This window comes from Elephas maximus, chromosome 4 (assembly GCF_024166365.1).
Source record: "Elephas maximus indicus isolate mEleMax1 chromosome 4, mEleMax1 primary haplotype, whole genome shotgun sequence".
NCBI classification, from domain to species: Eukaryota; Metazoa; Chordata; class Mammalia; order Proboscidea; family Elephantidae; genus Elephas; species Elephas maximus.
This window is the reverse complement of record NC_064822.1, coordinates 181,987,024-182,108,919: the sequence shown is the minus strand read 5'-3', so window position 1 is coordinate 182,108,919 and position 121,896 is coordinate 181,987,024. Positions and strand designations below refer to the sequence as shown.

The window sequence follows — 121,896 nt, the reverse complement described above, 5'->3', positions numbered from 1 at the left end:
CTATGCCTTTGTCTTCGTCTGTTTTATTTTTATCTTTATGAGCCGTCATCAACACCAAGGCTCAGGCTTCACGCCTCTGACCGTTTCAGGAGGGGAGGGCAGAGAACGGTGAGAGACTCTTGCCCCGCACCGGTATGTCGGCCAACGGGCCGTCACGTGACTATCAGCCCCGCACAGACATGGCCGCGCCCCGCCGCCGCCGCCGATTGGCTCCAGCCGAAAGTCCGTCCTCCCTCCGCTATGGAAGCCCCTTCCATTGGGCAGTTATAAGAGCTGTGGCGCCCCGCCCCCACCTGACCTCGGGCCGCAGGGCTCGCGGCACGGGGGCGGGGCTGTAGCGGCGGCAGGACCGTCACGTGGTCTGGGGAACGTTTGTTTGCGGAAGTAGAAGGCGCTGAGTAAGCCGAGGTGAGTGACGGCGCGGGGGGCGGGGCTTGGGGGGCCCATCCCAAACCTCACCTGCGCCCTGGACTCCAGCGTCCCCACCGACACCCTCATGGGGACCTTCCTCGTGTTCCCTGATTTTGAGGCATGTCCTCCTTTGACGCCTGTGTGACCCCCCCCTGAGTGCCCCCAGCTTCCTGTCATGGATCCCCCATCGTTCCCATCTCCCATCCCGTGACAGCTCTAGTTTCACCTAGAACTTGTGTGCCCCTCAGGGACCCCAGCTTTGACCCTGATGCTCTCCTCAGTACCCCAGTTTCTGACCTGTGTCCCCTCTTTAGTATCCCTAACTTCCTGAGTCAAACCCCTCTCCTTCCTATTCCTTATTTTCCCTTTGGGTCCCATTGATTGTCCCCAGTTTCCTTACTGAGCCCTTCTAAGTGCTCCCAATTTTCCCACCTCAGTGTATGCCCGCTTGATCCCCGCTTCCCCTCTCTCTTTTCTGCATTCCTCCATTTGAGTCGCCAGGTTTTCCTTTGCTGGTCACCCTGATTCTCCTGTCCTATGTGTCCCCAGATTTCAAGTGTAGCCTGCTCCCCACTATGCTCCCGCCTTCCCCTCAGCCTCATCACCCCAAGTCTCCCAGCCTCCCAATTCTGTTTCCACCTCCTGCTCCCACAGATGACCTGGAAGTTTTAACAGGCAGTGTGTGACCTGGGTGACCGTGTGGCTGGGAGGGACTGGCCTGTGGATGTGGGACAGGGAGGGGACAGAGCTCATGGATCCATGGTCACATGACCCTAAACAAGTATTTTCCTTTCCCTAAGCTTCTGGGTCTTTCTCACTTGCCCTCTTATCCACCCAACAGGATGTTAGGCAGGTTTGGTTTGGCAACACTGGAGCTCCGCCCTTGGGCTGAATGCATTGTTTTGTTATTGTCACTGCTTTAAAATGTTCCTGGACTTTGGAGGCGATTTTCAGAGTTTCAGTTTCCTCATCTGTGAGAAACCAAGAAAAAAAAAACAAAACCTGTTTCTGTCGAGCCTGACTCACAGTGACCTTATAGGACAGAGTAGGACTGCCCTATAGGGTTTCCAAGGAGTGGCTAGTGGATTTGAACTGCAGACCCTGTGGTTAGCAGCCAGGCTCTTAACCACTGCATCACCAGGGCCCCCATCCGTGACAGGAGGGTTGCATTTTCTTCCCTTATAAGGCTGCCTTGAGGTTCAAAATTGAGTGAGAAAATGTATAAGGCAAAGCTTTGTAACCAGGATGACCCTGTACAATTAAATGGATTCGCTGTGGTGTCATAATCAGGATGGGGGAAAGGAAAGGAAAAAAGACAGGATGAAAAAGAGAATGAAAGAGGAGAGAAAGATGGCACATTGTCTTTCGTTTCTTATTTGGCAGGTGCTTATTGGTGAGCCCTATGAGTCAGGCTTGTTTATATATATTATCTTTTCCATTCATTCATTCATCATTTATTCAACAAGTATTTATTGACTGCCTCCCATGTTCTAGGCTACCCTTGAGGGGTACCCTTTAACGTGAGGAAGAGTGCATGTGAGTCTTTCAAGGTCACGCCGATGATGAGGTCAGAGCTGGAATCTTTAGCTGTGTGACCTCAGACCCTGTGTCTGTGCCAGACCACCCATGTCAGGATCACTCTTGTCTCAGTGCCCTGGGCATTTTTTCCTCCCTTCCATGGGTTAGTTTCTTGTTAGATGACAGTGTCCTCAAAAGGGAATTTTCTCCTCACTCAGCAGAATGACATCACCAAGAAGCAGAGAAAGGAGGAATTTAAATATTGTGTGTGTGGAAGGTAGGTGCTGAGGGGCTGTAGAAAGGAGAGGCCTGAGGCACCAGCTTCACTGTGTAGAGGGTGGCTCCCTGGGAGAAGTGAGATCTTAACAGGTCATGTCTTCAATGCCTCTTCTGTCCATTCTCATTTTCTAGATGATCTCATCCAGTCTCACAGCATTAAATACCGTCTCTACTCTGACAACTCCCAAATTTATATCCCCAGCCCCGTCCAGACCTTTTCCCCAAATGGTAGACTCACATATCCAGTTGCTCACGCAGCAGCTCATACGGAGCATTTCAAACTCGAAAAGTATTTAGAATTGAGCTCCTGATAGCCATCCCCTCCACTGGCCCGCCAAAACCTGCCCTCCTACCCACTTCCCTCAGGAAATGGCAGTTTTATTTTTTCAGTTGCTCAGGCTGAAGGTGTGAGGTGATCCCTGATGCCTCTCTCTCACCCCACATCCAGTCTCAGTAAATCTTACTGGATCTGCCTTCAAAATCAGTCCATTCTGATCACCGGACTCTCAGCTGGGCATTATCTCATGCCTGGAGTCTTGAGGTAGCCTCCTTCCTGGCCTCTGCTTCAGCCCTTGCCCCCTCTAGTCTTTCCTCAACACTGCAGCCTGAGTGGTTCCCTTGAAATGTCGTGCCTCTGCTCCAAGCCCTGCTGTGGCTTCTCCTCTCACTGTACGTGACTTGGCCTCCTGTTACCGCTCTGATCTCACTGGCTTCCTTACTGTTCATGGAACGCACCAGGCATGCTCCAGCCCCAGGCCCTTTGCACTTGCTCTTCCTTTGGCCTGGAAAACTCTTCACCTGGATATCCATATGATTTTCTTCACCTTCTCTTTCTTTATTCAAGATCAAGTTCTTGGTGAGGACTTCGCTGGTCACCCTGTCTAACATTTCAGTCCTCACCCAGATACTTCTTGTCCCATCTCTGTCTTATTTTTCTCCTCTGCACTTAGTCAGCATCTAAAACTTAGGCATATATTTTACTTATTTATCTTCTTGATTATTCGTAGCCCTCTCTAAAATATGAGTTCCAGGAGGTAAGTGGTTTCTGTCTGTTTCGTTCACTACTGTATTCCCAACTGTCAGAACAGTGCCTACCACCAACCCAAAACCAAACCCAGTGCTGTTGAGTCAATCCTGACTCATAGCGACCCCATAGGGCAGAGTAGAACTGCCCCATAGGGTTTCCAAGGAGCACCTGGTGGATTCGAACTGCCGACCCTTTGGTTAGCAGCCATAGCACTTAACTACTACGCCACCAGGGTTTCCGTGCCTACCACAGGAGAACCCAAACCCCAAACCCACTGCCTTGAGTCACTTCCAACTCATAGTGACCCCATAGGGTTTCCGAGGCTGTAAATCTCTACAGAAGCAGACCGTCACATCTTTCTCCCGTGGAGCTGCTGGTGGTTTTGAACAGTCAACCTTTTGGTTAGCAGTCGATTGCTTTAACCACTGTGCCACGAGGGCTCCTTATAGGTCTTCAATAAATACTTGTGGAGTGAAGCATTCAGTGGGCCACCTGTACCCTGCCACCAGCCCAAGGACCTCTTAAAGTTGTCCATGCCTCAGATCCTTGAAAGTTCCAGCAGCAGTTCTGGGGAGGTTGCTTCCATCTGTGGTTCAGCTAAGACTAGATGGAAGAGACACGTTTTTTTCCCTTTTATTTTCAAAGGGCATTTTGCTCCGGTTCGTATGAATGGCAGTGCATCTTTAAAGGAAGCCTTGGCTTTGGAGTGCCGCCTGAGGACGGCAGGCTGACCGTCAGCCTCGCTCAGCCACTTGCCATGCAGGCGTCCCCTGAAGGCAGTTTGAGGAGTAAGAGCCGGTGCTCTGGATCCTGGAAAATGACATCACTTCCTTGTACCTCAGTTTCCTGGGTGTGATGTGGGGATGAAACCTATGCCGTCTCTTACGGGTGTTTCGAGGAGTCCATGTGTAACGCATCAGGAACGCTTGGCGTGGCATCTGGCGCTCAATGGATGCTGGGTAAATGGAGCAGCGCTGTTGGTTGAAAGGCCTTTCCGTTTCTCACTCGCTCAGGAGTGCCGGGATGAGCCGGGGTCGGGGGGGACACTCAGAGGGATAGCTTTTGGAAGGCAGCCTGGGTGATTCAGAGGCCAGGAGGGAAGGTAGAAATGACCTTTGACTTGACCCCTACTGGCATTCAGTCTTTCCTCAGGACGCGCACTTATTATCTCAGTTGCTTTGTGGTGCGCCCTCTGCCTCCAGTTTGAGAGTCAGAGGAAAAGGCATGAATTCAGCCCCCAGGCAAGACCTCCCATTTCTACTTTCTGGGCCTCAGTTTCCCCATAAGGCAAACAGGGATAACAAATGACACCTTTCTTATTTCACGAGCGTTTATGAGCTCCACGCAGCTCACAACATGAAAGCCTGGTGGTCTTGTGAGAGGATGGGGGTCATGGGCGCGATGTGTTCATGTGCTAGGTGGTGCAGACACTAAGAGCTGCGGGAAAGAAGGCCACTGTCATCAGGGCAGACTTGGGGCTCTGATCAGACCCCATGTTGTAGCCCAGTGGGTACGGGGTAATGTTGGCTGCACAGGAGGGTGTCAATGTCCTGCTGCCGGCACTGCCCAGCAGTTGTTCCAGTCATGGGACATCCTGTCATAAGCAGCAGCTGGGGCTCGTGAGGCCTGATTTCGTGCTCCCAGAATCCCCCATGTGGCCAGCTCTGTGAGCGCGGCTTCCTGGCCTGGCTGCCTCGAGATCCTGTCACGCACCCCAGACAGCTGTCCTGTTCCACGTGCCAGGCTCAGTCCAGAGGGAAGCAGAGCGTTTGAAGAGTCTTCCTGGTTGGAATACAGGGGGAGCTCAGCTTTAAGCACTCTGATGGCATAGTAAGCTGGACTTTCCAGAGCCAAGTTCAGGGAGGGATTAGTCCCAGCACCTAGTACCACTCCTGAGACATAGCAGGTGCTCAAGAAAGGTGCCCCTTGCGAGCATGTAGCATCTGGTTGGATTGAGCACAACCCTCTGTTTTGTTCTGTTCAATGGTGGCGAGGCATGTGGCAGTGCAGGAGGGGTGGGAAATGGTGTCTGCTCCACATGGCCACCAGCTACAGAGTAAGAGTGTGTGTGGGGGGTTCCTCTGCAGGCTCATTCATTTGTTCTCACTCTCTGACTCCCTAGACACTTATTAAACACCTACTGTGGGTCAGGAACAGTGTGCTCGGTGCCTGGGTCAACAAATAAAAGGGGGCGCGGGGAACCCAAACTAGCAGGCACCCTATCGTACTCATGGGATAAGTGCTCAAGTGGGGGGTATGCAGTGGATGTGGGGGGCACACCTGGGGCTGAGAGGAGAGGAGGGCGCGGGGTATGACTCTTGGAGGAGGTGGCACCTGAACTGAGTCTTGAAGGACAAGAAAGGGTTTATTTGTTTATCTGAAAGCCCTTTATTTGAAGGTTAGGAAAGCAGGGAGGGCAGAGTGGGCAGAGGGAGCAGCTGGTGCAGGTACACTGAGGCGGGAGGGTGAAGAATCCCGGGACGGGGTAATGGTGTAGCCAGGCTGCGGTGGGTGGGCTGGGCCAGCTCATGTGGGCGCTTGTGTCACTGCCCTGGAGGGTGATGGGGAGCCCTCCTACTGTATCCCGTGATGTGCACGGAGCAGGGAAGGATGGGGCAGGCGTGGCCCTTGCCCTCCTGTGTGTATGTACACAGTGCCCACAGTGCTAGCTAGTGTGCCGAGCGCTCAGAGGGCCAGCTGGCAGGCTGGGGGGAGGGCATTGCAGGCAGGCCAGGCGAGGGAGGACCAAACCTGGCCCCTTCACTCCAGAAGAGCCGTTTTCACACACACCCACCCACGGGAGAGCAGAAAGGACTGCACCCAGGGCCTGGTGGCTTTGGCAGATGAGCAGGCCCCAGAGGGCAGGGACGACTTCTCTCTTGGGTCCTTCAGGGACTCCATAGCCTCACTGGCTTCTCACTAAACACCCCAGAGAACCGACCCACACACCTCTTCCTCTCCCCAGCCCCCTGTTCTCTATTGCACGTACTCCCTGAGCTTGGCTCCTCACAGAGGGTTGTGAGCATGGCGGGTGCTGGAGTTGCTCCGCTAATGGCCGCGTAATGACCAGTGTTCATGTTGATCCCGACAGACACGATCCAGTCCGAATGAAAACGCTCTCATGCTCTTTGCTCACCAGTCACGCGGGCTCCCATCCTCAGTCCGATCCATGAGCTGCCTCCTTGGCTGGCTCTTCTTTTTCCTTCGGAGTTCACCTGCTCCAGCAGCCCTTCCCCACGCTTCCCCTCCAGGGGCTATGAGCTCTTGGAGACGTACTGGCCTTGAGGCCCACCGTGACTACTCATTTCGTGAGCCCGAGTAGCCACTTTTAGGAGGCTCATCAAAGATTCTACTTGTTGGTTCCAGTCCCCCTCTGATCCCACTGAGGGTTGGTTGGTTTTTGTTTTTTGGTGGGCATCAGCATGTCCCACTTTAATTTGCCGTTGAAGCATCCACAATTTGAGGCCTCTCTGGTGCTCGGTTTCTTTATCTCTAAGATGGGGGTAATAATACTTGTCCTTTCTGCCTTCCATCTCCCCTAGGGGAGTCTTACACCCAGCAGACTCCCCTTAAGGAACCAAGAGGGCAAGCTGGGCCTTTGACAGGGGGTGGGTGATCAGAGGTAAGGAGAGTAGGCCAAAAACCTGCAGCCTCAGTCTCAGGGAGACAAAATTGGCAGCTGGAAATTACCCGGAGGAGACAGGCAGTATTGTCACCTTCACCATCACCTCAGAAGCTCTTGAGCTGGTGTCTTTCTGTTTTTGCATTTGAGAGAGCTGCTCAAAGCCGCCTCGGTGCCTGGGAGTATACTGTCCATGCCAGATGACCCTGGAGTGACTGAAACACGTACCAGTCACAGGCAGGGAGCGAGTGCAGGTGAGGAGTAGCAGAGAACAGCTGTCAGTAGGGGAAAGCAGCAGACTGCACCCGGGGAAGGTCCAAGGGGAGGATGTGAGAAAGCGAGAGAGGGGGAGCAAGGAGTGAGGCCGGGCTGGCAGGAGACCAGTTGAGCGGGGCCTCAGAGGTTCTTGGGGCAGCCACTCCCCAGCCTAGCGTCCTCCCCTCCTGCAGACCCTGAGCTCTGGGGTCAGGGGTGACTGGAGACAAGGCTTCTACTTGGGGGGCAGGAGGAAGTTGCTAGAAACGAGAGAGAAGCACAGCTCTCTTCCTGGCTAGGGACGCCGTGACTGTTCCAGGATGTGGCTGCTGGTTTTCATTTCCTTTCTTCCACTGAGTGATAACAACGCCACTGTTTGTGTGCCCACAGTCAGCCTGGCGTCCCGGACACTTTCCCCACATGACGTCATTTCATCCTCATGACAACCCAAGGGCTGGAGGACAGCCAGGTCTGTCCCGCGCCCAAAGTCCCTGTTCTTTTTGTGGCCACAGGGCTGTGAATGCTCCACCCCCTCCCCCATCAGCCTCCGTTGAGAGTGAGGGCTGGGACCCTGAGGCAGGGGGCTCTCCTCTGGAGGCAGGGCCAAGGTGGGGTCTGTCTGATCCAGCTGGGCCCCCCATGGTGACATTCGACCACTTACCTGAGGGACTCCTGGGTTCGGGATGTTCCTGACTCTTCTCCCCTTCCTGAGAGGCCTCTCCAGGCACCTGTGGGCCTGCCCCCTGGGAAGCCTCTGAGCTGCTTTCCACACCCAGGCCTGACCCCATGCCCCCCCACCTTCCTGGCAGCAGGCCCCAGGGCCCCAACCTATACCCCTTCTTTAAAAAAATAAATATAAAAACGTTGTGCATACCATTTGGAAAATAGGGAAAAGAAAAACATTGCCCATAAACCCAGTACCTTAATCGGCTCTTAATATTTTGGTATGTTTCCTATCAGTGTTTTTTTTTGTGTTTTTTTTTTCTTTTTCCTGTGCATACTTTTACTTAGCTAAATTATGTTTAACAAACTTTCTCTGTGTCAAGCTTTGTGCTGGGGCCCAGGGTTGAGAGTGAGGAGAAGACCCAGCACCTGCCTGTAAGAAACTCAGAATTGGAGTCTGCTCCCCTGGGCTCCAGTCCTCACTCCCCCACCTGCCTGCTGTGTGACCTCGGGCGTGTTGCTTTACCTCCCTCTTTTGTGGTTTTCTTATTTGTAAAATGAGGATAATGATGGTACTGAATTCATGGGCTTGTTGACTGGGTGAAATGATTAATGTACGTGAAAGCTCCTAGAACAGACCAGAGTCTCGTAAGAGGCACGTGAACGTTTGGTGTGATCGTTACTGCGAAGCTTACAATCTGGCTGTTCTTGTTGCTGTTAGCTGCTGACTCGTGGCAACCCATACACAACAGATTGAACGGTTGCGATCCATAGGGCTTTCACTGGGAGGTTTTTCAGAAGTTCATTGCCAGGCATTTCTTCCTAGTCTTAGTCTGAAAAAAAAAAAGTCTGAAAGCTCTGCTAAAATCTGCTCAGCATCGTAGCAACACGCAGACCTCCGCTGCCAGATGGGTGGTGGCTGCGCGTGAGGTAGGAGGGGCAGTCATGGCACACAGGGGGTTAATAATAGAAATGGGTTGAAGATGAGGGCAGCACAGGCAGGGAGAGACCCTGGGGGCTGGGGGCTGGGGGTGGTACATCAAGAGCACTTTAAGTAGGATGTGGTAGCTGAGTTTGGTTGTGACAGGTAACCAGGGCTTCTCCAGGCAGAAAAGGAGAGGCAAACATTCAGATAGACACTGCAGTGTGGTTGGGACAGGAGAAAGCCTTACTTTCCGGGACTGGTTGGTGGTGTGGTGCAGACAGGGTGGGAGATGCAGAGTCGGGGAGGCTGCCCTGGAGGCAGGGCCTTTGCAGGCCATGCTTGCAGTGCACACAGCCAGTCTGGGCGACGGCGTGGACCTGACGGCGCGGAGCCTTGGAACAGGATGCCGTCTGCGTTTCTTGAGTTGTTACAATCTTCACAATCCCAACTTTTAGCGACTACGCTACATCTCTTGGGTAGAACGTATCACAATTTAGCACGATCCTAACGTTGGATGGAGTCCCTGGGTGGCACAACGCTAACCCAAAGGTTGGCGTTTCAAATCCACCTAGAGGCACCTTGGAAGAAAGGCCTGGCAATCTGCTTCCAAAAGGTCGTAGCCTTGAAAACCCTAGGGAGCACAGCTCAGCTCTGGAACACACGGGGTTGCCATGAATTGGAATCGATTGACAGCAGCTGGTTTGGTTTTTGGTTTCATGTTGGATATTGACGTTGCTTTCATTTCTGTGTCACAGCAGACATTGTTATAACATGTACTGATGTGTGTTGTGTCTTCCATTTGGGGGTTCATTTCCTGGGAGAGATTTTATACCTTCCCTTGGGTGCCCTCCCCTGTTCTCTGGCCCTGGAGAGGGGTGCAGGCACCCCAGCTTCTCTGTCCTTACAGTCCCCAAGTGCAGAATACAGAAGAAAGCTTAACCCAGGTCTAAGCATTCTCATAAACGTTCTCATTTAATCCTCACGACACTTGGAGGGAGTGTTGTTGGCCCTGTTTTAAAGGAGAAACTGAGGCTCAAAAGCGTCTCACACCACAGCCTACTACTAATCGCAAAAGGAAGGACATCACAAAGCATCAGAATGCTTTCAAAGCTCCTCAGTCAGCATTCTCCAAGTCTCAGTTTCCTTCTCTGGAAAAGGGGATGTTCAAAGTAAAGCTAGCTAGCATTTATTGAACACTTACTACAGGCCAGGTACTGTTTTTATGCATCTCATTTTACAGATGAGGAAACTAAGACACAGAGAGGTTAAGTAACGTAGCTGGTCAGTGTGGCTCAGAGCTGCCCTGTGCTCGCAGCGCCCCGCCTCAGATGTGAGATCTTCAATGAGACCATCTATGCGATGTGCTTAGCTCCGCCTACTGCATAATAAGTGCTCAGTGAACGTCTCCTGATATAACTATTATTGACCGTTGTTGTTGTTGGATGCCTTTGGATCAATTCCAACTTCTAGTGACCCCATGTGACAGAATAGAACTTCCCCATAGGGTTTTCTAGACCGTAAATTTTACGGAAGCAGATCACCACGTCTTTCTCCCGAAGGGCTGCTGGGTGGGTTCGAACTGGCAACCTTTCGGTTAGCAGCCAAACTCTTAACCATTGTGCTACCGGGGCTCCATTATTGACCCTTCCTCCCGTTTCATATGGGTCTTTGTAGGCCTCTTGCTCTTCCCTTTCTCCCTCAGGTTGATCCTCAGCACACTTCTCAGCACATAGGCTGGGACAGAGCCAGGGAGGGCACTAACGTCCACTCAGATCTCCAGGCCCCTCCCGGGGTACCCACACTCAGGAGCCCCGTCTTTGCTGTCTGACGTGCCTTTTGGCAGTGACTGTGGTGGCACAGTGGTTAAGTGCTCGGCTGCTAACTGAAAGGGCAGCTCAAACCCACCTGCGACTTTGTGAGAGAAAGATGTGGCCGTTTGCTTCCATAAAGATTGCAGTCTTGGACGCCCTATGGGGCAGTTCTGCTCTGTCCTCTAGGGTTGATATGAGTTGGAATTGACTGGACACGGAGGCAGAGCAGAGCAGCCTACAGACGGTTCTCCGCAGCCTTGGGGGCAGTGCCTTTGGCGGACGGTGTGCTCCTAGGAGCCCAGGAAATAACAAGACAGCTAATTTTGTCGTCCAGACTGGGACAATTGCCACCACAGAAAGGGTGGCTCTGAGAATCTGCACTGTAAAGTGGCCACCCGAGCCCACGTGTATGGTGTCTCCATCTTTACACACAGGCATTTCAAAAAGCTTGTTTGGGGGCCCTCTCGGAGCTCCTTGGCACCAAAAGTTTGAGACAAATGTTTAGCATCTCCTGCCCCCCGATAGATGGTGAGATGATCCTGGTCCCTGTGTCGTAGGTACCTAGTAGAGAGGGAACACTGATTTTGTGGAATTGAAATGACCTGTGCCAAGCTTGGAGTGCCAGAAATTCTCGGACATGGTGAGAGCCCCTCCCCTGCATGTTGTGTTCCTGCCCACCGTGAGCAGCATTCCCATTTGTGATCCCCTTTGCCAATACAACACCTCTGTGGAGCAGGGAGCAGTGGGTGCTGCCCACATTAAAACCAAAAATCCAAACCTATTGCTGTTGAGTCAATTCTCACTCAACAGTGACCCTAGAGGCCAGAGCCATGGGGTTCTCAAAGCTGTAATTTTTATGGAAGCAGACTGCTACGTTTTTCTCCCAGAGCGGCTGGTGGGTTAGAACTGCTGCCCTTTCGGTTAGCAGCCAAGCACTTTAACCATTGCCACCAGGGCTCTTCACTGCACACATTGTTGTTGTCGCTGTTGTGTGCTTTCGAGTCGGTTCCAACTCACAGCGACCCTACACACAGCAGAACGAAACACTGCCAGTTCTGCGCCATCAGCACAATCGTTATGCTTGAGCCCATTGTTGCAACCACTGTGTCAGTCCATCTCATTGAGAGTCTTCCTCTTTTTCGATGAGCCTCTACCAAGCATGATGTCCTTCTCCAGGGACTGGTCCCTCCTAACAATGTGTCCAAAGTATGTCAGATGAAGTCTCACCATCCTTGCTTCTAACGAGCATTCTGGCTGTATTTCTTCCAAGACAGATTTGTTGGTTCTTCTGGCAGTCCGTGGTATTTTCAGTGTTCTTCACCAACACCATAATTCAAAGACATTGATTTTTCTTTGATCTTCCTTACTCATTGTCCAGCTTTCACATGCATATGAGGCAATTGAAAACACCATGACTTGGGTCAGGCACACCCTAGTCCTTAAAGTGACATCTTTGCTTTTTAACACTTTAAAGAGGTCCTTTGCAGCAGATTTGCCCAGTGCAATGCCTATTTTGATTTCTTGACTGCTGCTTCCATGGGTGTTGATTGTGGATCCCAGTAAAATGAAATCCTTGACAACTTCAGTCTTTTCTCCATTTATCATGATGTTGCTTATTGGTCCAGTTGTGAGGATTTTTATTTTCTTTGTGTTGGGGTATATGGGTATTATCCTATTACTGACAGCATTGTATTTCAGGACAGATCTTGAAATGTTGTTTTTGAAAATGAATGTGATGCCAGGCCTCTTCAATTTGTCATTCCTGGCATAGTAGACCATATGATTGTCTGATTCAAAACAGCCAATACCAATCTGTTTCAGCTCACTAATGCCTAGGATATCAATCTTTATGCATCCCATTTCATTTTTGACGATTTTCAATTTTCCTAGATTCATACTTAGTACATTCCACATTCCGACTATTAATGGATGTTTGCAGCTGTTTCTTCTTATTTTGAGTCGTGCCACATCAGCAAATGAAGGTCCTGAAAGCTTGACCCCCTCCATGTCATTAAGGTCGACTCTACTTTGATGAGGCAGCTTTTCCCCAGTTGTATTTTGAGTGCCTTCCAACCTGAGGGGCTCATCTTCCGACACTGTATTAGACAGTGTTCTGCTGTTATTCATAAAGTTTTCACTAGTCGGTTTTTTCAGAAATAGACCTCCAGGTCATTCTTCCTAGTCTGTCTTAGTCTGGAAGCTTGGATGAAACCTGTGCACCATGGGTGATCCTGCTGGTGTTTGAATACCGGTGGCATAGCTTCCAGCATCACAGCAACATGCAAGGCCCCACCGTACCACAAACTAACAGACACATGGGGGCTGCCGACGTCACCGATGAGGAAACTGAGTCTCTATTGGGGAAACTGAGTCAGGGAGCAGGACAGCTCTGGGGTCACAATGGCAGTTCAGGAGGGGAGCCTGCTAGGTGCCCAGCCTGCCCAGAGTGCTCTGTAACTGCCCCTCAGGCCTCCTTGCCCCCCACTCAGTGCTGTTTCTCTCTCTTCTCCTTTTCAGGTTCCCGCAGGCCCAGAATCAGGGAGCAACGCTGGTGGGGAGCGATCTGGGTGCCTGTGCAGGAACCCGCTGCACTTGGTGAGGTGGGCATGGGAGACCGCGCCCAGCTGACCAGAGACCCTGTTCTCTTCCAGTCTGAGGGGGCAGGCAGCCAGGCCTCTGCGCCCAGCCCGCGGAAGATGCAGTTCTTCGGCCGCCTGGTCAACACCCTCAGTAGCGTCACCAACTTGTTCTCTAACCCGTTCCGGGTGAAAGAGGTGTCTGTGGCAGACTACAACGTGAGCAGCCGGGTTCGAGAGGAAGGGCAACTGGTTCTGTTCCACAACACCCGCAATCGCACCTGGGACTGCGTCCTGGTCAACCCCAGGAACTCACAGAGTGGATTCCGGTGGGTGCCGATCAGCCGGGACACGCGCTGCCTTCCTTTGCCTCCTCCCAGCTCTCGGTCTGGCGGCCTCTCAGCCGAGAAGCAGCTTCTTGGGGTCTATATCTGAGGAGTGGCCAAGAGGGGAGACTGCCCCTCAGAGAAATGCCTTTGCTCTTAGCGTGGTGGGAGGGGGTTCCTAGAAGTCTGGCTTTCTGGCCTTCAGGCCCCCAGCAGCAGGAACTTGGGGAGAGGAGACTGGGCTGTCCCCTGCCAGGAGGCTGACGTGTTCAGACAGAGGGAAGGGAGGAGGATGGGGCAGTTGAGAGGGCCAGGCAGGTAAGGTCTGCTGTGATAACTGTGATCACCTTTCACCCTGGACCTTTAAAGCCATGGCAGTCTTTAGAGGGGCTGGCCAGGGTTGTGGCACAGTGGTTAAGTGTTCAGCGGCTAACCAAAAGGTCAGCAGTTCAAATTCACCTGCCACTCCTTGGAAACTTTATGGGGCAGTTCTACCCTGTCCTATAGGGTCGCTATGAATCAAAATCACCCACCAGCAACTGGTTTTGGGTTTGGGCCAGGGTTAGCTCAAGAGATCCTCAAGGGAGTGGACAGTCTTGTCACTTTTCAGGGTATCTGGGGACTCTCAGGGGCCAGAAGGAAAGGGTAGGAGGCCAGGACAGGGCTGAGGGAACTGAGCCTGCTGCAGGGTTGGCTGAGAATAGGGTAGAGGAGTGGCCAAGGAATCGGAAATGCAGGGTTACAGGAGTGGGGCAGGCTGGCATTGAGCTGGGCCAGTACTGATGTCCCTTTGCCGTTCGTTCACCCTTCTGGCTCTCCCGTCGTCCATCCGTTCCACACTCACTGAGCATCTCTGGGACCTCCAGCATCCCATGCCCTGGGCTCGGCCTACCCATGTGGTGAGATGCCAGAGCATGGTCTATGCCTTTAAGCAACAGGCATTCTAGGGGCAGCATGCAAAACAGGCACTGTGATACCAGGTGAGAAGCGCTGGGACGGAGGTAGAGTGCAGGGTACAGTGGAGCACGAGGGTACGATCGTTTTCTGGGGGGCTGGTGGAGGTGTCAGGAGCTATTCTGTGTCCGTCTGGAAGGAGTAGGAGTTTGTTTGGCAGTACGGAGCGGGTAAGGCTGTTCCTTTCCCTAGAGACGCAGAGGCGAGGCGTGAGCCTCAGGGAGAGCACTCTGGCTGGATCTTAGGTGCCTCTGGGCAAAGGTGAGAAGTGAGACTGGAGCGGACAACTGGGGCTATTCTGATTGAGTTGGCAGCCTGGGTACATGGGTCCAGTCACCAGGAAAAGAGCAGGGCAGGGTGTCAGGGCCTCGGCCAGTCAGGCACGAATTCAGAGTCCAGCTTGGTTTTGGCAGGAAAATGGAATACAGATGAGAAAACTGAGGCAGAGATCCCACAGTGAAGGCTTGGGCAGACTGTTGCTCAGTTGTTAGGTGCCGCCTAGTCGGTTCCAACTCATAGCGACCCTGTGTACAACAGAACGAAACACTGCCCAGTCCTGCGCCATCCTCACAATCGTTATGCTTGAGCCCTTGTTGCAGCCACTGTGTCAATCCATCTCGTTGAGGGTCTTCCTCTTTTTTGCTGACCCTCTACTTTACCAAGCATGATGTCCTTCTCCAGGGACTGGGCCCTCCTGATAACATGTCCAAAGTATGTGAGACGAAGTCTCGCCATCCTTGCTTCTGAGGAGCGTTCTGGCTGTACTTCTTCCAAGACAGATTTGTTCATTTTTCTGGCAGCCCATGGTATATTCAATATTCTTTGCCAACACCAGAATTCAAAGGCATGAATTCATCTTCCGTCTTCCTTATTCATTGTCCAGCTTTCACATGCATATGAAGCGATTGAAAACACTATGGCTTCAGACATACCTTAGTCCTTAATGTGACATCTTTGCCTTTTTAACACTTTAAAGAGGTATTTTGCAGCAGATTTGCTCAGTGCAGTGAATCATTTTTGATTTTTTGACTGCTGCTTCCATGGGTGTTGATTATGGATCCAAGTAAAATGAAATTCTTTACAAGGAAACCCTGGTGGCATAGTGGTTAAGTGCTATGGCTGCTAACCAAAAGGTTGGCAGTTCAGATCCACCGCATGCTCCTAGGAAACACTATGGGGCAGTTCTACTCTGTCCTATAGGGTCACTATGAGTTGGAATCGACTCGGTGGCTACAGGTTTGGTTACAACTTCAATCTTTTCTCCATTTATCATGATGTTGCTTATTGGTCCAGTAGATAGTCCATGTGTCAGTTTGAACTCAGCAGGACCAGGCCAAACTCTGGCTGCAGATAGGCCTGAGCTGCTGGCCTGGGGCAGGACTGGCTCGCATGCAGCTCCAGAAGCCTCCCACAGGCCGGGGCAGGCACTGCTGATCAGGGCAGTAGGGCCACTCCTTGGAGGACGGCTCACCCCTGCTTTTGAGATGCCCCGCCCTGGGGACCCCCCCCCATCCACATCATCACCACATCCTGTCAGCTGTAAATATCCCTTGACTGGCCTCCTGATTGTCTCCCTAAGCTTAAATCCCAGTGTGGGCAGACCTCCCTCCCAGGAGGAATAAAGTGTTGGCCAACAGTTTATTAACCATACCTATTGGAGTCCCTGGGTAGTGCCAATGGTTAAGTGCCTGAGTACCAACCAAGAGGTTGGTGGTTCAAACCTACCCAGAGGCACCTTAGAAGACAGGCCTGATGATTTGCTTCCAAAAGGTCGCAGCCTTGAAAACCCTATGAAGTGGTTCTACTCTGTACACTTGGGGTTGCCATGAGTCAGAATCGATTCCATGGCAACCAACAACAGCAATAATATTATTAACCCTTGATTGGGTGGTACTATATGGGTTCAAGCATAACAACGATTGTGAGGATTGGGGAAGGACCAGGCAGTGTTTCGTTCTGTTGTGTATGTTGTTAAAAAAAAATTTTTTTAACAACAACAATAACAACATACAGTTTACCTAACACTTTCACATGTTATATTAACACATCCTTCATTGATCCTTTGAGATAGACAAGGAAGACATTATCCCATTTTACAGATGAGAAAACTGAGGCACAGAGATAATAAACGCTTCATTCAAGGTTGTACAGTTAGGAAGCGGTGAAGGTACAGATAGAATCTGGGTCTTCTGGTTTCTAAACCATTTCTCTTCCCATGTATTGAGACAGAATAAGGAGCATTGGGTGGGGTTTCAAGCTAAGCAAATATCCCTCTCTGCACCCCTGGCCTTCCTCACTGGGCTCTGGAGTCTCTCCCACCTTTTCTCTAATCTGCTGCCACCCTAGCATTTCCATTTCAGCAACGGCATCACCGCCATCCATGTGGTTGTGCAGCCCAGAAACCCAGGAGTGACCCTTGATGCCTCCTGCCTCCCCGCCCCCATCAGGTCATCGCTGAGTCTGTTAGGTTCTCCTCCCAAGCATCTCCTGGATCTGCATCTTTTTCTCTACCTAGGGTTACTAGTTTCCTCTTGAGCGATGTTGTTGTTGGGTGGTGTTGAGTCCATTTTCCATTCATAACCGCCCCCACGTGACAGAGTAGAACTGCCCCATAGGGTTTTCTAGGCTGTAATCTTTACAGGAGCAGATCTTCAGGCCTTTTTCCCGCAGAGCTGCTGGGCGGGTTTCAACTGCCAGCCTTTCAGTTAGCAGCTGAGCGTTCACCCACTGCGCCATCAGGGCTCCTTGTTTGAGTGTTAGAAAACCTGAAATACTAGTGTCTAAACGGGGTAGAACTTCATTTGTCTCTCAAGGGAAGTCAAGGCAGATGAGGGCGTGCCTGATAACTCTGCCCCACAAGGTCCTCAGGGACCCAGGCTCCTTCTGTCTTGTCTGGTGTCCTAGGCTACCTTATGGTCCCAGATGACCAGGCAAGGCCCAGCCATCACGTCCAGCTTCCTAGCCAGCAGGAAGGCAGAAGACAGGGTGAAGCAGGGCCCCCTTCCTCTCTTTAGGAACACTTCTCAGAAGTTGCACACATGCCTTCCACTAACTCCCATTGGCCAGAACGTAGTTACACAGCCACAACTTGGAAAGAATGCTGGGAAGTGGCCTGTACGCCAGGTCGCCATGTGTCAGTCTAAGCGAGAGTTATAGGCCTCTCCCTTTGCTGCTGGGACACTTTTCTAGACCATGGTCATTGCTCACGGTGGCTCTGGCTGCAGCAGCCTCCTGGCCTGTCACTCTGCCTGTGGTCCTGCTCTCCTCCAGCCTTCTCCCCTTCTCCTGAGTGGCCATCAGTGCGGCCTCTCCAGAGGGCAGATCTGACCAAGTCATTCCCCTGCTTAACCTTTCAAGGGCTTCTTCTTTCCTTACCGTATCAGGTGCTGGTTGTCGTTAGGGGCCTTCAGGTGGATTCCAACTCACACTGAACCCATGTGACAGAGTAGAACTGCCCCATAGGGTATTCTAGGTTGTAATCTTTACACGAACTGACTGCCGGGTCTTTTTCCTGCAGAGCCACTGGGTGGGTTTGAACTGCCAACGCTTTGGTTAGCAACTGAGTGCTCAACTGTTCACGCCACCAGGGCTCCTTATCAGGAGCTTAGCATGCCTTAAAAGGGCCCATGTGATGGAGCCTCACCTTCCCGTCTTGGTATCAGTTCTTGCCCCTGACCTCTGCCCAGGCTCTTACCTCACCTATCTTCTCTTTCTCCGCCTGCCACCCTCCGGGATTGCCCTCCTCTGGGCTTTGGGGAAAACAGGTGCTTCTGTGGTGTGTCCCCACAGCACCTGTTCCCTGCTTTCCTGGTAGACTGTCAACTCTGTGAGGGTCAGGGCTGTTTGTCCTGTTCACCACCATGTCCCCAGCACCCAGCTCGGTGCCTGACACATGTCAGGCTTGTGGTATGAATAATGCGGCCTGTTCATTCAGCGTTAGCAGTGTTCACCAGGGGCCACCATGTGCTGAGCCCTTTGTTGGGCTGAGGCAGGTAGACGGGGTGAGCTGGAGTAGATCGTGGGACGCTGGAGTTGAGGTTATGGAGAATTGCGGCAGTGGCGACTGAGAGGTGGAGGGAGGGTGGTGGTGGGGAGGGCAAGGCTGCAGAGGAGGCGTCGAGGCACTGAGCCAGAGTCCTCCCCCTGCCCTGAACACCCAGCAGCTTGAAGAGAGCAGGCTTGGCACGCTACCCTTCCTTCAGGGGCTGAGCTTCTGTCTCCTAAATGTCTCCTCCCTGACTTCCCTGGAGAGCTCTGGACTGTCCCCAAGGTACTTCAGCGTGTTAGAGGTGATGTCCAGGTCCGGCTTCCAGCCTCAGAGCTAGGTCACGGGGTTCTCGCTGTTCCCTTGCACCTTTGCTGCTATTCGTCATCAGGCATGGCGTCCTCAATCCTCCTCAGGTTTTGTTATTCACGGCCTGTGAGCCCCACAATATCCCCACTGGGTGGAGAGATTGGACCTGATGATACAGGAGGCAGCAGCAGCAACAACAAGGATAGTAGTAGCTCCAGTTTATTAGCACATACTGTGTGGCACAAACGGTTAAGCGCTCTGCTGCTAAATGGAAGGTTGGCAGTTCAAACCCATCTAGCGGCTCTGAGGAAGAGAGACCTGGCAATCTGCTTCCGTAAAGATTTCAGCCTAGGAAATCCTATGGGGCAATTCTACTCCATCACGTGGGGCTGCCATGAGTCAGAATCGACCCAACAGCACCTAAGAGCAGTAGTAACATGCTTGACCTAGTCTAAGTGTTAACGCATTACAGTTAGGAGGTAGAGGTTATTGGTGACCCCGTCTTGTAGATGAGGGAACATGCTCAAAGAATTTATGTAACTCGCCCAAAGTCCCACAGCTGCTCTTAGCAGCACTGGGGTTCCAGCCCAGGCATCTGGCTCTAGAACCTCCACTCTGACTTCCCTGCCCTAAGGTCTGTTTTGTAGTGCAGTGAGCTGCATAGCTCACCTGGGCTGACCCTGGACCCTCCCTGCCCGACATATGGCATGGGGCCCTGGATAGTCCCTCGAAGCGTGCTGTGTACATTATGATAACATCAAGAATGCTGTTCCTGGTATGGATTAATCATTTACCGCTCACATTTACTTGTGACATCATAATATTTGATGAGCCTTGCCAGTCCCTCACTGAACTCTCAGTAGAAGCAGTGCTGGCCTGCCAGGAATCCTGGGAAGGATAAGCAAAGTGTGTTGGACAAGTGGTCTTTGCCTTCCAAAGGGGACTGACTTTTGAGGCTCTCTGGACTGGGTCCTTGCCATTGTTGTTATTGTTAGCTGCCACAAGTTGACCCCTGACACATGGCGACCCCATGCACAACAGGATTGGACCGTTGTGATTCCACAGGGTTTCCACGGGCAGATTTTCAGAAGTAGATCTCCAGGGCTTTCTTCCTAGTCTTAGTCTGGAAGCTCTGCTGAAACCTATTCATTATCGTAGGCCCACATAAGCCTCCGCTGACAGTTGGGTGGTGGCTGTTCACGAGGTACATTGATCAGGAATCGAACTCAGGTCTCCTTATAGAGGCAAGAATTCTACCACTGAACCACCAATGCCCCCTTGGGTTTTTGCAGTAAAAACACTTATAAGGAAACGTCAGACAAGGGAGTGATCTGTGTCATGGCCACATGCCCTGTGACTTGCTCATTCATTCATGTGTCCAGCCCATGGCCCATCTTCACTGAGCACAGGTGAACATGGCGGGTCTTTGCCCTCAAGGGGCTCATGCAGTAGCCAGAAAAGGTAGATGTGTACACAGCAGAATAAATGTTATCATGGAATCCTGTAAAGGTCTCGCATTCCCCGAGGAGGCCTTGCCCCTTTACACTTCTTTCTTTGCCCTTGTTTTTCCCTCAGCTGAGAGTGCTGTTTCCCGACTCCTTGGCCCATGTGTCCCTGCTTTGTGAGGCTTCATTCTTCTGTCCTCCTTCCACACTCTCCATACTTATGGGTGGCACCTCTTGCTTGGATTGCCATGTGTCTGTTTACATATCTGTCTTCGCCCTAGACTGCGAGAGCTCCCAAGGGCAGGGCCTGGGCCTGAGTCATTTCTGTATTCTTAATGCCCAGTGTGATGGGTGCCTGGTAAATATTTGTTGAATGGATGAATGAATCTGTGATCACTGAAGGTAAAGCGTGTTTGGCAGGAGGGATCAGAATAGGCTTCACTGAAGTGGATGAGTTAGAGATGGACCAGCAAGGACTGGGAGAATTTCACCAGAGAAGAAGTGGGGAAAGGGCACCGTGGAGAGAGGGCCTACTAGCACATGACAGGCTCAGAGCCGTGGAGGAGGAGCTGTTTGGAGAGCATGTGGCTGGGAGGGGGGATGCCTGCGCTGGACCAGAAACTAGAGTGTTAGGAAGCCTTCCAGCCTAAAGATTCTCGGCCATGTTTTGGTCGTGGATCCCCTTGGAAGTCTCAGGGACCCCCTCCTCCCAAAATGCACACCCACACATTTTGCATGGAATTTCAAGAGTTTTGCAGACCCCTTTATCCACAGACCGCTCCCACCAAGGCAGTAGCTTTCAGGAGCTGACACCATATGGGTTCAGTCTGGGGGCTTAGTTCCAGAAGACAGCAGAAAGACAAGACCCTCATGAGTTCTCCAGATCTTTAACCTTCTCTCTCAATCTTTTTTTTTTTTTTTTTCGACGCAGATCTTTATTGCTGTCATACTCACATTAGAGGTCAGCCTACTACCAGGGTCTGCCATTTCCCATGTTAACCAAAGGGAAGAAGATATGAAGTTTCCTCTCTCGTAGGAGGGCTAGCCTGATGGTGGTGGAATGGTGGGGAAGGGGTTTTCCACTGCAGACAGGAGGACTACTGGTCCAATGTGCTTAGGAGAACAAGATTCATTTTCAGTCACCTGATACAGAAGAGGGCCTTCCACCCACCAACATTTTTTTTTATTGCCCTGTATGAGGCTCAGGAGGTAAGTGGGACTTCCCAGGTCACGTGTCCTATATTATGGGAAACTACAGGGCCTTTACAGGGCCCACAAGGCATTATGTAATTTCACATTTACCAAGTAGCTTTTCAGATGTAATTTCTTTTTTTTTTTTTTATTGTGCTTTAGATGAAGGTTTACAGAGCAAATTAGTTTCTCATTAAGCAATTAATGTACATATTGTCTTGTGACATTGGTTGCCAACTCTATGACATGTCAACATTCCCCTTCTCGATCTTGGGTTCCACATTGCCAGCTTTCCTGTCCCCTCCTGCCATCTCGTCCTTGCCCCTGGGCTGGTGTGCCCATTTAGTTTTGTTTTATTTTATGAGTCAATCTAATCTTTGGCTGAAGGGTGAATCTCAGGAGTGACTTCACTACTGAGTTAAAAGGGTGTCCAGGGGCCGTATTCTTTTGATTTCTCCAGTCTCTGTCAGGCCAGTAAGCCTGGTCTTTTTTTGTGAGTTAGAATTTTGTTCTATCCAGGACCCTCTATTGTGATCCCTGTCAGAGCAGTCAGTGGTGGTAGCCAGGCACCATTTAGTTGTGCTGGACTCAGGCTGGTGGAGGCTGTGGTAGTTGTGGTCCATTAGTCCTTTGGACTAATCTTTCCCTTGTGTCTTTGTTTTTCTTCATTCTCCCTTGCTCCAGACGGGGTGGGACCAGTGGAGTATCTTAGATGGCCACTCACGAGCTTTTGAGACCCCCAACACTACTCGCCAAAGGAGGATGTAGAACATTTTCTTTATAAAGTGTGTTATCAGGCATAATGTCTTGATTGCAAGCCCTAGCATACATGTTTCACAAAGTTCCCACATTTGATAATTTTTTGTCCAACTGTAGCTTCCTAAGAAGGGCAGGGGTGACCTATCACATGGTGGTGAATCTGTGCTTTTTACTTCTTGCCCTAACCCGTACCGTCTTCCCCCCTGGGACACTGCTTCCCCTGCAGCACCACCCCCCCCCCCCGCCTTTTTTTTTTTTCTAAATAATATTTTATTGAGTTTTTGGTCAGAGTTTACACAGCTAGTTAGGTTCCCATTTGACAGTTTCCAAACAAATTGTTCGGTGACATAAGTTACATTTATCACCATGTGTCAGCATTCTCTTTAATTGTGCTCTGTTTGTTCCCTTTCCAGCACTCTACTTTCCTTGCACCCTTATCTTTTCATCTTTGCTTTTTTTTTTTTTAAGGATTTGAGTTCTGCTCCACATTTTTCTCCCATTCCATTTGAGGCCATCTATTGTGGACCCAGTCAGAACAGTCAGTGGTGGTAGCCGGGCACCATCTAGTTCTTTTGGTCTCAGGGTAGATGAGGTCATGGCTTGTGTAGACTTGTTTCTGGATTACCTTCTTACTCTTTTGCTAATGAGTAGAGACCAATAGTTGTATCTTAGGTGGCCATTCGCAAGCTTTAAGACCTCAGATGCTATTCACTTCATTAGGACCTGAAGCCCTCTTGAGAGGTTTCTCTCTTGTCTGTCTCCCACTGGGCCTGGAGGTAGGATTAGGTCCTCCTTGCTCCTCTTTGCTGCTCGAAGACTCTCTCCCTCCCTCCTCCAGAAGCCCCTCAGCCTGAATCTCACATCACCCTCCGATAGTACCTACTCTCTCTCCTGGTGGCAGATATCCATGACCCCTGGGGCACTGCCCCACATTCCTCAAAGATGGGAGCCATCCCCACTCCTGGCTTGGTTCTTGACATTTTTGATATTCACATAGGTGACCCTCCACACACTCTGGCCTCTTGATTCCTCGGCCTTTCCTCGTCCATATGGTCATTCCCTAGACCTTACCAATCATTACCAGCATATGAGTTTCTGAAAGCTGCCATAACAAAGAGCCACAAACAACAGAAATTTATTCCCTTGTGGTTCTGGAGGCTAGACATCCAGATTCAAGGTGTCAGCAGGGCCACACTGTCTCTGAAAGCTCTAGGGGAGAATCTGTTCCATGCCTTGGTGTTCCTTGGCTTATTGATACATCAGTCCAGTGTCTGTCTTCACCATCACATTGTGTTCTCCCTGTGTGTGTCTGTCTGTATCTCTTCTCTTCTTTTAAGGACACCAGTCATGTTGGATTAGGGCCCACTGTAATGACCTCATCTTAACTTCATTGCATACGCAAAGGCTGTCTTTCCAAATAAGATCCCACGTACTGGTGGTTAGGACTTCAACATGCCTTTTTTGGAGACACAATTCAACCCATAACAACCAGTAATAGCAGCTCTTCTGTAAATATGTTTCAAGCATGCCGATTCCCCATCTCTGCCTCCTGTCTTTCCAGCGCATTCTCTCTAGTCCCTTGAATGCCAGTTCTCCTACCCCTGTAGATGGTAGATGGATCCTTCTACCTTTTCACAGCTCCTCATCCATTTCATGGTCTTCCCTTCTTACCCAGCTTAAATTTCATGCTCTGGCATTATAGTCACTCTCTTGCATACACTCAACTTTCATGTCCCCTCCATCTTCATCATATTTTCTCAGCAAAACCCCAAGTCTAGTTACTTCCACTGACTCCCCTCCCAACCCCCAAGCTGGAGGACATACCTCCACGCTGCCTGGTCTCACTTTCAGATTAGGACATGCCCTCCAAGAGGCCTGTCATGCTGGTTGGCAGTCCTTTTGGGTTTCGCTGGTCCATTGCCTCTATGCCTCCTAGCCGGCTCCTTCACTCCTTCTCTTCTCTCATCAAACCTCCAGCCCCTTCCTCTGCATGCTTATCTTAGCTGATGACCTTGCTTCTGTCTCACTGAGAAGATAGAAACAACCAGAAGAGGAGAGAGCGACCACAAACTCTCTCCACCCATCTGCCCACCAAAACCCCCCAAAAAACCCCATTGCTGTCGAGTCGATTTTGACTCATAGCAACTGTATAGGACAGAGTAGAACTGCCCCACAGAGTTTCCAAGGAGCGCCTGGCGGATTCGAACTGCTGATCGTTTGTTTAGCAGCCGTAGCACTTAACCACTATGCCATCAGGGTTTCCATTTGCCCACATATGTACCATATATTTGGCCTTCCCTATTGTGTCTATAGGTGTGCCATCTCTGCTTCTAGCTGATTCTAGTCCCTCTACCCTGGGCCCTCCCCTCTCATCCACTCCAGGACAACAGTGCGGCAATTCTTTCCCCTGCTTAATAATTCTTCCACCTCTACTGGATCTTTCTATCACTGTATAAATGTGCTTCTTTTTTTTTTTTTCCTATCTTTAAAAAAAGGCTCTTTCTCGACTCTACTTCCCCGTCTAGGCAGTGCCACATTTCTCTTCTCTTTACAGCAAAACTTGAAAGACCTTCCTGTATTCAACTGTCTTCAATTCCTCCCTTATTCTCTCTCTTAGAACTGTTTAAAAAATAGTGGATATAACACATACAAAAATGTGCGTCCAGCTCAATGATGTATCACAAACCACTCTATAACCACCACCCATGTCAAGAAGTGGAATATTGCAGCATTCCAGAAGCCCCCTACCCCCAGCCCTGAGAAAGGTAACCACTAATGGACTTTTATACTAATCAATTTTGCTTCTTTGCTCAACATTTTGCTTGTGAGATGCTACCCAAGTATTTTCAATCACCTCATATGCACGCAAAAGCTGGACAATGACTAAGGAAGAGCGAAGAAGAATTGACACCTTTGAATTACGGTGTTGGTGAAGAATAGTGAATATACCATGGACTGCCAGAAGAAGGAACAAATCTGTCTTGGAAGTACAGCCAGAATGCTCCTTAGAAAGGAGGCTGGTGAGGCTTTGTCTAACATACTTTGGATGTGTTATCAGGAGGGACCAGTTCTTGCAGAAGGACATCATGCTCGGTAAAGTAGGGAGTCAGCAAAAAAGAGGAAGACCTTCAAGGAGATGGATTAACACAGTGGCTGCAACAATGGGCTCAAACATAGCAACGATTGTGAAGATGGCACAGGACCGAACTGTGTTTTATTCCCTTGTACCCAGGGCCACTATGAGTTGGAACCAACCCGACGGCATCTGACAGCAAGAAGTATCTATTTCTATATATCTATCTCAGTGGAAACCCTGGTGGCATAGTGGTTAAGTGCTGTGGCTGCTAACCAAAAGATCAGCAGTTCGAACCCACCAGGTGGTCCTTGGAAACTCTATGGGGCAGTTCTACCCTGCCCTGTAGGGTAACTATGAGTTGGAATCAAGTGGGCAGTGGGTTTGGTTTTTTTTTTGGTTATTATATCTCAGAAGGAAAATGTGGTAAATATATATATAACAAAACATTTGCCACTTCAACATTTTATAGGTATTTTTGCACGTAGCTTCGCCAGCCGTTTTCATTGCGGTAGGCTTCCATTGTGTAACCGTATCACCATTTTACTTATTCTGCTGTTGATGGGCGTTTGGGTAGTTTTCTTGGTGCATCTCTGCGTGCATGCCTGCTCAGCATCTATTTCGAAGTGGCATTGCTAGGCCGTAGGGCACACATACCTTCAACTTTAGCAGATAACACAATCTGTTTTCCCACCAGCCGTGAATGAGATTTCCTGTTACTTCATATCCTCTGATGCTTGGTATTGTCAGTTTTAAACATGTTAGTTATTCTGTTGGGTGTGTAGCAGTAGGTTATTGTGATTTTATTTAGCGCTTGGCCGATTACAAATGAGTTTGAACACCAGTTGGTGTATTTATTAACCATTTGGCTATCCTCTTTAGTGCAGTACCTGCTCAATTCCCTTGACTGCTTAAAAAAAAATAAAGATGTGTATCATTTTCTTATAGAGTTTTAGGAGGGGTGTGTGTGTGTGTGTTCCAGATACAAGCCCTTTCCTTTGTTGGTTTTAGGTGTTGCAGTTGCCACTCACTGCCTTGCCTTTACTCTCTTAGTGGTATCTTTTTTTTTTTAATGATGTCTTTTGATAAATAAAAATTCTTAGATTTTTTTATGATTGATTTTATTAATGATTCGATGTTTATTTTCCCTTTTTAAAAAAATAAATATTCTTACAAATATTCGTTACATGAATTACAGAAAGGTTTGACTTTGCCGGTGTCCTGTCTATGAAGAAACTCACATTTGGCAGCTGTACCAGGCAATGTGGCGTCTTTCATTTTCATGATTGTGGTTCAGAGGGGGACTACGACTTGCTTGCGATTGCGCAGCATGTTAGTGACAGAGCTGATTCGCATTTGGAGCTTGTGACTCCCAGTCCAGTGCTCTCTCCACTGCCCCACCTCATAAGTCAACTTAGAGACTGTCCAGTACGTGCTGTGCACACTGGATGGTTTACAAAAAGGTGTGTGACCTCTGGGTGCTTATAATCTTGTCAGTGAGGTGAGTCATTAATGGAAAAACATGACCACCAGGAAGGAGGGAAAAATAGATGTGGTCAGGAATTCTAAGAGAAAGTTCCCGTATACGAAAGGGCTTCTGTCCATCTCACACACACAGCCTGCGCAGTAATCAGAGAACTGTCTTCTTGGGTTTGCACGCGACTCCTGGAATGTTTCTTCTTTTCTTCAACTGCTCTTCAGACATGCCAAGCTCATCGCTGCTGTGCTCATCACTCCCCAGATCACCACACGCCAGCTCCTACACACCGTTCAGGTCTCAGGTCAACGGTCACTGCCTCGGGAGACCTTTCTTGAACTTCGTATGGAGTTCTTCTATTTAATGAAGTCAGATTTATTAATCTTCTCCATTATGTTGTGCTTTGTTTAAGAAAGTCATTCTGTACCATGAAGTCCTGAGAACGTTCTCCTACACTGTCCTCTAGAAGCTTGATTGTTTTGCCTTTCATCATGAGAGTGACCTTCCACCTGGAACTGAATTAGTATGTATAGTGTCAAGTTGGGGTCAAGCTTCTTTTTCCTTTTTCACATGGAGATCCCATTTTCCCAGGCCTTTTTATTGAAAACTGTCCTTTCCCGATGTTCTAGAGTGCCACTGTGGTCGTAAATCAGGCGTCCCACTAGGTATGGGTCTGTTTCTGAAACCTCTTCTAGTTTCCATTTCTTGCACAAATGCTATGCTGTCTTAATTAGTGTGATTTTACAATAAATTTTGATATCTAGTACAGCAAACTCTCCCACCGTCTTCTTCAAGATTCTTTTGGCTATTCTTAGCCCTTTACATTTTTACCAGAAAAAAGTTCCACGGACCCTCAAAACAAACAAAACCCTTTTAGAATTGTTACTGGAATTATGCTGGTTCTGTAGAGCAGTTTGGTGAGAATTTACAACTTTGTATTCCCAGTCCATAAATATGGAATGCTCACTCCCTCCCCCCATTTATTTAGGTTTTCTTTAATTTCTTTCGATAATACTTTGTAGCTCTCTGCATAGAAGTTTTAGGCATATTTTGTTAGATTTATTCTTAGGGGTGTGAAACTTTTTGATGTTATTGTAAATGGTGTTTATTAAAATTTTCTTTTCTAACTCTTGCTGTATATAGCAATGTGATTGATTTTTGTGTATTCACCTTGTGTTCAACAACCTTGCTAAACTCATTTATTAGTTCTAATAATTTATCTGTAGGCCTTTTTGGGATTTTGTAAAAACACAATCCTATCATCTGTCCATAGTGACAATTTTAATTCTTCCTTTCCGATCCTTATACTGTTTATTGATTTTTCTTGCCTTACCTCTGGCAAGAATGGCCAGTAAAATGTTGAGGCAGGCATCATTATCTCATTACTGATCTCAAAGGGGAAAGCTTCACCATCTTACCATTAAGTATAGTTTTTGCTCTAGGTTTTTAAAATTATATTAAGAAAAAAGAACCTTTTTATTTCTAGTTTTCTAAGAGTTTCCTTTTTTTTTTTTTAAATTGTGGTAAAATACATACAACATGAAATTGATCATTTTAACCATTTTCAAGTGTCCAATCCAGTGGCATGAATCATACAATGTTGTGCAACCACCATCATTATTTGTTTCCAAAGCTTTCTCATCACCCCAAACAGAAACTCTGTATCCCTTACGTAATAACTCCCTATTCGCCCCCTCCCCAGCCCATGGTAACCACTAGCCTGCTTCCTGTCTCTACGCCTTTGCCTGTTTTGAGTATTTCATATAAATGGGATCACAGACTCTTTGTCCTTTTGTGTCTGGCTTCTTTCACTCGGCATGTTGTTTTCAAGGTTCATCCATGTTTTAGTATCAGGATGTCATTTCTCTTTATGACTGGATAATATTCCATTGTGTATATATGCCACGTTTTGTTGATTCATTCATCTGTTGATGGATGCTTGTATTGTTTCTACCCTTTGGCTCTTGTGAGTAATGCTGCAACGAACATTGGTGTGCTGTGCAAGGAGTACCTCTTTATATCCCTGCTTTTGATTATTTTTTAATTCATGAATGAGTCCTGTATATTATCAAGTGCTTATGCTGAAACAATTGAGAGCTACATCTACATCCAATTGTTTGTTAGTTTCTCCTTTATTCTGTTAATGTGGTGAATTATATTGATTGATTTTCAAATGTTAAACTAGCCATATATTCCTGGACTAAATCCCCCTTTGTCATATCGTATCTTTTTTATATATTGCTGGATTAAATCAAATATTTTGTTTAGACCATTGGCATCTATGTTTATAAGATATGTTGGCCTGTAGTTTTTTCTTTCTTTCTTTCTTTTTCTTTAATATTCTTGTCAGGTTTTGGTATCGGGTTTATGCTGGCCTCATGAAAAGAACTGAGAACTATTCTGTCTTTCTCCTATTTTCTGAAAATTGTTTAAGATCGGTAGGTTTTCTTTAATTTCTTCTGAAACTGATTTGTTTGTTCTTTTGGCAGTGCATGGTATAGTCAATATTGTTCGCCATCACCACAGTTCAAATGCATCAATTTTTCCTCTGTTTTCCGTTTTTATTTTCCAACTCTTACATGCATATGAGACGACTAAAAACACTGTGGCTTGCGTCAGATGCACCTTAGTCATAAAAGTGACCTCTTTGCTTTTTAAAACTGTAAAGAGGTCTTTTGCAGCAGATTTGCCCAGTGCAATATGTCCTTTCATTTCTTGACTGCTGCTTCCATGGATGTTGATTGTTGATCCAAGTAGAACGAAATCATTGACAACTTCAGTTTTTCTCCATTTATCACGATGTTGTTTATCTGTTCAGTTGTGAAGATTTTTGTTCACATTCAGGTGTAATCCATGCTGAAGTTTGTAGTCTTTGACCTTCCTTCACAAGACGGTGTGGAACGAGGGATATAATTGCTCCTATCAGATGTGAGTGGGTATCAGATGGCTCTTCCGAAAGCAAAGAATACCAGAAACATGTTTATCTGTGTTTTATCAACTACATGAAGGCATTCGACTGTGTGGATCGTAACAGATCATGGATAATGTTGCGAAGAACGGGAAGTTCAGAAAACTAAATTGTGCTCATGTAGAACCTGCACATGGATCAGGAGGCAGTTGTTTGAACAGAGCAGGGGGATACTGCATGGTCTAAAATTGGAAAAGGTATGCATCAGGGTTGTAGCCTTTCACCTTACTTATTCAGTCTGTATGCTGAACAAATAATCCGAGAAGTCGGACTATACAAAGAAGAACACAGCATCAGGACTGGAGGAAAACTCAGTAACAACCTGTGGTATACAGATGATACAACCTTGCTTGCCAAAAGAGTTTTAGGACACTTTTTAACTCTCTTTGTCCTCCTCCAGCTTCTATGCCATGTTGTGGGTTTTTTACTCTATTTTTTGTTTTAAACCCGACAAGACATTACATAATCAATATTCCTTTAGATTCTCCCACATATTTACCATTTTCTTGGTGCTTCATTCTTTTCTGCCCAAAGTATTCATTTATGTTTCTTTTTGTGTAGGTCTGCTAATGACAGTCTCTGATTTTGTCTGTTTGTTTTTGTAAAGAAAACTTTAAATTTCAAGTTCATTCTTAAAGTTTTTGTTTTTTGGTCTGGAATTCTCCTTGGCAGTTATTTTCTTCTCTCTAATAAAAAAAGACAGTGGAATAAGGATGGTATTCCATTGTCTCTAGCTTCCACAGTTGAGAAGCCAGTTGTCTAATGATTGCTCCCTTGAAAATAACTGTTTTTCCTCTGCTATTTTCAAATATTTTCTCTTTACATTTTGTTTTCAGCAGTTATATGATGCGTACATCAGTTATTGCTGTACTATTATGTGTTGAACAATATGTATCATTATCAGTTATTGCCGTGTATCAAACGACTCCAAAATTTAGTGGCTTAAAACAAGAATCATTTATTTAGCCTGCAAATCTGCAGTTTGACCAGAGCTCAGTGGGAAGGGCCCAGTTCTATTCCACATGACATCAGCTGGGTGGCTTGACTGCAGGATCCACTTCTGCACATGGCTGGAGTTCATCAGGGCCAAGGGTCCAGGGCCAAAATCTTCTCTGTGGGTTGCTTCAGCTTCCCCATGACACAGTGGCTGTGTCCCAAGAGAAAGAAAGTAGAAGCTTCCACTGTCTTAAGGCCTTACTCTGGAAACTGAGACTGTGTCACTTCTACCATATATATATATACATACACATACACACATATATATAATGCTTTAGGTGAAACTTTACAGAGCATATTAGTTTCTCACTCAACAATTTATACACAAATTTTTTTGTGGCATTGGTTGCAGTCCCCACGATGTGTCAACATTCTCCCTTTCCACACCCCAATTCCCCGTTTCCATCTGTCCATTATTTCTATCCTTTCCTGCCTTATTGTCATTGCTTTTGGGCAGGTGTTGCCCATTTGGTTTCATATAAATGACTGAACTAAGAAAGCACATTTCTCACTGATGTTATTGTTTGTTTTATAGACCTGTCTAATCTTTGGCTGAAGGGTGAACTTTGGAAGTGGCTTCAGCTCTGTGTTAAAAGGGTGTCCAGGGTACCATATTCTATTGGTAAAGCAGTTACAGAGCCAGCTTAAATGGGAAAGAGACATAGATTCCCATCACTCAGTGGGAGGAGTGCCAAAGAATTTTCCAACCATGTTTCAAAACAGCCACAAGGGGCCTAGGTGTGGGTTTCTCCTCTTTTTTTAGGGGGTTGGAATGGAGAGATTCATAGGGTATCTTAAATCATAATAATGTTTTTAATGAATTTGGAAAAGTTTCCAGACATTAATTTCAAATGTGGCTTATATCTAATTCTTTTTCTCGTCTGCTTCTAAGGGTCCACTTATATGTATGTTAGATCTTTTCATTATATATCCTACGTCTCGTATCTTCTTTCCTGTATTTTCCATTCTTTTGTTTTACCATTATTATTACTTTTACTCTTTTCTGACCTATCTTTCTGTTTACTCTTCCTGTTTTGTTTCAGCTTTATCCAGTCTGCTATTATACCTAGCCATCTAGTTCTTAATTTTGTCAATTGTGTTTTTTTAATTCTGTAATTTCCATTTAATTCCTTTTTTTAAAAAGAGCCTAAAGTTCTCTGTCAAAATTCTGAATCTTCTATTTTAGCTTCATGAATATTATCATAGTTATTGTAAGATCTGTGTTAGTTAACTTCAGTACATGCAGCCACCCCCCAGAGATCTGTTTCTGTTGGTTTTCTTTCATGTTGTCTTATCTCCTTAGTGCCTGGTTAGTTTCGGTTCTGTGGTGGATACTGTTCTTGCAGAAATGCTTGTAGAAATAATTTGATACTTAGTTTGATGTTTCCTTATCCTGAGAGGATTTGTGTTTTCTTCTCCCAGGTAGCTGGGAACAGTCAGAATAACTTTTGTCTAGTTTCTGGAACTGAAATTATTTGAGGTTCAGCTGTAGTGGCTATGAGAGTCTGTCTACTTATCATTCACACTTATTCCTAAGGTGTAGTCCTTCTGGGTCTCAACCCAAATTAAGGGTTTATAGCTTTCTCCTTGGCAGACCCCTGGACTCCAACTCTTGTCCCTGAGCTTCGTGAAGCTGTTAACGGTGCTACTGCTCCCTCCAGCCTCTCAGGGAACAAAATACCTAATGCTAGGCTCAGTTTCTTGAGTTTCCCTCATTCCTTAATTCCAGCCTGGTGATTTGTCACAGTCTTATTAGATATCTGATGCCTTCAAGCAGATGCTTTTTATATTTGTACAGCATTTTTGATTGTCTCCAGTAGGAGGTCCAGTTCACATTACTGGCTTGCCATTAATGGAAGTGGAAGTCCTAAAAGAGATCCCATTTTCTTTTTGGACTATCCTCCTCAGCATTCAAATACTAATTCAGTTTCCCTCATTAACTTTCACTCTCTTTCTTTGCTCCTCTCTGCTGCAAAACTCCTCAGAAACATTGTCTGTACTTGCTGTTTCCAATTTCTCACTTCTTTTTTTTTTAGTTGTGCTTTAGGTGAAAGTTTACAGAGCAAATTAGTTTCTAGTTCAAAAATTTATACACAAATTGTTTTGCAACATTGGTTACAATTTCTGCAATGTGTCAGCGCTCTCCCTGTTTCTACTTGGATTCCCTGTTTCCATTCATCCAGTTTTCCTGTCCTGTCCTGCCTTCTCATCTTCGCTTTTGGGCAGGTGCTGCCCATTTGGTCTCATATACTTGATTGGACTAAGAAGCACATTCCTCACATGTGCTATTGTTCATTTTGTAGATCTGTCTAATCTTTGGCTGAAGGGTAAACTTTGGGAGTGTCTTCAGTTCTAGGGTCAGAAGGGTGTTCATGGGCCATAGTCTCAGGGGTTCCTCCAGTCTCTGTCAGACCAGTAAGTCTGGTCTTTTTTTTTTTTCTAATTTGTTCTACATTTTTCTCCTATTCTGTCCGGGACCCTCTTTTGTGATCCCTACTAGAGCCATCAGTGGTGGTAGCTGGGAACCATCTAGGTTTTCTGGGCTCAGGCTGGTGGAGGTTGTGGTACATGTGGTCCATTAATCCTTTGGACTAATATTTCCTTGTGTCTTTGGTTTTCCTCATTCTCCTTTGCTCTGGACAGGATGGGACCAATAGATGTATCTTAGATGGTCTTGTGCTTTCTTAAACCCACTCTAATCAGGCTTTTGTTCCCTCTATTCCACCTCAAGACCTCTTGTCAGGGTCACTGATGATCTCAGTGATGCTAAATCCAGCGATGGTCTGTTTTTGATTGTCATTATATTTGACATATGAGTAACTTTTCATGTGGAACACTCCAATGTTAAGAGATTGGCGAGTGAACAAAAACCAGCCAAGGAGATTGAGAAATGGCTTCTTTCCAAATCCTCCTTCCCTACTGTATTTTTCTTTCTCTAGCACTTATTACCTCAGTCTACTTAATGTACTCTCTTATTTTGCGTTTTTTCACCTTTCTGTTGATCTCCCCCACAGGGACGTAGACTGTAAGAGGGCAGGGCATTTTGTTTGTTTTGTCCGCTGATTTACGCCTCCATTTAGAATAGTGTCAGGCACAGGTCAAGCATTCAACAGATACTTGTTGAGCAATTGCACTTCCTGGTCTGGAAGAAGCAGACAGTCCTGTTGAACCAATACTCTCGGGGCACTGCCTCTTCTACTCAGGCTGGTTACTGGCCTTGTCAAGGTTATAGGACAAACCTTCTGGTATGTTGAAAGCCCTGGTCAGAACTTCAAGTAACCATCTAGTTGTTACTGTCCCAAGTGTTAGGGTTTTTGAAGTGCTCTTACATTGTCATCTCATCTGGCCCTCACAGTAACTCTCTGGGGTAGGAAGGACAGGTGCAATTAGCCTTGCTTTCCAAACAAGACTCAGAGAAGTAAGGACTTTCCCCAAGGTCACACAGCAATGTAAATGCAGAACTTGGACTCAAATCCAACCGTTTAAAAATGATTATAAAAAATAATATATTTTTCTTCTGATTATAAAAAATAATATATATAGATTCAATGTAGAAAATTTAGAAGCTACAGGGATGGGTTTAAATTTGAAGAGCACTTAAATTATTTATTATGCTGCCAGGCACATTTTGATGTATTTCTTTTCAGTCTTTTTCTGCACTTTTTTTTTTTTGATACAGTTTAGGTCACACTGAATCACATATAATTTGTATCCTTTTTAAACTTAATATTACAAAATAAACATTTCCCCATTCTTTTAACATATTAACAGCTACATCAAATTCCATCACATGGATACACCGCAGTTTGTTTCACATTCTATGGTTGGACGTTTAGTATGAACTACACTCTTTTAGTTCTTACCGTATGCTAGGGAAAAAGGGCGCTGGTGGTACGCTTGGCTGCTCATCGAAAGATTGGTGGTCCAAACCCACCCAGTGGCTCCACGGGAGAAAGACCTGGAGATCTGCTTCCTTAAAGATTCCTAAACCCATTTCCATCTAGTGGATTCTGACTCATAGTGACCTTTATAGGACAGAGTAGAGCTGCCTCCTAGGCTTTCCGAAGCTGTAGTCTTTACAGAGACAGACCGCCACATCTTCCTCCGGTGGAGCAGCTGGTAGGTTTGAACCACTGACAGTTGGGTTAGCAGCGGAGCACTTGACCACTGTGCCACCAGGGCTCCTTCTCTGTAAAGATTACAGTCTTGGAAACCCTATGGGGCAGTTCTACTCTGTCACGTGGGATTGCAAGCGTCGAAAACAACCTGTTGGCACCCAACAACAACATATCAACATATGCCAGGGGTCAAGCATATGCTGGAGCTCTCAGATGTGATAGTTCAATTAGTGAATAAGGTAAGGCTTTGAGGAAATATAAAAGCACCACATAATGATACAAAAAAGAAAAGAAAGGAAAGGAACCGTTTTCAAGTCAAAAGGAAGTCCAGACTCCTGAGGATGCAGGTGTATGTATGGATGTGTACGTGAGGGAGGGGGACAACCTGAAGCAGGTAGCAGCCTGCTCATTGGGCCCCAGGCTTCAGGGTCCTGCCTGCCTCACTTCTGCCGCTTCCTCCTCCATCCTGGCTCCACAGGCTCTTCCAGCTGGAGGTGGAGGCCGACGCCCTGGTGAACTTCCAGCAGTACTCTTCCCAGCTGCTGCCCTTCTACGAGAGCTCGCCCCAGGTCCTGAACGTAGAGGTCCTGCAGCATCTGACTGACCTCATCCGCAACCACCCCAGCTGGTCGGCGGCCCACTTGGCGGTGGAATTGGGGATCCGGGAGTGTTTCCGCCACAGCCGCATCATCAGGTGGGCGGGGGACCTTGCTGGGTGGGCAGGGGACGGGACCATTTGGACACTGTGTGTGAGCCTGTATGTGCAGATGGGTAGAGCTGTGGGGAATCTCTCTGTCCTGCCTCAGTTCCCCTCAGTCAACCCAAAGGTTGCCCAGATAGTCTGATTTAAAAAGGAGCAGCATGGCCCCCAGGTTCAAATATAAGAATGCTGAATAAAGTCAGAAGGAGGAATGTAACATTTCTGAGAACTGACCCAGGTTCAGGCTGTTTCACACCCACCGGGAAATTTAATCCTCACAACACCCTCCTGAAGCATCATTGTCTGAAGAGGGGCCGTGTGACCTGTGCAAGTTCCCTCAGCAGAGAGGCCTGAAAAGAGCTTCGCATCCTTAGTGTCTCCTCCCAAAGATCCGGTTGCCTTTCTAGAAGCTGGATCACCTGCTTTCATACCTTCATTCAGTCAACAGATGCATCCAGGTGCCCCCTGACAAGGGCACTGAGCTGGGTGCTTCCACAGGGCCCCAGCTGGCCATCTTGCCCTGAGGTAACCACACGTCTGCTTCTCTGCTCCAAACAGCTCAGTTCCGGCTCCCAGGCCAAAGCTCAGAAATCCTCGTTAAACTTAACAATTTGCAGTACCTTGAAGTATTTAATCTCTGTGGACAGTTGTCTTCTTAATCTTGAATGGAAAATTCTATCCATTCACTAGGGCAGACATGGCAGGTATGATTTTTCTTTTTTCTAGATAAGGATAGCGGAGGCCTGAGAGATTAAATGACTTGCCCGATGTTAGTGAGGTTTCAGCTTTCTGTGACCCTTTCTGTGTCATCCCGCTGCCCTCTTCACGCTGGTGTGGCCCTGGGGCACATCTCTCATGCAGGAACAAATCGGATACAAATCACATCAAGTGCAAATAAATTCCGAATCCACCCTGAGTTTCAGTGCCAGCTTGAGCACCACATGCATGTCCCATCTCCCTAGCCTGCTTCCCCGCTTCTGTACTCGGGTGGCTCAGCGCCCCTTCCTACCTGGCACCTGACCTGCTCGTCTCCCCGGCCTCTGCAGCTGTGCCAACAGCACCGAGGATGAGGAAGGCTGCACACCCCTGCACCTGGCCTGCCGCAAGGGTGACGGGGAGACACTGGTGGAGCTGGTGCAGTACTGCCACGCCCAGATGGACGTCACCGACAAAAGCGGAGAGACCGCCTTCCACTACGCTGTCCAGGGTGACAACCCCCAGGTGCTGCAGGTGAGTAGCGATAGAGGGGCAGGACCCCCTGTGCCGGCAACACCTCACTAAGCCGACGGTTCTCTTTGGGCCCCTGGGCTCAGGTGTCACCCCCGGGCCTTTCACTGCCCCCCTTTGGTCCTTCAGTCCTAAGCGTCTTCCTCTGTTCCTCCCTCCCCACACTTATGGAGGACACACATCCTCGGTCACTTTGCTTTGACAACCCTGGGGAAGTCATCAGCCCAGCAAAATAAACTCAAGGCCCAATTCCAGTCAATCCATGTAGTTCAGCTTTTCCCAGGCACCCACTGTGTGCCAGACCCTTGGGCTGGGCACATTCATTTCAGCCCCTGCCTAGAGAAGGTTCTGGTCCAGGGGCACCCAAGCTTAACTTTTTACAGGAACTCAAAACAAATCTCCTACCAGCTCCTTAGGCATTTACACCAGTGGCTCTCCTTCTGCTAATTTTTTTATTATCTGGGCAGAAGGATGAACTGGGGATAGAAATGTGTGGGTGAGTATAAGTGATGTTAAGGAAAGACTATATATATAAATACCCGTTGCTGTCTAGTCAATTGCATCTCATATCGACCCTACAGGACGGAGTAGAACTGCCCCACTGGGTTTCCAAGGAGTGGCTGGTGAATTCCAACTGCTGACCTTTAGGCTAGCAGCCGTAGCTGTTAACTACTGCACCACCAGGGCCCCTACTTTATATGTATTAGGTTGAAAGGAAAAGGCAGAGTATTGGATGGTGTTTTATGGCCTAGGATTAGAAGATTCTTCTAAAGGTTATAGCCCTCTCTCTGCCTTGGGATCTGAATGGAGCTACATTATCCCAGAATGTGTGGATGTATATCATGTGATTAGCACTCTCAGGGAAGGGAATGCTGCCCCTGCACTGAGAGCCCACCCACTGCTCAGCACAGCATCCCATGCATCCCAGTCTCGATGCTGGGGTGTATCCACACACCTGACCAAGAGCCACGTACAACCCTAGCTGTCCTTCATCCAGGCTGGCCTCATGCCTGGCACTGTGCTGAGCACTGTGTGTGTTTTAGTTTAGTTAATTCTCAAAATACCCTCTGAGGGGTGGGGGGGTCATTGTCTCCTCCCTCGCCGAAGACCCTGAGGTTCAGCAAGTCCAGAACGGTACCCAGGGAGGGCTGCAGAGCTGTGAGTTAGGGGGACTGGTCCTTGCACCCAGGCCTCAACGTCAGCACCTGTGAGGTGATCCTATGGTCACGAGGGTGCCCAGTGGTCAAGTCTGCCTCAGGGAGACAGCATTCAGCCCAAGGCGAGGAAACAGAACCCTTCCAGCTCTTTATTTAATACTGGTATTTTTTAATCAAAGACAGTAATATATTCACTTAGAAAAAAATTCAAACAGAACAGAAGGCTGTACAATGAATTGTGAGTATCGCTCCCACCCAGACCCCAGTGTCCATCCCTAGATACAACCACCTTTTCAAGGTTCTCGTGTGCTGATGCAGAAATGTTTTGGATAAAGCACAGTCATGCCAGACCAGCCCCCAGCCCACCCTGGTGCAGTCAGTGTCCTGTCTTTCTCCAGAGCCTCCTTTCTCTGTTGCTGCTCTCTAAGTTCTTATCAATGTCCTCATGAAGCCCAACTTCCCTCCCTCATTTGTCCCAGAGAGAGACTGCCACGGTGGGTGTTAGGGGAGGGATGTGCAGGGCCTCCTCTGTGTGTGGGCTCCAGCCCGCCTCCACGTACCACTGTCAGCTCCTAGGCAAGGGCGCATCGGCCGGCCTGAACCACGTCAACAACCAAGGGCTGACCCCGCTGCACCTGGCCTGCCAGATGGGGAAGCAGGAGATGGTGCGCGTGCTGCTTCTCTGCAATGCCCGATGCAACGTCATGGGGCCTGGCGGCTACCCCATCCACACCGCCATGAAGTTCTCCCAGAAGGGGTAAGTCGTCACCCCGAGGTGAGCGGGGCCCTTACAGAGTGTGGGACCCCCCACGTCAGAACAGAGGTTCCAGGTCCCCCAGCTTCATTGCTATGTATTGGGAGCTGGCCTGGCACAAAGAAGGAGCGCATGATAAATGTGTAGGCATGTGCATCTCAGTTGCAAGAAATAGAACAGTTTCAGTTTTCTGGTTGTTGCTGTTAGGTGTCGTCGAGTCAGTTCGGACTCACAGTGACCCTACGTACAACAGAACAAAACGCTGCCTGGGCCTGTGCCAGGCTCACAATTGTTGCTATGCTTGAGCCCATTGTTGCAGCCACTGTGTCAATCCATCTTGTTGAGGGTTTTCCTCTTTTTTGCTGACCCTCTACTAACCATGATGTCCTTCTCCAGGGACTGATCCCTCCTGATAACATATCCAAAGTACATGAGATGAAGTCTTGCCATCCTCCCTTCCAAGGAGCATTCTGGCCGTACTTCTTCCAAGACAGATTTGTTCATCCTTCTGGCAGTCCGTGGTATAGTCAATATTCTTCACCAACACCAGAAGTCAAAGGCGTCAATTCTTCTTCAGTCTTCCTTAGTCATTGCCCAGCTCTTTTGTGCATAGGAAGCAATTGAAAAGACCATGGCTTGGGTCAGGCACAACTTAGTCCTCAAAGTGACATTTTTGCTTTTTTAACCATTTAAAGAGGTCTTTTGCAGAAGATTTGTCCAATGCAATACATTATTTGATTTCTTGGCTGCTGCTTCCATGGGCGTTGATTGTGGATCCAAGTAAAATGAAATTCTTGACAACTTAAAAAAAAATTTTTTTTTATGTTATTTATCATTTATCATGATGTTGCTTATTGGTCCATTTGTGAGGATTTTTGTTTTCTTTATGTTGAGGTGTAATCTGTAGTGAAGGCTGTGGTCTCTGATCTTTATCAGTAAGTGTTTCAAGTCGTCTTCACTTTCAGCAAGCAAGGTTGTGTCATCTTAATATTGCAGGGTTTTTTTTGTTTTGTTTTGTTTAATATTTTATTGTGTTTTTGGTGAAAGTTTACACAGGAAATTAGGTTCTCATTTAACAAGTTCTGTATGTATTGTTAAGTGACGTTGGTTACATTTTTCATAATATATCAGCATTCTCGTTACTTCCATTCTGGTTGTTCTCTTTCCCTTAATCTAGCTTCCCTGTCCCCCTTACCTTCTCATCTTTGATCTAGGGAAACTGTTTAGCATTTGATTTCATTTAGATGATTATTCAGACGAGTACAGTACTCACAAGTGAGATTATTTATTTTATAGGCCAGTCTGTCATTTCACTGAAATGTGACCTCTGGGAGTTGTTTGAGCTCCCAATTTAAAGTGTATCCCAGAGTGATAATCTTGATGGTTCATCTAGTCTCTACTGGTCCAATAAGTCTGACCTTCTTTTAGGAATTTGAGTTTTTTTTCTTTTAGGAATTTGAGTTTTGTTCTACATTTTTCTCCCATTCTACCTGGAACCGTCTACTGAGTGCCTGATTAGAATGGTTGATAGTGGTAGCCAGGCACCATCTAATTCTTCTGGTCTCCAGGTAGGTGAAGCCATTGTTTGTGTAGACTGGTTGTTTCTGTAGACTAGTTTCTTCTTTTCATCTTTGGTTTCCGTCTTTCTTTTTTGCTCCAGATGAGTAGAGACCAGTCGTTGTATCTTAGATGGCTGCTCACAAGCTTTTAAGACCCCAGATGCTACTTACCCAGTTAGGATGTAGAACATTGTCTTTACGGACTATATTGATGCCAGTTGACCAAGTTGCATACTGCGGGTTGTTAGTGAGTCTTCCCCCAATCCTGATGCCACATTCTTCTCTGTATAATCCAGCTTCTCGGATTATTTGCTCTGCATGCAGATTGAATAAGTATGGTGAAAGGATACAACCCTGATGTGCACGTTTCCTGATTTTAAATCATACTTTTCTGAAATACGAGGTAATTTCTGACCACAAGCTTCCCTCTACCAAACTGGAGAAAAGCAATCTTATTCCTCCCTGGGTCCTCCTTTCCACTCCCCTAGCTGGCGCTCCAGGTCTGGAGTCTCAGGCAACCCCAAGGCTTGGAGGGGACCAGTGGACCTGGATCCCCTTCCACCCAAGGCCACCATCCTGATCTGAACAGCTCCTTCATGGCAGTGGGGCACTGTGTCGTCTGTGCCCAGCTCAAAGTGGAGGAGTGCTTGGCAAGGTGCCCTGGGGCCCGGCTGCCTAGATGCTTCCTTCCTGTCCTGACTGGTGGCCCTGCTGGGAGGCAAATGCCATGCCCCTGGTTTGGGGAGCGCGAGAACATTCTTGAGGAACCCCGGTGGCACAACGGTTAAGCACTTGGCTGCTAACAGTAAGGTTGGCGGTTCAGACTCACTCAGTGGCTGTACCAGAGAAAGACCTGGTCATCTGCTTCGGTAAAGATTATCGCCAAGAAAACCCCATGGGGCAGTTCTTCTCTGTCACATGGGGTTGCTGTGAATCAGAATCAACCCGATGGCCTCCAACAACAACAGAGAATTCTTTCGTTTCTATCCTTCTCCCCAGACCTGGGAATCCTTGGTCTCAGGAAAATGCTTTTCTGTGTCTGTGTGTGTGTACGCATGTGTTTGCACATGCACGGAGGTGCACGGGTGTGGTCTGGGTGGGGGAATGAGTAAAAGATGAAAAGAGAGATGAATATCTTAAAATATTATCCAGCAGGGACAATACCCAGAATGAATGAATGAGCCCAGCAGTCAGTCAGCCCTGGACACTGTGGCAAGTGCTGGGCTTACAGAGGTGAATGAAGGACAAGCCATGGTTCAAGCAACTCCATCACCCACACAGCACTGCCATACCGCTACCCTCACAATCATTGTTATGTTCGAGCCCATTGCTGCAGCCACTGTCTATCTTGCCTAGGGTCTTCCTCTCTTTTGCTGACCTTCTACTTTACCAAGTATGATGTCCTTCTCCAGGGACTGGTGCTTCCTGATAACATGTACAAAGTACGTTCTCCATAGCACAATCAAGAGAATTAGAACTTTTAGGATGACTTGACTAAACCATTGGAGAAAACACGGTCTCCTACCCCCAGCAGTCAGGTAGCCTCTGAATGGACACTGAGTGGCCATGATGCTCTCCTTTATCCAAAGAATCACACAACACCCTGCTTGTGCTAGGCTCCAGCCACCTTGAGCTCTACCATCTAGGAGTCTGGTCCTTGCCCAGTGTGCTGTCTCCTCAAGCACCTTCAACCACGTTCCCAATCTGCCCCCACCCAGGCCCTCCTTGTGGGTCGGCGTCTGGCTACACAGAACATCGTCAAATGTGAGACGGTGAGTTGTCTCAGACCTGAGTGTACTCCTGCTACCGTGCTCTGCAGAGGCCCAGGAGGGAGAGTCCTTTACCAGCAGCGTGCCCTAGAGCTGCGTGTTCAGTGTTACTGACCAGTGGTTCTACCACAGCTCTGGGAGCCCCCTCTGCTGTTTACTTCAACTCAGAAGTAAGCAGCTAAGAACCAGTGAGAGCCAGGTCTGTGCCTGGGATGCTTGGGTTACGGAGTCCCTGCCATTGAGGAGCTCACAGCCCTGGAGGGAAACAGATGACTTGGACAGTGGGGCGGGGGCTGAGGTGGATGGAGGATGCGTGAGGGCTGCTTCAGATGCTCAGAGAAGGCAGCTCTCAGCCTGCTGGGCTCAGGGAAGGCTCCCGGGAGCCGAACCCGAGCGGGGCCTGGAGAGACCAGCATGGCTGCCTTAGCTTTCCATTAGTGGACACTGGGGGTCTCAGAGAGCCCCAGGAGGAAGTCCAGCACAACTCAGCGTCGCAAGTGCTGTGTGCCTGGCACTGGTGCGAGGATGCGGGGAAATGAGGACCAGAAGTCCCAGGCCTGCTCTAGGGAAGGAGAACAACAACGGCAACCATACCAGCTAAGGCTGTTAAACACAGTGCTGCTCCCACCACCCGTCTGTCAGTGTGTCCTGCTTCGGTGGCTTGCGTGTTGCTGTAATGCTGAAAGCCACACCACCAGCATTTAACATACCAGCAAGGTCACCCCTGGGGGACAGGTTTCAGTGTAGCTTCCAGACTAACAGTAGGAGGAAAGGCCAGGTGATCTACTTCTGAAAATCAGCCAACAAAAAACCTATGGAGCACGATAGAGTATTGTCTGAGACAGTGCTGGAAGATGAGCCCCTAGGTTGGAAGGCACTCAGAAGACACAGCGACCACAACAGTGGACTCAGGCATTGTCTGAGACAGTGCTGGAAGATGAGCCCCTAGGTTGGAGGGCACTCAGAAGACACAGCGACCACAACAATGGACTCAGGCATACCAACAATGGTGCAGATGGTGCCTGACCGGGCAACATACCGTTCTGTTGTGCCTGGAGTCGTCATGAATTGAAGCCAACTCAGTGGCAACTGACAACAACAAATGCCGCCCCGGCCACTACGCTCAGCCTTGCCACGGCTATTTCATTATAACCCAATGAAGCAGATGTATTTCATCCCAGTTTTAAAGATGAGGAAGCCAACACTTAGAGGTGTTGAGTAACTTGCCCAAGGTCACGTACCTGGTAAGCGTCAGGGCCGACTCTAGCAACTGCACTCTTAACCATTCTGCCATACTACTTCCTACAGGATGCAGGTCCACGCATGAAACACCAGCAATAGGTGGGGGCAGGGGTCAGCTGTGTGCCTGGTGCAGATCTAAGCACCGAAGTGTGTTGTCTTCTGTGCACTCTGACTGGTCCTATTAGGAACCTGTCTCAGTTACCTAGTGCTGCTATGACAGAAATACCACACGTGGATGACTTTAACAAACAGAAGTTTATTCTCTCACAGCTGAGGGGGCTGGAAGTCCAAATTCAGGATGCCAGCTCTAGGGGAAGGCTTTCTCTCTGTCGGCCCTGGGGAAAGTCCTTGTTCCTTGGTTCCCTTGTGATTGTCACATGGTGTGGCATCTGTCTTCTCCCATCCCTGCTGCTTCTCTACACCTAATCTGCTCTTTTTACGTCTCAAAGGAAATTGGCGTAAAACACCCTACACTGATATAGTCTCCGAATATAACAAAGAAAACCCATTCCCAAATGGGATTATAACCACAGGTAGAGGGGTTAGAATTTACAACACATATTTTTGGGGGACAGAATTCAACCCATAGCAGACCCCATGCTGCAGAGAGGCTCAGTTTCTTGGCACAGGTCACCATGAGGAGCTAGGGCTGGGCCTCAGGCTGCCTGACTAATGCCAGCACCAGTGAGACTGAGCATTGTTGTCTGGCGGCATCAGGGAAGGCTTCCTGGAGGAGGGGGCTTGACTGTGCCTTGAGGGGCACAGTACGTCCCAACATACATGGTGGGCATGTTAGTTGGTGCCCTTGCAGCTTTCTTTGCAGGTGGAATTTCCCTGACCAGTGAGGAAGCCCCGAACTGTGGCTTCTTTCAGTAGCAGGCCTACCCCAGCCCCTCCTCACTGCCTCTGCCCTCTCCCCTCAGGTGTGCTGAAATGATCATAGGCATGGACAGCAACCAGATCCACAGCAAAGACCCTCGCTATGGAGCCAGCCCCCTGCACTGGGCCAAGAATGCAGAGGTGGGCAGAGTCTGAGGGCGTGGAAGGGGGATGGCCCCAGAGCCCTGTGTTCTTCAGCTGCCAGCGGGAAGGAGGCTCCTGAGAGGACTCTGAGGGTGGCCTGTGGGGGGCTGACCTCATGGGGGGCCCACAGGCAGATGAGTCTGTGGAGAGTTGGGATGTGCTCTGTGCTCACTGGCTGGGTGGCAATTTCCCCTCTGAGCCTCAGTTTCCTTGTGTATGCACTATCACCTGCCCCTGGAGTCATCAGGGAAGGCTTCCTGGAGGAGGGGGGTTAAATCTGAATTCAGCAAGGTAGCGCCTGAGTAAATTCTTCACAGATTGTCAAATGCCTCACAAATAAAAGGAGGTGTGACGGCGATGATGATGATGGGCCCAGTTGCACCCACATGAGCCTGGCTGGGCATCTCTTCTGGAGTCTTTCTCTAAACCACGCTCCATCCCCCTGGAAGGATGGAGGCTTCAAAGTGGTGCGTGCCCTGCCCTTAAATGCGTGGGCCCAGAGGCAAGAGCCTATCAACCTCTGCCAGGTACCTCCTCATGCCAGGAGCGAGATACCAAGTCAGGCTCTTCGTGAAGGTTCCATCATTCATTGTCACCACACCCAGTGAGGTAGGAACTCACATTCTTATTTTCACAGAAACGGAAAACTGAGGTGCAGAGGGGTTCAGGGACCGTCCAAGCTCACACAGCTGGGACAAGGTGGGGTGGGGTTAGGGTTCGGACTTGTCTGGCTCCAAAGCCCCAGCTTTTTTCCTGAGCCAGGCTCTCTGGGACTGCTGGGGGAGCAGGGGTAGTGTTGGCAGGGTCTGGGAAAGGATGAGACCTTTGCAGGGTCCCGGGGAGGGCCACAGGGAGTAGGACAATTCTGGGACAGGCCTCAAAGGAACACTTGCAGGGAGGAATAGGACCGGGAAGTCCCTTAAAGCAGTAGGCGCATCTCCCGCTTTTTGTCCCTAGTTCCTGGGGTGCTGAGGGTGTGGGAGCCAAGGTCTTGGGCCACCCCTAGGACTGGGGCCTGCGCCTGGACTCTTCCTGTTGCTAGAGCTTTCCGGAGGCCAATACCAGAAGGCCTCTCAGGGAGGAGGGGGCAGTGCCAGGTGCCACCCGGTGCAGCAGACCACGCCGCTCCCCGAGTGCCCACTGATGGGCCTGGGCCCATGTGTCTCCGCAGATGGCCCGCATGCTGCTGAAGCGGGGCTGCGACGTGAACAGCACCAGCTTCGCGGGAAACACAGCCCTGCACGTGGCAGTGATGCGCAACCGCTTCGAATGCGTCATGGTGTTGCTGACCTACGGGGCCAACGCTGATGCCCGCGGCGAGCACGGCAACACCCCGCTGCACCTGGCCATGTCGGTGAGCTCATGCTGTGTGTCCTCACGCACCGGCCCATGCGCCCTCCTCTCGGTGGGGAGGCAGAGAGGACTGGCAGGGCTGAGCATGAAGCCTGTCACATCCCTCGTGCAATGCCTGTCTTCCTTTCCTCTGCTGCTCAGAATCGTCTTTCCTTGCAAGCCTTGGCTCAAAGCCTGCTTCCTCCTCCAGGAAGCCGTCCATGTCCCCTCCTCTGCCCTCTCAGCCCAAAATAATGTCTCCTTCCTCTGTGTCACGGTACATTTTATTTCTGTGCTCCTCCTTTGGCACTTGCTTGATAAGAGGGAAAAGGTATGGCTCTGACTGCTGACTGTGGCCTTGGGCAAGTTACATCACCTTTGTCAGCCTTGGTTTCCTCATCTGGAAAACAGAGGTGTCTTAGTCACCTAGTGCTGCTATAACAGAAATACCACAAGTGGATGGCTCTAACAAAGAGAAATTTATTCTCTCACACTCTAGTAGGCTACAAGTCCAAATTCAGGGTGTCAGCTTTCTCTCTCTGTCTGCTCTGGAGGAAGGTACTTGTCATCAGTCTTCCCTTGGTCTGGGAGCATCTCAGCACAGGAACCTCAGGTCCAAAGAATGAGCTCTGCTCCCGGCACTGCTTTTTTGGTAGTACAAGGTCCCCATGTCTCTCTGCTCGCTTCTCTCTTATATCTCAAAAGAGGCTGGCTTAAGACACTGTTTATCTTGTAAGCCTCATCAATATAACTGCCGCTAATCCATTTTATTACATCATGGTGATAAGATTTATAACACATAGGGCAATCACATAAAAATGGTGGACAGCCACACAATACTGGGACTCATGGCCTGGCTAAGTCGACAGATATTTTGGGGGGACACAGTTCACTCCGTGACAGGGGGTATCAATATCTACCTGGCAGAGTTGTTGGGAGGATTAAATGGTAGGCACCTGACAAGTCTATGGTGACTGTTCAGATGTCACACGTAGAGTACCTGGCACAGGGTGAGCGTCCTACAAATGCTGGTCCTCTTTCCTCATTATCAGGGGAAAATAGCCATCTGCAGGTTGTTCTTATCACCGTGGAAGACTGAGCTCTGTGAAGGCAAGGCCTGCTGACCCATCTTGGTAGCCCACGGGAGGTGTTTGTCACATTTAGAACAGAGTTCCTGCCCTTAAAGCCTCTGCAGTCTGGCTGGGGAACTACAGCACGTACATATTTTACGTAGGGGTGAAAAAAAAAAAAAACCAGGTGCCATCTAGTCCGCACTGACTCATAGCTTTCCCGTGTACGTCAGAGCAGGGTTATGCTCCATGGGGTTTTCAGTGGTTGATTTTTCGGAAGTAGGTCACCAGGCCTTTCTCCTGAGGCACCTCTGGTAGACTGGAACCTGCAACTTTTCAGTTAGCAACTGAGCACTTCAACTGTTTGCACCACCCGTGTTGTGTAAGAGACACACGTGTATGTGTATGTGTGTGTGTCCTATAGCCATACCACATGCACATAAGTCTATTTAACAAGTCTCGGAGTGACAGAACAGGAGAGACCTCTGGGACTTTAAAAGAAGTAGATTTAGGACATATTTGAAGACATCCTGTTTTATACAAAAAGTCATAACTACCGAGAAGATGTTTTTCCCCAAGAGGCTGAGACTATAAATAAACCCGTGGACATTTTTAGCACTGAATGGGTCCTTAGAATTATCTAGTTTATCAGTCCTTAACTCTATGCTTCAAAATTATTGAGGAGCTCTAAGGATTTTTATTTAGATGTAATTATATCTACTTAACCATGTTTTTTTTTTTTTTTTTTAGAAATTGAAAGTGAGAATTTTAGAAATATTAATTTGGGTAAAAATAATCAACCCAGTACATGCTAACATAAATAACATTAAAAAATAACTTCGTTTTCCAAAGCCAAAAAACCCCTAAGTGAGCAGAGTGGCATTGTTTTACATTTTTGCAAATCTTTTTAATGCCTGGCTTCACAGCGCACATGGGGAGTCTCATATCTTCTGTGTTTAGTCTCTTGTGATGTATTATTTAGTTGAAGAATCTGAAGCAAATCTGGCCTTACACAGATACGTAGTTGGAAAAGGGAAGAGTATTTTTTTGAGATCTCCAGACCTTTCTTCCGAGGTGCCGCTGGATAAATTGGAACTGCCCATCTTTCAATTAGTAGCAATTTTTTTTCTTTTTTATTGTGATTTAGGTGAAAGTTTACAGAGCAAATTAGTTTCTCATTAAACAGTTAATAGAGAAATTGTTTTGTGACATTGTTGCCAACCCTGCGATGTGTCAACACTCTCCCCTTCTCCACCCCAGTTCACCTGTTTCCATGTGTCCAGTTTTCCTGTCCCTTCCTGCCTTCTCGTCTTTGCTTTTGGGCTAGCGTGCCCCTTAGTCTTGTATACAGGATTGAACTATGAAGCACATCCCTCACATGTGTTATTGCTGGCCCTATATACTTGTCTAATCTTTGGCTGAAGGTTGAACCTCAGAAGTGACTTCAGTACTGAATTAAAAGGGTATCTGGGGGCTGTACTCTCAATGTTTCTCCGGTCTCTGTCAGACTAGCAATCCTGGTCTTTTTTTGTGCGTGTGTGTGAATTTGAATTTCGTAATACATTTTTCTCCTGCTCTGTCCAGGACCCTCTATTGTGATCCCTGCCAGAGCAGTTGGTGGTGGTAACCAGGTACCCTAGTTATAAGGGAGGAGTATTTTAATAGCCTTTTCAGGTCATCGTGGATATTCTTTGGTACTCCGCCAAACCTGGATAGTGGTGGTTTCTGGAAAGCTGGTTGCACTATGGACTCTGAAAGCAGCTCAGTGGACTTTCAGTGCTTTGTTACGTTAAATCCATTGTCCTGTGGTACTCTTTGCTTGGATCTTTTGCCCATGTTTGATCTTGTATCATCCTTGGAAAACACTGGTTCTCTGATTTTTGCATAATATCCAAATGTTGACCCATTTCATCATAAACCAAAAACCAAACCAGTTGCCATCAAGTTGATTCAGATTCATAGTGACCCTATGTGTGCTCCAGAGTAGAACTGCGGTCCGTATGGTTTCCCTGGCTGTGACCTTTCAGAAGCAGATCACCAGGCCTTTCTTCCGAGGTGCCTCTGGGCAGATTGGAACCGCCAGTCTTTCAGTTAGTAGCCAAGCACTTAGCCATTTGTGTGACCCAGGAACTCTTCATTTTATTATACAGTACAAAAAACCCTCTGATATCATCAGAAAAGTCTTTAAATATTGGGAAGCTTTCGAGTCCATGATGGACAGGTTTACTGAAATTCTAATTTTTTCTGGGAAGCTTAATTTTTTTTCTTTTTAATTGTGCTTTAAGTGAAAGTTTACAGCTCAAGTTAGTTTCTCGTACAAAAATGTATATACCCATTGTTATGTGACCCTAGTTGCTATCCCTATAATATGTCAGCACACTCCCCCTTTCCACCCTGGATTTCCCAAGTCCATTCAACCTGTTCTTATCCCTTTTTACCTTCTCATCTTGCCTCTGGACCGGAGGTGCCCATTTAGTCTCATGTGTCTACTTGAACTAAGAAGCACGCCCTTCACAAGTATCATTTTATGTCTTATAGTCCAGTCTAATCTTTGAAGAGTTGGCTTCGGGGATGGTTTTAGTTCTGGGTTAACAGAGAGTCCGGGGTCCATGTCCGTCTTTGTAGTAGACTTTGAGTTCTGCACCCCACTTGTCTCCTGCTCCGTCAGGGACTCTCTGTTGTGTTCCCTGTCAGGGGGGTCATTGGTGGTAGCTGGGCACCATCTAGTTCTTCTGGTTGCAGGCCGATGGAGTCTCTGGTTTATGTGGCTCTTTCTGTCTTTTGGGCTAATATTTTCCTGTGTCTTTGGTGTTCTTCATTCTCCTTTGCTCCAGGTGGGTTGGGACCCATCGTAGATGGCCGCTTGCTAGCTTTTAAGACCCCAGATGCCACTCACCCCAAAGTGGGATAGAGAACATTTTCTTAATAAACTTTGTTAGGCCAATTGACCTAGATGTCCCCTGAAAACATGGTCCCCAGACCCCCACCCCTGCTACTCTGTCCCTCGAAGTGTTTGGTTGTATTCAGGAAACTTCTTAGCTTTTGGTTTAGTCCAGTGGTGCTGACTGCCCCTGAATTGTGTGTTGTCCTTCCCTTCACCTAATTCTTTATTTGCTTATTGTGCTTTAGGTAGAAGTTTACAAATATAGTCAGTCTGTCATACAAAAAGTTACATACACCCTGCCATGTACTCCTAGCTGCCCTCCTTTTAATGAGACGGCACATTCTTTCTCTCCACCTTGTATTCGCGATGTCCATTCAACCAGCTCCTGTCCCTCTCTGCCTTCTCATCTAGCCACCAGACAGGAGTTGCCCACATAGTCTCAAGTGTCTGCTTGAGCCAAGAAGCTCACTCCTCACCAGTATCATTGTTTATCTTATAGTCCAGTCCCATCTCTGTCTGTAGAGTTGGCTTCGGAAATGGTTCCAGCCTGGGGCTAACAAAGGGTCCAGGGACCAAGACTGTCAGGGTCCTTCTAGTCTCAGTCAGACCATTAAGCCTGGTCTTTAAAAGAATTTGAGGTCTGCATCCCACTGTCCTCCTGCTCCATCAGGGATTCTCTGTTGTGTTTTCTGTCGGGGTGGTCATCGTGGTAGCTGGATCACCTAGGAGAATTCTTGTCTACTATCTAATTAGTGAATACCATTCTTACCTCCTCCCCACTCTCGAAACCATCAAAAAATGTTTTCTTCTGTGTTTAAACCTTTTCTTGAGTTCTCATAATAGTGGTCTCATACAATATTTGGCCTTTTGCAACTGACTAATTTCACTCAGCATAATGCCCTCCAAATTCCTCCATGTTGGGAGATGTGGAAAGCTTAATATTTTTTCATTATTGGCAAAAATTACTGTCCATTGTTTTTCTAGATGTGACAGACTCACTGCATTCGTTGTTGAGAATAATCATAGTTTGTCAGTTATTCACTCACATAAAAATGGTGTTCCATGAAAAAAGCAGCTAGTTCATCTCACACCTCAAACAACCACACAGGCCCTTTCCTCAAGACAACCTCTTACTTGGATGTGCTGCAGAAATGCTTAATGGGTACTCTTTGTTTGATGGCACGGAATAATAAAAAGACATGTGTGCAAGGATCGAGAGTTAATAATAGGAGTAATTTTTACTGCTTCCTGAAGGCATTCTCTTATTTGTTTTTTAAGGTATTCTTAAGTGGGACTGGATTTTTTTTTTCTTTACTGTGAGTGCATGGCACTGAACAAAACCATGATAAATGTTAGCTCTGGTGCCACGGTCTCGATTTGTGGTAAGATGTCAGCAGTTTTGTCCACCGTTTCTTTTGCATCATCCGTGCAAATACCAAGACAATGCAAAAGATAAATGACATCTCGGTATTTTTATGAAAATAGTTTTGACCTCACAGACCCTCTGAAAGGATCTCAGACCCCTAGGGATCCATGGACCTTACTTTGAGAACCAGTGAAGCAGGTCATTTTTTCCATACTTCAGTCACTTGCATACCATCCCCACAGCTTTTGTCATATTTATGCACAACCCTGACAATTGTGTGCTTAATAATTTCCTCAAGTTGGCTTACTTTCAGACTCACTTAAATTAACTTTGAAGGGAACGTTATATCTCTACCTGAAGTGGAGAACCAGTGCCATAAATCAGAGGTAACCAAAAAATAAATACCTAACTAATGATTAAAATCCCTGGGTGGCGCAAACGGTTAAGTACTCTACTACTAGCCTAAAGAGCTGGCGCTTTGAACCCACCTAGAGGCGCCTTGGAAGACAGGCCTGGCAAGTTGCTTCTGAGAGGTCATAGCCTTGAAAGCCCTATGAAGCAGTTCCACTCTGCACACACGGGGTCGCCACGAGTCAGAATCGACTCAACAGCAACTAAGAACAATGATAAAATCATACACGTTCATCTGTCCCCATATGAATCCTAATGGCACATGTAGAACTGTTTGGAAAACCCATTCTAGACATACCCTTCGTTCTCTAGGCAAGGAAACCGGGCCCGAGAGGAGGGAGGTGACGAGACCAGAGCTAAGGTCCCCAGGTGACCAGTCCATTTGGTGTGTCCTACGAGACCACGCCATGCCCCTTCTCTCCTCCAAATGCTTCACGTCCCTAATGCTCTGTGGAGAGAAGCTAGATCTGAAGGCTGCCAACAGCGCCTGGCTTCCCTATTAGAAATGACATTCTGGCTGGAAGGGCAGGACAGCCTTCCCTTTCCTTGCTCCCCCTTTCCCTGCAACTCCTGCAAGCCATCAGCAGCCGACCCTTCAGTGTCTCCATGGCCCCTGCATCAGGGGTCAAGAGGCATTGCTTCCTTCAGGTGGGAGCTGGCAGGCTGGGGTGCTGGTGATTTCTGCCTGGGTCCCTAGACCCTCACCTGTGGGTACTTTTAAGCCTGTTTGTCAGAGCTTCAAATGGCAGACTTTGACATACCAGGTCAGCTGGGTGGGGGATAAAAAGGGCTCCAGAGTCCATCCCGCCTCCCCACCCCATGCTGGTGAGAGGCCCACCTAGTTGACAGGTACGTAGAGAAGGCCACGGGTCCTTTTTCTCTTCACTTCCTAAGCTGTCTTGCGTTTTCCTCTCATTCCCTTCCCAACAGAAAGACAACGTGGAGATGATCAAGGCCCTCATTGTCTTTGGGGCAGAGGTGGATACCCCAAATGACTTTGGGGAGACTCCTGCATTCATAGCCAACAGAGTCAGCAAACGTACGTTCTCTGCACCCTGGGACAGAGTGGGGGCGGGGGTCGTGGTGCAGGGAGGGGAGGAGGGGTGTCCTAGCCATCACCCCATCAGCTGCCGCCTACACAGAATGGCTGGGAGCACCTGGGAGGCTCAGAGGGGGAGCTTCCTTCTCACAGGAAGGGGGGCCCTGACGAGCAGAGGAGGGGGCTCGTCAAACCAGCGTTCTCCTCTGTGGAGCCCCTCATCCCACCTCAGGGTGCCTGGACACCCAGCACGGGTGGGGCACGGAAGGCAGCAGCAGCAGCCTCAACCCCACTCAGGGAATTCACTGGTGGGACCATTTGCAAGGACATGCAGTCCCCAGGCTACAAAGTCCGCCTTACAGACAGCTAGTACTTGCCCTTCAATGTTACGTAACTTTGCCCTGACTTTGAAAGGATTGAACCAACCCCTACTCACAACAACTTCTTCATCACAATCACCTTCCCTTGTCGCAGGAGCAGCTTTTAAATTGTTGAAAAGGCTTTTCTTCCAGTCTTTTCTCACACTAAAGTAAGGCTAAATAAGAACCATATGCTCCTGTTCCACTTATACATTTGACTTAAAGACAGTTGGTAACCCGGGGACTTCCTGTCTGGCCATTGGGTTCACGCGCTGCCCTACGTGCATGCCCACATGTACACAGCCCATGGGCATGCTGCCCTACGCAGGCCCACGTGCATGCCCACGTGTACACAGCCCGTGCACATGCTGCCCTAGCAGGTCCACGTGCATGCCCACGTGTACACAGTGCGTTCACATGCTGCCCTACACAGTCCCGTGTGCATGCCCACGTGTATACAGCCCGTGTGCATGCGCTGTTTGCTCACACAGTCAGCCTTGCAGAGCTGGAAAAAGCAGAACCCCTCACCAGGAGACTGGTGCCCCCTCTGGCGGGCTTTGGGGAGCTGTGGAGGTTGCTGTGGATGGTAACCCGCAGTATGTGTGCTGCCTTGTGGCATCCTCCCCAGTCATCCCATCTGTTAAATAGGGGTGAATGCCCACTGGCTGGCTAGTCAGCCCCTATAACATTCTGAAAGGGACTGTCACTTCAGCGATTTCGAGAATTGCTGAACGTGGAGGAGGGTGTGCTTTTTTGGCTGGAGTAGAAGGGAAAGAAGGGATTCCCCAAGTAATGGGGCAGGGCGAGACTGACCCCCTCCTTCCATATTCCATGGTGGCCCCCAGCTCTTCCCTGACCCCAGGAGGCTTCTCAGGATGTGACACACTAGAGTCAGCATACCCCATCAGGGTGGGGTTGGGCTTCTAGGGCTCCCAGCCCTCACGTACTGGGGTGGCCTGGCAGAGGGAGAGGGGACCGAGTGGAAAGGAGGGGCCTCTGCATATTGACATCATTTCTCACCCTGTGCCTTCTCCCCCTCCCCAAACCATGACAAGTTGTTACCAGGAAGACGCTCTTAACTCTGCTGAGAACTGTAGGGGCCGACTACCACTTCCCACTCACCCCCGGGGACCCCATGGAACAGGGCTCTGCAGCATCACAGCACCCCCTCTTCTCCCTGGAAAGAGCACAGCGCCCATCAGTCAGCCTAAGCAACCTAGGTAGGCTGCTCCACCTCCCAACTCCCTCCTCTCTGCCTGGCTCCCAGACCCTGGGATCTGAGCAGTCCCAGTTGGAAAGAAATGGCGTGAAGGGGAGTAAGGGAGGATGGGGCAAGATTTGTCAGCCTCTGTAGGGCAGCCAGCCACCAGAGATCCCAGAGGTCTGCAGGGCCCTGGCTGATGTCTTGCAGTCCACTGCCCCTGAGGGGTGCCCTGGACTTGGGTCTCAGGTCTGGGTATTCCCTGTGGCACCCCCGAGGCAGGTACGTGCTCTGTCTCTCCTGACTCCTGGGAGCTGAGCATGGGCCGTGAGGAGTGCAGCCTGGGGCCCAGAGTGTGTGGCCCTCTGGCTTGAACAGGGAGTGGGCTCTGCTGCACTACTTTGTCTCTGTTGGCCTAAGGCCTACGTGCCCATTTGCTGGCCACTGGGTGACCTGCAGGCTTTCAGAGGCATCTGCCCGGAGCCTCCTTGGCTGCCCAGGGAGATAACCCCAGAGGAGACGAGACCCTTCTCTGGTGTTGCAGTGGGCTGACTCCCCAGAGGCCCACCTAGGCGGGGAGTCCCTTGAACAGGGCAGTCAGGAACCAATCCTTGGCAAGCCAGACTTTTTTTGTTCCCATTGGGGAAGCAGATACCAGCATCCCTACTCAGGATAGCTCAGCGCAGCCTGGAGCTCAGCAGAGGTAGAGAGCCAGCAGCTACCGTCAGTCTTCCTGGTCCACCTCTGTCCTTCCCCTGCCCAGCCTTCTGGGAACTGCCTCCACCATCTCCCTTTTATCTCAATTTTACAGGCAGGCAGTCACCCACACCAGGCTGGACGGTGGGCCGGGGGCGCGGTGTCTGGTGGGTAATGCGCTGGGTAGAGAGAGGCTGCAGGGCCCCGCCAGCCCTGGGTTAGCTGCCACCCTGGTTCCCGCGGTTCCTTTTTCTCAGCTGCATCCCCAGATGCGGGCTCCCCCTCAGCACTGTGGCTGTCAGTGCTGCTGCCACTCCTGGCCAGTCTCCCCCTGCTCTGGCCACTGCCCTGGGGAGGGGAGGCATGCCGCTTCACAGACATGCTGCTTTGCTGCTTCTAGACTCTGTGCTCAGCGATGGGAGGGTCTGCTAATGCCAGCATCAGGGGCACTGGCAGGGTTCGGCTCCAGGCTGCTTGTTAGGAGGGGCAGCTGACCAAATGGGGGGGACACATGGCTTGGGGTGGGCTTGGGGCAGCAGGCCTGGGGTACAGGGGAAAGGTGGACAGAGTGGATGGGTGGATCCAATCCAAGAGACCACTGAGGAAGTTTCCAGACCTGGGATTGGGACGAGGGACATTGGAAGAGTGGTTAGGATACCTCCTCCACCCATGAAGTTAAACCCCGAGGAACGTCCTGGTCCTGCCCTGGGCCTAATGACCTTGGACAAGTCCGTAGCTTCTTTAAGCCTCAGCTGTAAGTCAGGAGAATAATTCTTACCCCGCGCAGCATCAGCTCGGATACGCATAGAGCACTGTGAACTGTGAACACAGGACACACATGGGTGGGCCTGCTTCAGGGCTCAGGAGGAAGACATTGAGGGGAAGCCTGGAAGCTGGTTGGGCAGGGTGGGGGCCCTTCCCAGAGCAGCTCGGGCTTCCCTCAGCACTGTAGCCCTTCTGTCCCCAAGGAGCCTTCCCGGGGGTGGTGGGATGAGGGGCACAGCCCCAGATTGCCTCTAGGGGCTGGTGGGCTGTGGGGTTGGGGCCTGGCCCAGCTCTGCCTGCCCTGTGCTCCGCAGAGCTGCAGGATATTACACACATCACCCGGGCCCGGAAGCCGGCCTTCATCTTGAACTCCCTGCGGGACGAGACGCGCAGGTAAGTGGGGCGACCTTGGGGCCCCTCCAGCCCTCACCACGGCATGCGAGATCACTCACGCCCTCTCTAGTTCTCAGCAGGGGCTGAGTCACCAGGCGCCTGGTCTGCCCCTTCACCAGTAACCAGGCAGGCTAAGGCGGAAAGTCCACGGTGGAGATGGTGTAGCTTAGGCCAGGTCCGGCTGCAGTCTTGTCATGGGCTGGGGAGGGGGCCAGTTTCCCTTTGAGGGAATGTCAGTGTTGCTGCGAGACTGCACCTACCTCCTCAGCCCCCACCCACTTCCTTAGTCTGTACCCTCCATGAAACTAGTAGGGTGGCCTGGCTTCCCAAGCACCTGCTGTACCCCAGGACCACCCAAGGGGGCGGGTATGGGTGAAGGGCCACAAAGAGAGAAGCCCAAGGCCCTGCCCTTAAGGCCCAGTCCCTGGTGCCCAGAGTCAGTGCCAGCCAGCATTGCAAGTTACCCGGACAAATGTGTTTCTGGCTGAGAATTCCCCTCCTTCATACTAGTTTGTTCTCCGTTTGTTGCCTCCCTGTGTTCCCAGCAGCCTTCCTGGGGGGAGGTGTCAGTGACCTTGCTTTGCAGCTGTACAACCTGAGGCACTGAGAGGGTAAGTGACCTGCTTGAGGTCACACAGTGTATGTCAGTTGCAGACTCACACCTGGGTCTTCCGGATTCACACCCTTCCTGCTCGGCATACCCATCCTGGCTTACACCCGGTGTCAGCCCTGTAGCCAGATGCAGCCTCTGCTCCAGGGGGTGGGCAGCGGTCAGACCCCGTGGCTCTGCCCCTCATGGCTGAAGGGCCTGCTTTTCCTGGGCTGCACACAGCATGCACTTCCATACCACCCTGTTGGATAGGCCCTGGGGGTATATCTGCCCCCATCAGCATCCTGGCCTTCCGCACCCCCTTGTGCCCCCCGACCCCTGTGCACACAGGTCTGCAGAAGGCAGAGGTAGGGCGGCTGGGGGCAGTACTTGGGGAGGACCGACACCTGTCGGGCAGTTAGAGGAGAGGGGAGTCCCCAGTGGGACCAGGGGAGCTGCCAGAGCCTGAGAGCCCCCACCTGGGGGTGGGGAGAGAGGTGCTGGTGTCTGGAGACATCTAGGGGACCTCCCCTCACAGGTCTTATGAGCCGCATAGCTCAGGCCTGCATTCCCCAGGCCCTCAGAAAGGCCTGGCTTCTTCACTCTAGTCTCCCGGTCAGGGGCTCTGCAGTCCTCTGGGCCAGTGCAGCCTACCTGCCTCCCGCTGGGCTGGCTTCAGGGCTGGGCACCTTGTCCAGGAAAAGATGCAGGCCCTGGAGGTGGGACACATGGGCCTCCTTCATTCTCCAGCTCTCCACGGCACACCTCCTGCATCCACTGAGTTATATGAGGGTAGACAGCTCTGCACAGAGCAGACACCGTCCCCGCCCTCTGGGCACTTCCAGTCCACTGGGGGAGAAAGAGAGTAAAAAGTAGACAGAGTAACTGATTATCAGGGCGAGAGGCGCCCACAGCCAGCAGTGCGAGACCATTCTGATGGCATCAGGGCGGGCTTCTCTGAGGCAGTGACGTTTAAGCTGAGGTGGAGAGATGAGACCAGAAGGAAGGTTCCAGGTCTGAGCCATTCCCCTAGGGCATGGCCAGTGAGGGCAGGTGCTCAGAGGGTTCTGCAGCCCTAGGGCCTGGGCAACCAAGGCTTGGAGGACCTGGGAAGACAGGGCATGTTTAGGGGAGCATGACTCCAGAGTCAGCAGACCCGGGTTCTAATCCAGCTTGCATCACATGTCCACGGAGTAACTTTGCGCCAGTCACTTAACCTCAGAGCTTCATTCTTTCATTCACTCAAAAACGTGTGTTGAGTGTCTGCAGGGATAACAGGGAGTGTCTATCTCAGGGTCTGGGACAATGAAGCAAGTAGATGATGGAGAAAACTCCACACCATCTGTTACAGGTTGAATTGTGTCTCCACAAAATCTGTGTCAACTTGGCTAGTCCATGGTTCCCAGTCTTGTGTGATTGTCCACCATTTTGTGATCTGATGTGATTTTCCTATGTGTTGTAAAACCTTCCTTTATGATGTTAATGAGGCGGGATTAGTGGCAGTTATGTTAATGAGGCAGGACTCAATCTTCAAGGTTAGATTGTTTTAAGCCAATCTCTTTTGAGATATAAAAGAGAGAAGCCAGCAGAGAGACATGGACACCTCATACCACCAAGAAAGAAGAGCCAGGAGAATAGCATGTCCTTTGGACCTGGGGTCCCTGTGCTGAGAAGCTCCTCGACAGGGAAGATTGATGACAAGGACCTTCCCCCAGAGCTGACAGAGACAGCCTTCCCCTGGAGCCGGTGCCCTGAATTTGGACTTTTAGCCTCCTAAACTGGAAACCCTGGCGGCATAGTGGTTAAGTGCTATGGCTCCTAACCAAGAGGTCAGCAGTTTGATTCTACCAGACTCTCCTTAGAAACTCTATGGGGTAGTTCTGTTCTGTCCTATAGGGTCGCTATGAGTTGGAATCGACTCGACAGCAGTGGGGCAGTGGGTTAGCCTCCTAGATTGTGAGAGAATAAATACCTTTTTGTTAAAGCCATCCACGGGGGGTATGTCTGCTATAGCAGCAGTAGATGACTAAGACACAGTCCCTGGTTCATAGATGGTCCTTCTCCCTCCCTACCTCCTTCCCTGTTTCTTCCACCCTGAGTGGAGGGTTCTGACCCTCTTCCACCACCCATCCTCTGGCCACCTGCAGGGTTCCACCCTTCCTTCCTATCTTGGTGTCCTAGTGTTGCTGTAACACGAATACTACAAGGGGGTGACTTTAAAGAACAGAAATTTATTTTCTCACAGTTCTGGAGGCTAGAAGTCCTGATTGGTCTCAGCCACATTGGTTCCTTCCTTGTCAGTAGCCCTGGGTATTTCTTGGCGTTCCTTGGCTTGAGACGATCCTCATATGTCGTCTGTCTTCCCTTGTGTGTGTGTCTGTGTCCATTCTGTTCTTTCTATAACTCAGAAGTGATTAGATTTCGAACCCACCCTACTTGTATAAAAGAGCTGTTGTGGCGCAGTTTATGTGCTCAGCTGCTAACCTAAAGGTCGGCAGTTCAAACCTGCCAGCCGTTCCATGAGAGAAAGATGGGGCAGTCTGCTTCTGTAAAGATCTACGACTTTGGAAATTCTTTGGGGCAATCCTACTCTGTCCTATGGGGTTGCTGTGAGTCTTAATTGACTCGGTGGCAGTGGGTTTGGTTTTTGGTTCTATCTGGATGTGATCTAATGAACGTAACAAAGAAAACCTGATTTCTAAATAGGATCCTGCTTACAGGTACAGGGGCCAGGATTTCAAGACACATTTTGGAGGACACAATTTAATCGATAACACTTCCCTGGCCTGTTTAATTCAAAAAGACTTATCAAGCACCAGCTTAGGGTCAAGCCTGGCACTGGGAATATAGACCTGACCAAAATTGGGCTGCTACCCTCAAGGAGCTCCCTGTCTAGCCCGGCAAAGTCAGGCCCAGGTCTCTGCTGAGACGGCACCTCGTTGGTGAGGACCCCCTTGCTCCCCTTACCTGCCTCTGTTTTTCTCCTTCACACTTCCGCCTCCGGAAATACTGCGCATCTATCCGTTTTGCCTTCGACCTTCACTCCTGTCTTAGCTCTCTAGTGTTGCTATAACAGAAATTCCACAAGTGGGGGCTTTAACGAACAGACATATATTTTCTCACAGTTTAGGAGGCTAAAAAAAAAAAAAAGAACTGCCATCAAATCGATTTTGACTCACAGTGACCCTATTGGACAGACTAGAAGTGCCCCATAGGGTTTCCAAGGCAGTAAATCTTTACAGAAGCAGACTGCGACAACTTTCTCCCTCGGAGCAGCTGTGGGTCGACCTTTTGGTTAGCAGCCAAGTGCTTTAACTACTGTGCCACCTAGACGGCCAAATTTAGGGCACCGGCGCTAGAGGAAGGGTTTCTCTCTCTGTCGGCTCTGGGGAAATGTCCTTGTTTCTTTTCAGCGTCTCTTCCTCGGTTGCTTGGTGATCTTCATGTAGTGTGGCATCTATCACCCCCACCTGTGCTTCCTTACTTCTGTACCTAATCTACACTGATATGACCTCCTAACATTAACAAAGAAAACCCTATTCCCACATGGGATGACATGCACAGTATAGAGGTTAGGACTTACAATGCATATTTTTGAGGGACACAGTTCAATCCATAACAGCTCCCTGATTCCCCAGTAGCACGTGAGCTCCATGAGAGCAGGGACTTGTCTGCTGTTGCTCGTTGCGTCTGCTAGGGTGCCATGCTGTGGGGCCACTTGCTGAGCGAGGGGATGACCTGAAGTGCTGGCAGCAGCCAGGGTCCCACGGAGGCTGTAACATCCCCCTCTTCTTTCCCACTGATGTCCCCGCCACAGCCGCGACCACCTGCTCTGCCTGGACGGAGGGGGTGTGAAAGGACTCGTCATCATCCAGCTCCTCATCGCCATCGAGAAGGCCTCAGGCGTCGCCACCAAGGACCTCTTTGACTGGGTGGCTGGGACCAGTACAGGGGGCATCCTGGCCCTGGCCATTCTGCACAGTAAGGGCAGCCCCCCGGGGGGTGGGGCAGGGTGGGGTGGGGTGAGACCCGCCCTCAAAGAGGGCCAAGTTTGCTTTCGGAGCTGTGCAGCAGAGGGCATGGGGTAGGGAAGGACCATAAACCAGAGCCTTGCGGGCAGTGAGGGTGTAGGGCTGAGCCTAGAAGGAGAAAGGCTGGAAGGACGGGCTGCAGCTAGATGTCCGCCCCCTCCCCCGACCCCGCCGCCCCAGAGGCCAGAACCAGTGGCTCCTCCTTCAGTGTTGGAAGCATTTTTTTTTAATTGTGAACATATCCACACCAAAACATTTGCCAATTCCACAGTTTCTACGTGTGAAATTCAGTGACATTGCTTATATTCTTCGTATTGTGCAACCGTTGTTGGTGCTAATGGTTGCCGTCGAGTCAGTCTCAACTCACGGCCACCTCTTGTGTACAGAGCAGAACTGCTTCCTAGGATTTTCAAGGCTCTTACCTTTCGGAAGCAGATCGCCAGGCCTGTCTTCTGAGGCCCTTCTGGGTGGTTTTGAACCGCCAGCCTTTCAGCCAGTAGTCCAATGTTTAACCATTTTCGCCTCCCAGGGACTCTGTGCAACCATTATCACTATCTTTTTCCGAATTATCCCACCATCATTAACATAAACTCAATGCTAAGTGAAGCATTTTTATCTTGGTTGCCTCAACCTCTCCTCCGCTCACCCCAGCAGGGTGGGCACCCCAGGGCCTGGACACCTGCTGGAAACAAGGAGGCCATCTAGGACAAATGGGGTGGTGGCCCGAGGACTGAGGAGCCTCGAGTCCCAGAGTGTCTGAGCCCTGGTCCACCTGCTTCATTTTACCCACAGGTTGGAGAAATATGATGGCCCTAAACGGGGAGACCCAAAGTCATATCACTCTTCAGTGGGCTTGCTCAGGCTAGAACCCAGTTCCCAAACTCTCTGCCCAGAGTCTGCCCAAGGCCACAGGTTGCTTCCACCACAGCTTCATGAAGGCTGGGTGGGCACCAAGTCCCAGGGACAGACAGGACACTGTACTGACTGGACAGACTTCTGAGTAGGCCAGTGTTCACCTCAAGTGGGGTCTCCTTTGTGGAGTTTGAGCTGCGTGATACTGAGTGTGAGGGTGGCCCCCAGAATCACTGAGCAGCCCAGCTACCACTCAGATAGGAATTGTCCTTGGTCTCAGCAACCCTGACTGGCAGGTCCAGCTGGTGCTGGCAGGATTTTATGCCCTCCAAGGTAGCTTTCAAGTCTGGATCCTGATTGTCCATAGCCCAGAAGGCACCAGAGAGGACCCTGTGGGGGCATGAAGGTGCTGTGGGCCAGGTCTGTGCTGGCTGCTGGGGTGCAGAGCTGAGGCAGGGGGCCATGGTGGGTCGGGGAGACAGACGTGCTCTGTGTGTTTCCTGGGCGGTGTGGGGAGGGCCATGGCTGGCAGTCCAGCATGCATCCAAAGTGTGGGCACAGCCAACCCAGGAGGCCACTGAGAGCAGCGCCCCAGGGTCTCTGGGAAGAGGGGTCAACAGTCAGCAAGTGAGACTTTATTGTCTGCGGCACTTCATTGACAAGCATTTCACTTCGTTTTGGTGATTCTCCCTATCACCCTGTGAGGTGAATAGGGTATTACCGCCCTTACAGGTGGGGAAACTAAGGACCAGAGAGGGTCATGAGTGAGCTGCCCTGGGCTTCCGTCTGTACACCCAGCTCTCTGTGCTCACTTCCTGGCACCTTTCCTGGATCCTGTCCTCCCCTGGCCTCGGGCCACACCTCCCCTCTCTGGTCCTAAGTTTCTGTCTTCCAGTGAGAGAAGAGCCATCTCCAGAGTTTGTCTCCAGTGCATGAGGGTGTGGGGCCTGAGGGGGCAGACTGGGAGGTCCCAGCCTCTCCTCAGGAAAGGGCCACTTCCTTCTTCAGGGGACATTTCTCCTCCATCCAGAGTCGTCTTTAGACTCCAGGGAGCTCTGGCAGGGATGTGCCCATCCACCAAGTCCGACCTCTCCCATGGGCAGGAACCCCCTTTCCGGCCCTTTCCTGCCAGCCTCTGCCTGCACAGCACCCCACCAGGCAGGCAGGGCGGCCCCTCTTTCCTGTGAGGGGAACTGCCCCTTTGTAACTCCATATGTTTGACCTTGTCTGTGCTCCAAGAGAGGACAGGGCTGTGCCTTCTTTTCCATGACAGACAGGAATGGATCCAGCTTTTAAGTGGCTTAGAGTTTATACAGTTCAGGGCCACTCCTATAAAGAAAATAACACAAAATTAAGGACATTGCTTAATGAGTAGAGAGTTTCTGTTTTAGAAATAGTGGTGATGGTTGCATACCATACAAATGTAATCAATGCCACTGAACTGTTAAAAATGGCAAATTGTATGGTATACATTCTACCACAATAATAGAAGAATTAAGCGTGGACCTTGAGGGTGCTCCAGGGGGATTTCTGCCTGTACCGGAAGTTGCCAGGGAAGACCCAGAAGCTGACGCTTGTTTGGTGCCTGGGTAACCCGGGTCTGCTGCTGGCCCTGCAGCCATGCACAGGCCCTCTGTTGGGGTGCTCCTCCCCACACCAACCTCTGTGTCCTAGACAAGTCCATGGCCTACATGCGCGGCGTGTACTTCCGCATGAAGGACGAAGTGTTCCGGGGCTCACGGCCCTACGAGTCGGGACCTCTGGAGGAGTTTCTGAAGCGGGAGTTCGGTGAGCACACCAAGATGACAGACATCAAGAAACCCAAGTAAGCCTTCCACAGCCAGCTGCCCTTGGTTTTGGCCCTCGGCTGTGTACTGGTGGGCTGTTCCCAGGGGGTGGGGAGGTCTGATTAAAGCTTGGGGCAGGTGGGGCACTTCCCCTGGAGGACACCCTCAGCCCAGGAGGGGAGCAGGGCTCCCACTACCTGGAGGCGGAAGGCAGGGGTGTGATGCTCATATGGGCACCCAGGCACATGCTGAGGGACATGGCCTTCTGGTCCTGGCTCTGCCCAGCCTGGCCAGGGAGGACACGTAGTTCCATCTGTGGCAGGGTCCAGGGGCTGCCTGGCCAGAGGTCTGGCCTACCCTTCTCTGAGGCCAAGTGAGCAGAGCCTCGGCCCTTGCTGCCGAAGCACAAGGAAGACCCTGGCCTTTAAAATGGCATGGCCACCACTGTCTCACGTTTCAAATAGCACTTGCACCCATGTTCCAACTACTAGGTTATAATCAGATGGCTTCAGTTCTGCCTTTAATTTAAGGCTTCCAGGCCTGAGCTACTTTAAGGCAGGCTTTGGAAAACCCTGGTGGTGTAGTGGTTAAGAGTTATGGCTGCTAACCAAAAGGTCAGCAGTTCGAATCCACCAGGCGCTCTCTAAACCCCCTATGGGGCAGTCCTGCTCTGTCCTATAGGGCTGCTATGAGTCAGGATCAACTCGACCGCAATGGGTTTGGTTTGTTTGTTTGTCTGTTTAGTTTGGAGACCAAAAGAGAAAGTTGCATTCCCAAGAAGCACCTGCTTGGGAGGCCCAAATCCTAAAAGGGTTGTCCAAGGACTCTAAGCAATCCATCTTCAGCCTCCATTTAGGGCTAGATGAAAGACGTGTCACACAGGCGCCTGACACAGGAGTGTCTTGAGCGTTTCCTGGGTAGGACAGAGGAGGACCCACCTGCTGAGTGCCTGTACCGCCGAGTGCACTCACCTGTGGACCTGTGTCTCAGTTTGCTCACGCTGCTGTAACAAACACCACAAGTGGGTGGCTTTAAAGAAGAGCAGTTTGTTTTCTCACAGTTCCGGAGATTCGAAGCTCAAATCAGGGCTTGGCTGTGTTTTTTTTGTGGTTCACTGGGCTTTCCTTGGTTCTTGGCCATCCTCACGTGGCATGTCTTCCCCAGATTGTGCCTGCGTTTGTGTCTAATCCGCTCTTTTTATAACTTAGAAATGATTAGGTTTAGGACACACCCTACACGGATAGGACCTCATGAACATGACAAAGAAAACCCTATTTCCAAACCAGGGCTTCCAACAGGTTCCTTCAGGTTCGAACCCCTGCAGAGAATTTGCATTTTTCTGGTAAGGGACCAATTCTGAGAACCACTAGTACAGCAGTGGTTCTCAAAATTTCTTATACATAAAAATCACCTAGGGATCTTGTTAAAATGTAGATTCGGATTCGTATATCTGGGCTGGAAATGCACATTCTAGCAGGGGTTCGAACCGGAACAAACTGGTTCTAAGCCCTGTTCCAAACGCGATTACATCCGTAGGTATGTTGTTTTTGTTAGGTGCCGTCAAGCAATCCCATGCACGACAGAACGAAACACTGCCTGGTCCTGTGCCATCCTCACAATCGTTGTTATGCTTGAGACTATTGTTGCAGCCACTGTGTCAATCCATCTCGTTCAGGGTCTTCCTCTTTTTCTCTGACCCTCTACTTTACCAGGCTTGATGTCTGTCTCCAGGGATTGGTCCCTCCTGATAATGTGTCCAAAGTATGTGAGATGAAGCCTCACCATTCTTGCTTCTAAGGAACATTCTGGCTGTACTCCTTCCAAGACAGATTTGTTCATTCTTCTGGCAGTCCGTGGTATATTCAGTATTCTTCGCCAACATCATAATTCAAAGGCATCAATTCTTACATCTTCCTCAGTCATTGTACAGCTTTCATATCATATGCACATGAGGCGATTGAAAATACCATGACTTGGTTCAGGTGCACCTTAGTCCTTAAAGTGACATCTTTGCTTTTTAACACTTTAAAGAGGTTTTTTGCAGCAGATTTGCCGAGTGCAATGCGTCTTTTGATTTCTTGACTGCTGCTTCCATGGGTGTTAATTGTGGATCCAAGTAAAATGAAATCTTCGACAACGTCAATCTTTTCTCCGTTTATCATGATGTTGCTCGTTGGTCTAGTTGTGAGGATTTTTGTTTTCTTTCTGTTGAGGTGCAATCCATACTGAAGGCTGTGGTCTTTGATCTTCATCAGTAAGTGCTTCAAGTCCTCTTCACTTTCAGCAAGCAAGGTTGTGTTATCTGCGTATCTCAGGTTGTTAATCAGTCTTCCTCCAATCGTGATGCCCTGTTCTTTTTCATATAGTCCAGCTTCTTGAATTACTTGCTCAGCATACAGATTGACTAAGTATGGTGAAAGGATACAGCCCTGACACACACCTTTCCTGACTTTAAACCACACTGTGTCCCCTTGTTCCTTTCAAAACGATTGTCTCTTGGTCTATGTACAGGTTCCTCATAAGCACAATTAAGTGTTCTGCAATTCCCATTCTTCACTATATTTTCCCTAATTTGTTATGATCCACACAGTCAAATGTCTTTGCATAGTCGAAAAAACACAGGTAAACATCTTTGTGGTATTCTCTGCTTTCAGCCAGGATCTGTCTAACATTAGCAATGATATCCCTTGTTCCTCATGCCCTTCTGAAACGGACTGGAATCTCTGGCACTTCTCTGTTGATATACTGCTGCAACCTCTTTTGAATGATCTTCAGCCAAATTTCATATTAATGACATTATTCAATAATTTCCGAATTCTGTTGGATCGCCTTTCTTTGGAATAGGCATAAATATGGATTTCTTCCAGTCGGTTGGCCAGGTAGCTGCCTTCCAAATTTCTTGACATAGATGAAAAAGCACTTCCAGCGTTGCATTCCTTTGTTGAAGCATCTCAACTGGTCTTCCATCAATTCCTGGAGCCTTGTTTTTTGCTAATGTCTTCAGTGCAGCTTGGGCTTCTTTCTTCAGTACCGTTGGTTCTTGATCATATGCTACCTCCTACAATGGTTAAACATAGTCCAGTTCTTTTTGGTACAGTGACCCTGTTTATTCCTTCCATCTTCTCTTGATGCTTCCTGCATCATTCGGTATTTTGTCCATAGAATCCTTCAGTCTTGCAACTCGAGGCTTGGGTTTTCTCTTCAGTTCTTTCAGCTTGAGAAATGCTGAGCGTGTTCTTCCCTTTTGATTTTCTAACTGTAGGTCTTTGCACATGTCATTATAATATTTTGTGTTTTCAAGTTGCCCTTTGAAATCTTCTGTTCAGCTTTTACTTCATCATTTCTTCCTTTTGCTTTAGCTGCTCAACGTCCAAGAGCAAGTTCAGAGTCTCTTCTGACATCCATTTTGGTCTTTTCTTTCTTTTCTGTCTTTTTAATGACCTCTTGCTTTCTTCGTGTATAATGTCCTTGATGTCATTCCACAACTTGCCTGGTCTTTGGTCATTAGTGCTCAATGCCTCAAATCTTTTCTTGAGATGGTCTCTAAATTCGGGTGAGATATACTCAAGGTCATATTTGGCTCTTGTAGACTTGTTTTAATTTTCTTCAGCTTCAACTCGATCTTGCATGTGAGCAATTGATGGTCTGTTCTGCAGTCAGCCCCTAGCCTTGTTCTGACTGATGATATTGAGCTTTTCCATCGCCTCTTTCTACAGATGTAGTCGATTTGATTCCTGTGTATTCCATCTGGTGAGGTCCACATATGTAGTCACCATATATGTTGGTGAAAAAGGTATTTGCAATGAAGAAGTCACTGGTCTTACAAAATTCTATCATGCAATCTCCAGCGCTGTTCTATCACCAAGGCCATATTTTCCAACTACTGATCCCTCTTTGTTTCCAACTTTCACATTCTAATCACTAGTGATTATGAATGTATCCTGATTGCATGTTTGATCAATTTCAGACAACAGAAGTTGGTAAAAACCTTTAATTTCTTTATTTTTGTCCTTAGTAGTTGGGGCCTAAATTTGAACAATAGTCATATTAACGGGTCATCCTTGCAGGCCTGTGGATATTATCCTATCACTGACAGCATTGTATTTCAGGGAAGATCTTGAAATGTTCTTTTTGACAATGAATCTCATGTCATTTCTCTTCAAGTTGTCATTCCAAGCATAGTAGACCATGTGATTGTCTGATTCACAATGGCCAATACCAGTCCATTTCAGCTCACTAATGCCTAGGATGTCGATGTTTATGCATTCCATTTCATTTTTGATGACTTCCAGTTTTCCTAGATTCATACTTTGTGCATTCCACGTTCCTGTTATTAAGGGATGTTTGCAGCTGTTTCTTCTCATTTTGAGTCGTGCCACATCAGCACATGAAGGTCCTGAAAGCTTGACTCCATCCACGTCATTAAGGTCGACTCTACTTTGAGGAGGCAGCTCTTTCCCAGTTGTATTCTGAGTGCTTTCCAACCTGAGGGGCTCATCTTCTGGGGCTGTATCAGACAGTGTTCTCCTGCTCTTTCTAGACTTTTCACTGGCCAGTATTTTTCGGAGGTAGACTGCCAGGTCCTTCTTCCGAGTCTGTCTTAGTCTGGAAGCTCAGCTGAAATCTGTCCACCACAGGTGACCCTGCTGGTATTTGAATACTGGTGACGTAACTTCCAGCTTCACAGCAACCGGCAAGACACCACAGTAAGACAAGCTGACAGGTGGGTAGGGGAGGTTACGTTAGCCTTATAAAATGAAGAAGCGTTTCCTTGTTTTCTGTTTTCTGGAAGAGTTAGTATAATAGTGACTTTATTTTTTCCTTGGCTGTTCAGTAGAGAACTTGCTGGTGAAGTCATCTAGGCCTGAAGTTTGCTTTGTGAGAAGATTATCGATGATGGAATCATGTTCTTTAATATTATAAGACTATTCAGGGTTTCTAAATGTATTTTTTAGTTAGTTTTGTTATGTCTCTTGCGGGATGCTTCCTTTTCCTCTAAATTTTCAAATTTATTGGCATGGAGTTGTTCAAAATATTCCTTTGTTATCTTTTAATGTCTACACTATGTGTTGTGATGTTTCATTCCTGATAACATATACCTTCTCTTTTCTTCTTTATCTGTCTTGTCACAGGTTTTTTTATCGTATTAGCCATAAGTCAGAATTGACTCGACAGCAACTGGTTTGGGTTTTTGGTCTAGCTTTTCAAAAAACCAACTTTGCACTATATGAATCCTCTCGATTGCATGTTTGTTTTCTGTTTCATTAATTTCTGCTCTTATATTTATTCCTTCTTCTACTTTCTTTGGAAACCCTGGTGGCGTAGTGGTTAAGTGCTACGGCTACTAACCAAAGGGTCGGCAGTTCGAATCCACCAGGCACCCCCTTGGAAGCTCTATGGGGCAGTTCTACTCTGTCCTATAGGGTCGCTATGAGTCAGAATCGACTCGAGGGCACTGGGTTTTGTTTTTATACTTTCTTTGGGCTTATTTGACTTTTTTTTTTTTAACTTCTCGAAATAAATATTTTGCTCATTAATTTTTAGCCTTTCTTTTGTTCTGATTTTCTCTAAGTACTGGTTTAATAATATCCCATAAGCACTTTTATTGTCATTCAGTTCAAAACATTTTCTCATTTGCATTGTAAGTTTTTTTTTTTTTAAGTTATTAGAAATCCATTTCTCAATTCCTGAACTTACGGGATTTTCCAGTTAGCTTTTTGTCATGAGTTGCATTGTGTCAGAGGACATGTTCTGTATGATTTTTTAAAAATCCATTCCTGTCAATTTGATTTTCAACTCACAGCTACCCAACGTGGTAGAGTGGAACTGCCCCGTAGGGTTTCCTAGGCTGTAATCTTTATGGGAGCACAGATCACCAGGTCTTCTCCCCATGGAGCAGCTGGTGGGCTGGAACTGCCGACGTTTGGGTTAGCAGCCGGACACTTAACCACTGTGCCACCAGGGCTCCTCTATGATTCAGTGCCTTTAAAATTTGTTGCAACTTGGCTTGTGGTCCTCTACAGTCAGTTTTTACAAATGTGCCTTGAATAATTTAAAAAAGCATGGATGCTGCGTGTGTCGGATACCAAGTCCTGTATGTGTCCTTTGGGTGAGGTGGCTAGGATGCGGCTTAGATCGTCCAGAGCTCCTGTATTCCGACAGAATTTCTCTCTGCTTCTGTCAGTTACTGAGGGAGGTTTACTGAAACCTCCTACTCCAGGCATTTGCCTTTTTTACCCTATCGTTCGACCATTTTTATTTTAAATATGTTGAGACTGTGCTGTTAAGAGCATGTATATTTAGATTTTTATGTATTTTTCTGGTGACTGGAACCTTTTATTATTATGAAGTGGCCCTCTTTGCCTGTAGGAATGCTTTTTGCCTTAAAGTCTATTTTGTCTGATAGTAATAGTTATACCAGCTTTCTTTTGGTTGTATTTGCATGATATGTCTATGTCTATCCTGTAATTCAACCTTTTTGAATCCTTATGTTTTAGATTGACTCTGTAAATAGCATATACTTGGATTTGTTCTTTATCAGATCTGTTCCTCTTTGTTCTTACCTGGGGCATTAGTCCATTTGTAGATTATTTTATTTTATTGTGTTTTAGGGGAAAGTCTACAATGCAAATTAGTTTCTGTCATGAGTTGAATTGTGTCCCCCCAAAATATCTGTGAACTTGGCAGGGTCATGATATCCTTGTACAGTTGTATAATTGTCTGCCGTTTTATCTTCTGATGTGATTTCCCTACGTGCTGTAAATTCTCTCACTCTTGTATAAAGGGGTGGATTAGCAGCAGTTGTATGGATGAGATCTACAAGATTGGGCAGTGTCTTAAGCCAGCCACTTTTGAGATATGAAGGGGAGAGGTGAGCAGGGAGACATGGGGACCTCATGCTGCCAGGACGGGGAGTGGGGGGCGGTGCCAGAAACAGAGCGCATCTTTTGGACCTGAGGTTCCTGCGCTAGGATGCTCCCAGGCCAGGGGAATACTGAGGACGGGGACCTTCCTCCAGGGCTGACGGAGAGGGCATTCGCCTGGAGCCGGTGCCCTGAATTCAGACTTCTAGCCTAATGGACTATGAGAGAATATACTTCTCTTTGTTAAAGCCATCCACTTGTGGTATTTCTGTTATAGCAGCACTGGATGACTAGGACAGTTTCTCACTCAAAATTTATACACAAATTGGTGACTTTGGCTGCAGTCCCTGCAGTGAATCAGCACTCTCTCCCCCTTTCCCTTTACACCCCAGGTTCCCCTTATCCATTCTCCGGTTTTCTTGTCCCTTCCTGCATTCTTATCTTTGCTTTCAGGCAGGTGTGCCCATTTGCTCTCATATACTTGATTGAACTAAGAAGCACGCTCTTCACGTGTGTTGTTTTATAGGCCTGTTTAATCTTTGGCTGAAAGGTGGACTTCAGGAATGGCTTCAGTTCTGAGTTAGCAGGGTGGCTGAGGGCCATAGTCTCAGAGGTTCCTCCAGTCTCTTGTCAGGCCAAGAAGTCTGGTCTTTTGTGTGTATGTGTGAATTTGAATTTTGTTCAGATACATGGAATACTACATAAGGATAAAGAACAATGATGAATCCATGAAACATCTCACAATGTGGATGAATCTGGAGGGCATTATGCTGAGCGAAATAAGTCAATTGCAAAAGGACGGATACAGTATGAGACCACTATTATAAAACCTCATGAAAAGGTTTACACACAGAAAAAAAAAAAAAAGATAATACGAGGAGCTGGACTATATGAAGAAGAACAGGGCATCAGGATGAGAGGAAGACTCATTAACAACCTGTGTTATGCAGATGATACAACCTTGCTTGCTGAAAGTGAAGAGGACTTGAAGCACTTACAGATGAAGATCAAAGACCACAGCCTTCAGTATGGATTATACCTCAACAGAAAGAAAACAAAAATCCTCACCACTGGACCAATGAGCAACATCATGATCAACGGAGAAAAGATTGAAGTTGTCAAGGATTTCATTTTACTTGGATCCACAATCAACACCCATGGAAGCAGCAGTCAAGAAATCAAAAGACGCATTGCATTGGGCAAATCTGCTGTAAAGGACCTCTTCAAAGTGTTGAAGAGCAAAGATGTCACCCTGAAGACTAAGGTGCGCCTGACCCAAGCCATGGTATTTTCAATCACATCATATGCATGTGAAAGCTGGACAATGAATAAGGAAGACCAAAGAAGAGTTGACGCCTTTGAATTGTGGTGTTGGCGAGGAATATTGAACATACCATGGACTGCCAAAAGAATGAACAAATCTGTCTTAGAAGAAGTGCGGCCAGAATGCTCCTTAGAGGCAAGGATGGCGAGACTGTGTCTTACATACTTTGGACATGTTGTCAGGAGGGATCAGTCCCTGGAGAAGGACATCATGCTTGGCAGAGTACAGGGTCAGCGGAAAAGAGGAAGACCCCCAACAAGGTGGATTGACACAGTGGCTGCAACAGTGAGCTCAAGCATAACAATGATTGTAAGGATGGCGCAGGACCAGGCAGTGTTTCGTTCTGTTGTGCATAGGGCTGCTATGAGTCAGAATCGACTCGATGGCACCTAACAACAACAACAACAACCATAATTTATTTATCCATTCGTCTGTTGATGCACACTCAGGTCGTTTCCATCTTTTTGTTATTGTGAATAATGTTGCAGTGAACATGTGTGTGCGTATGTCTATTCCTGTGACAGCTCTTATTTCTCTAGGGTATATTCCTAGGAGTGGGATTGCTGGATCATATGGTATTTCTATTTCTAGCTTTTTAAGGAGGTGCCATATCATTTTCCATAGTGGTCGTATCATTTTACATTCCCACCAGCAGTGCATAAGAGTTCCAATCTTCCTGAAATCTCTTCAACATTTTTTTTTATATGTACCAGTAATGTTGGGGTGAGATGGTATCTCATTGTGGTTTTGATTTGCATTTCTCTAATGGCTAAAGATCATGAGCATTTCCTCATGTGTCTCTTAGCTGCCTGAATGTCTTCTTTGATGAAGTGTCTTTTCATATCCTTTGCCCATTTTTTTAATTGACTTATTTGTCTTTTTGCTATTGAGGTGTTGAAGTATTCTATAGATTTCAGAGATTAGATCCTTGTCAGATATGTCTTAGCAAAAAATTTTTTCCCAGTCTGTAGGTTCTCTTTTTACCCTCTTGGTGGTCTTTTGATGAGTATGAGTATTTAATTTTTAGGACCTCTTAGTTATCTAGTTTATCTTCCGGAGTTTGCACATTGTTAGTTATGGCTTGTATTCTATTCATGCCATGTATTAGGGCCCTTAGCATTGTCCTTATATTTTCTTCCATGATCTTTTTTAAAAATTATTATAATTTTCTAAGATTTTCAATATATTAATGTATTTATTTTTTATTGTACTTTAGATGAAGTTTATAGAGCAAACTAGTTTCTCATTAAACAATTAATACACATATTGTTTTGTGACATTGGTTGCCAACCCCATGGTATGTCAACACTCTTCCCTTCTTGACCTTGGGTCCCCATTACTAGCTTTTCTGTCCCCTCCTGACTTTTCATCCTTGCCCCTAGGCTGGTGTGCCCATTTAGTCTCATTTTGTTTTATGGGCCTGTCTAGGGTGAACCTCAGGAGTGACTTCATTACTGAGCTATAAGGGTATCCAGGGGCCATACTCTTGGGGTTTCGCCAGTCTATGTGATATCAGTAAGTCTGGTCTTTTTTTTTTTTTTTTTGGTGAGTTAGAATTTTGTTCTACATATTTATCCAGCTCTGTCTGGGAGCCTCTATTGTGATCCCTGTCAGAGTGGTCAGTAGTGATAGCTTGGCACCATCTAGTTGTGCTGGACTCAATCTGGTGGAGGCTGTGATAGTTATGGTCCATTAGTCCTTTGGACTAATCTTTCAATTGTGTGTTTGGCTTTCTTCATTCTCCCTTGCCCCAGATGGGGTGAGACTGGTGGAATATCTTTTTTTTAATTGTGCCTTAAGTGAAAGTTTATGAATCAAGTCAGTCTCTCATACAAAAATTTGTATACACCTTGCTGTGTACTCCTGGTTGCTCTCTACCTAATGAGACAGCATACTCCTTCTCTCCACCCTGTATTCCCCATGTCCATTCAGCCAGCTTCTGTGCCCCCCTGCCTTCTCATCTCCCCTCCAGATAGGAGCTGCCCACATAGTCTTATGTGTCCACTTGAGCCAAGAAGCTCACTCCTCACCAGTATCATTTTCTATCCCATAGTCCAATCCAATCCCTATCTAAAGAGTTGGCTTTGGAAATGGTTCCAGTCTTGAGCCAACAGAAGGTCTAGGGGCCATGCATGACCTCTGGGGTCCCTCTAGTCTCAGTCAGACCATTAAGTCTGGTCTTTTTACGAGAATTTGATGTCTGCATCCCATTGCTTTCCTGCTCCATCAGGGATTTTCTGTTGTGTTCCCTCTCAGGGCAGTCATTGGTTGTAGCGGGGCACTATCTACTTCTTCTGGTCTCAGGCTGATGTAGTCTCTGATTTATGTGGCCCTTTCTGTCTCTTGGGCTCATAATTACCTTATGTCTTTGGTGTTCTTCATTCTCCTTTGCTCCAGGTGGGTTGAGACCAGTTGATGCATCTTAGACGGCCACTTGTTAGCGTTTAAGAACCCAGACGCCACTCACCAAAGAGGGATGCAGAATGTTTTCTTAATAGATTTTATTATGCCACTTGACCTAGATGTCCCTTGAAACCATGGTCCCCAGACACCACCCCACCCCCACCCTGCTGTCCTGGCCTTCGAAGCGTTCGTTTTATTCAGGAAACTTCTTTACTTTTGGTGTAGTCCAGTTATGCTGACCTCTCCTGTATTGTGTGTTGTCTTTCCCTTCACCTAAAATTGTTCTTGTCTGCTATCCAATTAGTGAATACCCCACTCCCTCCCTACTCTCATAACCATCAAAGAATATTTTCTTCTGTGTTTAAACTATTTCTTGAGTTCTTATAATAGTGGTCTCATACAATATTTGTCCTTTTGCAACTGACTAATTTCACTCAGCATAATGCCTTCCAGATTCCTCCATGTTATGAAGTGTTTCACAGATTCATCATTGTTCTTAATCGATGCATAATATTCCATTGTGTGAATATACCATAATTTATTTATCCATTCATCCATTGATGGGCACCTTGGTTGCTTCCATCTTTTTGCTATTGTAAACAGCTCTGCAATGAACATGGGTGTGCATATATCTGTTCATGTGAAGGCTCTTGTTTCTCTAGGACATATTCCAAGGAGTGGGATTGCTGGATCATATGGTAGTTCTATTTCTAGCTTTTTAAGAAAGCACCAAATCGATTTCCAAGGTGGCTGTACTATTTTACATTCCCACCAGCAGTGGACAAGTGGCTCAGTCTCTCCACAATCTCTCAGACATTTATTATTTTGCGTTTTTCGAATTAATGCCAGCCTTTGAGTAAGATGGAATTTCATCGTAGTTTCGATTTGCATTTCTCTAACGACTAATGCTCGTGAGCATTTCCTCATTTATCTGTTAGCTACCTGAATGTCTTCTTTGGTGAAGTGCCTGTTCATATCCTTTGCCCATTTTTTAATTGGGTTATTTGTCTTTTCGTTGTTGAGTTTTTGCAGTATTATGTAGATTTTAGAGATCAGACGCTGATGAGAAATGTCATAGCTAAAAACTTTTTCCCAATCTGTAGGTAATCTTTTTACTCTTTTGATGAAGTCTTTGGATGAGCATAGGTGTTTGATTTTTAGGAGCTCCCAGTTATCTGGTTTCTCTTCTGGCATTTGTGCATTGTTGGTAATGTTTATATACTGTTTATGCCATGTATTAGGGCTCCTAGCCTTGTCCCTATTTTTTCTTCTATGATCTTTATTGTTTTAGATTTTATATTTAGGTCTTTGATCCATTTTGAGTTAGTTTTTGTACATGGTGTGAGGTATGGGTCTTGTTTCATTTTTTCGCAGATGGATATCCAGTTTTGCCAGCACCATTTGTTAAAGAGACTGTCTTTTCCCCATTTAACTGACCTTGGGCCTTTGTCAAATATCAGCTGCACATATGTGGATGGATTTATGTCTGGATTCTCAATTCTGTTCCATTGGTCTATGTATCTGTTGTTGTACCAGTACCAGGCTGTTTTGACTACTGTGGCGGTATAATATGTTCAAAGAACCAACTTTTGGTCTTATTGATTCTTTGCATTGTTTTTATGTTCTCAATTTCATTTATTTCTGCTCTAATCTTTATTATTTCCTTTCTTCTGGTGGCTGTGGTTTTCGTTTGCTGTTCTCTTTCTATTTGTTCGACTTGTAGAGCTAACATTTTAATTTGGGCCTATTCTTTTTTGATGTGTGTGTTTATTGCTATAAATTGACCTCTGAGCCCTGCCTTTGCTGTGTCCCAAAGGTTTTGGCATGATATGGTTTCATTCTCATTTGATTCTAGGAATTTTTTATTGCCTCTTTGATTTCTTTTGTTCTGTTGTTTTCAAGCAAGATGTTATTCAATTTCCATGTAATTGATTTTTTTTCCCTTGATCTTCCTGTTACTGATTTCTCCTTTTATGGCATTGTGATCAGAGAGAATGCTTTGTGTTATTTCGATGTTTTGGATTTTACTGAGGTTTGCTTGTGGCCTATCCTGGAGAACGTTCCCTGTGCATTGGGAAAGAATGTGTACTTTGCTGCTGTGGCATGGCATGTTCTATATATGTTAATGTGGTCGAGTTCATTTATGGATTTTTAGTGCTTCGCCCTGGTGGTGCAGTGTTTAAGGCATTCTACTGCTAAGCAAAAGGTTGGCACTTTGAACTCACCAAATGTTTCTTGGGAGAAAGATGTGGCAGTCTGCTTCTGTACAGATGTACAGCCTTGGGGCAGTTCTACTCCGTCCTACAGGGCTGTTATGAGTCAAAATCGATTCAACAGAAGTAGGAGTAATATATTTATTTAAATTAACTAATTAGCTCAGTTTGATTTAGCTGATTGGTTTGACTGTAAGAACCTTGCGGTTAACCTAATAGTTTATATGGCTGGTCCATTTACATTTAAGTAATTACTGATATATTTGGGATTACATATGCCGTCCTATTTGGTTCTGTTTCTCTGTCTTGTCTTCTTTTGGGTTGATTGAATTTTTTGTCATTTTTATTTTCCCCCAATAGTTTGAAATTTATGTACTCATTTTTTTTTTTAAGTGTACAGAAAAAAAAAGTGTATATTATCTTATAAAAGTCTAAGTGTAATTAATACCATTACCCTCCCCTCAGATAATCAAGAATTTTTTAAATGCTTTAATTCCAGATACCTCCTCCCGTCTTATTAGTAATTGTTTTTCTGTATTGTAAAGCTATCTAGTTTTTTTAAGCCTCTTGAGACATTGTATTTTAAAATTGATGTTCATTTAGATTTATCCACTGGTGTGCTGATAAACTGGATCTCCAGGGTGGGGGAAACCCTGATTTGTAGCATTTGCCAATTCCTAGGGCATAAACACCCCTACCATGGCAGATTGCAAGCTACCAACAGTTTAAAACCAGTTTGCAAAATTTAGCAAGGCAGTAAGAGACAGCTCCAGCACACCATTCCCTATGCATGCTTGTGTGTTTGTGTTTGTGTTTGTGTTTGTGTGTGTGTGTGTATTACTCTTCATTGGGGCCATCAGTCCTGAAGTTCAAGTTTGCTGAATTTGGAACCTACCTTGAGATCAAATCTGGGTCTCTGCTCCATTTACCTCTCTGAGTTCTTACTTATCCTTAGAGTTTGGCTTGGTATTTCCTTTCTATCTTGTCAGGTCTTCTGTGCTTTTAAGAAAATTTAAAAATGTATTTTTTCCAGGATTTAACTTTTGTTCAGTGGGAGGGTTGTTCAAATAACCTGCCCACAGTATTCTGAGGAATGGAAAACCAGTCTTTCTTTTTTCCTATGCAGAGTTTTTTGCTCCCTTTTTATGTATAAATATATATTTATACATGTATACACTCAATTTTTCACCCTTTATATTTTTCTTTACAGTATAACAAATATATTTCAGTGTTACTTTGAACTTGTAAGCTTAACTTTGAATGACTGCAAAACATTCCATTGTTTACGTACCTCTTCTCTTGTTACTGGAGCCCCTGGGTGGTACAGATGGTTGAGCACTCAGCTGCTAACTGAAAGGCTGGAGGTTTGAGTCCAGAGACTCCTTGGAAAAAAGGCCTGGTGATCTGTTTCCTAAAAATCAGCCCCAAAACCCCTATGGCACACAGTTCTACTCTGCACACATAGCATTGCCATGAATCAGAAGGACTTGAAGGCAACTGGTTTGGTTTATTTGGTTTTCTACTGCTGCCATTCAGATTGTTCCCATTTTTCACCATAACAAATTATGCTGCGTTGAATAGCCTTATGCAAAAAGCTTTCAGTGTAGTGAAGATTATTCCTTTAGTATAAAAAAAAAAAAAAAAAAAAAAGACCTTCCAAAATGGAATTCCTGGATCAAAAGGTCTTAATGCATGTTAGTTTCCAAGGGGGCTATGCCAGTTTCCACTCCCAGCAGTATTTCAGGGTGCCTGTTTCTCTCAAGATGAGTAGGAGCCTTCTTTAAAGGTCATAGACTAAAGGTCATATGGTAGAGAATTTCAAAGATACCGAAGGTGACACAGTGAAAAGTCTTTCTCCCACCCTGTCTCTGCCAGCAGCCACCACACAGTTCCCCAAAGTCAGCTCACTGTTGCCAGGCGCTGCTTATGGATCCCTTCAGAGCTACCCTCTGACTGAGCAAATATGTACATATGTTTGTTTTACGACAAATGGCGGCATACCATACACACTGTCCTGCACCTTGCTTTTACCACTTAGCCATAAATCGTGGCAACATTTGTTTGTTTTGTGACAAATGGCAGCATACCAAGCACACTGTCCTGAACTTTGCTTTTTCAACTTGGCCATAAAGCATGGCTTCTCCGGTCCTTTTACAGCAACATAGAGCCCCATTGTGCAGGTGAGCTGGTGTGTAGCTAACTGTCCTTTGATGGCCGTTTCAGTTGTTTCCCGTCCTTTGCTTTTACACACTGCTGCTAATAGCTTTGTATGGGCCAGTCTCCCCAGCGTGTGAGGGTGTCACAGGATGAATCCCCAGAAGTGGGGCTGCTAGGTGGAAGGACAAGCCTGTTGGTAGTTTGGACCAACCTTGCCAAATGGCCCTCCTGAGGTTGTCCCCAGCATTGTAGGGAAGAATCTGTTTGGGGAAAGATGGGTGGGATTCTGATCAGAGGGGAAGAAGCCCACCATTTCAAAACCGAGAGGAGGCCTGGGGGACTGTGGAGTGCTGACTCGGCTGCCCAGGGTCCAGGGGTGAATGCTGGATGAGGAGAAAAGTGAGTGGGGAGGACAGGTGACTTCAGCTGCCCTGCTCCTTCCTGGTTTCTCTCCAGGGTGATGCTGACAGGGACACTGTCTGACAGGCAGCCTGCTGAACTCCACCTCTTCCGGAATTACGATGCCCCGGATACCATACGGGAACCTCGGTTCAGCCAGAATGCTAACCTAAGGCCTCCAACCCAGCCCTCAGGTTAAAACCATGTTTGCTGCATCTGTGAGAAGGCAATTGCCCAAGAGAGGCTGAGGGGTGGTGGGTGGGAGTCCTAGGCTTGCCATTGGGCACCCTCATCCCACTACCATCCACCCACTGCACCTGGTCTCTCTCCCCAGCCTTTACCTGCGGAGGACAGGCAGAGCTGGGGAGACACCAGGCCTAGGGCAGGCTAGTGGAGGCCCCTGCCTGGAGGAGGGCCCTGGAGGTCTCCAGCTGCACTCTGCCTTCCACCAGGACGCAGGACCAGACAGCAAGCACGGCCTTGTGGGTCCTGCTCCTGAGGAGCTCCCAGCCTCCACTTTTCCCACAGCCCAGGTGTTCACACACACGTGCACACGCACGTGCACACACACACACACCCTGACATCTGAGGTGGGCGGGGCTTATACCAGCCCCTTGTGCCACTGGGCCACCCTCTCCCACTCCACAGAACAGCTGGTGTGGAGGGCAGCCCGCAGCAGTGGGGCAGCCCCCACCTACTTCCGGCCCAACGGGCGCTTCCTGGATGGTGGGCTGCTGGCCAACAACCCCACGCTGGACGCCATGACTGAGATACACGAGTACAACCAGGACATGATTCGCAAGGTGAGAGCCACCGCAGGTCGGAGGGGAGGGACATGACGGCACACTGCATCCTCCCCTGCTTCAGCAAAGCTCCGTGAGGGGCGACTCCCAGGAGAGCAGATGGCTTGTATCCACGCGTCCATCTGCCAGTGCACTCCGCAGCAATTTTATCTCACACATGAACCTGTTTGATGGGTGGCATCTACACTGTGCTAAGAAGAATTCTGGGGCCTGATCTGAACCAAGTGGCGAAGACGGTTATGATCAGTTAACAGCATCCACTGTTGGGAGGCGGGCAGGAGATAGCACGCATATCATGTACATGCCAGTCCTAGCCACTGTGCCCAGCCTGGGGACACATGTTTGCCCTTGAAGCACTTAAATCTAGTGGAGAGACAGTCTGTAAACAGGAACGTGTGCCTTTAAAGGCTCTCAGATGCTATGATGGAGATCGGTGGAGGGGCCCAGGAGGAGGGTCACCTTTGCTTAGAGGCCTGGGGGCTTGGGAAAGGCTCCATGGAGGAGGGGACTGCATCCTGAGGCCTTTGGGGACGGGGCAGTGCAGATCCAGTGATCCGAAGGAAGAGAAGCAGCTGTCACCCTGAGGAGCTGGAGCAGCCAGACCCACACATGCTGAGAGAGGCGGTGTAGAGCAGCAGGGCCAGCAGGGGCCTGGAGCCAGACAGGCTCTGCATTTGGGTGCTGGCTCTACCCGTGCTTCACTTCACCTGGTAATAGTACAGCAAAATCTTTGAGAGCCGGAACTCAGTGGGACTGCCTTGTTTTTCCAGGTCTCACAAGTTTTCTGCCTTTGACAGGGTGCAGTCTTACCACTTGCCTATTACTCTCTTTTAGTAGAAGATATTTGAGTTTTCCTTCTCTGACAAGTTTCCTCCTTACACGGGTCCCAGCTTCCACAGGTTTTACTGTACCTACCAAGGAGCCCTGGTGGTACAATGGTTCAGTGCTCAGCTGCGAACTGAAAGTTGGTTCGAAACCACCCAGCAGCTCCATGGGCGAAAGACCTGGCAATCTGCTTCCAGAAAGATTACCGCCTAGAAAACCCTGTGGGGCAGTTCTACTCTGTAACAATGGGGTCCTACGACTCAGTGGCACCCAACAAAAACAACACCCCCAGGAGCGCTGTGAGGACTCAATGTGCTCTAGTCTTGGTAACTGTGTGGCTACTAAGAAGCCCTGATACAGCCCCTGGTGATGGCAGCAGGGATTCTGGGCGGTCAGAGGGGGGAGTGCCCTCTAGGGGCCAGACAGGGCAGGGCGGGCTTCTTGAAAGAGATTCAAATGAGAAGGGTCCTCAGTGGTCATCCAGCCCACACGGCTCCTTTTATGGGTGAGGAGCCCTGGACTCAGAGTGGGAGTAATTCGTTTGAGATCACCCTGCAGATTGGCAGCAGGCCTTGTTCTGGAGTGAAAGAGAGCTCCCCACCGCCCGACAGTGTGGCCTGGACAAGCCTTTTAACCCCCTCCCCCCTCCAACTGGATTAGAGTCCTCATTTGTGAAATGAGCTAATCAGTGGCCCCTCCACAGACTGGTGGGAGCAATAAGTGATTTCGTGATGTAAACGCCTGGTGAGTACCAGAAACCTTCCCTGGCCATGACCTTGACCTTATATCAGGCAGCGGCCAATCCTTAAAAGAGAATGCCCAGTGCTAGTGTGTTTCTACAGTTGCAGCCCAGTGTGTCAGAGTAAAACTGCCCCCATGCAGTCTTCAGTGGCTGATTTTTCAGAAGCAGATCGCCAGGTCTTTCTTCTGAGGTTCCTCTGGGTGGACTCCAACCTCCAACCTTTCCGTTAGCAACCGAGCATATTAACTGTCTGCACTGGCCAGGGCCCCCAGCTCATGTGCACAGGGCTTTTGTTGCCCACACCGGCCCTTGAACTGGGAGGAAGCTGCAGCTCAGAGGCCAGGGGCAGTGTCCCGGCCACAAGGGGCTGGCCGGAGTGAGCCCCAGGCTGTGCTCTTGCCCATGAGGACTGTTGCTGTCTCGTCATGCTCCCACCGAAGCCCCCGGCCTCTCTCTGACTCTCCCCAAGGTGGAAAGCTCTCTGCTGACCACCCTCGTCCTGTTCACAACAGGGTCAGGGCCACAAGGTGAAGAAACTCTCCATCGTCGTCTCCCTGGGGACAGGGAGGTCCCCACAGGTACCCGTGACCTGCGTGGATGTCTTCCGTCCCAGCAACCCCTGGGAACTGGCCAAGACTGTTTTTGGGGCCAAGGAACTGGGCAAGATGGTGGTGGACTGTGTGAGTAGGGCCCCTTCCCCAGGGGTCTCCAGCCCGGTCTGATGCCTTCGCCTTCTTCCTGTGGGAGGCAGCAGGGCGCTGTGAGCCTGTTTATCCAGCTGCGGGGAGACAGGCCTGATTAGTAGTTTCCTTGTGGGACAGGAGCCTTGCCCAGAGCTGCGCTTCTCAAATGCTCCTTAGCTGCGGAGCCCTTTCTTCAACTGCAGCTCAGAATCTAAAGTGGACAAAGCTGCAGGGGAAGGGGACAAGGCGGCCCGGCCACTCATCTGCTGCCCCCACCCCTCGAGACCCTGAACGGGCTCAGCTGAACCAAATGTGGAACCCACAGATGGTGGACAGTGGGGACAGCAGCCCCGAGAGGGGGACCTGCCCAGTGTCCCCTGCTGATGGGTAGCTAGGCGCGACTAGAACCAGGGGTCCTGATTTCAGGGCAGGGCTCCCCCACTGTCCTGGGTGGGGCCCCTGGGGAGGGCTAGGTGCAAGGTGAGTGGAGGTGCTCACTGGGCTTCTTCACACCAGTGCACGGATCCGGACGGGCGGGCAGTGGACCGGGCGCGGGCGTGGTGCGAGATGGTCAGCATCCAGTACTTCAGGTGAGGCTCGCACACCCAGCCCAGCCCCACACCCTGGCCAGGCCCGATGCGTCCACCTTCCCAGCCGTCGGCGTGGACTTGCCCTTTCCCCGAGGGGCTGTTCTGCTTCCCTTGCTCACCCAGGCCCAGCTCTTGCCCCCAGCCAGGCTGAGCATCCTGGGGTGACCCCTCTTCCTTGGCCTGGACAGATTGAACCCTCAGCTGGGGACGGACATCATGCTGGACGAGGTCAGCGATCTGGTGCTGGTCAACGCCCTCTGGGAGACCGAGGTCTACATCTATGAGCACCGGGACCAGTTCCAGAAGCTTATCCAGCTGCTGCTTGAGCCCTGAGGCGTCCAGACCCAGCACCGCCCCCCACCCCACCCCACCCAACCAGCCCCTGCTGGGGAGGCCCGGCGAGGCCCAGACCTTGGAGCACTGGACAGTGCTGGCACCTCAGTTGTGCCTTGGACAGGCCGGGGTCCATGAGGCACCGAGCTTCTAGCCTGAGGCCAGTCCTGAAGGCTTTTCTCCCCCTTCTGTTCTCACCTGGCATTTTTTTATTCCAGGCTTTAAAAGCCTAGAGCTTCACCAGGCCCCTCTCCCTGACATAAAGGGGCCTCTGACAACTAACTGACAGGATCCCTCAACCTGTCAGCTGAAACACTAAGGGTGCCCACGTGCCTCACCCCGGACCCAGCTCTGGCCTCCCACAGGGCCCTGGAAGGCCACTCCAGCATCTCAGCGCCCCCTCCAGGTTCCTTGGTGGGTGAGACTTTCCCCTTCCGCCCTCTCCCCCATACCCTTTCTTTCCCTGGGGGGCAAGGGCTAGAGAAAGGGGATGTCCCCCACCACTTTAGCCAGGGAAACCTCAGGCTCCAGGAGCGAGAGGACCCGTTTGACTTTGCCCCTCAACACACCCACTGCCCACACCCCTCAGACCTACCCCGCCTTAGCTCTCCCGGCTCTCAAAGGTCACTCCTGGGGATTCATTTCTTCCTCCCAACAAGGAAGCGTTTTAAGGGTGTGCCTGGGGCTGCAATGAGGAAGGGCTCAGGGGCCTCCCCAAAACTGAAATAAACTGTGGGTTCAAGTTGGCTCATGTTGTGTTCATTGTGGTGTGGTGCAGCCCCCCACCCCCCATGCAGCTTTGACCTTCAGTCTTGACCTGTCTTCTTCCTGCACCCACTCAGAGCCTACACTTCCAGGCTTCCTGGGATGGGGTCACCTTCTCTCCCCTCCTTCACAGAGCAGGAAATAAGGGGCTAACACTCTGATGCCCTTCCCCTAGGCAGGCCCATGTAGGGTGTGGCCACGCTAATCCTCACTGTGGTGTACAAGGCCAGGGAGTGAGGGAGTGCCCCACTTGACAGCGGTGGGGATTGAGACCCAGAGAGGGCACGGCAGGTCTGTGCACCTTGGGGCCTGTGCTGCCTCTTCTCCAGCAGACTTGGGCAGAGGACCCACAGAGGGCGCCGCCTCGGCCCTCAAGGCCAGGCCTGATGGCGACCAATGGAGGGAAGAGGCCTGAGAATTGTGCCCACTGATTGGTCTGTTTGGCCTCCAGGGGCTGGGCCCCCTGTGTCTGTCAGGGAGGGTTCCAGAGAGGGGCTATTGAGCAGCTCTGGCCCAACAGGGTGGGCAATGCCCGGACAGGCCTCATCTTGGCAGGCAGGCAGGAGGGCAGGGTCCCCCCCGCCCCGAGCGCAGGGGTCCCCGGCTGGCAGGGAAGCCTCACCCTTGAGAAAGACTCAGAGGAGCAGCCCTGCCCACGTGCCCCCCACCCCTGCAGCTCAGGGGGTAAATAATTGAAGGGGCAGATCACACGAACCACCCACGTCACAGGCTGCCTTTCCCGCCGGGTCTGGTTACGCCCCAGATCGCATTCTGACATCCCTGGCTGGTGAATAATTAAGCTGCCACCTCCTCCTCACGGCCCTCGAGCCACGGGGCCCACTCTGCAGCCTCTCGCTGCCCGCCGAGCAGTGGGCACCAGCAGGCACCACCCCAGCACTCCGGACCTGCCAGTGCCTGTGTGCCCGCTCCATGGCCCCTGAGATGGACCAGTTCTACAGGTCCACCATCGCCATCTACAAGGTGAGCATGTGTACAGCCCGGGCCCAGGCACAGAGGTCAGGCTGCTCTGCAGGATGGTGAGCATGGGCTGGTAGCATGTTCAGAGAAGAACGGCCCCGAAGCCAGGCTGGCCCGAGCTGTGGCCATGGGGATGGGATCATTTGGAGCAGTCAGCCATGCCAGTCCCAAGCTGGGGCTCCAGAGCAGGATTTGTCCACAGTCACCCAGAGTGAGGGTCCAGCCAAGATGGCACTCAGCAGGAGCCGCCCCACCACCTTCCAAGCACTGGAGAAGGCAGGACGGGGCCCAGGGTGGCTGGAGCTGGGAGCAGGGCCTGAGTAGCTGAGCCTAAAGGGTGGAAGTCCAGATCCCAGACCCTGACAGCCCAAGCGAAAGGAGCTGGTGCCTGGCCTGGAGGTGGGGGGGTGGGGGTCTCTCTCTTGTTTCTGATCCCCTCTTTCAGACTCCCTGCTCCTCCCAGAGGTATGCAGACTCCATAGACATTTATTGAGCACCTCCTGTATGCAGGCCCCTTTCACCTATAGGCCTCACAGCACCCTACCTGTGGGGTAGAAAGTAGTCACCCCATTTGGTAGATGAGGACACAGACAGAGATGAGGTTTGATAAACCCAGAGAGGTTAATCAGCTTGTTCAAGGTCACAAAGGAAGGAAGAGGAGCTGCTGGGATTTGAACCAAGAGCAAGTCTAAGTCCAAGTCCAGGGCTGTCTTCACTACTCCAGGTGCGCTCCAGCTGGCCATGGTCTAGGGTGGCTGAGGGGATCCAGCCACTACCTCTCTCCCAGGGTGCTTTGCATTGAGGAGGGCAAGGTCTGCCCCTGTCCCTGCATGGCTGTCAGCAGCCCACGGGTCCAGCCCAAGAGGCCTGGACTCGGGACCTCAGTAGACAGGCAGGTTTAGCCCAGGGGGTGAAGGGAGCCCCTCTGAGGGGCACTGTTTCAGGGACTGAGGTCTGCCAGGACAAGTGGGTGAGCAGAAGCCAGCTGAAAGGGGACCCTGGCTTAGACCCAAAGCCCGTTGCCATCGAGTTAATTCCGACTCATATCAACCCTACAGGACAGAGTAGAACTGCCCTGTAGGGTTTCCAAAGAGCAGCTGGTGGACTTGAACCCTCAATCTTTTGGTTAGCAGCTGAGCTCTTAACTACTGTGCCACCAGGGCTCCTGGCTTAGAACCCAACTACCCACTGCCTTCGAGTCAATTCCAACTCATAGCGAACATACAGGACAGAGTAGAACTGCCCCACAGTGTTTCCAAGGAGCTTAGAACAGGGCCGCCAAAATATGGCCTCTAAGACCCCTGCTAGCTGAGAGCAGGGGCTGTGGGTGACCCCAGGTTTTTGGATGACCCCCCAGAGTCTGGAGGTTTCTCACTGGGCCTGGGGTGCCTGCTCTGAGGCCTGACAATTTGCCTCAGCTCATGGTTCTTCTCCCCAATCTCACCCCCACACCCTTGCCCTCTGGGTCCAGAGCATCACGGAGCAGTTTAACCCTGCCCTGGAGAACCTGGTGTACCTGGGGAATAACTACCTCCGGGCTTTCCACGGTGAGTGCCCAGCCACAGGGTGCCCAGCCCTGGCCTCTACTACCCCCACCCACTCCAGGTCCATCCATGCAGCACCCACCCACACCCAACCCATATTCTCGGCACCCCACACTAGATAGCTATCCACAAGACAGGCTGTCCCTCTTCACCCCTACATTCTCCTACCCACCATCCTCACTTCACAGCCAGGACCCCTGCACATCCTACCCCCTTACCTTCCTGTGCCCACACATCTTATACCACCCCACCCAGTCCACACCCCCACACCCCTTACCTACCCCTGCTTACTCAGGTGCCCCCAAATACTCCCTGAGATATAGGACCAGACCTGGCAGGTCCCACACAACCCAACACCCCCCAACAGCCACACAAGTTTCTATATGTCACCTAGATGCCACCTGGTGACCCTGCCACCAGACCAGTTCCACCTCTGGATCCCAGCCTTATATCCACAGCTGTTTTTCCACACACCCCTAAGCCAGCCTCACTGCTCACTCAGTCCCATGCAAACAGCAACCTGTCATCCACCCCACCGTGGCCCTCATGTTTCTCAACACCCCTCCCCCCGCCAGCGCTAATCAAGAGAGTAGGCGGTCCTCTGTGGGATGATGGCACCATGGAGGCCCAAACACCCAAAGCTGAACACCACGCTTCCCTCCTTGCCTTTTAGGACTTGGGAGTCCAAGCTGGCTCTCCTCCATACCTGCTCCCCGCTCCCAGCCTTCACCCCACCCCATGCCCTGCACCTTGAGCCTCACAGCACACCTGCCACACCCTCCTGATGGCCACACACAGGGACACCTGCGCCTGCCACAGGCCTACACTGGTGCTGCCCCACAGGGCGCCCCATTCCGCTCCTCCTCCCCAGTGCCCTGTCTCCGCACACACCCAACTCCATGTCCCCCTCACATGCACAAGGCCGGATCCCACGGTGCACCCCTCCACACCCCTCTCTCCTGACAAGGGTGGGGGTGGAGCAGAGGAGTGGTGGGGACTGTATCCCCTTCTCGCCACAGCCCTGTCTGAGGCAGCCGAGGTATACTTCAGTGCCATCCAGAAGATTGGGGAGCAGGCCCTGCAGAGCTCCACCTCGCAGATCCTGGGTGAGTGCTGCAGCCCCACCTCCTTGAGGGACATTCCTCTGAGCTCCTTCTCCACCTCCAGGCCACTTCCTGCTGTCCAGGCACTGGGCCCCTCCATTTGTCCCATCGATGCCTCCCCTCAAGCCCCACACCTGCCTTTGCCTGCTGTCCTAGTGTTCAAGGGGGGAGGGGAGAGCCTTTAACAGATCTGCCCTTCCAGAAAGTGCCCCCAGACTCAAGCTTTGCACTAGAGCCTCCCAGCCCACTCTCATTTCTGCAGTCTGGGCCCCTCCCCCCACTCCCTGCAGCTTCCAGGGCTGGGACATGCAGCCCCAGAGCCCTGTGGAGACCCCTAAAATCAGCCTCAGGCAGCCCCTTAGGGCAGGCTCTGGTGGGAAAAAGGCAGGCAGAGCAGGCTCCCCCACCCTGAAGCTGCCCCCTCTATGCCCCAGGTGAGATCCTGGTGCAGATGTCTGACACCCAGCGGCACCTGAATTCTGACCTGGAAGTAGTGGTGAGTACTGGACCCCATGGCCTTGAGGAGCAAGGGCCTCATCTCCCAAGTTCTCCTCTCAGGGAGGACTTCCTGGCCCCATCCCGGCCCTGAGTGACATGGGCCCCTGCTAGGGCCAGGATCTGCCGGGCATGGCTACCCGTGTTATCTTGTTCAATCCTCACAGAAACCCTAGGAGGCAGCTGCCAGGTCTATCCCCATTTTATGAGGAGGAAACTGAGTCTTAGAGGTTTGATAACTGGCCTAAGATCCCAGAATGAGTGAAGGAGCTAGGGTGGGAAGAAACCATGCCCAGGGGTGTCAGGCTCCAGCCCCCTCGCCTCAACCCTGGCCCTCCCTACTCCCTTCTCCAAAGGAGTAACCATAGTGAGTAAGTAAAACCCTTCCACGTCCCAGTGCCCACAGGACTGAACACAGGCTCCCCAGTGAGGAGTTCTGGGCCCTGCTGATCCCACGGCTTCCCTCCAGCACCCCCCAGTCATAGCCCAGCCACACCATAGAGCTGGCCTTCTCCAGACCCAGCCTGGCATCCCCACCGCTGGGCCACGGTCATGCTTCTCTCAGCCTAGAGTACTGACCCTGCCCCCTGCCATCTAGCACAGATGTAGCCTCCTCCGTGGAGCTCCCCAACCTCTGACCTCTGGCAGGTTCAGTCACTTCTCCCTCTGGATGTCAAATGGAGGCTCCTTTCTGTACGTAGTACGTGCAGGTTAAAACAGCAAGCTCTGCAGCCAGAACACCTGGGCTCAAATCCCAGCTCCACCATTACCGGCTTAGCGGCCTTGGACAGGTTACTCAGTATCTGTGTGCCTCAGTTTACTTGTGTAAAATGGTTGTTGTTGTTAGTTTCCATCAGGTCAATCCCAGCTCACGGTGACCCTATGTGTGTCAAAGTAGAGCTGTGTTCCATAGAGTTTTCAAGGCTGTGACCTTTTGGAAGCAGATCACCAGGCCTGTCTTCTAAGGCACCTCTGGGTGGGTTCAAACCACTAACCTTTTGGCTAGTAAAAAAACAAAACCAAACTTGTTCCTGTCGAGTGGGTTCCAACTCATAGCGACCCTACAGGACAGGGGAGAACTGCCCCATAGGGCTTCCAAGGAGCAGCTGATGGATTTGAACAGCTGACCTTTCGGTTAGCAGCCAAACACTTACCCACGGTGCCACCATTTTGGCTAGCCGTCAGTGCTTAATTAACTGTTTGTGACACTGCTTTGTAGGATTCTTTGAGGGTTAAATGTAACCTGCTCACCGTAATCCCTGGCAGCCAGAAGTCCTTCATGTATCTCAGTTGTGATGATTAGAAGTAGAATTTAGTTCCCTGTCTCTATCCCTCCCAAGACTGTGGGCTCTGCAGGGCAGGAATGGTGGTCTTCTCACTAGCTCAGGGCCTGGCATGGGTCTGGTACCCAGCAGGGCTTCACTGACGGTGGAAGGAAAAACTGAGCTTGAAAAAGGGAGCCGGTCTTGGCTACAAGGAGAGGAAGGGAGCGGGCTCGAGGGGGCAGAATGGAATAAGAAAGGCCGCAAGACCAGCAGGGGTGCACCAGAAGGCAGAGTGGGAGAGGTGGGCCTGATGGTGAGGGGCCTTGGAAGGTTTAGAAGGAAACCTCAATCAGTTGTGACAGTCCATGGTTCTCAAATGTATGGGGGTAGGGAGCCCTGGAAACCAGAGTCATCTTTGGGGGCCACCATAAAATACTCACCACTTTGATTACCGTGCTAGAGTGGAAAATGGTTTCCCAAAGCAGAAAATGCAGGTGCATCACATCTCTGCATGGTAAATCCACATCCCTGGGCCTGTCTCCCCAGGCACTGCGAGGTGTTGCCCTAAGCCTGCATGCCTCTTGGGCTGGCACAGCTCATCATGGCAGCCTATACCTTCCTAACCTTGTGATTGATGTCTCTCTGTGTCATTTGTGGGACACCTGGGTTAGGCAAGGACAAGTCTCACCCAGACCTGCTCTGTAAGGAGAGCTATCCTCTCAGGGCACCAGTCTTGGCCGTAACAGTCGGGCAGCGCCCTCAGCCAGAGCTGTACCAGGTAGAATAGCACCAGAGGCTACCTCCATCTTGGGCTCGTTCATTCAATAACCATTTACTGCCATGTGCCCCCATTGTGTGCCAGGCACTGTTGTAGGCACTGTTGTAGGCACTGGGGACACAGCAGACAAAATTCCTCTCAAAAAGTGGAGTCAGACCAAAAAAAAGCCAAGATAAATAAGTAAATATATATGTTACTGTAAGATGCAGTCAATGCTATGGAGAAGAAGAAAGCAGGGAAAGGGGATAGGAAGAGTTTGGAGAATACAGCTGACACTGAGAAAAGATCTGAAGGAGGTGAGGGAGTTAGCGAGGGAGGTATCTAGGGGAAGAGTGTTCCTGGCAGAGGGAACAGCATGTGGAGAGGCTCTGAGGAGGCCCACCTGTTATGTTCACAGCACAATGATGAGACCCCTGTAGCTGGAGATGAGATCAGCAGTTAACAGGGGGACCTTGTTGGAACTCTGGGTAGAGGGGGCACCCTTAGAGGGCTTCAAACAAAGGAGTGACAGGATCTGACTTAGGATGGGGTTTTTTCCTTCTTCTTCATCTTCTTTTTCCTTTTTAGACCTCTTTTATTGTAAAATAAAACACTGATACAGAAAATCAAACCGAATGAATGCAGAGTTTAATGAATCATTGTAAAGCAAGCATCCCTGAAACTGTCACCCAGGTTAAGAACTTTGCTGACCTTCCCTGAATTCTCTCCATGTGTCACCATCAAACTCACAGCTCTTCCCTCCCTCCAAAAGTGACCACTGGCCTGGCACTTACTTGTGTTTCTTCATATTTTCATCCACAGACACTATAGCTTAGTCTTACTAGTTAAAAATTTATGTATATCTTTAAGTATCTTTTAATCTACTAGTTTTCTCTCCATCCCTATCTTTTCCTTAAAATTTTCCTGTTGACAGCCCTGGAGTCATTTGAGTTTCTCATAGTCTGGAGTTTCTCACAATCTGGATATTGCTGATCTCATACTCGCCACGCAGTTCAGCTTGTCCTCTGGATTCAGAAATCCAGGGAAAAAAACTAACATAAAAGACTAGCAAGAGAAAACCTTTGATGTAAAATCCGGTAGATAAAATCCAGACTCAGGTTCCACACCTTTGGCAAGATAGAGGGTGCTGGATTCTTCCGTCGGGAGACACTTCATGCCTTTTGTCATGTGCCATTAGCAGCAGTGGATTCTCAACGCGTCTACATCTATGAACACATTAGGAGTTACAAAATGATACTGTTCTGATGCTCTTTCACGTATTAACTCTAACGCTTCTATAAAAAGATGCTTCCCCCTCACGTACTATTTGTTACCCAGGGACTCCTATTATTTGTATGTTGGATCTTCATAGACTGTCTTCAATATTTGTCTCTTCTTCTTGGATATCTTTAAGTCTTTTTCATTTCTTTTTCCTTTCACTTCCAGATTTGTTGCTGTAGTTAGTTGCCACTGAGTTGGCTCCAACTCATGGTGACTTGATGTATAATGGAGCAAAACATTGCCCAGTCCTGTACCATCTTCATGATCATTGGTATGTCTGAGCCCATTGTTTTGACTCATGTGTCAGTCCATCTCATTGAGTGTTTACCTCGTTTTCATTGACCCTTTAACTTTATGAAACATGATGTCCTTTTCTAGCAATTGATCTTTCCTGAAGATGCGTCCAAAGTGAGCCGAAGTCTTGCCATCCTTGCTTCTAAGAAGCGTTCTGGTTGTATTTCTTCTAAGACTGATTTGTTCGTGATAAAGCAAACCTGTTGCTATCGAGTTGACTCCAACTCATGGCAACCCTATAGGACAGGACAGAGTAGAACTGCCCCATAGGGTTCCAAGGCCACAATCTTTATGAAAGCAGACTGCCACATCTTTCTTCTGCGGAATGGCTGGTGGGTTCAAGTTGCTGACCTTTTGGTTAACAGCCAAGCGTGATTAACTTCTGCACCACCAGGGCTCCTTTTGTTCATGATAGTATGATTTAAACATACTTGTTTTTCTTTAAACTTTATATATGTATGTGTATATATATATATAAAATGTATGAACTATCAAACTACCACTGAACAAAGTTTAAATACATACAATGTTCTAAAATTGGTGGTGATAGTTGCAAAACTCTTGAGTATACTAAAAACTACTGAACAAAATGTCTATAAGCTTTATTTAGTGGTTTTTAGCAGATTCAAGAGTTTTGCAGCTATCACCACTGTCTAATTTTAGAACGTTTTCATCACCACCCCCCCAGAAAAAACCTCAAAAAACTCCATGCCTATTAGTAACCACTCATCATTTTTTAGTTTCTTTTTGATTTAAACAATTCCCACCTCTCAGCTTTCTGTTTCTCTTAAGGCATTATTTGTTGTGTTTATTCATTCTTGTGTTCCTTGTAGCTTAGCCTTCGTTACTGAGATCAATTTTCCTTTTTAAGTTTATAATTTTTTCCTGAATTCTGTCTCTTATTTCTATATTTTTCTTATTCTGATCTATGTTGCACCTTACCTATCTGTTATCATTTTGTTAATGTCTTTTGGTTCACTTTCAAGTAGTAGATAACACTTTTGTGGGCCTGTCTTTCTAGTGTGTTTTCATTGTCTGTATGGAAACCCTGGTGGCATAGTGGTTAAGTGCCACAGCTGCTAACCAAGAGGTCTGCAGTTCAAATCTGCTAGGTGCTCCTTGGAAATTCTATGGGGGCAGTTCTACTCTGTCCTATAGGGTTGCTGTGAGTTGGAATTGACTCGATGGCAGTGGGTTTGGTTTGGTTTAGGAATGTTGTTCTCTTCCTTATTCCCTTTTTTCTCATAATGACTTTCTACTGGATTTTACATCAAAGGTTTGCTGTTGCTAGTTTTTTTAACGTGAAATTTCGTTTTTTTCCACTGAATTTTTAGAAGGAGGCATGGTTAAGGATAGCTTTTATAACTTTACAAGATCTCGTCCTGTTGTTTTTGTGTAGTTTCCAAAAACATGGCAGCCTTCTTTCTGAAATTTCCTGCCTCTGTTGCCCTCCCCTACCTTTGTTGGACTTTGTCTTTCCTTTGTCTCTCTTGTCCCTGTTCTTCTTGATTTTTATCCTATCCTCAACATTTTCCCCTCAGTTTGAGCCCTATCCTGGAACAGAGCCTGGGTGGTCAGTTTCAAGAGTTCATAGGAGCTAGGTTTCTCCAGACACTTCAGACTCTACCAAGAACCCCTTGAGCTCCTGCCTTTTGGATTAGCCAAAATCCCTTCAAGCTTCAGCTGCTGTTCTCAGATTACCTTGCTGTGCTTTCCGGTGAATACTTGTTGACTATTCTGGAAGGTTCTCTTATTCTCAGGTCCATCAGACATAGTCACCTCCCAGTGCTTTGTCCTGCACAGATGGTGATATGCAGGCCTCATAGATGTTAGCAACTTGTGTTTTGGGGTTTGTGGAAATACCTTGTCGCATAGTTTTCTTACAAATGTTATCTGTTAGTTTTAGGTTTTGCTACATAGTTTCTCTACCTGTTTTTATGAGAGAATGAGGGGAGATTTTAAAACTATGCTGCCATTGCCACCATCATCCCAGAATAGTATTATTGTTTCTTATTGAGGTAAAAGTTATATATGATAACTGTCCAGTTCTAAAATGTTAAGTTTGATGACTGTTGACAATTGTATACATTATTAACCACGATGTTAACAAGAGTTAGAACATTTCCATCAATCCAGAAAGTTCCCTTAGCTCCTTTAATCTAGAGATTAATTTTGCCTGTTCTAAAACTTCATATGGATGGAATCATACCATATGTATTTTTTGTGTGTGTCCAACTTCTTTCATTCAGCATAATGTCTGTAAGACTAATTCATGTGTTGCATGAATCAATACTTCATTCTGTTCTATTGCTGAGTACTAGTCCATTGTGTAAGGATAACACAATTTGTTTATGCATTCTTCTGTTGATGGTCATTTGGGTTGTTTCCAGTTTGCGGCTACTATGAATAACACTGCTGTGAACGTTCTTGTACAAGTCTTTTTGTGGATATTCATTTTTCTTGGGAAAATGCCTAGGAATGTATACTTAACATTTTAAGAAACTGCCAAAGAGTTCTCCAAAGTTATTGTACCATTCTTCACTCCCACCAGCAATGTGTGGAAACTGCAGCTGCTCTGCATCCTAACTAGCATTTGATGTTGTCAGTCTTTTTAATTTTAGCCTTTCTACTGGGTATGAAATGGTAACTCAATGTGGTTTTATTTTTGCATAGCCCTGATGACTAATGCTTTTTAATATGCTTGTCAGCCATTGATATATCTTCTTTCATAAGTGTTTGTTTAGTCTTTTGCTCATGTTTTATTGAGTTTACATCCAGTTAATGTTCACTTATAAGAGTTCTTTATATAACCGGGGTATGAGTCTTTTGTCAAGTATATGTACAGTAAATATTTTTTCCCAGGCTGTAGCCTGTCTGTTCATTTTCTTAGTGATGCCTTTGATGAACAAAAATGTAAAATTTCAGTGAATTTAACAATGTTTCAATGGTTCGTACCTGTGTCTTGTGATTGGCAGAATAATGGACCCTACATCTTAACCCCCAGAACCTGTGAGTATGTTATCTTAAGTGACAAAAGGGACTTTGCAGATAGGATTAAGTTAAGGACCTTCAGATGGGGAGATTAGTCTGGATTATTCACGTGGGCCCAATGTAATCACAGGGTCTATAGAAGAGGGAGAGAGAAGAAGAGTCAGAGTGATGTGATGTGAGAAGGACTCAGTCCACTGCTGTGAGCTTTGTAGATGGAGGAAGGGGGCCATAAGCCAAGGAATGCAAATGACCTCTCTGTAGAAGCTAGAAAATGATAGGAAACAGATTCTCCCCTAGAGCTTCCAAAAATGAATGCAACCCTGTTGACCCTTTGATTTTAGCCCAGTGAGACCTGTGTCAGACTTCTAGTCTATAAAACTGCAAAATAGTAAATTTATGCTGCTTTAAGCCACCCAGTTTCAGGTAATCTATTACAGTGGCGATAGAAACCTAATACGTGTCCTATCTAACAAATATTTGCCTACCGCATGGACACAAAGATATTCTCTTAAGGTTTCTTCTAAGAAGCTCTATGTTCTGGGTTTTGCATTTATTTCTAAAATCCATCTCAGATTTATTTTTACATATGGAGTGAGATGGAATCAGTGTTCATTTTTTCCCTATATGGATATTCAGTTTTTCCAGGACCTTTTGCTTTCCCCATTGAATTGAATTGGTGCCTTGGTCCAAAATTGATTGTTCATATATATGTGAGTATATTTCTGGATTCTTTACTCTGTTCCATTGATATTTGTCTATGCTTACATCAATACCACACTGCCTTAATTACTGTAGCTTTATAGTATATCTTGAAATCAGGTAGTTTAAGTCTCCCAACTTTGTTCTTCTTTTTCAAAATCATTTTGGCTAATCAAGATCCTATTCATTTCCATGTAAATTATAGGACTAGCTTGTCAATTTCTTAAAAAATGCCTGCTGGGGTTTTAATAGCAATTGAATTAATCTGTAGATGAATGGAATCTTAACAATATTGAATCTTTATATCCATGAGCATGGTATATCTCCACTTATTTCTCACCGATGTTTTGTCATTTTCAGTGTGGCAGTCTTGCACATCTTTTGATAGATTTATTCTTAGCTATTTGATGTTTTTTGAAGCCACTGTAAATGAAATTTTCAGCTTATATTTTAATAAGATCACTCTGACTGTTGTATTAAGACTAAACTATTGGGGGTGGAGGGCAAAAGCAGAAGCAGGAAGACTAGTTAGGAGGCTACTGCAATCATCCAGGGGATAGATAATGTAGCTGGAAAAGGGTGGCACCAGTGGTGGTGGTGAGAAGAGATCAGATTAAGATAAAGCCAGCAAGATTTTCTTTCTTTCTTTTTTTTAAGTGCTTTATGGAGCTATAATTAACATAACATGCAATTCACCCTTGAAAGTACACAGTTCAGTGACTTTTAGTATATTCACAGAGGTGTGTGTCCATCACCACAATCAATTTTAGAACATCTTCATTACCCTAAAAAGAAACCCACACCCCTTAGCTGTCGCCATTTAACCCCTTTCTCCCCTCCAAACCCTAGGCAACCACTAATCTGTTTTCTGTATCCATAAATTTGCCTGTTCTGGACTTTTCATATAAGTGGAATTGTACAGCACATGATCTTTTGTGACTGGCTTCTTTAACTGAGCATAATGTTTTCAAGGTTCATCTATGTTGTAACATGTATCAGCACTTCATTTTTTTTTTTATCACTGAATAATATTCCATTGTATGGATATATCACATTATATTTATCCTTTTATCATTTAATCAATATGGGCTGTTTTCTACTTTTTGGCTTTTATGAATAATGCTGTTATGAACGTTTGTGTGCAGGTTCTGGTGTGGATATATGTCTTTGTTTCTCTTGGGTATATACCTAGGAGTGGAATTTCTGGGTCATATAGTAACTTTCTAGGATCCCTGGTGGCACAGTTGTTAAAGTGCTCAGCTGCTAACCGGTCAGCAGTTCAAGCCCAGCAGCCCTCTGTGGGAGAAAGGTGTGACAGTCTGTTTCTGTAAAGACTTATAGCCTTGGAAACCCTAAGGGGCAGTTCTACTCTGTCCTGTAAGGTTGCTGTGAGTCAGAATCGACTCGGCGGCAGTGAGTTTGGTTTTTTGGTTTATGGTAATTTCTATGTTTAACTGTTTGAGGTTAACTGCCAGACTGTTTTCCAAAGTGGCTGCACCATTTTACATTCACCCCAGCAGTGTAAGAAGGTTCCAATTTCTTCACATCCTTACCAACACTTTTTATTTATTATCTATCTTTTTTTATTATAACCATCCTACTGGGTGTGACATGGATCTTGTTATGGTTTCGATTTGCATTTCCCTAATGACTTGTGGAAAGAACCCTGGTGGCACAGTGGTTAAAGCGCTAGGCTGCTAACCAAAAGGTCAGCGGTTCGAACCCACCAACCGCTTCATGGGAGAAAGACATGGCAGTCAGCTTGCATAAAGATCACAGCCTTGGAAATCCCATGGAGCAGTTCTACTCCATCCTATAGGGTTGCTATGAGTCAGATTCAGCTCAGTGGCAGTGGGTTAAGGACTAATGGGAGCCCTGGTGGCCCAGTAGTTAAGAGCTAGGATGCTAACCGAAAGGTTGGCAGTTCGAATCCACCAGCTCTTCTTGGAAACCCTATGGGGCAGTTCTACTTACTCGACGGCAATGGTTTTTTTAATGACTAATGATGTTGAGCATCTTTTCATGTGCTTATTGGTCATTTCTATGTCTTCATGGATTACTTTATGCTCAGACTCTTTGCCCATTTCTTAATTGGATTATTTGTCTTCTAATTATTCAGTGTAATAATTCTTTCTATATTCTAGACACAAGTCCCTTACCAGGTATATGATTTGCAAATATCTTCTCCCATCCTGCAGGTTGTCTTCCCATTTTCTTGAAGGTGTCCTTTGAAACACGAAAGTTTTTAATTTTAATGATATCTGGTTTATCTGTTTTTTCTTTTTTCACTATGCTTTTGGTGTCATATCTTAATCCAAGGCCATGAAGAGTTACCGCTATGTTTTCTTCTAAGAGTTTTATAGTTTTAGCACTTACATTTAAGTCTAGGATCTGTATTTGTATAGGGTATTAAGTAGGGATCCAAATTCATTCTTTTGCATGTAGTTATCCAGTTGTTCCAGCACAATTTGTTGAAAATAGAATTGACCATGGGATTTAGCAATGCGAAGGTCATCGGTGATTTCCACAAAAGCTTTCTTGGTGTGGGAAAGCCTGACTACAGGGATTCAAGAGGAAATGGGAGGAGGAGAGTCTGGATCAGCCCATAGAGATGATTCTTTCTGGAGGTTTTTGCTGCATAGATGGAAAAAGGATTTCTTGAGAACCACTGGAAGAACTCCATATTTCAATGCATGAACTCAACAGTGGGGTCTGCTATTAGCTTCCTGTGCTTCTTTATTGTGAAGCTTACGGTACCCTCTCATGAAGCGCGTGCCCCAGGAACAGCCTCTTTTGTGATCTGGTGGAAATTCCTCAGCCCGCCCTGGGGTTGGTGCCTCCCTTGTTTCAGAACCCTCCCAGCTATTTATAAATAGTCCTCTGGTTCCCTTCTGCAAGAGCTCAAAGTTCACTTCAAGTATCAGGCTTTTGATAGATGTGTTTCTTCAGGGAATCGACAAAGACTTTCCATTGGCCCAGCGGTGGGCTGGCCCCATCCGATTGGGGCATCTGGGCCTGTGTCCTCTCTGCCCTGCTGGCGATCCCAGCCACGCCTGGCAATGGAAGGAGTTCTATATAATCAGCTGTTCTGCTCTAAGGCACATCTCCGGAACGTGACTCAGCCCACACGTCACCGAAGCAGAAGGAGTGACAGCTCTATAGCAAGGAAGTTGGCTTGTTCCCTAGTGGCTTTTCCTAGCCAAGAGGAGCCAGGACAGGGTAAATAAAATTAGCAGGAAAGGAAAAAGCCCTGCACAGACGGCAAAAGCAAGCCCTCTTGGCCGAACCTTAAGAACATTTTAAAAGAGAACCTTTGCCCAGGCCTCCCTCCCAAGACCCACACTGTTGCCCCACCTCCTATGGCTGCCTGAATGACAGCCCCAATGACTCAGCGCTCCCTCCTCCTGCATCATCTCAGCTCCAGCGGCTCTGCAGTGGTTAGAATGCAGCCAGCATGTCCATTCTGGTTTTGTGCATTTTAATGTTAGCATTTGGCTGCTAACTGAGAGGTGGAGACTTGAGTCCACCCAGAGGTGCCTTGGAAGAAAGGCCTGGAGATCTACTTTTGAAAAATCAACCACTGAAAACCCTTTGGAGCACAGTCCCACTCTGACACATACAGGGTCACCATAAGTCCGAGTCGACTCAGTGCCAACTGGTCACCGGTTTGTTTGGGTAGTTCAAGTTCATCTTTCCAGGTATTCCTCCCTCCTCCCCTCCCCTACACACCCCATCGTCTTTACCAGTTCTCTGGTTACGAAGTTGCCTGGGTTTGGAGGGTCTATCCCAACCCTATCTTCTCCATAAGTCCCATTGTTTAGATTAGGCGATCTTGCAGAATATTGCGTTTTTTTCAGGAAAAAAATACATGGTGTTAGGGCAGAAATCTTGGGCTTTCTCTTTCGTGGGAAGCAGGGCCAAGGGTGGGGTGAGGCTCCTAGGACACAAAATTCAAGGAGGCACCTACTGCCGGGGCTGCACAAGTACAGCATCAGAAAGACTCACTTCCTATTGGACCCTGCGTGGCACTTCCTTAACACTGACACCGCCCCTCCACACACACACACCTGGGCAGCCACAGCTCCGGGTCTTCAGGCATGGCAAGGACTGAGGAAGCCACACCCAAGCTCCCTTGCAGACCAGCAGGTCCCATAGTTTCAGAAACAATTGTGAAAGAAAACCTTAAAATCTGGACATTTTATAATGTCCTGATTTTCCCTGCATTCTGGAAGGAGATTACTAATACTCCTTTTCTGTGAGGTAGCCTGGCCCTGTGGGACAGAGCTCCTGTGGCAGGAGGTGGAGGCCATGGAAGGTTCTGGAGCAGGAGTGCAGTGGGTAAGGGTACACTGACAGAGAAGGTGGAGCAGAGGTGGGGGGTCTCTGGAGAGGTAAGCATCCGAGAGAGGGAGAAGCTCCTTTTCGTTTCCTGTGCTGCCTGACCCAAGGGCTCAAAGGGCAGCGAGGAGGGTTCAGATCCAACTCCCACCAAGGTGGGGTCACTCAGGGAGAGCTGATGGAGGCTAAAGGGGACTGTGCCAAGTGACTGCCACCGTCCACAGACTTGGAGCTGATCAAAGTTTGGAGAGCTGGACCTCAGACAGCATCTGGTCAATCCTTCCCTGGCACAGACAGGGAAACTGAGGCCCAGAGGGACAGCAACTTGTCCAAAGCCTCAAGGCAAACTGGAGGCAGAACCAGAATTAGATTGCAGCTCCGCAGAGCCGAGCCCAGCAGCCTTTGGCCTCCTCATCTTCTGGATGGTCCTATGCCCACCACCCCCCATCTAAGGCCTCGGCAGTGCTGAGCACTTGCCCTTGCCAGGCCCCGAAGATGCAGAGGTGGGTCAGGTGTGGCTCACACCCACAGCACTGCTGCGTGGAGGGCCCACAAACCGGTGGAGAGAAATTCCAACCAGTACAGAGGGGCATGGCCAGGGGCCCAGAATCAATCCTGCCACGTGGCTGAAGGAATGAACAATGAACAAACAAATGTGTACACACTTCAGAAGCCAAAATGAGAGAGCAGTTAATTCTGCCTGGGGAAGTCAGGAAGGCTTCCTAGAAGAGAGAGCAGCAAGCTGGGTTTGAAGATGGGTAGCAAATTCCAGGCAGAGCGAATGGCAAAATCCAAGCACAGACAGAGACTAAGACCAAGAACAGAAGGTGGGGGCACATTTCTCAAGGATGTGGTGGAGCCAGGCACTGCATTAAAGGCTTTGTGTGTTTAACCATTGGACCCTCCTTCAACCAGCTGCTCAGAGTATCCTTGCTTCTCTGACAAGTGGGCAGGTGCCTGGTGTTAGGAGCACCATGGACAGGGCTGTGGAGTTGGAAGTACTCAGGGGATGCTGGGGCCTGGGAAGGGGAGGCCCCCTGATCCCCTGCCCTACACCCCGCACAGGTGCAGACCTTCCACGGGGACCTGCTGCAGCACATGGAGAAGAATACCAAGCTGGACATGCAGTTCATCAAAGTGAGTCTGCCTTCCCGTCCCAGGCAGGACCTCCTCTCCCCGTTTGACAGATGGGCACACTGAGGCTAGCACTGGGCATTGACTGACTGAGTCCCGCTGACCCTGCCTGGTGCTCTGACCTGTGGGCCAGGTGTCTTGAGTTCTTTGATGTGAGAGTCTCCCTCCTCTCTCCACCCCACCCCAGGACAGCCGCCAGCACTATGAGATCGAGTACCGCCACCGAGCCGCCAATCTGGAAAAGTGCATGTCTGAGCTGTGGCGCATGGAGCGCAAGAGGGACAAGAATGCGAGGGAGATGAAGGTGCAAGAGCTGGGGGCAGGCAGCTCGTGGGGTGACCTGGGCTATGGGGGAGCCCCAACATCCTCCTGAGCTCCCCCACCCAGCACCAGCCCAAGCCCAGGAGCAGGGCTTGCCCCACCCTCTGCTGAGTGTAGCTGGAGAGTCAGACTCTCCGTGGGGGGTGGGCACCGCAGGCCCTCAGGCTACTCCTCAGCCCCCTCCTCCTTGTCTCTGTGACTTCCAGGCCTTCCCTGGGTCCCCAGCACCCCCCAACCTTAGTGCCCCCCACTTTACTCTCTTGCTTCACTGAGCAAACTGAGCCGATAAGTCAAGATGCTCATGAAGACGGTAGCAAAGCCACGATCTGCCAGCGGCCCCATTGGCCTCCCCCGGACAGTGGTGCCCTGCCTCCTGGCTAAGGCCAGTGCCTTCTCCCAAGCTCAGGGCCCCATCCCTGGTCTCTATCTCCAAGACCCAACTCTGTGGACTGATAACCCTCTATCTCCTTGCCTATGTCCTCTTCCAGCTATTCTAAGTAAGCTCACGTCTTCCCTCTTTAAATCTTCCCTTCCAAGTCAGGCATTATTGACCCACTTGTTCACATTGTCATTACACAGACCTCCCCGGGCCCACCTCTGTGCTTGGCTCTGTACTGGGTGCTGGGGACGGAGCCACGGCTGGGACAGTAGCTCTGCCTGTGAGAGGCACCCAGGCTGGGAGGGAGACAGAGCTCAGATGGAGGATGCCCCCGAGGGGCAGGCAGGAGCTAGGATGGGATGGGTGCTCAGGGGGTCCCCTGGGACGAGTCAGCCAGGTCAGGAAGGACAGGGAGGATTCAGACAGCTGCACCCATGGGGGGTGGGATGGGACACCACCCACTGCCCCCAGCCAGAGCCCCCTTTCCTTGCAGGAGAGCGTGAACCGGCTGCGTGCGCAAATGCAAGCCTTCGTGTCTGAGAGCCAGCGGGCAGCCGAGCTGGAAGAGAAGCGGCGCTATCGTTTCCTGGTCGAGAAGCACCAGCTGCTTTCCAACACCTTCTTGCAGTTCTTCGGCCGGGTGAGCGGGGCTGGAGGACAGGAAGTGGAGCCCGTCAAGGGGCTGTGCCTCTCCATGAGCTGGCAGCACACAGGCACCTCCCTCCTTCCTCCCTTTCCCCTTTCCTCTCTGTAGAAATTTGCTGTTCTACATATTCATGTTTTCAAACCTCTCTCCATTTCTTTGTTTATTTGTATCACCATCCATTCATTCATTCATTCATGATCATGTTTATTCTTGCATTCATGCACGAATTTGTGCATTTATTTTTTTATTCACGAATTAACCGTTTATTTTTTTATTCATGCATTCATCTGCTCACCATTTACAAGTTCAGTAATTCATAGGTTTTTTTCAGTTATTGTACCTTAATTTTATCACGTTATTTAAATCCTCCATGCTCTTGCTTTGTTCTAGCTGCTAAACCAGTTTCTCTTCATTTCTCATTGGATTTCTAATGGATTTTGCTTTCTGTATTTAGCTGCCATGTTGTTTTGTACATTTGGGTTTATGGCTATTATACCTTCTCTGTAACTATTGCCATTTATGTACTAATGTCTCTCTTAATCCAATTTGATGTTTTAAATTCCACTTTGTCTGATATGAATATCATCCTACCTGCTTTCTTTTCTCTTTGCTTATCCCTTTAAGTGTGTTTTCTGCTACTAACATATAGCTGAGTTTTTGGTTTTGACCAGTCTGACAATCTTTGTTTTCTAGTAGAGAAATTCAACCCATTCCCATTTAATGTAGCTGATATACTTGGTTTATCCTTCCGGATAACTTCAGTTAACTGTTATTTACTTTATTCTCTCCTTGTTCCCCTCCCCTCTTCTTGTTCTTCCCATTTTGGCTGAATTACTACATGTCCCCATTTCCCCTTATTAATTTGGAAATTCTACTGTTCTTTTCCTTTCTACTCGTGGCGACCTCACTCACTGACCCTTATGTCACATAGCTATTTGTCCATTATCTTTTCAAAACACCACCCACCCCCACACTACTCTGTTCATTGCTCCCTGCACCCTGTAAGAGGAGACCTTGAGAAGTATTTTCCTGCTCTCCCTTCTACTCTGAAATGAGACCTTTGGAAGTGTTTACTCCTCCCCTTATTGTCCCCAGCCCTACCTCCTGGTTTTGCCAAGGTAGTTCAAGAATTTTAGTTCTAGACCCTCATTAGTCCTCTATTTGTAGCCTGGCCCTTCTATTTCAAGAACCCTTATTCAGCTTACATGTAGTACCATTTCCCAGTCTGCCATCATCACCCACTGATATTTCACGTTACACGTGGTCAGGTTCACTGCTCTTCTTCATCTCCCACTGCCGGAGCTCTCTGTTCCCACCATTTGCTGTGGTTAAAGAACTTTCATGAGTGTTTCTTGCAGATACACTCTGAATCCTTGTTGTTGTTACGTGCTGTCAAGTTGGTTCCGACTCGTAGCGACCCTGTGTACAACAGAACAGAACACTGTCCTGTCCTGCACCATCCTCACAATCGTTGCAGCCACTGGGTCAGTTCATCTCTTTCAGGGTCCTCCTCTTTTTGCTGACCCTCTACTTTACCAAGCATGATGTCCTTGTCCAGGGACTGATCCCTCCTGAAACATGTCCAAAGTACATGAGACAAAGCCTCGTCATTCTCGCTTCTAAGGAACATTCCAGCTGTATTTCTTTCAGGACAGATTTGTTCGTTCTTCTGGCAGTCCATGGTATATTCAACATTCTTCACCAACACCACAATTCAAAGGTATCAATTCTCCTTCTGTCTTCCTTATTCGTTTGCCCAGCTTTTGCATGCATATGAGGCAATTGAAAACACCATGGCTTGGGTCAGTCATACCTTAGTCCTCAAAGTGATGTCTTTGCTTTTTAGCACGTGAAAGAGGTCTTTTGCAGCAGATTTGCCCAATGCAATACGTCGTTTTGCAGATCTGCAAATGTCTTACTTTCACCCTGACCAGTGAGTGGCATGTTGGCTGGTTGAAGGACTCCAGAGTTGCAGGCCTTTTCTCCTGTCACCTGAGATGGTGCTCCCATGTCTTCTAGCGACCCGTGTTGAAGATGCCAAGACTTCTTTCCCTTTTAAGGAACTAGCTCTTTCTCTAGGATGCTCGGAGATTTTCTTTTTATCCCTGGGGTCCAGGGACTTGTCTAGGCACCATCTGGATGAATGCGGCTCCTTGCTCCTGCCTCGTCACTGCCCTTCAGTCTGCAGGCTCATGTCTCTCTGCAGGTCAGGGGAGTTGTTTTCTGTTTCTTTAATTATCACCTCCTCATCATCATTCCTTTTTCTCCTTCTGTAACCACCATTGGTCCTCTCCCTCTGCAGCATTCTACCTCACTGAATCTATGGCATTGTATTCTTGCTCTGTATTTTGAGATTTCTTGCTCTGTATTTCTCCCTCTTGACCTATCAGGCCACTCTGATTCTGTTCTCAGCAGGCTCATCCTCTCTTTCAGTTCATCTGACCAATTTCTAAATCTTAAAATTGTGCTTCTGGTTAAGGTCTTTATTATGACGCAAGGGCGCTTATCAAGTCCTGGTTAAGTTTGTCATCTCCTTCTCCCAGCTGCCTGGAGTGGTCTGCTGGGTTCTCCTCCCTGGCTGCTAGATTCTCTTAGATGCCTCGTTTCTTTCCTTTGCTTCCTCACAGCCCTGTTCTCACTCTGGGTTGAGTTGAGCTGCAAGGAGGGCCTAAAGCAGCAGTGTTGGCAAATGTGGGGCTGGTGACTGGAGATGTCCCTACCCCAGTAGGCTGCCTCATCCAACTGTCCAGAGGTCTGTCCTCTGCTGTGGTACAGGGAAGACCTCACTCTGCCCAAAGTCTCTCTGTTGCAAGATCAGCTCTTGCTCAGCCTCAGGGATAGGGATTAATTTAGCCCACCCATGTGGACAACCACTGCAGACACGGCTGCCAGGGAAGGTTGCTCAGGTTGAGCACTGCACAAGCCAGTGCCTGGCTGACAGTAGGGGCTGAAATCCAGCTTTCAGTCTTCATTTCAAGCTAAACACACTGGTGCAGACTGTGTTTGCCTAGAGAGAGAAGCACCTTTTGCTTTGCACACACCTTTTTCTTTCTCTCCTCACCAAACATATGCCCTCTGGGCTGTGTCTATCCAGAGGGGGCATCTCTCTCTAATTTATACAGGGGCACCTTAGGCTGGCAGTAACCCAAGCCTACAAGCACCTGGAGCCTGGGAAAGCCAGAGCCCCTCTTGGGCCACACCCAGAAGGGACACCCAATGTTACCCTGCCCAATGGTCTCTGCAGCTACCATGTTGGATTCCCCAAGTTCTAGTCCTTGCCTGGCTTCTTAGCTGCAGGTCCTGCCAGCCCAGCTGTAGCCAAAGTTCTGTCCTGCTAAGTCCTCTAAAGGTCCAGCTGGGACCAAACCTCCCAGTTGCCGTCCTGGCATGCTGATCTGCCTGCCTGCCTGGCCTAGCTGTTGATCTATCTGGAAAGAAGTGAGACCTAAAGAAGGAGGGGCCAGGGACACTGGGGCCACTGTCTTCTCATCATTCCCTCATAAATGACTTTGTCCCTGAATTTTTCTGTCATTCATTCATTCATTCATTTATCCAACAAATATATTTTGAGCCCAGATGACAAGCCAGACCCTGGCTCTGAGAGAGAGGGGTCCCTGAGCCTCCTGGGAGCCACACTCTGAGCCTCTGCAGGGCCTGACTCCAGTCCCAATCTCCACCCCCCTACCCAGTCTCTGTCCTGATGCTACAAACACAGCCCCTCCTCCCCCTCCCCCAGCCTCATTGCTCTGTCTATCACTTTCCATCTCTTTGTATTCTTGTTCAGCTTGGCAGCCCTGTGCCTGACTTCAAATTCTAGGCCCATTTACCGGCTGCATGACGCCAAGCAAAGGATTTCACTTCTCTCTGCCTCATTTCCTTATCTGTAAAGTGAGGGAAATAATTTCCACCTCACCAGGGGAAGCGAGGACAGAGCCTGGCGTGAGAAGGACCAGTAACGTTTGGTTTTGCAGCTCCTGCCCCACTCTCCAAAGGTGAAAACCAAAGCTACTATTCAGGAAGCCGGTTCGCTCACAGTCAGCTGCCCCATCAGCCAGCAGCAGGCTCCCGGCTTCCCTGGTGGAGGGTGCTCACCCCTGCCAGGCCTCTCCTCGAGTCTCTGTATTGGAGCCCAGGGACCCTCTGGTGCTGAGCAGAGGAGGAAGGCAGAGCCAGTCCCAGTGACTGACCTTGGCTCAGGCTGACACCAGCCCAGTGCCACTGCCACCCCTAACCTAGGCTCAGGGTTCAGCCTTTCATCCCCTCCCCTGCCCCACAGAGTCACCCTCCAGCTTTGCTGAGATCTAACTCACATACCATACAATTCTCCCACTTACAGGTCACAGGTAAATGGTCTTCAGTATGTTCACAGAGTTGTATAGCACCACAATCTATTTTTAGAACATTTTCATTCCCCCAAAAGAAACCCCACACTCCTGTGCTGTCATGTCCCAACTTTTCCGTACCCCCTAGTCTTCCAAAACCAAACCAAACCCGTTGCGTTGAGTCCCTCCAACTCCTAGCAACGTTATAGGACAGAGTAGACAGCCCCCTAGGATTATCCAAGGAGTGGCTGGTGGATTCCAACTGCTGACCTTTTGGTTAATAACGGAACACTTTACCACTGTGCCATCAGGGCAGCTCCCTAGCCCTGTTGTTGTTGTTGTTAGGTACCGTCGAGTTGGTTCTGACTCATAGCAACCCTGTGTACAACAGAAAGAAACACTGCCTGGTCCTGTGCCATCCTCACATTCATTGTTATGCTTGAGCCCATTGTTCCAGTCACTGTGTCAATCCACCTCATTGAGGGTCTTCCTTTTTTTCACTGATGCTCCACTTTACCAAGCATGATATCCTTCTCTAGGGACAGATCCCTCCTGATAACATGTCTAAAGTATGTGAGATGTAGTCTCGCCATCCTTGCTTCTAAGGAGCGTTCTGGTTGTACTTCTTCCAAGACACATTTGTTCATTCTTTTGGCAGTCCGTGGTATAGTCAATATTCTTCGCCAACACCACAAGTCAGAGATGTCAATTCTTCTTCGGTCTTCTTTATTCATTGTCCAGCTTCGCATGCCTATGAGGAGATTGAAAACACCTTGGCTCAGGTCAGACGCACCTTAGTCTTCAAGGTGAAATCTTTGCTTTTTAATACTTTAAAGAGGTCTTTGGCAGCAGATTTGCCCAATGCAATGTGTCTTTTGATTTCTTGACTGCTGCTTCCATGGGTGTTGATTGTGGATCCAAATAAAATGAAATCCTTGACAATTTCAGTATTTTCTCTGTTTATCATGATGTTTCTTATTGGCCCAGTTGTGAGGATTTTTGTTTTCTTTACCTTGAGGTGTAATCCATGCTGAAGGCTGTGGTCTTTGATCTTCGCCAGTGAGTGCTTTTCGAGTCTTCTTCACTTTCAGCAAGCAAGGTTGTGTCATCTGCATAACGCAGGTTGTTAATGAGTCTTCCTCCAATCCTGATGTCCTGTTTTTCTTCATACAGTCCAGTTTCTCAGATTATTTGCTCAGCATATAGATTGAATAAGTATGGTGAAAGGATACAACCCTGATGCGTACTTTTCCTGACTTTAACCACGCAGTATGCCCTTGTTCTGTTCCAACGACTGCCTCTTGGTCTGTGTACAGGTTCCTCATGAGCAGAACTAAGTGTTCTGGAATTCTCATTCTTCACAATGTTATCCATAATTTGTTATGATCTACACAGTCGAATGCCTTTGCATAGTCAATAAAACACAGGTAAAACACCTTTCTGGTATTCTCTGCTTCCAGCCAGGATCCGTCTGACATTAACAGTGATATCCCTGGTTCCGCATCCTCTTCTGAATCTGGCTTGAATTTCTGGCAGTTCCCTGGCGATGTACTGCTGGAACCGCTTTTGAATGATCTTCAGCAAAATTTTACTTGCGTGTGATATTAATGATACTGTTCGATAGTTTCCGCATTCTGTTGAATCACCTTTCTTTGGAATAGGAGTAAATATGGATCTCTTCCAGTCGGTTCCCCAGTTAGCTGTCCTCCAAATTTCTTGGCATAGACGAGTGAGCACTTCAAGTCTGCGTCCGTTTGTTGAAATGTCTCGGTAGGTGTTGTGCCAATTCCTGGAGCCTTGTTTTTCACCAATGCCTTCAGTGCAGCTTGGGCTTCTTTCTTCAGTACCATCAGTTCTTGATCACACGCCACCTCCTGAAATGGTGGACAGTCGACCAATTCTTTTTTGGTGTAGTGACTCTCTGTGTTCCTTCTATGTTCACTTGATGCTTCCTGCATTGTTTAGTATTTTCCCCATGGAATCCTTCAATAGTGTAATTCGGGGCTTGAATTTTTTCTTCAGTTCTTTCAGCTTGAGAAATGCTGAGCATGTTCTTCCCTTTTGGTTTTCCAACTGTAGGTCTTTGCACATGTCATTAGAATACTTTACTTTGTCTTCTCAAGCCGCCCTTTGAAACCTTTTGTTCAGTTCTTTTACTTCATCACTTCTTCCACTTGCTTTAGCTGCTTAAGTTTCAAGCGCAAGTTTCAGAGTCTCCTCTGACATCCATCTTGGTCTTTTCTTTCTTTCCTGTCTTTCAGTGACCTCTTGCTTTCTTCATGTATGATATCCTTGATGTCATTCCACAACTTGTCTGGTCTTCAGTCATTAGTGTTCAACTCATGAAATGTATTCTTGAGATGGTCTCTAAATTCAGGTGGGATATATTCAAGGTCATATTTTGGCTCTCCTGGACTTTTTCTAATTTTCTTCAGTTTCACCTTGAACTCGCATATGAGCAATTGATGGTCTGTTCTACAAGTTTGATTCCTGTGTATTCCAGCTGGCCAGGTCCATGTGTATAGTTACAATTTACGTTGTTGAAAAAAGGTATTTGCAATGAAGAAATCGCTGATCTTGCAAAATTCTATCATGCAATCTCCAGCATTTTTTCTATCACCAAGGCCATATTTTCAAACTACCGGTCGTTCTTGTTTCCAACTTTTGCATTCCAATCACCAGTAATTATCAGTACATCCTGGTTGCATGTTTGATCAATTTCAGGCTGCAAAAATTGGTAAAAATCTTCAATTTCTTTATCTTGGATAGACTGCATTTTATTTATCCATTCATCTGTTGATGGATACTTGGATGGTTCCCACTTTTTGGCTGTTGTGAATAATTCTGCTATGCACATTTGTGTACAGGTCCTTGTGTGGACAGAGGTTTTCATTTTTCTCAGGTATAGACCTAGGAGTGGAATTGCTGGGTCAAATGGTAACTCTTTATCTGTTTGAGTTTAACTGCCAGACTGTTTTCCAAAGTGGCTGTGCCATTTTACATTCCCACCAGCTGTGTCTGAGGGCTCCAATTTCTCCACATCCTCTCAAAACACTTGTTACTATCGATCTTTTTTGTTCTTTTTGATGATTACATCCTGGTGGGTGTGAAGTGGTATTTCATTGTGGTTTTGACTTGCATTTCCCTTATAGCTAATGATGCTGAGCATTTTTTCATACGCTTATTGGCCATTTGTATGCCTTCTTTGGAAGGAAGCCTCTTCTTGCCTGTGCCCTGAGCAGTCAACCTCCAATAGTCAGAGGAGGCACGGGGCGGAGGGGTGGCTTCCTTGGTTGCATTCTGGTGGGTGATCGCCCCTCAGGAGGGGCTGTGGATTGAACGGCCAGACCTCCCCTCAGCATGGGGAATAGGTAGCATGGTACCTGACCCAGGTGGGCTTTAGAACATCTAAGATCCAACTCCTAAGATGAAATATTTAAGCATAAATATTTACCTGTTGATGTAGGAGCCCTGATGGCACAGTGGTTAAGAGTCTGGCTGTTAACCAAAGGGTCAGCAGTTTGAATCTACCAGGTGCTCCTCGGAAACCCTAAGGGCAGTTCTTTTCTGTCCTATAGGGTGGCTCACTATGAGTTGGAACTGACTCGATGGCAGCGGGTTTATACTTAAAAGCTGAATGAACAGTTAGAACAAGATTAAAGAACTGTAAGAGCCTGGACACAGTACGCTGTCTTTCTCATTCATCTGCAATAATCAGTCCTTGCTTAGTCCAAGTCTAGTCGAGAACATACCTTCCTACCTCACTCTCAGCTTTGAGGCTGTGCAAGCATACCTCTAGGACAAGTTTCTAGAAAAGGAGCTGCTGAGCCCAAGGGTATGAGCGTTGGTTTTACAGATTTACATTTCCACCAGCCTTGTATGAGATTGTTTTCACACACTCCCTTGACAACACAGCATGTGAGCAAACCTTTTGATCTTTGCTAATCTGAAAGGTAAAAAAACCGTATCTCAGTTTTACTTTATACTTGTCTTCCAAATATAAAGTGTACTTTATACTTGTCTTCCAAGTGAGATTGCCATCTTTTTATGTTTCAGTATATTTTCCCATTTTCCTTATTAATTTTCAGGAGCTCTTTATATGTTCCTGAAATTATTTTACTTTGCTTATGGTAGGTTTTCCCATGTAAACACATCATTTTTACTTGGTCAAATTTATCAATCTTTTCTTTTATAGCTTACTGGTTTTGTGTCATACCTAGAAAGGCCTTTCACACTCCATAAATAGTTTAAACGTTCTCCTGTGGTCTCCTCTATGGTTTTGAAACCCTGTATAGTGTTTCTGCCTTATCATTTGGCTAAACTGCCTGAGGCAGGGCTGAGGGAAGCCAGTGATGGCCTGGCTGTTGCATGCTGTCTGTGCTGGGACTCGCTGTGACCATTCCTCCCAGAAACCCTCAGTTGAACCTAGACCAAGTCCCTTTTAAAACGTGGCATGCAGAACCTAATGATTTCACTTTGCTTGCTGCCTTTGATGCAAGTGCACAGAGGACTTGGGGGTTTGTTTTTGTGCTTTTTTGCTAATTAGTGCAAGGAAATAGGAGGTTGCCCCCCTGGTAACTAATTGGACCAGTCGTACCTGTGACGTGAGGCTCCAGGCCTGTTTTTGTTACTTGAGATCACTATGAGGGTTTTAGCAGCTGGGCCAGGTTTAATGGAGAAATCATGGAAAGGTAGTCACAGGAGGCCACTCCACTCTTACTGGCTATGGGGCCCAGTCGCTTGACTTCTCTGACCCTCAGTGTCTTCTTCTATAAAATGGAGAAATAATAGCACCTTCCTTCCATGGCTATTGTGAGAATCAAATAATTCAGGTAAAGCATTTAATACAGTGTGTGGCATGGAGTTGGAACTCAATGAAGGGAAGTTGTATTCCTAAGGAACCCTGGTGGCACAGTGGTTAAGAGCTCGGCTGCTAACCAAAAGGTCAGTAGTTTGAATCCACCAGTGGCTCTTTGGAAACCCTACGGGGTAGTTCTACTCTGTTGTATAGGGTCGCTGGCAAGGGGTTTGGTTTGGGTTAGTATTCCTAAAGTGACAGGCTTGAGCTAGGCTTTGAGGGAGGGGAAGGTGTGGATGGAGAAGGGAAAGGCCTTTATAGCTGGTGAGCACAGCAGAGCTAAAAGTGAAACCCCCTTGACCATCCCAGATGGCGTGGATTGTATGATCGGCTAAGTTTCCTGCCCTTGAAAGTATTTAAGCTGAGGTGGATGCAATATGTTTAGAATACTAGAAAACAGATGCTTATGTAGACTACACGGTTGGCCTGGAAAAATGTATTTGAAAGGTCTCAAACTGGCTTAAACAGAAAAGGTATTATTCTAGTTACTGACAAATTTAAGGGTTTCAGGTGTAGCTGGATCCAGAGGCACAAATGATGTTATCAGAAATGCGTCACTGTCTATTGCTTTAGCTTTATTTCCTATGTTGGCTTCTACTTATTTAGCAAATCCTGTGAAGGTGAAAGAGTTTATTTTTACAGGTAGCTCCAAGAAGAGTCCTGGACTGGGTTATTTGGTCACAGTTTTTGGATAAATACCATCCCTGAGCCCATTACTGTGGCCAGGAGGATGGAGTGACCTGAGTGTCTGAGCCGGATCCTGCACCTACCTCTGAAGCTAGCCAGTGAGGACAGCTCCGCCCAAAGCACACAGAGAGGGGGTGGAGCAGCTCCCCGAGAGAAACCGGAGGGACTTTTGACAAAGTGGGGTAGGGGCTGGATGCTGGGAGGGCCCAAAGTGACAGCACAGCAACCTTCTGGCTCCTTCCAGCTAGAAAATTCAGTTTTTTTAGAAAAAAAAAAAAAAAAGCTTTCAGGGCCCGAGTCCCCATGACTCGGGGGGCCTCTGGATTTGGCTGACCCCTGTGCCCGCCCGGGCAGGCCCGGGGGACGCTGCAGAACCGCGTGCTGCTGTGGAAGGAGCAGTCGGAGGCCAGCCGAAGCCCGTCCCGCTCCCACTCCCCAGGCCTCCTGGGCCCCGCGCTGGGCCCGCCCTACCCCTCGGGCCGCCTGACGCCCACCCGCCTGGACATGGTGAGGCCCCGGGCGCCCCCGGCGCGGCTCTCGCCCCCGCCGCTCTACGCACCCCCGCTGCCGTTCGAGCCCCCGCCGCCCCTCGCACGCCCCCCGGGGCCCTGGAGCCTGAGGCCGGCGGCCTGGAGCCTCCTGCCCCCCAGGGCCGCGCTCTACCGCGCGCCCCTCGGCCCGCCCTTCCGCCCCGGCCAGGTCTCGGCGCCCCAGTGGTGGCTCGGCTGCAGGGCCCAGAACCCCTACGGCGACATCTGGGAGCGGGGGTGGGGGCAGGACTAGGCGGTCGGCCCGCCCCTCCCTCCCCACCCTTCCCTGCCGGTCTCCCCTCGCAGCCCCAGAGGCCCCTGGGAGAATTCGGGTTCCCCCGCAGCCGGCATGGCTCGGGCTCCTACGGGCCCGAGCCAGCCGAGGCCAGCTCCGCGTCCCAACTGGAACCTGACCGCCGCTCCCTGCCCCGGACGCCATCCGCCAGTGAGTGTCCAGTCTCCGGGACGCAGAGGGAGGGATGGGGACAGGCTGGGAGCCCGGGGCAGGGGAGAGGAACCGGGGTTACGCTGCAGCAGGAGGGATGGAAGTCAGACTCGAGGGCGAACTTCCCACCCACGTGTCGCTGTGTTGTCCCCCTCTCTGCCCCCAGCCTCGCTCTACACCAGCAGCGCCCAGCGCTCGCGTTCCAACTCCTTCGGCGAGCGCCCGGGCAGCGGGGTCGGTGGCAGCGGGGGCGCCAGGAGAGTCCGTGCCCTGGTCCCCCACTCGGAGGACGCCAACCACACACTGCTGCGCTTCTCGGCTGGAGACGTCGTGGAGGTGCTAGTGCCCGAGGCCAAGAACGGCTGGCTGTACGGCAAGCTGGAGGGCTCTACCGCGTGAGTGGGAGCCTTGGGGTGCAGGGTGGGGTGGAAGGAAGACCCGGGTGTCCTGGTCTCTAGCCGTGACTGAGGCTTCCGGGACCACTCACTGCCTGGGGCCTCAGAGGACTCCGCCGCCACCCCCAGCCTCAGTTTTCTCACCCATTCAGTGAAGGTAGGAAAAGCCACTTTCCCAGGTTCAGGGTAGTAGCCATGTGAGGGTGGTAGGTAGAGGACAGAGGGGATTGAGAAAGTTTTCTTCCAAGTGTGGATCCTTGCAGAAATCCTATTGCTTGCATACCTACTGTGAGCCTGGCACTGTGAGGGTTTGGGGGCAACTCTGCCTCTGTACCCTGAGTCAACCCAGGAGCTGAGATATGGTCACAGGGATGGAAGGAGAGGTGGGTGGTAACTGCCATACTGCTGCGAGGCTCCCAGGGCCAGGAGTGGAGTCGGTGCTGGGACCTTGGAGACTGAAGTGTGCCCAGCCCCTTGCAGTAGGTGTGGTGGAAATCCTTAGGAAATGTAAACTGGTACTGTTTCTGACACCACGAGTGGAGGGAGAGGTGGGAAGTACTTCATAGTTGACAGCAAGCCTGGAGGATCCCAGGGGTTGGCAGCCAAAAGAGGGAGCAAGCAGGGGTTGCTCCTTCTACAGGAGAAGGCAAAAGGGCTTTATGGGCAGGAAGCTGCAGGAGACAAGGAATGGAAAGAGGAAAAGCAGAGGGGCATAAAACCAGGAGCTGGCAGCTGGGTGGTCGTGTGGGTCAGTGGATGGTGGACAGGTGGACCAATGGATGAGGGGATGATTGTGTGGACAGGTGTGTGCTTGTGTGAGTGGATGGGTAGATGGGTGGGTGGTTGGGGACTGACTGGGTGATTGGAGGCACGGGAGGATGCATGGATGTGGGGTGCATACATAGACTGATGGGTGGGTGAGGGGTATGTGAGTGGGTGGGTGGGCAGATGGGTGAGTGCGTGGATGAATGGATTAGTGGATGGATGGGTGGTCCATGGTGGTTGCCGAATGGATGATGGATGGTTCGGTAGGTGCATGGATGGATGGGCTGATAGGTGCAGGTGAGTTCATGGATTGTGAATGGCAGGGTAGGTTATGCGTAGAGAAATGACAAGAACACAGATGGCACATACACCCACCTGGGGGTGCTGCTGTGCAGACGCATGAGCAGAGGGCAGCATGATGCCACCCTGCAAGTCCCGTGACATATGTGTAGCAAACCTCCTGGGGACCCAACTAGAAAACCTAGACCAGTGCTCTCAAACCACATTCCTGGGGACATCATTATTCTTCCTTCACCTCATAAAAGAGAGAAAAAATGCTGCCCAGTTTTACCATCAGTAGACATTTTATGGTGAAAACAGGAGAAAACATACTGAAATAGTTTTATTCTGTTAGTGTTGAAATAGCTTCAGTGACTGTCTTAGGCTGGGTTCTCTAGAGAAGCAAAACAAGTGAAGCTTATATATAAAAATAGAGATTTATCTCAAGGAAATGGCTTACAGTTGTGGAGACTGGCAAGTCCCAAATCCATGGGTCAGGCTGAAGGCTGAAGGCTTCTCCTGACTCACATAATTGCGTGGGTCTGAATAGCCCACAACTGGCAGGTCAGACAGTAGGCTGTTGGCTCATGGGGCTGCAGAAGCTGGTGAATCCCAAAATTGGCAGGTCAGATGGCAGGCATCTGGCTCACAGGGCTGCAGAAGCTGGAGAGTGCCAGAATCGGCCGGTCAGACAACAGGCTCAAGTCCCAAGAACAGGAGGTCAGATGATGACGAGCCAGATACAGGATCCAGAGCAAATTTTGACAGAGTGTCCATATATACTGGATGCAGATCACACCCTCAAGGAAACTTTCCTCACATCAGATATTTGAGTAAGGCAATGACTTGAGTAAGGCTGTGACTTGAGTCACACCCGTTAGTGAGGGTCTGACTCAAGATACACTCCAAATTAATCCTGCCTCATTAACATACAGAGGTTTAGGGTTAACTACACAATACCACAAAATGGAGGACAATTACATCAGATCACAAAATGGAGGATAATTACACGACACTGGGAATCATGGACTAGCCGAGTTGATGCATATTAACCATCACAGTTACCTTTATGTAAGGACGTTGTCAATAGGGTCACTATGAGTCGGAATCGACTCGATGGCAACAGGTTCATTTTTTTGGTAAGGCAGCTTTCTGGAGAACATTTTCTCAGATGTTCTACAAGAATCTGATGGGTTCTGTGAAGTTTCAAAAGTTTAAGGAAGGCTGATAGTGCCTTTTCCTCCGAACCACAGCTACTCTAAAGATGCAGTAATGAGCCCCCAGCCACACAAAGTCTCCGGGAGCAGGTGCAGGGCTGTGGAGGAGGGATGTGGACTCAGCGCTCTGGTGAACAGGGTCATCCTAAGCCAGGGGGTCTGGGGGGAGGGACGCAGATGGACTCAGGTGAAAGGAGCCCTGGGTCTGTAGTCAGGCACCCGGGGCTTGGGTGCACCTTCCTCTGGGCTCCTGCAGTTGCTTGTAGTCTCTCCCTCCCTGGTAACCACCTGTTGGGGGTCTGTCTCCCCAACAGGCCAGGAGCTTCTAGGGGGCAGGGTTGTCTGTACACTGTGTGCCTGGCACATGGGACATGCTTGGTGAATGAGGGAACATATCCCCATCACTTGAGCAAATTATTTTCCTTCTTGGACCTCTGCTTCCTCCTCTCTAAGGGATCCCGACCCTGGTAGGGCACGAGGTTGGAAAGGTGGGTTAGAGCCGACTGCAAGGCCTTGAATGCCAGGAAAGCTCTCCTTCATAGGGTTAAATGAGTTACTAGCCACAGAGCCCTTTGAGCAAGGCCCGGCAAGCAGCAGTGCTCAGTCTTGTCCCACATAGAATTGTTATTGGGCATCGCCTAAGGGGCCCTCTGCCCCTATCCTGCAGGAGAGGCTGGTTCCCTGAGGCCTATGTGAAGCCTGTGGAGGAGGTACCCATGAGCCCCATAACCTCCATGAACCCTAAGAATGAGCTACCTTCCAGGTACTTGGGTGGCAAGGGGTGGGGCAGGGATGGGGAGCCCAGGGGGTGGCTCCACCCACCATGGGAGGCATCTGTGAGCTGTGGTCCTCAGTGGGCCCAGCCCTCTTAGCTCCTGGAGAACCACACCCCTGGGCACCCCATCTCTTTATGTGAAGGTCATTGTGTCCGGCCCTCAGCCTCCTCTCAGGACTGCCCTCCAGCCAGGCACAGAGCGGGAGGCCCAGCACGTGGGAGCTGGGCGCAGCAGGGCCTGACCCCGCCCCCCCCTTCTCTGGGCTCAGGTCCTACCCCCTCCGGGGAAGCCACAGCCTAGATGACCTCCTGGACCGGCCAGGCAACTCCACCACCTCCTCAGAGTACTGGGACAGCCAGTCCCGCTCCCGCACCCCGAGCCGGGTCCCAAGTCGCGCCCCCAGCCCCGCGCCCCCACCCCTGCCTGATAGCCGCCGAGGCAGCATGGGCAGCATGGCGGTGGCCAGTGACCTTAAGGTGAGCCACCCCAGCCTGTCCTCAGCACTGGGCCGTCCAGTGGGTGGGAAGGCAGGAGACCAGGTAACCTCTGGTCTGTCCCAGCGGTCTGGCAGGTCCACCTCCCCCAGCCTCCATCTGTCCATCTGGGCAGGGAGGGGCGGGATAGGGTTGAGTCTGGGGTGGGGGGAGGGGGAAAACACTGGTGTCAAGGACAGGAGCCCTGAGTCTCCCACTGGAAGCATTGGAGAAGGCCTCCCCATCCCAAGGGAGGCAAGGCCTCATCAGAACGTGGGCTGGTCAGGCGGAGTAGGGAGGCTACCTCCCCATGGAGTCACCCAAATCTTATTGGGGCGGGGGTTAGCTCTGGGACACAGTACTTTGGCCCAGAGCCTTCTCAAATCAGAAACTCACAAAATTCTGGGCTTCAGAATGCGGGGCCTCATTTCCCTCGGCACCCCAGGGGTCCTCTGGTCCATCCTCCGCCCTCCTGAGGGGCAGGCAAGTGATAGGAGAGAGGGCTTGCTTGCCCCTCTCCACACAAACAGGGCCTTCCTCCTCCCCCACCGCAGAAACTGATGGCGTGGGAGCAGCAGCCCCCGGAGCTCTTCCCGAGGTGAGTCCTCTGTCGGGGAAAAGGCAGGCTCGGGGCAGGGTCTCAATGCTGGGGTGGGAGCAGGTGACCCACTGGGGCAGGAGGTGAGGGGTGACTACCAGTTCAGCTGCCCACTTGCCTTCCCTGGGCCTGCTCCCAGTTGTGGGAGGCACCCGTCTCCCTCAGCCCAGCCTCTCCACCGACAGGGGCACGAATCCCTTTGCCACTGTGAAGCTGCGTCCCACTGTCACCAACGACCGCTCAGCGCCTCTCATCCGCTAAGGGCCTGCCTCCATCCGGGGTCTGAGGTCACCCCCCCACACTGCCCAGGGGTGTCCAGAGCTGGCGGCGGCAGCAGCAGCAGTGGATCCAGGAGCTGGGTGGCTGCCCCCCACCCACCATCCGCCCAGGCAGCCCTGAAGGCGCTGGCCTGGGGCCTGGGGCCTGGGGCCTGGGGCCTTCCAAGTAAAGCAGGCGGAGTCGAGGGATGGAACAGCTTCTTCCCTTCCAGGGTCCCCAGGACTCTCCCTGAGGGGCCTACTTCTTTCCCCAAACCTCTTTCCCCCTTCTCCGCCCCAGTGGGGAGGAGCTCCTGACCCCTCATACATGCCCCCCTGTTTAATTTTTGTAAACGGTGAGAAATAAAGGAAGTAGGCACAGCAGGAGGAATGGTGGTGTCTGATTTGGGGGACAGGGCGCAGGGTGTCCCCACTGAGAATGGAGTCCGGGGTCCTGAAGGCCATTGGCTGTTCCTCGGGAGACCTCTCACTGCCAGGCCCTCGCTGCCCTCATTCTGAGCAAGTCTCTCAGTCTGCCCTAAAGCCCTCACACTGTAGCCCTCGTCTCTACCCCAGTCTCATTTCTGCTTGTGGGTTTCCCAGGAAGTAGTGGCTGAGGCCCGGGACCACCAGCAAGTCACCCTCAGCTGGCCTGGGACACAAGTGCTCTTTGTTTTGGGCCCTTCCCCCCCTACATTCTCAGACTCTCGGGGCTGGGATTAGCCTTATCCCACGAAAGGCCCACTGTGGCCCCTCCTGGAATGTGGCCTGGGGGTGGGGTGGGCAAGGAGTCAGGAGATTAGGGCTCCGGGGTCTCCCCAGGGCAGAGCTGTGCCCCGGCCCCAGACTAGGACCCCCTGAACAGGGCTTGTGTGTGTCCCGGTCTGAGGCTCCAGGAGGAGGTGGGGGCCTCCTCCTCTCTCCCTGCGGAGCCTGGGACAGGGAGCCCCTTCATGGGGTCCCAGCCTGGCCTGAGCTCATTGTCCTATCCCATTTCCCTTTCCTGAGCAAAGCCTCTTAACGGGGCTGGAGGACCCATCTAAGCCCCAGGCCCTGAGAGGGGAGGGATGGGGTGGGGTAACCAGGCAGCTGTTGGTCTGGGCTGGTGGGAAGCCTGCAAGCTGTGAACCCCGTCAGGATAAGCTTCACCAGGGAGCTGGGGAGCAGCCCCAGGAGATGTAAGGCTGTACCCCCAAACCCACTGGACAGGTGAGTGGGGCAAGGGCTGCCAGGGACCACACTCTTGAACCCAGTAGGATGACAGATAAGAAAAGCCAGCACCTGGACTTGGGGGAGGGGAGGACCAGAGTCCCAGATACTGACCAGGGCCCTGAGGGCGGGCTGGGGGCTGGCCCTGGAGCCCTGGGTTCCCGCCCCAGCTCTGGGCTGCTGTCTTGCCTCTGAGGGCCACCTTCCTCACCGGTCATGGGGCATGTGGGGCTGCCATGTGAACCCCTTGGTGGAGCTCCAGGGGTATGAGAGACTCCAGAGCACTTCTCTGTACGTAGAGGGTTTGGGGGGTTGCTAGAGGCTTGAGGGGCAGGAAGGTCCCTACTTGGCCAGAGATTCCTGGCTGGTCCAGATGTACCAGGCCTGATCAATCGCCCATCTTACAGGTGGGGACACTGAAGCCCAGGGAGGGAGGGAGCATGCCGAAGTCACATAGCAAATCCACCAATGAGCTGGTCTGAATTGGAACTCAGCTCCCTGGCTTCTGAGACACGGCTAATGTTTTTCTATTGTAACGTGGCTGTTTCAGCTTTTTTTTTTTTTGGTCTAAAGCTCTAATGACAACAGTCATTTTTTATCATTAGGAAAAAATAAGAAACACAGACCAGGATGAAAATAAACTCCACCCAGACAGGTCTATTTTGCAGGCTGGTGTCTTCCCTCCAGTGTTTGTTCCCTGTGTCCTGAGGCCCTCACTCGTGCACATCGGGGACACTGGTCCCTATGCACCTCCAGCTCACGCACTCACCGGGACCCCCTCCTGCCATCAGTAGGTCCTGAGGGGCAAGAAGTGCCTTCAGGAAGTCAAGTCTGAGGTGGGAATGACCCTCTACTATCTCCCCTTCAGATAACCCTCCCCCTTCCAGATGTCCCTTGAAGGAGGCTCCTACCTCAGTTTCCCCTCCTGGCTCCATTACTCGGCAGGGTTGGCATGGGTAGCCCCATACCTCCGTTCCCCATCCTGGACCCCCCCCACCCCGCCTCGGGGCTGCAGACCCACACCATTCCCTCTCGCACTCCCCTCTCACCTCTTCCCTGGCACAGGCTTCTGCTATGGGTGCTGGCAGCCCCCGGCGGGGCGCGGGCCCTCCCGACGGCGGCTGGGGCTGGGCTGTGCTGGGCGCCTGCTTCGTGGTCACCGGTTTCGCCTATGGCTTCCCCAAGGCTGTGAGCGTCTTCTTCCGTGAGCTCATGCGCGACTTTGGTGCCGGCTACAGTGACACGGCCTGGGTGTCCTCCATCATGCTGGCCATGCTCTATGGCACTGGTCAGTGCCCCCTCGGGCCCCTCCCTGCCGCCCCACGGCCCAGGAGTGAGGGCCCAGGAGCAGGCACCAGGGGATACCTGACGCCTGAGCACTCCCGGAGCAGGCAGAAACACCAGGAAACTTTAGCCTGAGAGGAAAGGGGCAACAGCCAAGCTTGGCCACCGCGCAGGGCCCTCCATTCCTAGCCAACAAACCCATGCCCGCCCATTTTGCAGGTGGGGAAACAGGTCAAAAGAGCCTTCCCCCTCCCGCCACTCTAACCTTAGAGTTCTGATTCTGCCAGTCCCGAAAAGCTTAGGGAGGCAGCCCAGTGGGGACTCCAGGGCTGTGCCAGGCAGGGACTTGGAGTGTGTGAAGATAAATACAAAGGGATGGGGTCAGCCCCTCTCCTTTAGGCTCCGGCATCTCAGGAGAGGTGGCGATGGGGCTCTGGGCCAGGGCATGTCCCTCCCCTGGCACCTTGTAGGGCCCTGTTTCCTTGACCTGTCCCAGTCGAGTTGTGTGGCTTGGCCAGACACTGCCATCTCCGGGTCCTTGAACCAGAGGTGACCTTAGCCCTTTGAAGCTCCTTCCATGGCTAGGAGGTGCAAGGCCTGGAGTGTGGTGCCCACCAGAGAGATTGGTCCAGCCCCAGTGAAGACCCTATCCTGTCCACAGGCCCTGTGTCCAGCATCCTCGTGACGCGCTTTGGCTGTCGCCCAGTGATGCTGGTGGGTGGGCTGTTGGCCTCGGCGGGCATGGTCCTGGCCTCCTTCGCCACACGCCTCCTGGAGCTGTACCTGACGGCTGGGGTGCTCACAGGTGAGGGTGCTCACAGGTGAGGGGGCCCACCACTCTTCTCCGATGCAGTGCGGATACTCGGTGGTGGGGGGAGGAGTCGGGAGTCCTGGATGGGAGACCGCCTGTCCTCAGTTTCCCCCGAGGGGTGGCCCTTGGAGCTCCGGGCCCAGTTTCCCCGGGTTCTGCCCCTACTGGGGGCTGGGGAAGGCGCCGGGCAGAGCCGGGCTCAGCGCCGCCTCGCCCGCCCGCAGGCCTGGGCCTGGCCCTCAACTTCCAGCCGTCGCTCATCATGCTCGGGCTCTACTTCGAGCGGAGGCGGCCTCTGGCCAACGGGCTGGCGGCGGCGGGCAGCCCCGTGTTCCTGTCGGCGCTGTCGCCGCTCGGCCAGAGGCTGCTGGAGCACTTCGGCTGGCGCGGCGGCTTCCTGCTGCTCGGGGGCCTCCTGCTGCACTGCTGCGCCTGCGGCGCCGTCATGCGGCCGCCCCTGGAGCCGCGCGGGGCCCGCGCCGGGGCCGCGGCGGAGCAGGTGGAAGCGGGCGGCGCGGGGCTGCGCCTGCACGAGGCGCCCCCTGGCGGCCGGACCCGCCGCCGCCTGCTGGACGTGGCCGTGTGCACCGAGCGCGCCTTCGCCGTGTACGTCGTCACCAAGTTCCTGATGGCTCTCGGGCTCTTCGTGCCCGCCATCCTGCTGGTGAACTACGCCAAGGACGCGGGCGTGCCCGACGGCGACGCGGCCTTCCTGCTGTCCATCGTGGGCTTCGTGGACATCGTGGCGCGGCCGGCGTGCGGCGCCCTGGCGGGCCTGGCGCGCCTGCGGCCGCGCGTCACCTATCTCTTCAGCCTGGCCCTGCTGGCCAACGGGCTCACGGACCTGGGCAGCGCGCGCGCGCGCTCCTACGGCGCTCTGGTGGCCTTCTGCGTCGCCTTCGGCCTCTCTTACGGCATGGTGGGCGCGCTGCAGTTTGAGGTGCTCATGTCACTCGTGGGTGCGCCCCGCTTCCCCAGCGCACTGGGTCTGGTGCTGCTCGTCGAGGCCGTGGCCGTGCTCATCGGACCACCCTCTGCCGGTGGGCCCCGCGGGAGGCGGAATGGCGCCGCCTAGTGCCCCCTAAGTCCAAGGGAAGCCCCCTCCCTGTCCCAGATGGCGCTTTCAGGAGTGAGAGGAAAGGACCCATCGGGCGGAGACTTGGTCCGTTAGCCCCTCCCTCAGGCTGGTACCACCAGCTCTAGCTCTGAGTGGGTACTGAGCAGCCAGGAAAGGTGATAGCCCGCCCGCTCCATCACCTCCAGCAGTTCTCAAACTGGCCCTGTGAAGTACAAATGCTTGTTCTCATTGCACAGATGGGGAAACCGAGGCACAAAGGCTTACTACAGTTGCAGTCCCAGAGGTTGAACATGGTCTGGCTGATGTCAAATGCTAACGCCCTTGAAATCCTTTGTCTGGGTGCTCTGGTCTCCCAGTCTCTGAGGGCGATAGGGTTAGGGACATGTCTTTTGGGGGACCTGCCCTGGGACCAGGAGCAGGGTGGGGTGGGTGCTCAATGGGTGGATGCGGAGGAGGGGAGATGCTGGTGCCTTCAATAACGGAGACATTCACTGTTTCCGTAGGCATCTGCCCAGGGTGGTCAGGGAGGGCTTTCTGCAGGGCAGAGCAGGAGCCCCGGGGAGGGAACCAGCAGGAACCAGCACAGGGCGTGTTTGTGAGACAATGTTCCCATACGGGGGAGGCAGGAACTAAAATTGGAAAGGTAGTGCTGTCTGTCCAATGGTTCTGAGGGGCCCCATGTGCCCTCCTGGT

The 121,896-nt window shown here is 49.3% G+C and overlaps 3 protein-coding genes across 14 annotated transcripts in view; all 3 read left to right on the top strand.

Moving 5' to 3' along the window:
* Positions 1-299: 299 nt before the first annotated feature.
* PLA2G6 (phospholipase A2 group VI) lies at positions 300-82,966 on the top strand. 12 transcript variants are annotated; one of them, XM_049884423.1, is made up of 19 exons: positions 300-408; positions 3,881-4,194; positions 13,029-13,062; positions 13,163-13,416; positions 35,167-35,382; positions 36,435-36,618; positions 38,342-38,529; positions 44,020-44,116; positions 45,291-45,473; positions 52,113-52,221; positions 53,636-53,800; positions 55,557-55,635; positions 60,042-60,205; positions 62,782-62,932; positions 78,311-78,447; positions 78,902-79,056; positions 81,136-81,303; positions 81,823-81,896; positions 82,085-82,966. In XM_049884423.1, exons 2-19 carry the CDS (start codon positions 4,184-4,186, stop codon positions 82,227-82,229), a joined length of 2,514 nt encoding a protein of 837 aa, XP_049740380.1. In that variant the 5' UTR covers positions 300-408; positions 3,881-4,183; the 3' UTR covers positions 82,230-82,966. The 12 variants fall into 12 exon arrangements, 11 of the variants coding, with proteins under 11 accessions (XP_049740380.1, XP_049740374.1, XP_049740381.1 ...); XM_049884417.1 differs by adding an exon at positions 7,008-7,111 and having other exon boundaries at positions 13,029-13,416; XM_049884424.1 differs by lacking the exon at positions 3,881-4,194.
* A 958-nt stretch (positions 82,967-83,924) lies between these two features.
* BAIAP2L2 (BAR/IMD domain containing adaptor protein 2 like 2) lies at positions 83,925-117,202 on the top strand. The gene is made up of 14 exons (XM_049884416.1): positions 83,925-83,975; positions 85,444-85,519; positions 86,536-86,622; positions 87,054-87,115; positions 99,805-99,876; positions 100,061-100,177; positions 101,067-101,213; positions 111,441-111,593; positions 111,923-112,061; positions 112,228-112,456; positions 115,385-115,480; positions 115,762-115,969; positions 116,521-116,564; positions 116,750-117,202. The coding sequence occupies exons 1-14, from the start codon at positions 83,925-83,927 to the stop codon at positions 116,823-116,825; spliced, it is 1,557 nt and encodes a 518-aa protein (XP_049740373.1). The 3' UTR covers positions 116,826-117,202.
* A 1,046-nt stretch (positions 117,203-118,248) lies between these two features.
* SLC16A8 (solute carrier family 16 member 8) overlaps positions 118,249-121,896 on the top strand; it is a 5,624-nt gene continuing 1,976 nt past the window's right edge. The window contains exons 1-4 of the mRNA XM_049881600.1: positions 118,249-118,321; positions 119,096-119,318; positions 119,976-120,119; positions 120,350-121,165. Coding sequence (XP_049737557.1) covers positions 119,105-119,318; positions 119,976-120,119; positions 120,350-121,165 — 1,174 coding nt within the window. The 5' untranslated portion in view covers positions 118,249-118,321; positions 119,096-119,104. The remainder of the gene's footprint in view (positions 118,322-119,095; positions 119,319-119,975; positions 120,120-120,349; positions 121,166-121,896) is intronic.

Bases quoted from the DNA above. Each gene is read 5' to 3' on its own strand.
- PLA2G6 (XM_049884417.1), top strand. The intron at 55,636-60,041 runs GTAAGTGGGGCG...TCCCCGCCACAG, and splicing joins CTGCGGGACGAGACGCGCAG to CCGCGACCACCTGCTCTGCC. The intron at 78,448-78,901 runs GTTAAAACCATG...CCCACTCCACAG, and splicing joins GCCTCCAACCCAGCCCTCAG to AACAGCTGGTGTGGAGGGCA.
- BAIAP2L2 (XM_049884416.1), top strand. From the start codon at position 83,925: ATGGCCCCTGAGATGGACCAGTTCTACAGGTCCACCATCGCCATCTAC. The intron at 101,214-111,440 runs GTGAGCGGGGCT...CCGCCCGGGCAG, and splicing joins TCTTGCAGTTCTTCGGCCGG to GCCCGGGGGACGCTGCAGAA. The intron at 111,594-111,922 runs GTGAGGCCCCGG...CTCCCCTCGCAG, and splicing joins CGCCCACCCGCCTGGACATG to CCCCAGAGGCCCCTGGGAGA.